Source organism: Erinaceus europaeus, chromosome 11, assembly GCF_950295315.1.
Source record: "Erinaceus europaeus chromosome 11, mEriEur2.1, whole genome shotgun sequence".
Lineage (NCBI taxonomy): Eukaryota > Metazoa > Chordata > Mammalia > Eulipotyphla > Erinaceidae > Erinaceus > Erinaceus europaeus.
Window position 1 is genome coordinate 33,188,242 of NC_080172.1, and position 144,179 is coordinate 33,332,420.

Here is a 144,179-nt window from a genome sequence, read left to right on the forward strand (position 1 = left end):
TTGTGATGATTTTAATGCTCTTGAATTTGCTGATACTGTCTTTGTGGCCTAAAATATGGTCTACCCTTGAGAATGACCCATGTGGACTTGAGTAAAATGTGTATTCCAGTTTCTTGGGATGAATGACTCTGAAAATGTCCAATAGTCCTAGTTTATCTATCTCCTTACTTAGCTCCCTCATGTCTTTATTGATTTTCTGCCTGGATGATCTGTCAGGTTGAGAGAGTGGGGTGTTGACGTCCCCTACTATGACTGTGTTGAAGTTAATATATTGCTGTAGCTCTTTCAGTAGTTTGATGTATTTATATGGCTTCTCATTGGGTGCATAGATGTTAGTAAATGTTAAGTCCCCTTGATTAAGTATTAAGTAGTGTCCATACCTATCTTTTTAAATTTTATTCATTTTAAAGTCTATCGTGTCAGATATGAGAATAGCTGTTCTTGCCCCTTTTTGTGGGCCATTGGCCTGTATGATAGTTTTCCATCCTTTAAGTCTGTGTTTGTCTTGTTGAGTTAGGTGAGTTTCCTGTATACAGCTTATTGTTGGGTTGTGTTTTCTGATCCATCTTCCTACTCTGTGACTTTTAGTAGGTGAATTCAGGCCACTGACATTTATTGATATTAAAGATTGAAAATATTTTAATGCCATTCTTGTAGAATTTTAGAGTGTTCTTATATATGGCATATTTATGATGGTCTGACTGTTTATAGGAGACCTTTCAGAACTTCTTTCAGGTCAGGCTGGTGATAGTTGATTCTTTCAACTGTTGCTTGTCTAAGAAGGTTTTTATGCCTCCATCTAGTCTGAATGACAGTATAGCAGGAAACAGTAGTCTTGGTTGAAAACCTTTCTCATTGAGCACTCTATAGATATCTTGCCATTCTCTTCTGGCCTGGAGTGTTTGTGGGGAGAATTCTGCTACTGAATTTATGGGTTTTCCTCTGTAGATGACTCTTTGTTTTTCTCTTGAAACCTTTAGAATCCTTTCTTTGTCCTTATTCCTTTCCATTCTACATATGATGTGTCTTTGTGTCTTTAGGTCTGGGTTAATTCTGTTTGGGACCTTCTGGGATTCTTGAACCTTTATATCTTTTATGTTGTCTAGACTAAGGAAGTTCTCATCTATTATGTCCTATAGAATGCTTTCTTTCCCTCCCTTTCTTTCTTCCTCTGGTAGGCCTATAATGCATATATTATTTCTTTTGAAGTCAACCCAGCTGTCTCTGCTGTTGTTTTCAGTATCTCTTAGTCTCTTTTTAAGATCTTTTCTTTCTTTTTTAGTTGTCTCTTATTCATCTTTGATCTTGCTAATTCTGTCTTCAGCCTCATTTATTCTATTCTCTCTCCCCTCTACTGTTTTCTGGAGTTCATCTATTTTGTTACCCTGTTCTGATATTCTTTTAGCTTGTTCAACTAGTTGTGTTCTTAACTCAGCTATTTCAGCTTTCAGTTCTCTAATAACCTTGAGATAATTAGTGTTTTCTTCCAGGGTCTCATTTGTTGTTTCTGCATTTCTGATTACAATTCTTTCAAACTCTTTACTCACTTCTGTGATTATTTCCTTAACTAGTGTTTGGATGTTGACCTCATTATTTTGTGGTTCAACCTTTGGGGGGCTTTTAGCTAGACTCTTGTCCTGGTTCATTTCTCTAATATTTCTTCTTGTTGGCTTAAGCATTTTATATATTATATTATGAGGTCCCTCTCTCAGTACTTTTCAAACTACTGATCACTCTTGCCTGGATTGACTTGTGTCTAAGTAAGGTAATTAAAGGGTTCACAGTTGTGGAAGTTGACAGTTGTTTCAATGGTATTTTAGTCCTTGAGTTGGAGCACAGTGGTTTAAAAGTCTCTTCTGTTATTTTTTTTCCCTGTAGGCTATAGGAGCCTGAGGGCTTTTAAACTATAAGTAGGCTTCTTAGCTTAATCACTGACTCCTCACCAAGAGATAAAGCAGGGTGGGGCAGAGATAATACAGTGGTTATGCAAAGAGACTTTCACAGACCCACTGCTAGATCACTGATGCTGGAAAATTGTGCAGATGCAGTCATAGCTGCCATGTTATCCCCTCAGGGCATTGTCAATTCCCCAAGATAGTTGGAGTGCTTTGTTTACTCCTCCCCCTTCCCACTATCCTATCCCCAAGTGCCTTGTTTCCTAGCCAATCACATCCTGACTTTCTCCCATAAAAACCCTTCTTCCGCCCCTCGCTCTCTTGCCTGCTTTTCACCTTGGTGATTAGACACAGAGAAGGGTGCTGCGTGAGGTGGCCATTTTTGCTAGCTCCATGTGGCCCGAACTGCTGCGCTCTCACCCAACTCTGTGGTGTCTGCGCAAATAAAGGATTGTGTTCCCTCTCAGCTCCGGATCTCCTCTCTCTCCTCCACATTGCAGCCGACACACTGAGGTATAGATCTCCTGAGTTTCCTGGTTAGTTCTGTCCCCTGGTATAAGCACAGGGCATGTCGTCCCCCCCCCCCCCCTGCTGCTCCAGATTCTGAGGGCAGTAGTAATGGAGACTCACAGTTGCATTTGGTGAGTCTTAGTGGAGTCCTCTCCTCCCTTCAGCTGTCCCCTTGTTGGTGAAACAGACTGGAGGTGGTGTCTCAATGAGTAAACTGCCAGACTGTTACCAGCCACTTTATCTCTCCCTAAGCTCCTCTCTGTTTAGGAGCCACAGGTTTTTGCATTCACCAGTGATTTGGTGGGTTCCTGAAGGCATCCTAGTCCTGTCTTGTTGCGGTCCCAGGGGGTCTCCTTCGGTATTCCTAGGTAACCCGGGAGAGGAGAGGAGAGAAATACAGCTGCTGCTGCTTCATAGCCCTGCCTCCTCAAACTTTCTCTATAGAGAACTTGCATGCACTTGATTCTCCTAGTCAGTACCAATGAGAGATTATGGTTTGTAGGTCATGTTTGCCAATTTGTTGAGGTCATTAACCTCTGTAAACTAGGTCACAGGCCACTGCACACCACTGCACTAGGAAGCAGGGGAAGTGGGAAAGAAGCACAGTTGTGTACCTAGTGCAGAATGTCCATGGAGCTCTATGTTGTGAGAACAGTAAGTAAAAGAGAGATGTTTCCTGAGCTGATGTCAGTGGAAAGCAGTTTCCCAAATCAATCAGTGATTTCATCTTCTCTTCCTTTCCTTTTCTCTTTTATCTTTATTAGTAACATTCTTTTCTTGGAACATGTCAACCTTGCAAATTAAGACAATTTTACTGTCTTTTCTTATAAAGGTTCAATTAATCAATTTACTTAACTTACCTTGGCCCTTTTTCAGATTGCATTTGACAGAAAGCCCCTTGTTGCCAGGATTATCTACAAGAGTAATCTAGATGGTGGCATGAATGCCAGGAGAGAGGTGATGACCTGTCCTCACTCAGAGCTGTCTGTTGACCTAGACTATGCCAGCTCAAACTATTTTCAGCACCAACATTTTACAATTCACCCATAAACAAGAGACAATGCAGTACTTATCTTGATTTTTTTTAAAACCTAAAATTTCTTTTGCCACCCACCATCTAAACATGACAGACCAAATTTTCTGAAGAGCTTTTAACACCCACAGCCTGGCAATTCAGAGTAGGAAAATAAAAGTCATGCACAATATACACTCAGAAAAGTATTTTTAGTCTCTTACATGAAGTGACATTTTATCTTCTTCTTCTTAAAAACATTTAGCTATCAGCAATAGTTTATGTCTGCTAAATCGTGTGATTAAGAACAACTTGGTTTAGTTCTTCAAGACACTGAACAGCTTCCTCCTATCTATTTGCCCAACTTGGTGTGGTTTTGAAACACAGAATGTTTACCAAAAGAAGTGAGGAAGTCATCTCCCAGAACAGAGAGTTCTGGCCCTAAACTAGCATAGAATATATTTAGGTCTACCTGACATGATACAGATGGAATGCATTTGTGTCATGTGGAAAAGCAATGGCAGATCTAAACTGGGCAATTTGGGGGGAGTTTAAGACATAGGGTAACGTTTGCATAAAGAAATGCCACTGATTTTTGTACATTGATTTTGTAGCCTGATACCTTGCTATATTGCCTAATAACTTCCAGTAATTTTCTACTGGATTCTTTAGGTCTTTCTATGTATACTATCATATCATCTGCAAATAGTGAGAGCTTGACTTCTTCCCTTCCAATCTGTATCCCTTTGATTTCTTTCTCTTGCCTGATTGCTATGGCAAGAACTTCCAATACTATGTTGAAGAGTAGTGGTGACAGTGGACAGCCCTGTCTAGTCCCCGATCTGAGGGGGAATGCTTTCAGCTTCTGTCCATTGAGTATGATGTTGGCTGTAGGTTTGCTATATATAGACTCCACTATCTTGAGGAATTTCCCATCTATTTCCATTTTTTGTAGAGTTTTGAGCATGAATGTACACTCCTAGCAAAATGTAGACATATAAATCAGTAGTTAATTAATATGAGAGGGGGAAATCAATTGTATGTCTCAAAGTTTCTCAAAAGACAAACTGAATCTTTTTAATATATAGGCTATGTATTTGATATGCGGACTCTCTCAAAAGCCTAGACCAAGTAGATTAGAGGCATCCAATAGCACAGCTATATACAAGATACTGGGTACTGTACAGCAAACCATAACAAAGGGACTTTTCAAAGTTAACCAATTAACAAATAATGTGATGATAATATTAACTATCGATTGTCTTTTTGAACCCTAAGACAGCAGGAACCTCAATCTTCACTATAGAACCCCTACTTCCCCCAGTCCTGGAACCCTTGGATAGGGCCCACTTTCCCATATGCATCTCCCAATCCAAACCAAATAATATTGCATCCGCCGATCACAACCTAACCAAAGCAACGATTGCCACCTCAACATGCTTCACCTCAGACTGTATCCAGAGACTTCACGTGTGGAATGACAACCCTTCAACTTCATTACTCGGGTGAGACCTTTCCTTTTATAGTACACTCTAATTTCATCTCAGGTAGTTCACTTTCTAACAAAGTCCCATAATCTAGATATACGCCAGTTTCTGTGAGAGAGAGCTTATGTGCACACGTATCCATAAACTACTGCAAAATATATACCTGAAAGCAGAAGTACACTAGAGTTTGCAGTGAGTACCTCCCTAACACTTCCTCTCCACTATTCCAAGCTTGGGATCCATGATTGCTCAACAAATTGTTTGGCTTCATATGTTAACTCTCTTTTCAATCACCAGGTTCCAGATGCCACCAGGATGCTGGCTAGGCTTCCCTGGATTGAAGACCCCACCAATGTGTCCTGGAGCTCAGCTTCCCCAGAGACACACCTTACTAGGGAAAGAGAGAGGCAGACTGGGAGTATGGACCGACCAGTCAACGCCCATGTTCAGCAGGGAAGCAATTACAGAAGCCAGACCTTCTACCTTCTGCAACCCTCAACGACTCTGGGTCCATGCTCCCAGAGGGCTAGAGAATGGGAAAGCTACCATGGGAGGGGGTGGGTTATGGGGATTGGGTGGTGGGAATTGTGTGGAGTTGTACCCCTCCTACCTTATGTTTTTGTTCACTAATCCTTCCTTAAATAAAAAATTTTAAAAAAAATCAGGGAGGAAGTGAAAATAATAATAACAAAAATACATAAAAAAAAAAAAAGACATAGGGTAACAAGGAGGGTATGGGCAGGATATTAGGAACTAGTAAGGAAATTCCCAGAGCCAGCAACCACACGTGGGAGGTCAACAGAGGTTTTTTTGTTTGTTTTGTTCCCCCATCCCCCACACACATACACTAGGAATATTGTGATGCTTAGTGCCTACATGGTGAATCCACCACTCTCAGAAAAATCCTCCCATTTTTCCCCTTTTATTTTGATAGGACAGAAAGAAATCAAGAGGGAAGGAGAAAATAGGAGAGAAAGATACCAGCAACACTACTTTACCACCTGTAAAGCTTTCCCTCTGCTGCTGAGGACCAAGGGTTTGAACCCAGGTCCTTGCCCATGGTAATGGATGTACTCAACCAGGTGCACCACTGTCTAGCTCCAGTACAGCAGTTGTAGGCATCCCAGAACAGTAGTTGTATAAAGAAAACTTCCTAACCTAGACCCCATTCTCGGTTCACTGTCCTTTCTCCGGCTAGCTCCTCGAATTGCCTGAATCCCGAATCTGTCAGAAGCAATATGGTAAGAAGTCTTGACGTAGGCAAAGGGGTAAAGGTCGGAAGGGAGAAGATTAGACAATGTATTACAGGAGAAAAATGTAACTTATACTGCAAAGGGTATTAAAGTAGGCAAGAATGAACAAATGAGTGCACTTTTTTTTTTAATCTCTATGTTCATTTACCAAAAATATATTTGTTATACGAATATTCTATAAGTGAAAGCACCTTGTAAACACAGGTGAAAATAATAAGTTCCTCTCAAGGGAATGTGAGAAACAAGACACAATCACATGGAGTATCACAAAGCAAAAACTGAACTGAAAGAGAGCTGACTGAAATATTTGAGGAAATATATATATTCTACAATAAGACAAGAGAGGTAGAACTCTACACAACTTCCACCACCTCCTCCCTTGAAAACTTTCCAATTCTTTATCCCTCTGGGAGCACAATCCCATAATCATTATGGGGTATATATTTTATTTAAAAACATTTTTTTTTACTAGAGCACTATTCATATCTTACTTATGTGGTGCTGGAGATTGAACCTGGGATCTTCAGTGCCTCAGGCATGAAAGTCTTTTTGCATAACCTCTATGCTATATTCTCAACCCATCCTTATATGTATTTTTGCAACCTAGGCAACATACATGGGATGCAGTTGTTCTCCCTGTGGCCTACATCCCTAGCTCTTCTATTTGTATTTCAAGATGAGAAAAGTGCAGTTTGGTAATGCTCCAGGACATCTAGGAGGGTGATAGAGCAGCACTATAGCATTTACCTTTTAACTCTAAGTCTTGAGCTTTTGAATCCACTGTTGTGTCTGTATGAGCTGTAACTGTGATCTGAGATCCTTAATTGTAGCACTTTACATGAGGTAAACACAATTCTTCCCACTTCTTAGTATAGAATATATTTTTCCACTTCTTAGTAGAATATATAAATATATATATATATTATAGTGTGTGTGTATATACATAGCATAGAATATCTCTGCCAGCTGGAAGGTAAGCTTTTCTGTCTGAGTCATGGCTATCAGTTCTAGTGGTTGCTATTTTCCAATTAGCAAAGGAAAAGGATGTGAGGGTGGGGCTCTAATAATTTCCTTACAGATACATGATTGGAGGTCGTATGCATTGCTTCACCAGAGTGTCAAGAGAACCGGTAAATGTAATGGCTACTTTGGAGAAAATGTACCCAATTAAAACTTGGTAAATTGTATTTCTTAAAAAAATGTGAAGAGCAGATGGGGGTGGGGATAAACTGACTTTTAGATCTTATCCCTACCACATTAAGTAGATTTTACTGTGATCTCCATTTTACATATGGAAAAACTAGGGTTCACAGGGGTTAAGAAACGAACTGTCAGTGAAAAGGAGAAGTCATAAGCATTCCCCCTGTAGCCCCCATTTCACCAAAAACATCATCATACCCCCCACACACACACACAGAGAAAGAGAGAGAGGACATGACTCAGTGTTCCAAGAATTTAAGGGGATTTACCGCATTTTCATTTTGTAATACCATTCTCTATTCTTGAGAGAATTCAACCAGTGCAGACATGGATGTAAGTACAGGTGGGTGTCCTGGGGACTAGGACCTACTCTGGCCCTCTGATGTTGAGCTCTAAAGCTCTAATCACCATGAATATATTGGGTTACTAGGAAACTTCTCAGTGGGACCAGGGGCAGATGAATCAGGAATTCATTTCAGATGTAACGACTTATTATGCACTGAGGGCGTTGTTAATAATAGGAGACAAAGGTTTCTGACTCTTGAACAACAATAACTCATAGACCATCAATAAATACAATGTTCTGTTTCTATCTACTGGCATGATCCTTGTTTATATATAAACATGATCCTTGTGATTGTTTATATATATATATATATTTAAGTTTTTATCTTTATTTATTTATTGTATAGAGACAGCCATTGCTATCGTATAGAGAGACAGAGAAACACCTGCAACCTGGCTTCACTATTCACGAAGCTTTCCCACTGCAGGTGGGGTGGGGGGCTTTAATCTGGGTCCTTGCACATTGTAATATGTATGCTTAGCCAGGTTTGCCACCACCCAGCCCCTATTTATAATGTGCCTTTTAAAAGTGCACATTGTAACATGTATGCTTAGCCAGGTTTGCCACCACCCAGCCCCTATTTATAATGTGCCTTTTAAAAGTGCATTAGGTTTTATAATAAATTATACAGTCATCCTATAAGTAGACTTATATTTCCACTAGTACTCAGCCTTAAAAATATTGGGGTACAAGACAATGGAGCTGAACAGCTAACTAGGTAGGAGAGTTGCCTAAACATGATTCCCTAAATTGGACTGCCATCATAAAAATCCCAATAAGAAATTTATCCTATGCAGCTATCAAGAACAATGAACCCACCTTCTCTGACCCATCTTGGACAGAGCTAGAAGGAATTATGTTAAGTGAGCTTAAGTCAGAAAGATAAAGATGAGTATGGGATGATCCCACTCATCAACAGGTGTTGAGTAAGAAGATCTGAAAGGGAAACTAAAAGCAGGACCTGATCAAATAGTAAGTAGGGCACCAAAGTAAAAACCCTGTGGTGAGGGGTAGACATGCAGCTTCCTGGGCCAGTGGGGGGTGGGAGTGGGTGGAAGGGATGAGTCACAGTCTTTTGGTGGTGGGAATGGTGTTTATGTACATTCCTAGTAAAATGTAGTCATATAAACCACTAGTTAATTAATATGAGAGGGGGAAAATTAATTGTATGTCTCGAAGTTTTTTAAAACACAGACTGATTCTTTTTAATATATAGGCTGTGTATTTGATATGTGGACTCTCTCAAAAGCCTAGACCAAGTAGATCAGTAGCAACCAATAGCACAGCTATATACAAGATACTGGGTACTGTACAGCAAACCCTAACAAAAGGACTTTTCAAAGTTAACCCAATTACCAAATAATGTGATGATAACATTAACTATTGATTGTCTTTTTGAACCCTAAGACAGCAGGAACCTCACACCTCCACTATAGAGCCTCTACTTCCCCCAGTCCTGGAACCATTGGATAGCGCCCACTTTCCTGCATGCCTCTCCCAATCCTTATCAAATAATATTGCATCTGCCAATCGCAACCTAATCAACGCAACGATTGCCACCTCAACATGCTTCAGTTCAGACTGTGTCCAGAGACTTCACATGTGGAATGACAACCCTGCAGCTTCATTACTCGGGTGAGACCTTTCCTTTCATAGTATACTCTAATTCCATCTCAGGTTCACTTTCTAACAAAGTCCCAAAACCTAGATATATACCAGTTTCTGTGAGAGAGAGCATATGTTCACACGTATCCGTAAACTACTGCAAAATATATACCTGAAAGCAGAAGTACACTAGAGTTTGCAGTGAGTATCCCCCTAACACTTCCTCTCCACTATTCCAAGCTTTGGGTCCATGATTGCTCAACAATTTGTTTGGCTTTGTATGTTAACTCTCTTTTCAGTCACCAGGTTCCAGATGTCATCAGGATGCCGGCCAGGCTTCCCTGGACTGAAGACCCCACCAATATGTCCTGGAGCTCAGCTTCCCCAGAGACCCACCCTACTAGGGAAAGAGAGAGGCAGACTGGGAGTATGGACTGACCAGTCAACGCCCATGTTCAGCGGGGAAGCAATTACAGAAGGCAGACCTTCCACCTTCTACAACCCACAATGACCCAGGGTCCATGCTCCCAGAAGGATAGAGAGTGGGAAAGCTATCAGGGGAGGGGATGGGATATGGAGATTGAGTGGTGGGAATTGTGTGGGGTTGTACCCCTCCTACCCTATGGTTTTGTTAATTAATCCTTTCTTAAATAAAAAAAAAATTATCCAACAGTTCAAATTAACAGTAGTTCTATTCTGATGGATACACCCAAATAGTCTAATTATAAAGGTCAATTTTACTATTCATTTTCAGATTAACCAAAATAGTAAAAATATTTTGGAGGCTGTTTTATGATGCAGTTTCATTAATGATTAAAATGCCTAGGAACAGAAACAAGCATAGTTACAAATTATTTAAACTACCGCAGACTTTATAAAATTCTATCTAAGAAAGGCATTCAATAAATAACCCAGAATTCATATATTTCATGTCCATGCCCTTTGCTTTCAATGACATTCTCATTTTTCAAAACAATATTGAGTTATGCTGCACATGAAATTTCAGAAAAGTTCTCTCCAGTTAATCAGAGTTTACTCAATTTGTAGCACAACAATTCTATTTCCCAGTGCTCATCACTGCTACTCTGTATCTCTGAACCAGAATGAAAAGTCCTAGAGAAAAGCTTACAAAATGATAGTCCTCAGGGAATTTGGTGATTTGGAAACAGAAAGATATAATTAAAGACCAACACATAAAAGAAGTTTCTGATTTTTTAAATATTTTATTTATTTATTCCCTTTTGTTGCCCTTGTTGTTTTATTGTTGTAGTTATTAATGATGTCGTTGTTGCTGGAGAAGTTTCTGATTTTTGAAGTTAGAGTGAAATACAGGACAAGTTCATTATCTAAAGATAAAGGATGAAAGAAAACAGCTATTTAAAATGAATCCACTTGAGGGAGTCTGAAGGTAGCGCAGAGGGTTAAGCACATGTGGCGCAAAGAGCAAGGGCCTACATAAAGGATCCCTGGTTGAGCCCCAGCTCCCCACCTGCAGGGAAGTCACTCACAGGTGGTGAAGCAGGTCTGCAGGTGTCTATCTTTCTCTCCCCCTTTCTGTCTTCCCCTCCTCTCCCCATTTCTCTCTGTCATATCCAATAACAGAGACTTCAGTAACAACGGCAATAATAACTACAACAATAAAACAACAAGGGCAACAAAAGGAAATAAATATTTTTAAAAAATTAAAAAAAAGAAAATGAATCCACTTGAAATAAAGACCAAAATTTCATAGTAACTAATGAAAGTATAAGTTTCCCTAAGACTTAATAACATACAGAAGAGTACATTTGGAGTACTTTTCGATAAAATAGTATGTCATTGTATATATGCCTCAGATATTGCTTTATTTTCACAATGACTAGAAAGTGGATCATTTAATAGTAGAAAAGAAGGGGGGAAAGAAAGAAAGAAAAGGCTTCATTGGTATCCCCAAGGGATTCTTTCAAATCCGTTTCTTTCATAGTGCTCAGTTTGTCAGCCTCCATCCTTGTCTCCTCTCAACTGTCATTGGTTTAGCTTTTTAGTACCTTATACATCAGTTTTATAAGTGATTTTGAGCAGTTCTCTCTCTTCTAAAAATATTTTATTTACTTTAGAGAGAGAGGGAGAGAGAGAGAAAGAGAGAGAGGGGGAGAAAACATTACTTAGCTCTGGCTTACAGTGGTACAGTGGTGCTAAGGATTAAACTTGGAACCTTGGAGCCTCAGGCACGAAAGTTGTTTACATAATCATTATGATATGATATCTCCCCAGCCCAATTTGAACAGTTCTCTAAACATTTCTTCCAATAATTTCATGAAATTCAGCATCTTTAGCAAGATTTGCATTTTTAGTTTGTAATCAAAATACATTGTATTAGTGATATGTTGGTATACTGTTAATATCCTAAACAGCTAGATATCCCATATCTCAAAAACAAAGACATTGATGGGACTGATAGGAATCAATGTTCAGTGGAGCAGAATACTTGAATGATGAATAACTTAGTGACTGGTCCAAAAGATGCTATCTTCCTTCTATGTCTTATATAATAATAAGTATGGGATAAGTAGATTCTCCTTGAACTCTAGGTTTGAGTCCTCACCTCACCTATGAATTCTATGGTCTTGAGCAAGTTACTTCCTTAATGATTATCTGGATTCAAGAAACTTATACTGTTTTTCTGGACCCAGGGTATTCTGTGTATATGTTTTAATGCACTTTTTCTCAGGGGATGTACTATTTTAAATGCTCATGAGTCAAGCCTCCAGCCATGAGCTATCTTAAAGTTGCCTTTAGTGTGCCCATTCTCTGATTAATAATTTTCCCCTGGATTGAAAATGGAGGTTTGGGTTAAGGTAGGGGAAGAAATACAGATAAACTGTAATCAGTGATGAAATGTGAAGAGGTAATTCATTCATGCCTAGGTCCCCACTGGCAGGGAGCAAGCTTCACAAGTGGTGAAGCAGTAGTGCAGGTGTCTCTCTGGTCTTTCTTTTCCCCTACCTCCCCTTCCCATCTGAGGTTCTTTTTGTCCTGTCAAAAAAGAATGGAAAAAATGGCAACTGAGTTTGGTGAATTCTATGCAGGCATGGAGTTCCAGAAGTAGCTCTAGTGGCAACAAATAACAAGTAAATAAAAAAGAAGTGCATATCTTCTAAGGAGAAAATGTGTGAGTTTTCCCCTTGTAATTAAAGACTTCTTTAAAAAAATTTTTTTTAAAAAAGGAAACATTAACAAAACCATAGGATAAGAGGGGTACCACTTCGCACAATTCGCACTACCAGAACTCCATATCCCATCCCCTCCCCTGATAGCTTTCCTATTCTTTAACCCTCTGGGAGTATGGACCCAAGGTCATTGTGGGATGCAGAAGATAGAAGGTCTGGCTTCTGGAATTGCTTCCCTGCTGAACATGGTCATTGACAGGTCGATCCATACTCCCAACCTGCCTCTCTCTTTCCCTAGTGGGGAAGGGTTCTGGGGAATTGGAGCTCCAGGACACACTGGTAGGTTGTCCTTCAGAGGATGGAACATTCTCTACCATTGTTGATCCAAGTTGAGGGCAAGGTTCTATGGGGGCCCACAAAGGGGTCTATTGTATTGTTCCTGATAGAAATGACCAGTAACAATGGAGAGAGGGATTTATTCGAGTTCTAGGTGCATCAAGTCAGTTTGGGAATCTTGGGACTCCCCAATTTGGGCCCCAGCTGATGGAATGGCCTGATAGTGATTAAAGAATCATCATTAAAGTATGTCAGTTTCTTGCCCTTATTCAGCTTTTACAGTCTTTTCTTTGATAAGGTTAGCTTTGGAGTGAGTGAGGGAAGTGTAATAAGGAGGTAGGTGAAGAGGGTATCTAAGTCTAAGTAGACACTATTTCATTATGAATGTTATACTGACTCACTACAGACTATTGTGTATTTTTGCTCTCAGGTATATATTTTTCCCTAATTTGTGGATACATATGAAAATATGCTCTAAATTAAAACTTCTTTATGGTGGTCTGGGATGTGGTGCAGTGGATAAAACATTAAACTCTCAAGCATGAGGTCTTGAGTTTAATCCCCCGTAGCACCAGAGTCATTTCTAGTTCTCTCTCTCTTTTTCCCTCTCCCTCTCTCTCTCTCTCCTATCTTTCTCATTAATAAATAAATAAAATATTTAAAAAAACAACTTCTTTATGTGCATCTAAAAAGATAGGAGGCAAGGTCTCCCCCACTTCCTTAAAAGAGGACAGTTCATCTGCTTACCCAGATTGACCAGCATTGACTAATGTCTTTGAAAGACTTTGAGTTCTTCCCATTCCCTGTCATAAATATAACACCCATTTCTCTTATAATCAGAACACTTGGAATTCTCTTTGAATTCATGAACACCTGCAGCTGATTAGTCAGAGAAGCTAAGAATGATTAATTTAGCCAGCTTGCTTAATTGAACACAGAACCGCAGAGAGTGGGAGCAGGTTATAAGGGTGAAGCACAGGTCTCCTTGGACAAGATTAAATAGGATGAGGGAAGAAAAGGGGAAAGCAACATGCATTTAATCTTCTCTTTTTTATAATTTAGAGGCACTTCACGTTATATAATGTAATCTATTTTTTTTCCATCAGCCCTTGAGGTATTTTAAACCCTACTCTTTTATAGATGATGTATCAGTCACAATTGTGTTTAAGTGTAATAGAAGTATGACTGAGGTGACTTTCAGGAGAAAAGCCTTTTATATTTGCTTACATCAGAAATCCAGAAGCAGGAAGGACAGATATGACACCCTCTAAACAAAATCAAGTTTATATGAGTCAGAAAGATGATGGATGACATCAAAGAGGAAACTAACAGTTTCAATCAGTTGAAGAAAACTAAATAAATGGAGATAGTCACTGGGAAAAAAAATAGGATTTGAACTTTGGATTTTTTTTTTTCTGAGGTCAGTCTTTCCCTTACTATAGTGTAATATTATCTTAGTTTCTGTTCTAACTCTGGGAGGTGCAGGTAAGGGACAAGATAATAACCTGCCTTCAGGTAAGTTATTAACATGCAGGAGTGATTACCAAAATAAATTCATTCTCACCTTCCTCCTCTGGTTTAGCTAATATCAGCCACTAACTAATCTGACCCTCTTAGCCACCACCACCACCACCAATATTACCTCCATCACTTTCAGCACTATCATATTTACCCTAACTAGTTCAGCTGAAAAAATAGAGAGAAAGACTTTTTCCTTCAAGGAAGAGTATTTACAATTTTCCATAACTCACCCATTTAGTTGCCAATTTCAGGGTTTGGTAGGAATCAGATATGGGGCCTAGCAGTCAGTTAGGAGGGACAAATATATTGAAATTTCAGATCTTACCCTAATTGAATGGGATTCAATTTTCTTTTTTAGTGTATTTATTTATTTATTTATTTATTTATTTATTTATTTATTGTTGGATAGGGACAGGAATTAAAAGGTGGGGGAGATAAAGAGGAAAAGAGACAGAGAAACACTTGCAGTCCTGCTTCACCACTTGTGAAACTTTCCCCCTGCAGGTGGGGTCCCGCTTGAACCCTGGTCTTTGTGCACTTAACAAGGTGCGTCACCTGGCCCTGGGATTAATTTTTCTTTGAACTGGTCCTTGCACTTTGTACCAGGTGCACTTAACATGCTGCGCTACCGCCTGATCCAAGGGATTCATTTTCTAATGGCATAAATTTCACTTTATTTAGCCATCATATTGGGAATGCATGTTACAGTCAGTGTGGCTATGATACTCTTCCTCAAGTTAATCTTTCAACTTCATTATTTATTTATTTATTTCCTTTTATTGCCCTTGTTTTATTGTTGTTATTGATGTCGTTGTTGTTGGATGGGGCAGAGAGAAATGGAGAGGGGAGGGAAAGAGAGGGGGAGAAAGATAGATACTTGCAGACCTGCTTCACCGCTTGTGAACTGACTCCCTTGCAGGTGGGGAGCCGGGGCCTCGAACCCGGATCCTTGTGCTTTGTGCCACGTGCACTTGGCCTACCGCCCGACTTCCTTAACTTGATTTTTATGTTAGTCAATAATAAAAATATTCTGATATGTGCCTTCTGTATATAAGATTTTCCTCTTAATTTTCATTATGACTAGCCTAAAGCTACTACATTTAGAGTAGAATTTAATTTTCAAAATGTATTTTCCTTTTTTTTTTTATTTTGCAAAGCCGGAATGTTGTGCATGTATCATTTTATTGCTCTGGGCAAAGATGGAAGGAACAAGACACACACACACACACACACACACACACACACACACAGAGAGAGGAAAAATGAACCAGGGCCTCCCCAGTGCTGGGGCTATAACTTGGCATATATTCATGGCAATGCAGTTCCCCCTACCAGATAAATCTCTCTGACCCTTTCACACTATTTTTAAAATTTTGAAAAAAAAAAATCACAGTTACAGAAAATTACAAGTACATTACCAATAATTCTATTTTCTAATGTATCTTGCCAGCCTGATTCCCATCACTCCTAAGTGCATTAGCATTTTTTTCCTCCCAACAAGGGCATTTCTCACAGAACCACAATGCAACCATCAGAATCAGGAAATTTAACTCTGATATATTGCTACCATCTAACCCTCAGACCTTACTCTGGTTTCGTCAAAAAAGGTCCAGTTCTGAATCATGTCTTGTGTTTAGTCATCCTGTCTCTGAGATCCCCTTTAGTGTGGAGTAGTTTTTCATTATTCCTCTGACTTTCTTGACCTTGAATCCTTTGAAGAATGCAGGCCTGGTGTCATGTTTCTTAATTTGGAATTTTCTGATGTTTCTTCATGGTTAGATGTAACACATGCATTTTTAGAAATTCTTCTAAAGGCCTCCTCTTAAGTGACATAGGATTTCAATTTGTTTCATTATTGACAATGTGAACTTGCTTTCTCAACTGAAATATGGTGATGTTTGCCAAATGTTTGCCAAATGTTTTCCCCCCTTACAGTCTCATCAGTACTGTTGTCTCTATCCTTTCTAAGGTATGAATCTCACTGGTGTGAAGTGGTATCTCACTGTGTATTTGCACTTTACTCTGATAATCAGTGACTTTTAAGCAATTTTTTTAAGTTTGTTGGCCATTTGCATATCCTCTTTGGTGAAGATTCTGTGCATATAACTTTGTAAAGTTATCTTCCCTCCTTCACAATTGGCAAGTGTTTTGCGGCAAAGAACTTCAAATTATGTAAATATTTAGTTTTCACTTACATCATAATGGACTCATAATTTTCAGTGTAACTCAATGGGCTGTCATGTTTCATGACCCTCATTTATTTTGATGTCCACATTGTCTCTGGCTAGGCCAGCAGGAGCCCTTCCTAGCTGGCTTCTGATCTTTTTTCATTGTCTCTATTGTTCTGTGGTTGCTTCTTCAGGGATTTTAGGCTTATCTTGTGGTTTTGTTTTGTTTTTTGTCATAGTCCTAAAAAACTTATATCTCTGGTCATGAGAGAATTCCTTTTGGTGGAAGGTAGGCTTTAGCAACTGCATTCTGGGTGTTTAGTTTCTCTCTCCTCCTACCCATTGCAGAGAACTAGGTCAGCAATATATTTTTTATGCACATATATAAAATTGAATCATTATTTCAGTATACTGAAAATCATGAATTTACATTGATATATCTAATTCCAGTCAGACCCACCTAGTTCATTTAAATTTTTTCCCTCTACATTTGTTAACTTTCTTTGCTTACAGTGAACAATCTGGATTCCATATCATTAATATGTATATACTTGATTTATTGGTTTCTCTAGATGTGGCTGACCTCCCATTTGTTTTGCACCCCTGCCCTTGCTCTTTGGGCCTTTCTCTTCCACACAGGGTTCAAATACTCTCCAGAACACCACCACCACCACCTACCCACACACTCCTTACCACACTTTCAGACATCCTCAGCTTGGGGTCAACTTCCCTATGCTGGGTAATCCTCTATGAGAACACTCAGTCTCAGTGTTCCATCCTATGGAACTTGAATGTGCTACATTGGGTGGCCCTCTGAGGAAGTGTCTTCCTGGCCCTGTTCAGATAACTGACCCCTCTGTAAGCCACAAATACCTCACCCCTGCACACTGTCTTACCTGATTGCTTCAGTACTGAAGTGTTCCAAACAGGAAGAGGAAGAATTAGGTTTTGAGATTTTATAAGCAATTTATATAAATATATATTAGAAAAAAAATTTTCCCCCCTTACAGTCTCATCAGTACTGTTGTCTCTGTCCTTTCTAAGGTATGAATCTCACTGGTGTGAAGTGGTATCTCACTGTGTATTTGTACTTTCCTTTGATAATCAGTGACTTTTAGCAATTTTTTTTAAGTTTGTTGGCCATTTGCATATCCTCTTTGGTGAAGATTCTGTGCATATCTTCTCCCCAATTTTTGACTGGGTTGTTTGTTGCTAATTTTTTAGCACTTTTATACATTTTGTATTACTCCTTTGTCTGGCATGTAAACATCTCTCATTCAGTAGGATATCTTTCTGTTTTGGTTATGGTTCCTTTCACTGTATAAAAGCTTTTCAGTCTGATGCAGTTCTTCTGGGGGAAATGTAAATTGGTTCAATCCTTGTGGAAAACAGTCTGGAGATATCTCAGAACCCTACAACTTGACAATTCCTGTTATAGTGATACATCCAAAAAAAAAAAAAAAAAACACCCACACAGAAAAATCCTATGAGTACCTATGTTCATAGCAGTAGCACAATTTATAATAGCTCAAACATGAAAGCAACTTAGATGTCCAATAATAGATAAATGTTTAAGAAAGCTGTGGTTGGGATTTTTAGGGTAGCAGCTATGGTAACCTGGTCACAGAAAGTTGGTTCTCACCCAGAGACAATTATTACAAGCAAATAACTCAATGAATTTCATTAGAGAACAACTGGAATTTCTAGTGAAAAAAGGAACATCACTATCTGAAGTTTGGTGATTACACATGGACAGCAGGAGGGCAAGGAGAGAAGGACTGATATTCAAGATGAAGACACTTCAGAAATTATGAATAGAAGGATGATTCCTCAACACAACATGACCATTTATGGCAAACTTAAAGCAAACACTTTTTCTGATGGAGAAGAGCTGAAATCTTTTCCCCTAAAATCAGGAACAAAATAAGGATATCCACTACCACCACGATTATTCAACGTAGTCCTTGAGATAATCTTCACTGCAATCAGACAAGAAAATAGATATCAGATATATACAGATTCAAAAGGAAGGATTAAATCATCACTACTTCCTGATGACATGTTTGTATACCTAGTGGACTCTAAAGATTACATAAAAAAATACTGGAAATAATTAGTAATTCAGTAAAGTAGCAGGATACAGTCAGTACACATAAATCTACAGCATTTCTGTATACAAAAGAAGAATCAGAGGAATGGGAAATAAAAGACTCAATTACATTTACAACAGAATCCAAAAAAAAAAAAGAAAAAATAACTTGGGGTGTATCTCATGAAGGAGGTGAAGGAACTTTACAAGGAGATCTACAGGACATTGTTAAAATAGAGACTGGCACACGGGAATGGAAGAACACTCCTTATTCCTGGATTGTATGAATAAGCATTACTAAAATAGCCATTCTACCAAAAGCAGTCTACAATCTCAATCATCTCTATCAAGATCCCAATAACATTTGACAAGGAAATTGAACAACTTGTCCAAAAATTTGTATGGAACCACAAATATCCAAAGCACTGAGAAAAAAAAAAGGGGGGGGGGGACAATGGAGATATCATGCTCCAAAACTTTAGTTTGTACTACAAAGCAATAGTAATTAAAACAACACGGTACTAAAATAGAAATGGGCACTTCTATCAATGGAAAAGAATTGAGAGCCCAGAAATGATCCCATACATATACAGTCACCTAATATAAGGCAAAGGGGACAGAAATGATTCAATGGGGGTAAAGAAAGTCTTCAACAAATGGTGCTGGGAGACCATTGGGATAGCCACATGCAGAGAAATGAAACTAGATCACCACTTAATACTGTATACCCAAATCAAATCAAAATGGATCAAAGACCTGGATATTAGGCCAGAAATTCTAAAATTTACAGAAGAAACTGTTGGTGAAACTTTGCAGAATCTTTACGCCAAAAATGTATTTGGAGATTCAACCCTATGGACATGGGAAATGAAGACAAATGTACATAAATGGGACTCCATCAAACTAAAGAGCATCTACACATAGAAAGCTAAGTACACAAGGACAATCAGACAAGCCAGTACATGGGAGAAGATATCTGAAAATCACACACCTAACTAGACAACACTCTAAAGAAGTGATACAGATGGCACACAGATATATGAAGAAATACCTCACTTTCCTTATCACCAGAAAATGCAAATTCCATTGGACATCTGTGAAAATGCTCTATATCCACAAACCAGGTGTTGACAGGTGTTGATAAGGACGTGGAGAAAAAAACAGAGCTGCTACACTGATGGTGGGAATGCAAACTGGTACAGCCCCTTTAGAAAACTGTATGGAGACTCCTTAAACAAGTAAGAATGGAATTACCTTATGATCCAGCTATACTACTCCTAGGCATTTATTCAAAGGACACAGAGACACTAATTTCATGGTACACCCCTACAAGCATAGCTGCATTATTCACAATAGCTAGCAGGTGTCCAAATGTCCACTGAAAGCTGACTGGATAGAGAAGTTGTGGAATATATACTCCATGAAATACTACTTTGAGATAAAAAAAAAAAGATGATAGCATGTCTTTTGGGACAGAATAGATGGAACTGGGGGTGATATAAAACAACTAAACAGTTAGTTTAAGCAGAGATATAAAACAACTAACAAACTTGCAAAAACCAAACAACCAAACTTAAAAAAAGAAAACAAAAAACAAGGGGCATGAGAGTCTGCTGGGTAAATCACTAAGCTTTATCAATGGCTGGATGCATGTTTTTACAAGGTTGGGTCTATGGATCTGGTCTCTTTAGCTGCCCGTGCAACTTAACCTTTAACTACTTTTTCTTCTGCTTAAAAATCATATCCTTGTTAATTTTTTAAATTTTCTTTCTTTACTTGATAGAGACAGAGAAATTGAGAGGGGAATGGGAGATATAAAGGGGTAGAGAGATAACTACAGCTCTGCTTCACCACTCATGAAGTATTCCCCCTACAGGTGGGGACCAAAGGCTTGAACCTGGGTCCTTGCTTCTCTTGGGCACATATCTATCTATATAAAGAACTAAATTTAAAATAAAACATATAACTAAGGGCTCCATGTGAGATTTTGTGACTCATCAATCAAATTTAGAACAAGTAGCTGTTGAAGATGTTCTTATATGTTGGCTTGTTGGTGAAGTATGTCATATTATTTAACACCACCTCTTCCTGTGCAAGTGCAGAAACTCTCTTTTGTCAAACACACCATTCTTAGCTAATTCCTTTTGCATTAATGAGGCAACAATAACAACAACATCACTATCCCATGATTCCATTGCTTTTTAGAACCTGTTTGTATTAAAACAATTTATGTCTATTCCTGCCTCTACAGGTCCTTTATTTATTTCATGTGGATTATGTCATTACTTCTCAGGTGACATCACCCAGTTTCAAAGGTGAATCCTGGCTTCCAATGTCTCTATCAAAAGCCATTACTGTGTTCACTGATGACAACTGCATGTGCAAATTGTACTCAAAATGTGCACAGTAGTTTATTTTCCAGATATGCTAAATGTACTGTTAGAAATTTTATAGCATAAACAGCTTATCTCCCAACTCAATCCTCTCTTGAAATCCTTAGGCTCTAACTGCTGCCTTGCTATAAATTGATCTCTTCCTTGTGGACTGTATCCCTTGGCAAAAGGTGATTAGGGAGAGCAGTACCTTCTACATAAAAATGTCAGTTCCTCAGCCAGTAAGAATGAGGAGGAACATTTATATATATACACATATATATATGTATATATAAAAATATCTGTTGGCTTTTTGGATCTCTTCTTTGATGAATATTCTATTCACAGCCTCTCGCCACTTTTGGGTGGGTCATTTTTTTTTCTGTTGCTGTGTTTGTTGTTTATATTTTTTGGTTATTAGGCTTTTGTCTGATGGATAACATGTAAAGATCTTTTCCCATCCTGTAAAAAATGTCTTAGTTTGGGAGGTGGATGTCAAGAAGCATTTCAATTTAATGAAGTCCCATTGGTTTATTTTTGTGTTCCTTGTGATTCTTGAGTCATTGGAGATGCCTATACAACTTAAATGGAAACAGATTCAGACAGTATTTTGCTCTAAATATTTGATAGCTTCTGGTTTAATATCCAAGTCCTTGATACATTTGGAGTTTATATTTGTGAATGGTGAAGTGCAGTGGTTCAGTGTCATTCATCTGCATGTTTCAACCTAATTTTCTCAACACCATGAGTTGAGAAGGAAGAAGGATATAGGCTGGGGGTTGGGGGTGAAAGTGTCTTACAGAAAACTGAGAAATTTTACCCATGTATCAGTTTTTACTATAAACTTTTAATCCTCCAATAAAAACAAAACAAAAATGAATGAGGAGGAAGTATTCCCACCTCAAACTTCATGGCTGATAGGATCTTACTTTATATGCATTAACTACCACAATATTTCTACAAGAGAAATGCCTATTTGTCCCTGATTTGTCAGTGAGGTGACAGACACATGAGCTGCCCAAGATTTCATTGCTAGTACATGGAAGGACTAGAATTTCAATTTAGCCAATCTGGCTGATGGGGGAAAGAAAGTTTTGGAAGGATGAAAGAAGAGCAGGGAGGGACTGAAACGAGTATGACAAGGTTAATTCTTGTAATTTCTGGAGTACTTGATTTGGTAAGACTGAACGCTTCCCTCCCCCTTGTAAATCGATGTGTTAATTTGTGTCTCAGTTTTTCTTTCTGGGCTCAATAAAGTCTGTACAGAACAATCCTAAATTTGTATTTCCATTTGAATATTCTCCCTGGCCACAGTGAAGCTCCCCTCACTTTTGATACGGCATCACTGGCATTAGCAGATCACCAGAGAATGCTTTATTATATTTTTACAAGCTGAAATGTTCCCTCCACTGTTTTTTTTTTAAACACAGCAGTTTTCCTGCTTTAGGACCTTGAAGCAATCACTGGCACCTAGGGATTATTAATCAGTGTTGTTATCCTTAAAAAGCTCACAATTTCATCCTGTACTTTCCATTTTAATAAAAGGCCTGCTGCAAAGCAAGCTCTCAGAATTACACTGGCAGGTTAGATTTTGTATCTAGAACAGATGAGAAGCACCTAACCTTCAAGTCCAGAGCTGCAGAAACTTTTTCCATGGAGTTTGATTTCCAGTGGTGAACACCCAACCTCAGACTGTAGGACTATCTGCAGAGAGAATCCAATCAGAGACACTCATTTTTTATTTTCTTTTTGCTTCTAGGGTTATCACTGGGGCTCCATGCCAGCACTAGGGAATCCACAGCTCCTTGAGGCAATTTTTCCCATTTTGTTGCCTTTGTTGTGGTTGTTGTATCTGTTGTTGTTGTTGGATAGGACAGAGAGAAATGGAGAGAGGAAAGGCACTTGCAGACCTGCTTCATCATTTGTGAAGTGACCCCCCTGCAGGTGGGGAGCCGGGGCTTGAACCCAGAACCTTATGCGGTCCTTAGGTTTTGCGCCATGTGCTCTTAACCCGCTGTGCTACCGCCCAGCCTCCCCTCCCCACTATTTTAACTAATCTTTCCATTGTTGAATGCTGTGGAACTCACCTTCTATATTGATTTGGGAGAGGGCATTATAATAGTGTGCAGAGAAGGAAGCTCATCTAGGTGCTCACTGCACAGCTACAGAACACCCCACAGTGGAGACAGAGGTGGTGGGGACTACAGGAAGTGAGGGGGGAGTGGGTGCCAATCTTTCTCTCCTGCACTTGGGAGAGAGATCTACATTTAACCATAGTATTTTCTTTCTGTGCTTGTGTTTAGCTGTATTCGTCAAGTCATTTGACCAGAGTCTACCAATTTGGCAAGCATTTATCTTTTTTGCCTCCAGGGTTATCACTGGGGCTCCTTGCTGGCACTACATATCCACTGCTCCTGGAAGCCATTTTCCCCATTTTTGTTGCCCTTGTTGTTGTTGCTGTTGTTGGATAGGACAGAGAGAAATCAAGAGAGATGGGGAGGTAGAGAGGGTGAGAGAAAGATACCTGTAGACCTGCTTCACCACTTGTGAAGTGACCCTGCAGGTGGGGAACCGAGGCCTTGAACTGGGATATGGTCTTTGAGCTTTGCACCAAGCATACTTAACCTGCTGTGCTACCAGCTAGCCCTCATCACTTTACTACTATTGTTACTAGTGATTTAATAATGATCGACAAGATTGTGTAATAATGGGTACAATTCCATACAATTCCCACCACAAGAGTCCCATATCTTATCTCCATAGGAAGGTTTCCTATTCTTTATCCCTGTGGGAGTATGGACCAAAGATCTGAATGGGATGCAGAAGGTGGGAGGTCTGGCTTCTGTAATTACTTCTCCTCTAGACATAGGCATTGACAGTCGATCCATACTCCCAGCCTGTTTCTATCTTTTTCCTAGTGGAGTAGGAGTCAGGATGGCATCATGGTATCTGTAACTTGGTGGTTGAAAAGCATTAAGATATAAAGCAAAACAAATGGTCTAATAATCAGGAAACTAAAGGTAAGAATGCAGCAGATGAGATATGGGGTCTTCATACTGGAAAAATCTAGGAAGTCTATTTTAGGTATATTCCATGACTTCACTAATTTTTTCCTGAGCCAGAGAGCTAACATAAAGGTGGGCTGAAAGTATTGTCTGGGGAAATGGTGTCAGAGTTGGGAATAGTACTAGAAAGCTGGATCAGGGCAGAGAATAGCTTCCAATGTCTCTTTAGGAGAATCTCTGAATGAGTCAAGAAGTGGAAGTCGAAATCAAAACAACCTTCCACTTCTTGCCATTAAAAATGTTTATTTAATGAGACCAGAGCACCATTTTGGCATACATTTGGCATATGATATGTGGAGCTGTTGACTGAACTGGGGCCTCACACAGGCAAGTCCTGTATTTTGCCCATTGAGCCACCTCACTGACTGAAGATATTTTAACTTCTTCTCTTTCCTCTCCTCCACTTTCTCCTCCTTAAATACACACACACACACACACACACACACACACACACACACACACACACACACACACAACACACACAACACACACACAACTCCCCCCCAACCTGATATGGCAAAATGTTAAGATTTTTTACACTATCAAATTCACTGCAAATAGATGATAGGCAACTTGTTATGTTATTTTGGTGTCTCACATTTTTTGAAATGTTACTAATTTTTAAAACTATTTTCTAAGGCTTTACACACTTAATATTGGTGTTCTGCAATTGTGTCAAATATGTACGGAAAAATTCTTAATTGCTGGATTCTCTAGAGGTACTTGTTTTCATTTTGTCTCATGCTAGCTCTCTTCCACCCTGCTCTGTTTCCAACTCTCTCTCTCACTCTCCTTACCTCTTAACCCCAAACTTTTCCTAACTTATGATGATCCAAAAGGGGAAAGAGAAATAGGAATTCATACATGTTTAATCTCATTTCTACATGTTGTCTGCTGGCATCTGAATATCTATGCACAAGGCAGGCATATAGGTAAATACAACATATTTCTGCCCTGGATTACATAGGTAAAAGAATCACAACAGTTGGCATAGTGAAAAAACTATTGTAGTCAGAAAACCTGAATTTGAATTTGTCCTAGCTCTGAATTTTCTGGCTATGTGATCTTGGGAGGGCCAAAGCCTCCTTCCTTTTTAAGTCATGTATGGGTGGTTTCTATTCATTTTTAGTTTATTCTAAATACAAGGAGTCTATGAGTAGACAAGCACCTTCTTCCAGTTGCTTTGACAATGTCCTCCAGTCTCCTTTGGTATCAGTTGGTGGACATGAGTTAGCATAACAGTAGGAAGATGACACCCCTTTCCCATCACATCTTATTTTCTACCTAGCTTAAGTCTGCAGAAAGAAAACATATTCCTTTGACTGTATCCTTACTCTTATTAAGAGATGTAGACAGCAATCACTGGCACCAAAGGCACCATAGTGACTGATGCAAGAAAAATGGTGGAGGGAGAATTTACTTCTGCGTGGCCTTGGAAGTGACAAACCTCTACATCTTCAGAGATTTTATGTGTAGTTAGGTGCATAAGTCAATAATCTTACAGACTCTGCTCTTTAGCTTCTGTTAGGCTTATTCTGTGTTTACTAATGAAGATAACTGCCAAGCTTCTGAAGAGTTTTTGGCTCAGCTGTTTTGTGTTTTCATCTCCAGTGAGACAATCTTATAGGACTATTAAAACTTGCAGGACCGTTCACAAGAACAGGTCTGTTTTCTAAGATGACAAATGATGTCTTCCCTTAGGGCAAACATTGGTCAAATTTGCCAACCCTTTGCTAGACTGGAGTTCATAAACTCATATTTCCTAATTTTGGACACAAACCTACTATGTGTATCCATGAAGCCATGCCCTGCATCTTTTTCTAGGTCGACAGGGGGCAAAGGGAACCTGCGCTCTGAAAACTGAAAACCTCTGCCTCTAGTTCAAGGGTCAGTACCTATGAACTGTGTTAGCTTGTTAGTAGTGCAAAATCTAAGATCCTCTACAACTCTGGGAAATAGAAGGGGCATGCCAAGCAAAATGGTAGTTGCTCATGCTTTGTGCAGTGATGCTATCTAACACAGCCTCTACTACTCTTCCCTTCTACTCTTTGGCTCTAGTACTTTAGGATCTCTGCAGTCCTCAATTTGGAAAACATGCTCTTTTGAACCCACAGAATTGCAAAAACTCATTAAGCAAGAAAAGGCTGAGACTATGCCTTCAGAGTTCTTCAAGGAGGAAGTCCATCAACCATTCTACATCTGGGCTTCTGAAAGGCCTCCTAAGATCAGTCCAGGGATTTTAAAATCATGCGCCTATTTGTCTATTCTAGATTTCTTTAATAATTGTGCTCTTTGCCAATAACTCTAAATTCTCCTGGGGCTACATAATAGAAGTGATATGGTTACAAAATTAAGTATTAGAAAGACCACTGAGTATATCCTTTTTATTGTTTATGATTTACACGGAAAATGATGGACTGAGATTGTAGAACAATAAACCAATCATTACATCTAGACCTGGGCTTTTGAAAACCTTGCATTCCATTTTAACAGTTAATATATATTTTAACAGCTTATATATAAATCCAGATCACAAATAACTTTAAGAGTTAGCTTAAAGATAATTTAGAATCACAAAAGAAAACCACATGGATCTATCTTTAAATATCAGCATTCATATTAGAGGAAATAAGAAAATGCTTAAAAAAATAAAATTAGGTCAAGTCACTTAACATATAGTGAAGGAGAAACAGTATTTTTATTAAGTCATACTTATTTCTAATTTACCTTCATATAGTCTCAACTTCCTCAATGAAATCCAAGATGTGATCAAACAATATTCTGGGGTTTGAACCTGTCAATCTTGGTTTATAGCCTGTTACAATGAAAATCCTAAAACCTCAATTTTCCTTTATATATAACAAAAAAATCCAACTCTTATGCAACTTTTCTCCTTCATAGCAGCTGCTTACAGATAGTGGAGAGCCAGGAATGAAGGACAGTGACAGATGGGGAGCAAAAAGTACAACAGTTATATTAAACAGTTATATTAAGTTCAGCCTGAAACACTGCTAGTTGAGTTTGGAACCAAAACCTCATAACAGCTGGCAGATAATAGCTAAATCTTAATAGGCAAAGAAGAAATATTTTCTTTGGGACAGCTGCTATTAAGGAGAAAAAAAAAAAAAACCACGGTCCCTTAACGCTGCCTAAATATAATGTGTGGCTTATTACAGAGAAATCTGTACTAGAGTCAGTTTAACCAGTCAAGTGTTACAACTGACCGATATTACTTAAAGAAAACAAAACAAAGTCACACTAGCCACAAATTCCTGGAAACAAACAAAAAAAAAAAATCACACTAACCACACATTTCCACAATATACATATGAGAATTAATTTTAATCTGATTTGACTCCTTGACACTAACGATCATGAATGAAATATGGCATGGAAAAATCACAGAGTAGAAAACAAGCAAAGATTAGTTTATACAACAGATGACTATATACATCAGAAGGAAAACATGCTAGCTAATACAACATTAAGGCTTGAATGTAAGCATTTCCAAAGTCACAGAAGCCCCCAGAGAACCCCTAAATTACAGTCACATTACATGCATGCAATGTTCAGTTTTGTTTTACCCATAAAGGATACACAGTATTTTGCAGTAAATACCAGACACATTTACAATATATGCAAAAATTAGAATGCGAGTGTTATATTAAGTCTCAAATGTGCAAACAGTGGAAAATTCATTTATTTTTAAGAAGGAAGAAACAAAATAAATAATCAGAAAAAATACCCATATAATATGTGTTTTTGTATTTGAGAAGCCATATAAATATGTGTATGTCCAAACTAAATTACCAATGCATTAGTTGGATGGGTGGGTGTACACTCACTTAAGTGCTTTGCTATTTTACTTGTTCAAATATAGCATTCTAACACCCAGTGCTGTCTGGTATTGATATTAAACCACATCTGTAAATTAAATATTATTTTCATATTTGTACACAATTGCTACTCAGTGTGTGATCAGTTAAAGCTCTGTAATCTTAGTTTGGGGTTATATAATTACAAAGATAACTCTGTGGGACAAATTACCATAAAGAATAAGGAAAGTTGATCTCCCCATTTTTTGTAGAAGAGTGTGAACAGAACTCCTTTAAATGGTAAATCTGAGGTTAAGAACTTCTTTTCTCCTTTAGAGAAAAGGAAATAAGAAAGGAACTATAATACATATTCAGTTTTGTTCACACTAGGCAATCATATAATCTATTATCTTCTTACCAATGGCTTCATTTGACTGAATTTAAACTACCCATTTTTTTCTACATGAATAATTTTACCCAATATATTAGAATAAAGAAATACTAATAATGCAATATCAATATTCTTTGTTCAGAAATACTTAAAAAAAAAAACAATAAGTTAACGGTAAAGTCTACATATGCTGTAAAAGGTATGGCCCATCAATCCCTATCGACATCATGCTTTATACAAATTAGAACAATTAACTTTCTAGTCTTTTAAGGAACCAAAAATTCCTTTTGAATACAAAGGAATTAATGCTTAGATATTTATGCATGTTTTCACACCTTCCAAAATATTTCTTATCCAAAATTACTTTGAACTAACTATATTCAATATTTATTAAAGAAATGTGTCATGAGTCGTCTGGACCTTCGTGTATCACTTTAAACAAGTAGAAATAATAAGGCCATCTAATTTATCTCATTTACCGAACACTGAGCACAGTGCCTTGTTCACAGGATTTGTTAACCTTCCTTCAAGTACCAGCAATACTCAAAAATCCAGATGCTTTTACTAGTCTTATATTAAGCACATTCACCATTTTAAAAATAATTTATTTGACTACCTAACCATAGCAGAGGGGGACTGTATTTAAGATTTAAAAATTTTGTGATGCTCTAATTAGAATTTTAGTCTTCTTTGCTTGGTATTCTAAAAGTTCCCAATTATAAACAAAGATGAAAGAGCAGACATGTCTCTAAAAATACACTCAGTACAATGAACCAAGATGGTTTAATGTGGCAAAAGCAAAGGGACCATTGAAAAACTTGCTTTATAATTCTTTTATTTCCAATGAAACCCAATTTTATCACTGTTGTGACATCTTATGTCAACAGAAAACCTTAATTTTAATCACTTAGTGGCGATACTTCAGACAAAGCCAATAATGTGAGCCACATAGATCATTATTTCTTCTGGAGAGAATTGATAAACTTGACCCAATACAACATACTCAACTAAAGACTTAAATGGATGCACTGTTTCAACAGTCAGCTTGAAAATGTTTAGTACTTTCTGCAAACCTAAATTTAGTTTAGAAAGGTTAATAGTCTCTTTCTAAACGATGGCATAGACTATATATAGCATTTTGATATATTTATATATAATTATTTGCACATCAGACTTAGGAGGAATTTGCAGATTTACTTTGCTAGACTCATCTTCAAGGTAAAGGTTTAGGAGGCTTCTGTAGTATTGTCACTTGAAGGTGGAGCATCATGCTCAGGCTCTGAGGGAGCAGCAGCTGCAGAGGATTCAATAACGGCAGGTGGGAAATGACGGCGGCACACAGGGCAAGTTCCTGACTGGAGGAAGAAAAAAAAAAAGTTCAGAGCCAATGGAAAGACGAGTTTACCAAAAACGACTTTAGTAAAGGACAAACATTATTGGTGCCTGCATGACTCCACTGTGTATGGCAGTCATTTTTCTTTTCTTTTCTTTTCTTTTCTTTTCTTCTTTTAATAATATAGGGTGAAAGACAGAGAGGAAAGACACTCATAAGCACTGCTCTGCCTCTTATGAACCTTCCTTCCTGCATGTGGGAATCAGGTTTGAACCTGGGTCACTGTGCATGGTCATGTGCGCCTCACCAGTCCCCACTATTTCCTTTCTGTTGTTTTCGTGATGGTGAGAACTCATACGTGTGCAGTTCCAATGTTACTGAGCAGATTTTTTTTTTGGATAGAGAAAGACAGAGAGAGAGAGAGAGAGAGAGAAGAAGAGAAAAAAGACACCACAGCACTACCTGTGGAGCTTCCTCTGGTGCCATGGAGCTTTCATCTACTCCAGGCCTTATAGCCTTGGCTCACACATGGTAAGGCATGAGCCTTACTGAGTGAACTATCTCCTGGCTACAGTACAATTTCCTTTTCAGTTCAAATAGACTGAATAATTTAGGATAAGCAACTTCTCTTGATCATATCTATTTATTTTTAGGTCACTCACTTGTTATTTAGTGAGTATTAAAAGTCTTATTAGGTGGAAATAGCATAATAGAGTCTCATGCCTGACACTCTCACCATAAGCAAAGCTGAGCAGTACTCTAGTTAAAAAAAAAAAAAAATCAAAAATCAATCTATTGTATTCCCTGCCCTGCAATGGGGTGAGAGTGGAAAGTGAGCAGGAGTTATGGAATAGATTCTCTTAACTGAATTATCAGTAAATCTACTATGTACCTACTAGAAAAAACACGGACTGGGTGGGGATAGACAACATAATGGTTATGCAAACAGACTCTCATGCCTGAGGCTCCATTAAGTCCCAGGTTCAATCCCCCACACAACCAAAAGCCAGAGTTGAGCAGTGCTCTGGCTAAAAACAACAACAACAAAAACTCTTCTGGAAAAAAAAAGAAAGAAAAAAGAAAAACCACAGACTAAACCCATACATGTAACCAAATCATTTCTCTAGGACTTTCCTCACTTTAGAACAACACACATACATTTTAAGTGTAGGATCTTACTTAGTCTTTCTTTATAAGTCATGTTCCTTTTCAAAAAGATACAGTGTCTTCTAAATGATAAACCATAGGTATGGGAGAAGAGTAAGAAAGGAAAAGTAGTTATACTTGAGAATACAGTATATTAGAAATAGTAAAAGATTCTAGAGTTATGTCATCTGGCGTTAGTCTTCCCTTGCAAATCTGGTTCTTTGGCAAAAAAAAAAAAAAAAAAGCTCCCTCTTTGTCCCTCGGACAAAGAAATTACACTTAGATGGCCACAATAATATATATTAATATTTTAGGAATCTTTTTTTTTTAAATCTAGAAGAAAGGCTTCATATTCATACTAAACTGTTTTACCATAGAATAGAGACTAAAAATATTATTCCTTTAGGTTATTATTAAGTCAATGGCAATTCAAGGCTGTGTAACATACAGAATGCTTACAATTTAAAATTTTAATTGTTGACCAAATATTTATATTGCAATTACACTACAAATTGGTCCCTAATGATAACATCTTAGCGTCAGATAAATGAGTGCAGTCTTGTGCAGAAATACGTAAGTTGTGTAACCTTTGACAAACAACAATAAAAAATGGGAATACATGACTGAGATTTATGAGGATTAAATGGGAAAACAGATTATTTAGCAGTGCCTAACACACACAGCAGTTACATAAAATACTAGAATCTTGCTATGTCTGATACTACATTCAGTTAAAAACAAAAATAGCATCGACAGAAAAGGTGGAATGTAGCCTGGAGTTAGCTACAAGGGAAGACCTAGCAAACATGAAAAGATGTTTACTCCTAACTAGAAACTAGTTAGTGAAAGCTCTTGAGAGGTTAAGATAAAAATTCTTGATGTTATAAAGGAATACTGAATATTTCAGTTGATACACTAGATCTAAAGATTTTTAAAATATATTTATTTATAAAATAGAAATACTGACAAGACTATAGGATAAGAGGGGTACATTTCCACACAATGCCCACCTCTAAGGCTCCATTTTTTATCTTTATTTTTCAGTCTTCTTTAGAGCTTTATTGCTCCACGGTGAAATTTTCAGCTAGAGAAAGACAGTGACAGAAAAACAGTGGAAGAGAGGAACATTCACATTTCCTCCAGTGGAAAGCTGGGCTCAAATCTGGGTGACAGGCATGCACAAAATAGGTACACTCTCCAAGGGAGATATCTAGTCAGTCTTGACTTTAGAAATGCTTAAAGAGACTTTTGATAAAGATGGTACTGAAGTAGAAAAAGAGTTAAAAGCAATAAAGATAAAGGAGGCAGAACTGAATGAGGAAGAATGAATGGAAGGGAAAAGAAAGGGAATGGTGGGCACCAAGTGGTGGTGCACCTGGTAAAGCACAAACATTACCATACGAAAGGACTTGAGTTCAAGCCCCTATTCTATACCTGTATGGGGGAAGTTTCACAAGCACTGAAACAGTGCTGTAGGTATGTCTCTCCCCCACACTTCCTCTATCAATTTCTCTGTGATATCAAATAAAAAAGCAAATAAAAGGGAAAGAAAGTTGACCAGAAAGCAGTGGATTTGTAGTGTAGTCCCAGGGAAAACCCTGGCGATAATATAAATATATATTTATAATGGTTCTACGGAAAAGCTGTATTTCTAAGTAAATACACTGGGAAGTTATTTGGGCATTTCTACCAAAATTGATATATTTATAAATATTTTTTACACAAAAAGCTCACAGATTTTTTTTTTTTTACTAAATCACACCACAACTCACAGAAATTTAAGCAAAGCTTTTTTTTTATTGTATAGGATTACTTTTATTCACTCCATATAACATGAGTTCTTTTTAAGAACGGGGAAAACACCAGTGCACCATTCTGGTACAAGGATCAAAAGAAGAGCCTCACACAATGCAAGTTTTATATTCTCCCAGCGGAGTACTTCCCTTGCCTGTCTTTCTTTTCCATCTGTCCTGCAAAATTTTCACACAATTATTGTCAAAATGTTTAAGGACAGTATATAAAAATATGACCAGAAGTTTATTAAATATTTCACACAGTCATTTTCAGACACTGACTTCACACGTCTGCAAAACACTTAATTCCAGACCAGGTCTATCATCTTGTACCAGGATCTGAAAGCCTCCCCTCTCTTCACCCAAACTCCTTTCTGCTCTCCTAGTTTGCTTCCAAGTTTGTGTGATTACAAATTGTGCTTGAAGGAATCATGTTAAATGAGTTAAGCCAGAAAGAGAATGATGAATATGGGATGTTCTCACTCGTGAGCAGACCTTAGGAAACAACAGAAAGGGGAATCACAAAGTAAAACTTGGATTGGTGGTATATTACATCAAACCAAAGAGATGTACACAAACTTGGAAGCAAACTAGGTGTTCAACAACAGGTGAAAGTTGTGCTAAGAAGGTCGTGGTATTCATACATACTACTCAGCTATTTAAAATGATGGAAGTCGCTTGAGATACTTTTGACAACACTATTTCATATTTCAGTGATATGATTAAAGATCTCATTGGCTTTATCCAGAAATAATTTTTATATTAAATTATTTCCTAAAATGGTTAAATATGTCTAAGCAATCAGTGTTTTATTACTCCTCAGATAATTTTAGTATGATAAAATAGTTTGACATCATTTGCTTATAAAAGATAGCCAATCTTAACAGTAAATTAAAAGGTAGTAAAATTCTGTAGCTACATAAAATATGTTGAAAAGATACCATCAGGGAGTCGGGCTGTAGCACAGCAGGTTAAGCGCAGGTGGCGCAAAGCACAAAGACCGGCATAAGGATCCCGGTTCGAACCCTGGCTCCCTGCCTGCAGGGGAGTCGCTTCACAGGCGGTGAAGCAGGTCTGCAGGTGTCTATCTTTCTCTCTTCCTCTCTGTCTTCCCCTCCTCTCTCCATTTCTCTCTGTCCTATCCAACAACGGCAACAACAATAATAACTACAACAATAAAACAACAAGGGCAACAAAAGGGAATAAATAAATAAAATAAGTATTAAAAAAAAAGAAAAGATACCATCATTAATTTATAGGAGAAACTTAAAATACCAATTAAAAAGGAAGTAAATCTAAGACTCACCTTCTGTAGCCAAATTGAGACACAAGGTTTATGAAAGAAATGGTGGCAGGGTAACTCTGTTGCTATGTCATCCTTGATATACTCACTGCAACAGATTGGGCAGCACTGCTCTTGACCAATAGCTGAAAACAACAAATATTTTCTTTCTAAGACATATCAAGTTCAGTTTTGATAAAAATAAAAATCCGCACTTTAATTCACAGTATATTTATAAAAGATTAAGAATCAGATGTGAGTCTATTAATTGGTAAACATGTTTCTGTCTACTATGTAACAATGTGACATATATTTTGTTAAAAAAAAAAAAAAGCTGACATAAGAACAAGCTCAATAAACTAAAGATTTTCTTTTAACAGACAAAAGGCTGCCAAAATCGGGTTTCAAGGAAAATAAGCCAGCTATTATAACTATCTAATGAAACTTGCTCAATGTATTTTTCTTCTTCAAGATGTACTGATAATAGACTGAATCATGCATTGTGTTGAGATTAATTTTGCCCTTACCAGTGTGATCTTCAAGAACAAGGGTCTCTGGGAGACCATCGATACTCTCCTTGCTGGCTGGTGGATTGGCCACCTCAACGTCAACAGCAAGAGACTCTAAATGTGCCAGGGCAGTCTGAGAAAGAAAAGTAACAGCTCTTTATTAGAAAATCTTCTGAAGAAGTAACACAAAAAGAAAACCATTATTTAAAAAGTATTATTTACTAATGAGAAAGAGGAGGAACCACAGAATCACTCTCGCATAAATATTTTCTGTGATCAAATATAGGGCATCATACTTGAGTGGTCAGTACTTTGTTCCCTGTGCTGCCCTCCTGGGCTGTAAAATCTATTTTTAAGCTATCATCCAATCTTACATTTTCATTAATTCTCTTCATGTTATCTTCTTTTACTTCAATCTCTTATCATTTTTGTCTTCCTTTCAAAGAAACCATCAAACAAAAACATAGAAAAACAAACCACACACACCAAAAATATATCTTGCTTCAAAACCACCTGGCTGCCCACTTTGTCTGTATTTTCAGAAGAATGGTTACCTCTACCAAATTATAAAATACTGTGTGGGATCAACAATATAAAAGAAATCAAATATTTTAGAAAGGTTCACTTCATGAAGTTATATGTAGATTATAAGTAGTTATATGGTAAGGGTTATATGTTCAAGGTATGGATATAACACATTCTTGAAGTGGTTCTTATCAGTTCCTAGCACAGAGTCAGCACATTCCTTGTTAGCACAGTAGAACTAGGTAACCTCGTTTGTGAACTTTATTTTAGGGCTCAAATGTTTGTGTAAAATTACTACTGTAAGGTTAGATCATATGACTATCCTTTTCTGGCCTGATTAATTAGATAGCTATAATCAGAACTATATGTAGGACTTATATCAGTAAACCTGATTATACTGTACTTCACAGATATTGGACAGATCCTTCACCAACAAAAAATTATGAACAGGGAAGACTCAGATGATGGTGAGGCTCAGAGTGGTTTAGTAATAATGTACTTTTTAATTAAGGTGTATATTTTAGACAAGTATTATTGTGCATTTCATAGTCAATACAATAATATAAACACAACTTTCATGTGTACTAGTAAACAGATTGAAAAACAAATGACTAGCATTACCTTTATGAGATGCTACTATTTGTAAGACAAAAAGTATAAACAATCAAAGGATATATCACTGGATATATACTTTAACCAGTTGGCTAGTATAAAGTTTAAAGAATAAGACTATTTTCATAAGATCAATTGTTGCTATGTTTTATGTAATCCTCACAAAGCAAAACTCTACATCAGATTCACCAAAAGGTAATGAGAAGGTGGGGTTGGGGAAGGGTGCACCCAGTAGAACACACACATTACCAAAGACAAGGACCTGGGTTCAAAAGCCCCCAGGCCTCACATGCAGCAGGTAAGCTTCATGAATGATAAAGCAGAGCTATTTCTCCTGGGCTGCTGGAAAAGGCACAATGGATTTTTCTGTTTCTCTATGAAAAATTGTGCCATAACTTTTTGACACATTTTTCTGTTTTAGTAATAAAAAGACAGGGCAATGTAGGCACCAAATACACCACATTTGTGAAAGTATATGTATTGATATGAGAGGAAGCAAGTTTCCTAACTGCATTTAGCTACAAGATTGCATTTAAAAGTCATGAGGAAGAAGGGGGTGGGGTGAGGGGGAGAGGGAATAACTTATAGTATATTTTTAGAGACCTTCAATTTTGTTTCATGATACACCTGCATGTGTGCACATATATAAAATATTCAGTGTCACATACCCACATAATTCAATAGAAGAAACATAGTTTCCTAAATGTAAGCAAAATAATCTGCAGTAAGACTAGAAAATATTCAACTTTAGGCAAATTAGTAGAATATTAAATATAATTTACATGTGAACATTGGTGGCAATTACTACACAGCAATTATTAAACAGATAAGAAAACTTCATCTTTTAGGGGAAATTTTTAAAAAAAAACTTTAACCCTTTCTTTTGTATATGAGTATTAGAAATACCTCCATCGGGGATAGGTGGTGGCGCACCTGGTTGAATGCACATATTACAATGCACAAGGACCCAAGTTCGAGCCCCTGGTCCCCACCTGCAGGGGGAAAGGTTCACAAGTGGTGAAGCAGTGCTGCAGGTCTGTCTGTCACCCTCTCTATCTTATACCTTTCACTCTCAATTTCTGACTGTCTCTATCCAATAAATAAATAAAGATAATTAAAAAAAAAAAAAGAAAGAAATACCTCCATCGCCTGGGCTAAGCGTTCTTCCAGTGCCATGTAGGTGAGAAACTGGGGATCCACGTAAGAAATAGCTTCAGCAACTCCCAGGCCATCTGCAAAGCCATCGAACAGGCTGGGAAGAAACAACCATGATTTGCGAAATTTTAATGGTGAGGATATAATTATACTGTCACACCGATAATCCAATAAAGTACCAGGTGCAGAAATCCTTACAGTATTTTCATGTAATTCTTGTTGGATGAGAGGCAGGGAAGAAAACCCAACAGAAGTTGAGAAATATAGGAGTTACAAATCACTCTCTCCAGTGCCAGGCTACCACAGTGGCTGCACAAAGTTTGTAGGATAGTTACCTTTTTGTTTCTAGTTCTAACTTTGACAACCTCTGAGGAAAGGTAAAAGGTGGCAGTACCATTTTCCGTCTCCTAATTCTTTTTTACATATGCCACCTTCTTTTCATTTTATTTTCTAATCTGAATTTAGATGAGAATGTGGTAAAAATAATTACCTCATGTATTTTAATTCTATCACTAGTCAAATACTTTTTCTTTCAATTTATTTTGTTTACTTTAAAATAAAAATTATTTTCAAGACTTTCTCATTAACTTGTATTTCACTGAGAATCAGACATGCTCTATTATATTTAACTTATTATTATTAATAATAATAAGATGGATGGAGATAGAGAACCTGGAAATAGAAAGGGAAAGAAAGAGATAATCTGCAGCACTGCTTCACCACTTGTGAAGCATCACTTTGTAGGAGGGGATCAGAGGCTTGAACCTGGGTATTTGAGCTAGTGCTTAGCCCCCAAATTATTTACCTTCTAAGTGCTCATTTGTACTTATTTTTTGGCTACATGACTGTAAACTACATGAAAAGAAATGTTATGTCTTATTTATTTTTGCCAGTAGGGTTGAGCTCAGTGCTGCACTACATATTCATGCTCCCAGTGACTGGCTGGCTGCCCCTTTTTCCCTTTCCTTCCTCTTCTCTCTTCCCCCTTGCCTTCCTTTCTCTTTCTCCCCCTCCCCCTCCAACAGAGAAAATTGAGAGGGGAGACAGGGAGAGAAAAAGAGATATTTATAGTACTACTTCATTTTCATGAAGCTTCCCTTCTTGAAGGTGTCTCTCCCCTGCCCCCTCCCCCCAAACCTCGGTCCTTAAGCATGGTAAAGTGTGTGCTCAACCTGGCGTGCTAACACCCAGTTCTAAAAATGCTATGGCTTATAATCTGTTCCTGCTCTCCCGATCTATCTTAAATATATATAGATGTTTCATTTTATTCCAGTCTTAAACTTACAAACATATATGATAACAACTATATTGTATATAATGATTTCCCCCAATAACATGATTTGGGGGAAAATCACTAAATATTTCAAAAAATGAAAAAAAACATAGGTATGTCTTCATTCTTCTTTTCTCTAATTTTGATTCTCTGAAAATTATACTCAAGTTCATTTCTTCAACTATCTTCTCCATAGAGGATAATTTATAAATTACCTAGCTTATTTTTATTGATTTAATAATAATCGACCACAGAATAAGAGGGGTACAATTCCATACAATTCCTACTACAAGAGTTCTGAATCCCATCCCCTCTAATAGAAGCTTTCCTGTTCTACTTCTTATTGAGTCAGTGATTTTTATTTCTAGTTGTCTGTGGGACCTTTAACAATCAAATTTCACCATCTCAAATGTAAGATCGCCAAAATTGGGTTTATTTTGCCTACCTATAGGCAAATTTCTTTTGATCTTGCATTTCTGTCAGCAGTAAAGTATCACAGTAAAAAACACCCAGATTATGTGAGCTAGTTATAAAATAGTACTGATGTCTCTTTGTGGAACATTAAAACTATAAATCCACTGCTAACAAATACAAAGCATTCTTTAAAAAATAATTATTATTGTTCTTATTTTTTTACTAAAACCAGGTAGAGCTTGGTGTTGGCACTACAAATCTACTGCTCTTGGCAACCCCCCCACATTTTTTCTTTCTAATTTTTACTAGATAGGACAGAAAAATTGAGAGAGGAAGGGGGGATAAAGAGAGAGAGAGAAAGCTGGACACCTGCAGACCTGCTTCACCATTTGAGAAGTATCCCACCTGCAACTGGAGATTGGGGGCTTGAACCTAGGTCCCTTTGTGCGTGGTAATATGTGTGCTCAACTGGGTGAGTCACCACCTGGGCCCCTATTTTCCTTTCTTTTTTTTTTTTTATCCTTATGTAGTCTACAGAAATCTAAACTCCCTAAACATAATATCTGGATGTAATTTGATCACTACAGAATAGTTCAGCTAATATTCAAACCTTTAGTACCTTCATTTGATAGTCACTATAGTTTCGAATAAAAATCATTCATGATACCAAAACTGTGGATAGGAGCAAACAGTGTAAAAAAGAGGTTATATATGCACATTCCTAGAACAATACTAACTATATAGTGAAGAAATCTAAAAGATAGTATCTTAAGGTAGTGAACAGTATTAACCTTACTACTATAAAACAATTCACTATCATGTTCCTATTATTTATATGGTGTTCCCATTAATAATTTGTATAACCTAGGCTGGAGAGACAGCATAACGGTATGCAAAAGACATTCATGCCTGAAGCTCTAAGGTCCCAGGTTCAATCTCCAGCACCACCATAAGCCACAGATGAGCAATGCTCTGGTCTTGATATCTCTCTCTCTCTCCATCCCCCCTCCCCTCTGCAATTCTCTCATTAAAATACATAAAATATTAGAAAAAGAAAGTCAACAAATTTATACATACAAATTATAACTTTAATCTAATGGTTAGACAAATTTAGTCCAAGGATAGTATATAAAATGCCCTGTACTTAGAAAGACTGAAGAAATGTTCCAGATTAAGAAACTGAAGAAATAGTAGCTACATGCAATGAATAATCTTAGATTAGAAAAGGGCAATAGTCTCTAAGGTTACTAGATACACAGTTATAGACATTTAAACAAGGTTTGCAGATTAGATAGCAGTATTGTATCAGTGTTAACTTAAAAAAAAAAAAAGGCTAAAGAGAAACCATAGTAATTCTTTTAATGTGGTGGAGGCAGAACAAACCAGTACACAATCCAAGTGAACTATCCAACAGTTATAACTTCCCGATTTTGAGATTTTATTGTTATGTAAGAAAATGGGGGCCAGATAGTGGTGCACCTGGTTGAGTGCACATGTTACAACGTGCAAGGACCTGGGTTCAATCCCCTGCAGGAGGAAAGCTTTCCGAATGGTGAAATAGTGTTGTAGGTGTCTGTCTCTCTCCCTATAATCCCCTCCCCTTTCTATTTCTGGCTGTTTCTATCCAGTAAATAGTGTGGTTGTGATGAAACTTCTATTTCCACAAGTGGTTGATGAAAGTCTACTTTGCAACAAGAATGTTTTCCCATGGGTAATGAGAATATGAAGCTGTCAAAAGGATTAAGAAGATATTGTATTTCATGTCTGGAACATATTAAGGAAATACAAAGTAGCTAGTTATACCCAGAAAGAGAAACTAAAGAAAACAGAGGCCTAAATATAGAAAGTTATAGACATTTGCAAGGTTATCATGGGATATGAATTTTTTAAATAAAATTTTTGTAATATAATTTAAACAGGAAATATAAGATAATTTCTTTTTAAAAATCTGTGCAGAGATGGAAACAAAGTAGCATTGTCACTTTTTTTTTTGAAAAAAAGTAACAAAAGGAACAGTTGGAACAAAATACCTTTTCTACATCTCTATAATCTGTTCCTTGCTTACAAAGGTTTATCAAAGTTGACTTGAAAGCTCAGCTTTATGAAGAAAAACAGTTTAATTACAGACCCTATATAAGATGTAACAATTTTATTATTCATTTTCTTTATATGCTGCTTTTATTTGTATTTCACAGTTCTGGTCCGGCAATGAAGTAAACTAATATACTCAGCTAGCTCTGTGAAGGTACAATCATATCATCTGCATTATACATACAGAGATGGGAAAGAAGAACAATAAGGAAACTATTCTTAGGATTCTGACTCAAAGTGTTTAAAGTCTTCAACTAGTATTCAGAGTAAGGAACTTTTTTTTATAAATGTAATTTATTAATTGGTTTAGAACATATTAAGCTAAATTTAAAAGCAGAAACTTGAAACACTGAACATTAGAGAAATGGGATGCAACGTGACTTTAGACAGTTATCGGTCCAAAAAAGAAGAGGTCACTGACTAGAGTTAAGTGGGAAGAAACCTGATAAAAAAATGACACCTGAACATAGCCTCTGGTGCTAAATATAAATATGCGTTACATATGGGTCCTGGAGCAGGTGGATGGATGTAAATCGTTCATTTTAGCCACAGATTTTTTTTTTTTATAAGAATGGGAGCTACTCCCTCCCTAATCCAACTTTCTAGCCCTTTTCTCCACTTTGACACCATTCTCTCAGATAATATTGTCATCCAATCTCAGGCTAGCTACCAAACTCAAACAAAATTACTATAGTTGTATGCACCCAGGAACATGCCTAAAATGGTTCTCCTAGCTTTCTTCTACCTTAAAGTCCCTAATCTCATCTGCTCTGATCCTACTTTCTGGTTCCTGTTCATTAACCATCTTGTTTCAACTTAGGTCATGCCAGCTTCCAGATACCAGGCTGCAGATGCTACCATGACTCCACCATGACTTCTCTGGGCAGATGACCTCACCAATGTGTCAAACCTCACATCTCCAGAGCTCTGGTTCACTAGGGAAAGATAGAAACAGGCTGGGGGGTCTAGATCGACCTGTCAACAACCATACCCATGCTTAGTGTAGAAGTAGCTACAGAAGCCTTGTGCTCCTCATAAACAACCTTGATCCATACTCCCAGCAGGGGAGAAGTGATAGGATGAAAATAAAAGGACGCTGTACTCCAGCTCCATCAGTACCTGGAGAGAGAGAAGGAAAAGGAGAGGGACATGTGGAGGGAGTTACGATGTCATGAATGGCTTAGAGTGAAAGAGGATTCAATCAGAAAAATAAAGGGCAACTATGTATAAATGTGGACAGATAGTTGTAGAGAAGATGGCTGGGCCATGTCTAAAACTTTAGGGGAACCATGGTGGATTGCAGTGGGGACAATGAAGATTCAGAACTCTGGTGGTGGAAATGGTGTGGATTCAAACCCTTGTTGATGCCTAAAATTCTGTAATATAAAAATAATCAATCAATCAATAAATGACACCTGAAATGATTTTGAAGCAAAAGATGAGTACATGGAAAATCAGAATGCTTCTCTGCTATAAAAGTTTCAATTTTTATAATTTAGGATTGTGAACAAATCATACTCAAATAACAATTAATCATGGCAGTAATACCAGGCAATATACCTCCAGTCCACGTCTAGGTCTTCACTCACACTGGAGTCATCCTCAAGATTGTTGTTACCATCCAGCATGAAAGCCTCTGGCTGTGCAAATTCATTGGCAGGCTCATTGCCCTCATCACTACTACTTTCATTGACTTCATTGTATTGCAACCAAGGAATTTCACCCTCTTCCAAGGATGTCTGTTCCCTAGTCCAAACATTTTATGGGAAGAAAAAAATATATATATATTTTAAAATGCTTCATTAAATATTTAAAGAACTCTAGTTAAGGCAAAAAGACACTTAATACTTCAGAATTCTCAATAACTATACGATACTGAAACATTTTCCACTAAGCAAGCTTTTTATAGGCTTATTAGTACATATATTTTTTAAAATTTATAGCAACCTAGTTCTTTGACTTATGAATTATTTATGCATCTTTATTTTCACCTTTTACAAAAGAAAATAAGTCATATTTATTTATTAACACAAAAAAGATCCAGAATACCACTCTGGCATACGTGATAGCTGGGACTGAACTTAGAGCCTCATGCTTTCAAGTTCAATGGTCTAGCTAATGTACTACTTCCCAGACATTTCAGGAAAAAAAAATTTATCATAGGCCAAAAAAAAAATTATTTAATTTTTTTTATTAATAAAAAGACTTTCATGTATGAGGTTCCAAGGTTCCAGGACAATACCCCAACCATTACTAGCCAGATCTGAGCATTGGTCTGAAAAAATGAATAAATTAGTTAATTAAAAATAACTTTACCATGTGTATGACCCAAATTTGAGCCTGGCCCCCTCTGAACTGAAGTAACCTTTGGTGCTGTGGTCTTTTTCACACTTTCCTGCCTATATCCTTCCAAAACAAGTCTTTCTCCTTTTTCTTTGTGGTCACCAACATTTTACCACTTTGGGCTAACATTTTCAGACAGAAAAACGGGACACCAAATATGAGTGTCATTGTTAGCACTGGGAGAAGAAATTATGGTGTTGTGGTGCCTTTCTTTAATGAAAATTTTAAAAATCAGCCCAAACAGTGAAATCATATATCCCTGAGAATGCAAGTTCACAAAAATAATTAAAAATTAACTTACCAAATAATATTTTCAATAATTTGTTTAAGAGTCTGACATGCACTTGTTAACTTATTTTTATTAGTAATCTAATAATGGTTTTTAAGACTATAAGATTACAGTAGGGGTATAATTCCTCACTGCACCCATCACCACAGTTCTGTGCCACCTGGTAACCCCACTCCATGCTCTCCCTGGTCCCCCCAATGTTAACCATTTTAGTGTTCACAAAATGAAAGTGATAATATGATTATTTTTCTTATTCACAAATCCATGTGTTTCTATACTGCACATGAGCAAAACCACCCTATAGCCATCTTTCAGAGGAATGCAAGTGATATATACTGTAAAGCTCTCAAAATACTATGTATTGTAAGAAAAAAAAGCAGCAATCTCCAATTTGAGAATAAACTAGAACATTCCTGCAAAGTGGATAAAACATAATACAATACTGCAAAATGAATCTAATCCATGTTAGAACATGGCCAATAAAGTATGAACTATTAAAACATTAGAAAAAGCATCACTGAAAAAGAAGTAGAGGAGGGGCGGAGCCAAGATAACAACTTGGAGGCAGCTGCTGGCATGAGCTGCAACAAGCAGTGGCTTGCGACCTAGGATTCTCTGGATACGGTAGGATGCTGGGTCATCAGCAGGAGGGTGAATAAGGGGTCCTAAGTGTGACACCAAGGAGGGGTCCTATAGCTCACTTTTGGGGTAGAAAATGGAGGCCAGGAGGAAAAAGAAAGGAAATCTTTTGATTATTTTTGAAGCTCACCCCTCCCCCACAACCCAGAACCAGCAGGGACTAGACAGCTTCTCCTAGCAGGCTTCCCGCTGAGCTATTTTCTTTACCAAGATTCTTGGCTCAGCAGGAGCATCATTTTTTCTAAGTGGCTGGAGTTCTATTTGAATGACAAAATATCTGACCAATCAGAGCCTCACCCCTGCTCCCAAAAGACTACCTGGAGGTTTCTTTCTTTCTTTCTTTCTTTCTTTCTTTCTTTCTTTCTTTCTTTCTTTCTTTCTTTCTTCAGATACTTCTTACAATCGGCTGTCTTTGCTCAGGCTGACTGCTAGGGTTTTTACTCTATTCTATTTTATTATTACTATTATATATACACGTGTCCCTTTTCCCTCCCTCCTTCTTCAGGTTGACCAAAATTAACTGTTGTTGTTCTTCCCATTGTTAGGTGACTCGCTGTCCTATCCAACAAGAGGAACTTGTTTCACTCTACCTCTTCCCTCCACTATCCTTTTACGGTCCTCCTAGCTAATTAAAAAAAAAAAAACAATTCTTTCCTTTCACTGCTTTTTTTCTCTTTTCTTCCTCCTTCTTTTGCTTTCTGAATTCACTGATACAAGTTTGTGAAGAAATCTGACTGAGAGTGTACTATCTGTGCCTATCTCTCTAATATACTTCCCTTTCTCCTCTTGCTATACCTAGAATTTACAGTGAACAGTAGATTTGCATAATTATCTATTCTTGATTTCCCTTTTCTCCTTTCTTTTTCTTTTTCATTTGGATTTGGGTGCTATTTTTTCTTGGACTGGAGGTGTTGTTTGGCTAACTGGTATTGGTTAAACTGCATCAATCCTTGCTTCAGATACTATTGTAATTTCTGAGGTTGGTGACTGCATTTGTCATAAAGGTATTTAGTACAGCTTGGCTTGTACTCAAAACACAACAACTGAAGAACAACAGAACAGGAAAATAAAAAACACATCAATAAAGATAATGATTAAACCAAGAGCAAAAAAAACCTGCTACCACAATGAATCAAGACATGAGCCCAGAAGAAACTCCAAATGAGTCAGAAGTAACCATAGATAAGAAAAGTATGCAAGCAATAGTAAACATAATAATCACAGAAATGAAGACAATTATGGAGGAAAGGGCTATGAGAATTAGGCAAACAACAGATGAGACCCTCAAGGAAAATACTAGCAACCTTGAGGTAACTAGAGAACTGAAAGCTGAAATAGCTGAACTAAAAGGTCAGTTAGCAGAACAAGCTAATACTATAACTGAACTGAAGAAAGAAGCTGAGGGAAGGGAAATCAAACTAACAGAAGCAGAAAACAGAATTAGCCAGACAGAGGATGAGCTAGAGAAAACTAAGAAAGAGGTAAAAGAGCTCAAAAAGAGATTGAGAGACACATGGGATGATCTCAAAAGAAGTAACATTCGTATAAGAAAGAAGAGGAAGGGGAAGTAAACATTCTAGAAAAATAGTAAAAGAAAACTTCCCAGACCTGAACAACAGAAAGGACATTAAGATTGAAGAGGCCCAGAGAGTTCCAAACAGAATCAACCCAGACCTGAAGACACAAAAGACCCATCATAGTTATAATGAAAAGAAGTAAGGATAAGGAAAGGATCCTAAAGGGTACGAGAGAAAAACAAAAAGTCACATGCAGGGGAAAAACCGTAAGATTATCAGCAGACTTCTCCACTCAAACTCTAAAAGCCAGAAGAGAATGGCAAGATATCTATCGAGCCCTGAATGAAAAAGGGTTTCAACCAAAGATAATCTATTCTGCTAGACTTTCATTCAAACTAGATGGAGAGATCAAAACCTTCTCAGACAGACAACAGTTAAAGGAGGCAACCATCACCAAGCCTGCCTAGAAAGAGGTTCTAAAAGACCTCTTATAAATAAGAACATCACCATACTACTTGCCATATATCAGAGAAAATTTAAAAAGTGTTGAATAATGGCACTAAAATACATTAAATCCATAATATCAATAAATGCCAATAGCCTAAACTCACCCATTAAAAGGCACAGGTGGGAGGATGGATCAGAAAACACAACCCAACCATATGCTGCTTGCAAGAATCTCATCTGACCCACCAAGACAAACACAGATTTAAAGTGAAAGAATGGAAAACTATCATACAGGCTAATCGACCACAAAAAAGGGCAGGGACAGCCATTCTCATCTCTCACACAATAGACTTTAAATTAAATAAAGTAATAAAAGACAGGCAAGACCATTACATAATGATTAGAGGATCAATCAACCAAGAAGTTTTAACAATTATTAACATCTATGCACCCAATGAGGGACCATATAAATACATCAAACACCTACTGAAAGAACTACAAAAATACATCAATACTAATACAATAATAGTGGGAGATTTTAACACCCCACTCTCACATTTAGATCAACAAAGAGAATCAACAAAGAAACAAGAGAATTAAATGAAGGGATGGATAGACTAAACCTGCTGGACATTTTCAGAGTTCTTCACCCTAAAAAACTGGAATAAACATTCTTTTCAAATCCACACAGCACATACTCAAGGATAAACCACGTTAGGATTTATCCCAGGAATGCAAGGCTGGTTTAAAATACGTGAGTCTATCAATATCATTCACCACATCAATAAAAGCAAAGCCAAAAACCACATGACTATCTCAATAGATGCAGAGAAAGCCTTTGACAAAATCCAACACCCATTCATGCTCAAAACACTACAAAAAATGAGAATAGCTGGGAAATTCCTCAAGATAGTGGAGTCCATATATAGCAAACCTACAGCCAACATCATACTCAATGGACAGAAGCTTGAAAGCATTCCCCCTCAGAACGGGGGCTAGATAGGGCTGTCCACTATCACCAATACTTTTCAACACAGTATTGGAAATTCTTGCCATAGCAATCAGTCAAGAGAAAGAAATCAAAGGAATACAGATTGGAAGGGAAGAAGTCAAGCTCTCACGATTTGCAGATGATATGATAGTATACATAGAAAAACCTAAAGAATCCAGCAGAAAACTACTGGAAGTTATTAGGCAATATAGCAAGGTGTCAGGCTACAAAATCAGTGTACAGAAATCAGTGGCATTTCATTATGCAAACACTAAATCTGAAGAAGACATCCAGAAATCACTCCCAGCTGCAATCACTGTTGCAGCAAAATCAATAAAATGCCTAGGAATAAAGCTGACCAAAGAAGTGAAAGACTTGTATACATACTGAAAACTATGAGTCACTATTCAAGGAAACAGAACTTATACCAAGAAATGGAAAGACACCCCATGCTCATGGATTGGAAGAATAAATATCAAAATGAATATTCTCCTGAGAGCCATATACAAATTTAATGTGATACCCATCAAAGTTCCAACAAGCTTCTTTAAGAGAATAGAACAAAAACTACAATCATTTATCTGGAACCAGAAAACACTTAGAATTGTTAAAACAATCTTGAGGAAAAGAAACAGAAATGGAGGCATCACACTCCCAGATCTCAAACTATAGTATAAGGCCATCATCATCAAAACAACCTGGTACTGGAACAAAAATAGGCTATCAGACCAGTGGAACAGAACTGAAAGCCCAGAACTAAACCCCCACACTTATGGACATTTAATCTTTGATAAGGGAGCCCAATGTATTAAGTGGAGGAAGGATGCTCTCTTCAATAAATGGTGCTGGGAAAACTGAGTTGAAACATGCAGAAGAATGAAACTGAACCACCTTATTTCATCAGAAACAAAAATCAACTCCAAATGGATCAAGACTAGAAACTATGTCAGACTAGAAACTATCAAATACTTAGAGGAAAACATTGGTGGAACACTTTCCCACCTAAACCTCAAGGTTATATTTGATGAAACAAACCCAACTGCAAGGAAGATTAAGCAGAAACTAGCCAGTGGGACTACATCATACTGAGAAGCTTCTTCACAGCCAAAGAAACTATCACACAAACAAGAGACCCCTCACAGAATGGGAGAAGATCTTTACATGCCATACATCAGACAAGACTAATCACCAAAATATACAAAGAGTTCAGCAAATTTAGCACGAGAAAAGCAAATGACCCCATCCAAAAATAGGCAGAGGATATGAACAAAATATTCACTTCAGAAGAGATCCAAAAGGCTAACAAACATATGAAAAATTGCTCCAGGTCACTGATTGTCAGTGAAATACAACACTGAAATAAAAACATTGACATACCACCTCACTCCTGTGAGAATGGCATACATCAAAAAGGACAGCAACAACAAATGTTGGAGAGGCTGTGGGGACAGAAGGACCCTTCTTCACTGCTGGTGGGAATGTAAACTGGTCCAGCCTCTGTGGAGAGCAGTCTGGAGAACTCTCACAAGGCTAGACATGGACCTTCCATATGACCCAGTAATTCCTGAGTGGTTGATAAAGTTGTGGTATATATACACAATGGAATATTATCCAGCTATTAAGAACAATGAACCCACCTTCTCTGACTCAACTTGGATGGGACTAAAAGGAATTATGATAAGTGAGTTAAGTCAGAAAGATAAAGACCAGTATGAGATGATCCCACTCATAAACAAAGTTTAGAAAGAAGAACAGAAAGGAAAACCCAAAGCAGGATATGACTAAATTTGGAGTAGGGCACCAAAGTAAAAACCCTGGGTTGAGGGTGAGGGTGGATCTTCAGCTTCATGGGGTGGGGAGTGGGGGGAGGAAAGGGAGGGGTTGGGATGGGACACAGTCTTTTGGTAGTGGGAATGGTGTTTATGTACACTCCTACTAATTTGTAGTCATATAAATTACTAAGTAATATGAGAGGGGAAAAACTGATTGAATGTCTCAAACTTTTTCAAGCACAGACTGAGTCTTTTTTTTTTAATATTTATTTATTTATTCCCTTTTGTTGCCCTTGTTGTTTTATTGTTGTAGTTATTATTGTTGTTGTCGTTGTTGGATAGGACAGAGAGAAATGGAGAGAGGAGGGGAAGACAGAGAGGAGGAGAGAAAGATGGACACCTGCCGACCTGCTTCACCGCCTGTGAAGCGACTCCCCTGCAGGTGGGGAGCCGGGGTTCGAACCGGGATCCTTATGCCGGTCTTTGTGCTTTGCGCCACCTGCGCTTAACCCGCTGCGCTACAGCCCGACTCCCAGACTGAGTCTTTTTAATACATAGGCTGAGTCTTTGATATGTTGACTCTCTTAAAAGCTTAGTCCAGGGAGAAGAGAAGCAACCGGTGGCATGACTATATACAAATGATGACAAAGGACATAAAATATCATGATGTTGTATATGATATAGCAAATCCTAACAAAGGGATTTTTCAAAGTTAACCCAATTGCCAAATAATGTATAAATAATATCAATAACAATCTATTATCTTCTTAAACCCTAAGACATTAGGAACCTCCCGCTTCCTCTTTAAAGCCTCTATTTCCCCCAGTCCTGTAACCTCTGGGGTAGAGCTCACTCTCCTGCATGCTTCTCTCAAGTCATACCAAGTGATACTGCATTCGCCAATCCCAACCTAATCTCTACTGCCTACAGCTCAACCATGAGTCCCTGGTCGTCTGTTACCCGCCCGTGAAGCTAGCCCGTTGAAAACAACACCTCTCCTTCTGAAAACTCTATGATTCATATTTGCTTTTCTAATGTAGACTTCAACCTCTTGAAGAGTTGCCTCATTTTTTTTCCTAGATGTTTTCTTTTACTTTGAAATCAAAGAGTGTAGTCAGTTTGTCTTTTATTCCTGATGTCCTCTCCTCTAAATGGGTAAGACTATTTTCTTAACTTGCTATTTGAGACTGGAATTCATTCAGTGTCTGTCACATCTAGCAGCTCTGTTCTTATGTTTTCTATTAAGTAAATCATTGAAGATTTCTTTTGTAATCCATTTCTCCATATTAAATCAAGAGATCTGTATTTCTTCAAATTTCCTACAAAGTATTTCTTAAATTGTTTCATTAATCTCTCTAAGGATCTGCATCTCCTAGCTTTACCCAACTATTTTAGTTTCTGTTAGATAGCAAGTGGTGCAGGGTTCTCCTTTGTAAATGCAGGTGAGGTGGGGGAGTTCTGAAGAAGAGAGGTAGTATTTGGTGCCTGATGTCTCTTAAACAGAGCTCTAGTCTGGACAGAATAAGGAAGTGGGAGGACCTCAGACCTCCTCCTCTTCTCAGGCTAATTCCTGAAAGTGGGAGCTTTGCTATGAGGTCAAAGTCACTATTCATCAATTTCTTTTTTTTTTTTTTCCTCCAGGGTTATTGCTGGCTCGGTGTCTGCACCATGAATCCACCGCTCCTGGAGGCCATTTTTTCCCCTTTTTGTTGCCCTAGTTGTTGCAGCCTCATTGCGGTTATTATTGCCATTGTTGACGTTGCTTTGTTGTTGGGATAGGACAGAGAGAAATGGAGAGAGGAGGGGAAGACAGAGAGAGAGGGGAGAGAAAGACAGACACCTGCAGACCTGCTTCACCGCCTGTGAAGCGACTCCCCTGCAGGTGGGGAGCCGGGGGCTCGAACTGGGATCCTTACGCCGGTCCCTGCGCTTTGTGCCACGTGCGCTTAACCCACTGCGCCACCGCCCGACTCCCTCTATTCATTAATTTCTATGGCAGCGAGGACACCTTAGTTTGGCTGGCTTCCTTGCTTCCACAAAGGTTCCATTTTCCCCTTAATGTCCCTCTGGTGCTCACTCAGAAGCCTGTGTCTTCTACAGCTCTAGACAGCAGACCCAATCTCTTAGTTTAAAATCACTTGGTCTTTAAATCTACAAGACGGACTTAAAACAACTACAAATATGACACCTATGGGGCACTGCAGTGCTGCATTTCTGCTTGAGTCTTTCTCTCCTTCCCTTTCTGCATCTGCTGTCCCTGCACAATCACCAACCTTCAGATAGTGATCTTTTACAGAAATCCCAGATGTGCTCTCATGATTGAAATACTCTGTTTTAGTATTTTTTTTTTCTGAGAGATAAGATAACTTTCTGAGACTGGCTTCCTTGATATGAATTTTAATAAATAAAATGGACTTACCATTTTTTTCATATAGTTTTTTTTTTCAGACAAGTCCACTAGGGAAATAGCAGAATGGTTATGTTATGACTTTTATGTTCTGGTCTCTCTTGCTCTGGTGTCTTTCTTTCTGTATCTCTTCCATTAAACAAATAAATAAATAAATAAACAAATGAAGTCTTTTTTATTAAAAAATAAAATAAAAGAGACAACTAGAGACCAGAGAGCTTGTGGAAAAAAATATAGCATGAAAACTTCCTTAATATGCTAGAGGCCAAGCCTGAACCTTGGGGTTGTCCACATAGCAAATTACAACATTATCCATTCAAAGAAGCTATTTCACTGGTTTTTTCATATAGTCTTTATACTAAGCTATATTGGCCTTTATGATCTGGAGAAATAGTTCTTTTTTTGCTTCCAGGGTTATCACTAGGGCTTGGCTTCTGTACTATGAATCCACTGCTCCTGGTAGCCACTATTCCATTTTATTGGATAAGACAGATAAATTTAGAGAGGAAGGGGTGGGAGGAGAGAGAGAAAGAGAGAGAGAGACAGAGACAGACAGAGAGACACAGACTCCTGAAGACCTGCTTCAAAGCTTGTGAAGTGACCCCCCTGTAGGTGGGGAGCTGGGGGCTCAAACAAGGAACCTTACATGGGTCCTTGTCCTTCTTACTATGTGCCCTTAACCCAGTTCTTTTTGTTGTTGTTGTTATTCTACGAGTATAGTAAGATACAATCAAAGATTTAGTTTAAGAGAACTTAAGTATAAAACTAACAAAACTGTTTTTCTGCAAGGAAAGATTTTTAAATCACTGATTTCCTATCAGTAATAATTATATAATTTTAGTATTTCAGTAATCAGTAATAATTATACAATGTATGTTTTGTGTAACTTTTGGTGAATTCTATTTTTATAGGAATTTGTCAATTTAAGTTTTCAAAATCATGACTACATTTTTTTTCTGGTACAAAATGTAATGGTACTCTCTTAATCTATATAGTATTTGCAACTATAACAGTATTTATGTCAGTATGATCATTATAATATTTAATTACTTTTTAATAAAATACAGAAAGAGGGTCAGCACCTGTTCCTGTGGCATATGTGGTGGTCAAATATATTTTTTTTAACTTTTTAAAAATATTTGTTTATTTTCCCTTTTGTTGCCCCCCCCTTTTTTTACTGTTGTAGTTATTATTGTTGTTGTTATTGATGTCATCATTGTTGGATAGGACAGAGATAAATGGAGAGAGGAGGGGGAGACATAGAGAGGGAGAGAAAGATAGACACCTGCAGACTTGCTTCACCGCTTGTGAAGTGACTCCACTGCAGGTGGGGAGCAGGGGGCTCGAACAGGGATCCTTATGTTGGTCCTTGTGCTTTGTGCCACCTGTGATTAACCCGCTGCACTACTGCTGGACTCCCGGTGGTCAAACATTAATCTTGGGACCTCCTGCATGCAATTTCTGCACCACTTCCCTGACTCTTCATACTCAAGTAGCTTGCCCATTTTTCTTAGTCATTCAAGGTATCAAATCCTAATTTTGTCCTCTCTATTGTAACTATTTACTGATTCTTTAATTTTGGCTTTCATATTTCCTAACTCTAATTTCTATTTATTGTTACTATTGTATTCTCTTTATATTCCAAATTAAATGCAGTTTCTCCACATTCAGTCTTTTTCTACATAAGCATTTATGATGTTAAGTTTCTCTCTAAACGCCACTGTATCTCACAAGTTTTGATTTGGGGTATTTTTTCTATTGTTGAACTGCAAACTAAGAACTTCTATTATGATTTCTTTTCTGGTCTACTTAAGATGGCAAAATAAAACATATGGATATTTTTCTCAATACATATTTTATTATCAATTCCACTGTGGCCAAAGGATATTCTACAGAATACTGATTCTCTGAAAAGTTTTAATCTGTGCTTTGCATTTAGCATATATTCACTTTTTATTTGTGCATTCCACAGGAAGAGGTGTTCAATAAATCATGCTTTCATGAGTTGTTAAAATCTGCTGTTTTACTCTGGTCCTTTTCAAATTTAATCACAAAAAAGCTATAATGATCACTTAAAAAAAATTCTGTCCATCTCATCTTTTTTATTTATTTTATTTATTTATTTTTTTTTTATGTGGAGAGGAAGTATTAGGGAGGTACTCACTGCAAACTCTAGTATACTTCTGCTTTCTTACTTTGGTGCCATACTCTGTCCATCTCATCTTAAGGCACTCTTCAATCATTTGTTTCAGACCCTCCATCTTCATACATGCCAGTCTCTTTACTCTTCAATTATTCTTTTACCCTTTCTTTTTGTTGTTGTTGTTTCAAAAGTTATTTCTCAAATCTAATCCATATATATATATATATACATACACACAAGAGACTAGATGGAACTGACGGTGATTATGCTTACTGAAGTTAAGGAGGTCTCGAAAGGCAACTACTGGACAGTTTTGTTCATTTGCAGGGTATAGACGATTAAGACACTTGAACTTGTAAGTGGGCGGAGGGGGTAGTAAAACTGTCTCTAAGATTGTGAGGACTATGAAAGTGGGGTTGGGGGTGGAGGGGGGGGGCACACAGAACCTAGGTGGTAGGTACGGTTTGGAACTATACCCCTGTAATCTTATCAATCATTATTAAATCACTAATATTTTAATTCTAAGAGAAATCACTGCAATTAATATAAGCCCCCATCAGTTAATTTCTATCAACAGTATTATTCCCTTCATGGTAATAATCAGTTTGTAATTCATCTTGTTTGTATTTTGTTTATTAGGAAGCTCTTCTACCACAATGTAAGCTTCACAAGGGAATCTTAATTTATCTTAATCACTGGTATTATCCCAGGATCAAGTACAGCACATAGTAAACACTTCATAAATCATTTCTGATTGAATAATTACTGCCACAAATTACATCTGAAATATTTAGTAATACTCAAAGTAAACTAAGTAATAGTGATTAAGAGTGACAGAAAGTAACATCAGAAAAAAAAACCTGTTAAATTGACATACCAATACTGTCAAACACAATCATATTTGCAAATTCCTTTCTTTACAAATTTTTTTCAAGATTTTTAAAATTTATTTATTAATGAGAAAGAGGAGAGAGAGAAACAACCAGCTATAACTTTGGTACATGTGTTGCCAGGGACTGAACTCAGGACCTCATGCTTAGGAATCCAATACTTTATCCACTGTTCCACCTCCCAGACCACTTAACAAATATTCTACTGATCTTACTCTCAGCTTTTCTTAGAGAACTAATCTCAAACTGGAAACTTTTATTTCTTGCTTTTTCCCAAACCGTATCTCATGAAAAACTAAAATTTATAATTAACATGAAAAATTATTATACAGATATACTCCCTCACAATAAAAACACATCCTAGAAGATTTCACATACAAATACTAAAATATCTACCTGAGAGAGTAGGGGTGAAGACAAGGGTGTGTGCTGTCTCAAAAAGGGTGATAGATTTTTATATTTTTTAAAAATTTAAATTTTTAAGTAAAATGAGTACTTCAAGATAAATAAATACTAACACATCTTAAAGGAATACTTAACAAGCTATGTAAGTTTTTAAAGATACATAAGGTATTGAAAAGAACAAAATTACAAAAAAGAATTTTAAAAAGTGTATTTATTCTTTTCACAAAGCAAGTCTTAAACTATTATAGTGACATAACACTAGAGATAGCTTGTACTTAAAAGTCCTCAATATAAAAGTCCCATGTAATATGTTAAGAAACTGAGAGGGGGTAGACAGCATAATGTTTATGCAAAGAGACTCTTGTACTTGAGGCTCCAAAATCCCAGGTGCACTCCCTCCACACCACAAGCCAGAGCAAAAAACAAAAACACATGTGTGTGTGTTAAGAAACAGAAAACAGAGGCTTAAATATAGCAAACTATGATTGTGCTGGGTTCATGTAAAGCAATGCCAGCTGTAAAGCAATGCCAGCTGAATATTAGGAAATCTACTAACAGTAATTTTTTATACTATTTAGCTCAAAAATGTAAAAAATCACTGTCATTATATCTACTAGTGTTGGAAAGACTTAAATAAAATTCCAATGACTTTCTTACTAAAGCTTATAAAGTAATAACAACTTCCTAAGTGATATTTTCCTAAATGTGTGTATGTATGCACACTAAATCAACCCAGAACTCAGAAACCAATTTTACTGGAGAATATACTAGATTAAGAGTTGATAAAACCTAGGATGTAGATAGCATGATGGTTACACAAAGACACTCTCATGCCTGAGGCTTCAAAATCCAGGTTCAGTCCCCCACACCACCATAAGCCAGAGCTGAGCAGTGCTCTGCTTTAAAAAAAAAAAAAAAAAATCAAGAAAAACAAAAAGAGTTGATAAATTATGACCCAAAGTTATTTCTAGATCACTACCTATCTTAGGTAAAAAGAAAATGCTGTTGAAAAATAGCTACACATTCATTTACATATTATCTATGATTACTTTTGTATTGTGATGATTGAGTTGAATAGGTAACAACAGAGACTGGAACATAAAGCCAAAGCATTTATGTGTGGTCTTTCACAATAAAGTTTGACTTTTCCTCTGCCATTATATCCACTATACAGAAAGGCAGCTCTAATTTAGCCATACCTAACCATTCAAAATGACCTCTTAAAAGTCCACATTTCCTTTAATAAAGCAAAGCAGAAATATTTACTATATCTTCAGATAACCTGAAATTACCACTACTTATTTTCAATTTAATTGATCTTTATGAAATACCAAAGCATAGAAAAAGAAATCCATAGATCCTATTGGTTTTACATGGTATTTATAAGTGCAGTTAATAGCATTCCTAACATCTGAATGTTAAACATAACATTCTTTTTAAAAATAAATCTTAATGTTAAACTTACCCTTCCTGAAGAGTTAATTCTTGGTTTTCTCCACGCCCACTGTTATCACTCGGTAGTTCTGGTTCATTTTCATCTTTTCCTGGCAGAGTCTCCCAACTTTCATCACTTGAGGACTGATCTCTTTCTGTACCAGAGAATCGACGAGGCAAAGAAGCAGACCATTCCCCATCACTGCATTCTGAACTACAAATTCAGAACATAAACAAAATAAGCTGCTATTAAATATTCAACTATTTACATTACTTGGAGTGCTGAGCATGTTTTTTTAAGTGTTAATTCAAATTTTAATATTTCAAAAATAAACAGAATTATATTCAGTAGAATATGTCTGTCAAATAAAAGCACACAGTAAACTATAGAATGTGCCTATTTATTATTTTTTCACTAAAATTAATAATTCCACCATAACTATAGGCTATTCATATACTAGGCATAGCAAAGTAAAAATCTAAGGATGGCAATAATAAATTAAATACTACCTGAAATAAGTAATAATAGATTTTTAAAAAAAAAAGATTTTATTTATGAGAAAGATAGGAGAAGAGAGAGAAGCTGACATCACTCTGGCACATGTGCTGCCAGGGATCAAACTCAGGACCTCATGCTTGAGAGTCCAAAGCACTATCGCTGCGCCACCTCCCAGACCACTAGAAATAGATTTTTCATTTGATTAGACTTAAGATGACATTCTAAGTTCATACTGACAATAGCAAATCCTCTAAGAAATAAAAATTCATTAACATATTTAAAAAGCTCAGGTTTTCCCCTCTTCTTTTCACAAAAGACTTAAATGTAACACTGACAAAATTTTATTAAAGTCCTAAGCTAGGACTGTGACAAAACAAATTTCAAATCAGGAGGAGAATATTTAAATTAGAAACTAGGAGGTACATGTAATAGCAAAAAAAAAAAAAAAAAAAAAAAACTGGTAATATTTTTCTCCCAGAAAACCACTTTGGTTAAATTTAACTCTTGTTAATTTCATTACAATTAATTACTCTTAGAGAACCACTGTCCAACAGAAATGAAAAAAAATGCTCAAGTCACTGACTAGAGAAATGCAAATAAAGATAAGGAGATACCACTTTAAATCTATGAGGATGTCATATATTAAAAAGGATAGAATAGGGAGTTGGGCAGTAGCACAGTGGGTTAAGTGTATGTGGCGCAAAGCGCAAGGACCAGTTAAGGATCCCGGTTCAAGCCCCCGGCTTCCCACCTGCAGGGGAGTCACTTCAAAGGCAGTGAAGCAGGTCTGCAGGTGTCTGTCTTTCTCTCCCCCTCTGTCTTCCCCTCCTCTCCATTTCTCTATGTCCTATCCAACAACGATGACAGCAATAACAGCAACAATAATAAACAAGGGCAACAAAAGGGAAAATAAATAAATAATTTTAAAAAAAGGATAGAATAAGTGCTGGCAAGTATGTGGGGGGGAAGGAACTCTTCTATACTGTTGGTGGGATTGTAAACTGGTTCAATCCTTGTGGAAAGGAAAACTGGAGATTCCTTAGAACATTAGAAATGGACTACCACTTGATACAGTTAACTCCTTTACTAAGGATTTATTTAAAGAACAGAGACACACACATATCCAACAAGATCTCTATACATCTATGTTCATGGCAGAGCTATTTCTAATAGCCCCAATTTGGAAATAACTCACATGTCCAATGACAGACAAGTGGTTAAGAAAGTCATAGCATATATACACAATGGGATACTACTCAGCTCTAAGAAATGATGAAATCTTTTATGCTGCATCCTGGACAGAACTTGAAGGAATCATGTTAAGTGAATTAAGCTGAGAGAGGCATAGATAACTCTCACGGGAAATGAGAAACATCTCCTGTGGCAGCTGTCTTGAAAGTCATTGCTTACTCAAATAAAGAGATCTGAATGGGTTTGGAGTGGGCGGGGGGGTGGTGGTGGTACATATCTTATACCATAGGTTAAAATATTATTTTACAGAGTTTAAAGTAAGTCTTAAAATTATTTTTCAAAAGTAACTTTTCAATAATAAAATTTGCCACATATTCCCCTTTCTGGATTTCTAATATGCTAAAGATATTATTACTCTGCTCTAAGGCTGGAAAACACCTATATTTGACTGTACACATTTAAGTCCTTTCCAACTTTCTGTTCTTTTTGCACAATGACTCATATAGCCTCTATCTCTATCTCCCCTACAGAACTGTGATTTCAAGTGCTTTTTTTTCCAAAACCTAGATCTATCAGATTGCACACTCTTAAAATTTAAAACCACCACTTCAACAAGCAAACAAACCAAACTTTCTAAATATTACTATTACTTCAATTTCTTCTCTTTTTTGCTACCATGACTTCACCAGGATTTTGTGAAACTTTCACAACAATGAACTCTTACTATTGTCCTCATTTATTTTTTGGTTCCTTTAGAGCAAGGGTGAAAGAGAAGAGTCAAAGAAGGAGAGACACCACAGCACTACTCCACCAGTTATGAAGCTTGTATATTATTATCATGTGGTCCCTAGGGGTTCAAATCTGAGCTCTTTGCACATGGTAAAATGTGCACTTTACCAACCTTCTCATTTCAATTTTTATCAATGGTACATTAAAAAATAAACACTCCAAAAAAAAAAGTCAACAATTCTTTGTTCCTAAAGCCATATTACACAAAACTGAACCAACTGCCTACTACCCTCACAATTTTTGCTACAAATGAACACTAATAATAGTCCATGGTGCAAAAGTCAAGAATATATTATCTGGAGTAGTGTTTTCTGGAGTTTGAATTCAGGAAATAACTGAACTTATTAGCTGTGTAAAATAATCTTAACTTCTTTGATTCAATCACCTAACATATCAGGTGAATATAATAATAGTATCTAATTAGCAAATTTTAATATTTTTCAATTAAGTACATTTAATTAGTTCATAATATCCACAAGCCCCAGATTATATGTGCTATCTATATTTTTCTAATTTCCATTAAAATACATAATGATAAATCTTAAAGACAACTGTTTGTGTATCACTTACTGTATTTCAGTCAATCTGGAAAATAATGGCATATAGGATAAAAAATTAAATGGTATATGATTTTTAAAAAACATTTATTTATTCCCTTTTGTTGCCCTTGTTTTATTGTTGTAGTTATTATTGTTGTTATTGATGTCATTGTTGTTGGATAGGACAGAGAGAAATGGAGAGAGGAGGGGAAGACAGAGAAGGGGAGAGAAAAATAAGACACCTGCAGACTTCCTTCACTGCTTGTGAAGCGACTCCCCTGCAGGTGGGGAGCCGGAGGCTCAAACCCGGATCCTTACGCTGGTCCTTGCGCTTTGCGTCTGCGCTTATCCCACTGTGCTACCACCCGACTCAGTGATATCAGTCTATTTAAAAAGAAATGCTAATTAATGTTCTAAACCATATTCCAGAATTTAATACACATTTGAGATTAAAAATGATAGAAAGCAGGGTGGAGACAGATAACATAATGGTTATGCAAAGAAACTCTCATGCTTGAGGGTCCAGAGTCCCAGGTTCAATCTTCTGCACCACATAAGCCAGAACTGAGTAGTACTCTGGGGATATATATATCAAGGGCTGGGCAATGGTGCATTGGGGTAAGCACTTATAGTATGAAGCACAAGGACCTGCTCAAGGATCCCAGTTCATGCCCCCAGCTCCCCATCTTCAGTGGGGCACTGGGATGCATTGGATCGACCTTCTCGTGGTACATCCCGTGAGTACCCATTCATTGGGGAAACTGACGATCCTTCCTAGCCGACTGAATCCACATGGATCCCAGTCACTTTCAAAGCCAGCAACAAGCAGCTCCTGACAGCTTTCAACCTGACGCTGTTGACTGGCTACGGAAGAAGGGCAAACGCTAGAAGAAGAAGTGGGGCACTTCACAAGTGGTGAAGCAAGTCTGCAGGTGTCTTTCTCTCTCCTCAACTTCTCTCTGTCCTATAAAAAAAAAAAAATGAAAAAATGGCCACAAGAGCAGTAGATTCACAGTGCAAGCACTGATCCCCAGTGATAACCCTGGTGGCAAAAAAAAAGGGAAAAAATGATGTAACATATATGAACACTTTCCTGCTAGCAGTTCATTCTAGACTTAAGGCAAAATTAAAACTTAATGTGCATTACTGATTTGTAGCTCAAAAATACTAAAATGGTTCAGAGTTAATCATATAAGAATATAAAACAGTATTTTTTTTCTATAAAATAAAAAGCCAGAAGCAATTTTTTCACCTAAGAATAAAGTACTGTCTTCAACTTTGGCTGAATATTCTATATTTGACTGCCTCACTTGAATGCCCCGTGGCTGAATATATTGGCAAGAGCAAGCTTTGAAGTCACATACATTTGGGTTAAACTGTTGGGGCTAAGGATTTACTAATAAAAAAGCTTAGGTATAATTAACTCCTTGAAGCTCACTCTTCCTTTCGTAGAAAATGAGGATATTGGTATTTACTTGTCAGATCTACAGTGGTTTTAAGTAAATATTACACATAAAGTGTCAAGCACCATTTTTTGAGAATACTAGACAATAAAGGAAGTTTTATTTTATGACTTAAGCTGTTAATTTCAATTGAATTTCCTACCAGCACACTATTTCCTTTGTTCTCCAAAGGAATTCTACTCTACATTTTCTTATGCGTCTTACTGAGTGGTAATATTAATCTACTCTTTTACCCAATCAACTTTCACCTTAGCTTTTCTTTGTATCAGAGGTCAGCAAAATTTGCCCTGGCTCATGAGTCAAGTATGTCCACCTGTCTGTTTTGGAATGGCATGAAAGCTAAGAATGTTTTCTTTGCACTTTAACTGGTTATATAAGAAGTGGCATAACAGCCTTGATTTTTTTTTTTTAATTCACAAACCCTAAAATATTTACTGTCTGAACAACCATTTAGAAAACTGGTATTGTTAACTAGTTCTGAAAGTTAGGAGATCTCTAGTAATGTTAGAGAATACAGAAATAGTACTAGGAGTTATATTTCAAGGTAGTTGAGAATATTTTAAAAACAAAACAAAACCAGTATGTATTCTGGAAAATTCAGGTATGTAAGTAAAAGTAGTCAAAAATAATCTTACTGTAATCACCCAAGTAACTGGTTTACCTGTCTTTATTGGTATTTATCACAGCCATAAAAACATCAATTACATTATAATACTAGGAAAAAGTGTATTTTCACATAATTTTGTTAAATGATCAGCACTGAGTACATCCAAAACAGTTTTTTTTTTAATTGAATTTCACTGAAAAATTATGTTAAGAGGGGTAAGGCTGTGGCATACCTGGCAAAGTGCACACGTTACAGTGTACAAGGACCCAGGTTCAAGACCCTGGTTTCCACTTGCTGGGGGAAGATTCATGAATGGTAAAATAGTGCTGCAGGTCTCAAGAGTCTCTCCTCCCCCCCTTCTCAATTTCTCTGTCTGTATCCAAAACAAATAATTAAAAATAATTATGTTAAAATATTTAATTCTCTGTACTTTCAAGGATAGTAACATACTACAACTACTTATGCAGTACATAGTACAGGCAGTTTGGGATATATAAATTTTATTAAATACATAAAGCTGCATGATTAAGAAAATAAAGCCCAGATCATTATCTTTTGAGCTGCTTCTGCTCAAAAGATTTATTTTAAAATCAAATTAATCTAATTCCTAACCATACTTGAGAAGCAAATCTGTAACTCACTCATCCTAAAGTTCTATGAACTTGGAAAAAAATAGCATGTACTTGAAAGATTTTGTTTTGGCTGATGATATCTGTTTTATTGAAATATTAGGAGATCAGAGAAGTGCTTCCCTCATGATTCTCAGCTAACCTATATGGGAGAGGAGTTTAATTCAGACTCATAATTATCTGTTAGACTTTGACTTTCTCATAAGGCTGGTGACATCAAGGGAACAAAGATCATTATCACTGAAAGCACACTAAACAAAGTCTAATATTTAAGAGGATTTCAATACATCCTTTTTTGAATATATCAAACTGAAGTCAAACAGAAGACTAAACATGTTCCTTTCAACCTCTGTACTTTATCAGTCATAAAAGTTGTACTATATTTTCACTTTTGGTGAGGCCTGTTTTTTTTGTTGTGGTGGTTTCTTCCTAATTTTAAGCAAAATTAAGGCCTAAGGATAGAAAAAAACTGAAAGAAGACCTCAAGTGTTACCAGAAGTGGTCAGGAGATGGCAGGCCTATCCAGAACATTTAGGCCTAAGGTTAAAATGTGCTGGCATGGATACAGACTTCTTTTAAGCTCCTAATCTTGTCTTCAAACAGTTATTAAAGTTCTCAGGGTATATTTCAAAAGAGCAGGGAGTTAACCTTAACTCTTTGGTCTAATTCCAAGTTTGGTAATTATATGCTGCCTATTAACATTCCCATTGCAGGTCTAATTTAATAAGGTGGTGCTCAGTTCCTGTCAAACATTTCAGAGTAATGCTACCAGCTGCAATGCTTATCCCACAGAATATAATGTTTCAGATGAGATTAAGTGATCATTTAGGATCTTTCAGTGAAGAAATGGGTCATGAATTCATTTAAAATGTTTTTTCCACTTATGAAAATATAAACTATATATTTTTAAACTTTATTTGACAAGGTAAGAGAGAAACTGAGAGGGTAGGGGGATAGAAAGGGGGGGAGAAAGAGAGACACCCGCAGCACTGTTTTACCACTTGTCCTCTTGATTGACTGATCCTCTGAGCATTAAGTAGTGTCCATTCCTATCTTTTTTAATCTTATCTATTTTAAAGTCTATCATGTCAGATATGAGAATAGCTGTTCCTGCCCTTTTTTGTGGGCCATTGGCTTGAATGATAGTTTTCCATCCTTTCACTTTAAGTCTGTGTTTGTCTTGTTGCGTTAGGTGAGTTTCCTGTAGACAACATATTGTTGGGTTGTGTTTTCTGATCCATCTTCCTACTCTGTGTCTTTTAATAGGTGAATTCAGGCCATTCACATTTATTGATATCAAAGATTGAAGATATTTTAACGCCATTCTTGTAGAGTTTTAGAGTGTTTTGATATATGTTCTATTTGTGGTGGTCTGGTTGTTTATAGGAAACCTTTCAGAACTTCTTTCAAGGCAGGCTTGGTGATGGTTGCTTCCTTCAACTGTTGCTTGTCTGAGGTTTTGATGCTTCCATCTAGTCTGAATGACAATCTAGCAGGATATAGTATTCTTGGCTGAAAGCCTTTCTCATTGAGCACTCGATAGATATCTTGCCATTCTCTTCTGGCCTGTAGTGTTTGTATGGAGAAGTCCGCTGCTAATCTTATGGGTTTTCCTTTGTAGGTGACTCTTTGTTTTTCTCTTGCAGCCTTGAGGATCCTTTCTTTATCCTTATTCCTTTCCAATCTAAGTATGACATGTCTTGGTGTCTTTAGTTCTGGGTTAATTCTGTTTGGGACCCTCTGGGCTTCTTGAATCTTTATGTCTTTGGTGTTGTCTAGACTAGAGAAATTTTCAGCTATTATGGCCTGGAGAACGCTTTCTTCCTCCCCTTCTCTTTCTTCCTCTGGTAAGCCAATAATGCGTATATTGTTTCTTTTGAAGTCATCCCATAGGACTCTGTTGTTGTTTTCAGCATCTCTTAATCTCTTTTTGAGATCTCTTACTTCTTTTTTAGTTGTCTCTAATTCATCCTCAATCTTGCTAATTCTGTCTTCAGCCTCATTGATTCTATTCTCTCTGCCCTCTACTGCTTTCTGGAGTTCATCTATTTTGTTGCCCTGCTCTGATACTGTTTTAGCTTGTTCAGCTAGTTGCCTTCTTAGCTCAGCAATTTCAGCTTTCAGCTCTCTAATAACCCTGCGATTATTAGAATTTTCTTCCATATTCTCATTTGTTGTTCCTGCAGTTCTGATTACAATTTTTTCAAATTCTTTACTCACTCCTGTTATTATTTCCTTAGCTAATGTTTGGATGTTGAACTCGTTGTTTTGTGCTTCGCCCTCTGGAGGACTTTTAGCTGGACTCTTGTCCTGGTTCGAGTCTCCATTATTTTTTCTTGTTGTTTTAACCATTTTATATAAGTTAACAGTTTTTTCAATCCCTGAGTTGGAGTTCAGTGGTGTAAAAGCCTTTTTTTTTTCCCCTGTAGGCTATGGTAGTCTGAGGGCTTTTAAACTATCAATAGGCTTCTTGGCTTAATAAATGACTCTTGACCAAGAGATAAAGCAGGGTGTGGCAGAGATAATCCAGTGGTTATGCAAAGAGACTTTCACAGCCCTTCAGCTATGCCACCGAGGTATAGGTCTTCTCCTGAGTTTCCTGGTTAGATCTCTGTGCCCTGGTGTCCCTCCCTGTTGCTGCTCCAGATTCTGAGGGTAGTAGCAATGGAGACTCAGAGTTGTACTTGGTGAGTCTCTGGGGAGTCCTTTCCTCCCTTCAGCTGTCCCCTTGTTGGTGGAGCAGACTGGAGGTGGTGTCTCCACTGACAAACTGTCGAACTGTTAGCAGTCACTTAATCTCTCCTTAGGCCCCTCTCCTCTCTGTCACCAGCCACGCGTGTTTGTACTCACGGGTGATTTACTGGGTTTCTGTGGTCATTCTAGTCCTGTCTTGTTTCGGTCCGGGTGGTCTCCTTTGGTATTCCTAGTTGATCCAGGAGAGGAGAGGAGAGGAGAGAAAGCGATCTGCTGCTCGTAGCTCCGCCTCCGGAAGTCGAATCCTGTTTTACCACTTGTGAAGTGTTCCCCCTGCAGGTGGGGACCGGGGGCTTGAACCTGGGCCTATATGCATGGTAATGTGTATACTTTACCAAGTGCATTACTACCTGTCCCCTAAACTATATTATTATTTTTTAAGAGGTCAAAGTTTCTATATTTAAAAGTGTCACAGTAAATTAATCATATTCTTGACAAGATTTCTATTTGTAGCTATTTGTAAACATGACACAAAATATTTTTCAAGAATATCATCTTTGATTTCTTTACAGAAAACAAAGAATTTTCTTTCTTTTTGTTTGTTTTACCAGAGCACTGCTCAGCTCTGGCTTATGGTGGTACAGGGGATTGAACCTGGGACTTTGTGGAGCCTCAGGCATGAGATGAATTTTAATTCTTAAAGCAAGTTTTATATTTCCTTTTCAATGACTTAATGACAGAGTGACTATGTATACCCATTCTTTCAATATGTTTATATCAAAGTGACAAGTACAGAAAAATATCACATAGATGAAAAAAATGGTAAAATGAAACTAAATATGAGTGAACAGCTATTAATTTTCAATCTCTATCTGGCACTGTATTAAAAGAAATGCTGGCAACTTTTTCCCTTTGCAGGGACAAGGACAGAAGAATTAGTAGCACAGAAATAGTTTAGTTCAATACTGTACAAACTATTAAAATGAGGTCCTAAAACATATCTTAAAGTCTACAGATGCAAATATAAGTGGAATACTAATTAAGATCATTATCCTTGAGAACGTATACTATGAAGATAGTTAGAAAAAAAAATTACCTACTTTCATAAAAGTCTAGCCGCTCTAAACAAAGAAAACACTTTTAGGGCCTGGAAGGTTGGCTTATCCAGTAAGTTACACATCTTTCCATGCACGTAGCCCAGGTTCCAGTGAAGTATTTACATAAGAATACCAAGGTCTAAAGGAAAGCTGTGGTCTTGGGAGTATCTGTCTCTGTCTGTCTCCCCATTCAAATAAATAAGTCAGTCTGGGAGCAGTAAAACAACTTCGCATGCTTGAGGCTCAGATAGAAAATGGGTGTGAAGGAGAAAGGAAAAGAGAGAAAGAGGGAGAGGGAGGGGAGAAAGGAAAGAAAAAGAGAAAAAAAGAGACACACTGACAAGAGACAGAAAGATGGAAGGATAGTAGAGGAAGGGATTGAAAGAACTACCAATGGAAAAAAGTAAACTATTTTAAAACTAAGAGATAAAATAACCTACTCTCTTGTCTTGAAAGTTGGCTAACCTTATAAGGATTTTGAACACTTCATTAAATGAAACAAATCTGGACAGTAGTTGTCCCAAGAAAAAGCAAATAATAGGTTTTGCATATGTATGTGTACAACAGAAGTCATGATGAAATTACATGATTTTCTTTATAAAAGCAATAATGGGTAAAGCAGTGGCTCATCTGGTAGAGCACACACATTACAGTGCCCAAGGACATAGGTTTAAGCCCCTCTTTCCCATCTAGAGTGGGGAAGCTTCACAAGTGGTGAAGAAGAGTACCAGCTATCTGCCTATCTTTTTCCTTCTCTATTTCCCACTTCCATCTCAATTTCTGACTTTATCCAAAATAAATGTGTTTAAAAAGCAAAATTACAGCTGAGAAAAAAAATTAAATCTATTTGTGTTTTCAAAAGTTGAATTGCTCAAGAAAACAGTTTTTTAAGATAGAAACCTAGAAGCATAGGTGGTTAATAATCCTGAATATTTTTTGGAATTCAGATGTCTTACCCTCCCAGTAATACTATTTAATGACTCCTAGTGGGGTCCCTACCAGAACACCAGTAATCAAAGATAGGTATAACTTTAAGTCAGGTTTTACGACCAATTTCCATACTTAGAACTGTATACTTTAGCTAAAGATTGAGGACATAAACAAAGAAAAAAAAAAAACAGATATAAGCAGGGCAAAATCTAACTAGATGCACACTTAGTTTAAGAAAGACTAATCTACTCTCCATAAAGTGAATGAAGTTTCCAAGTTTCAAGACAGAAGTAAACATTTCAGCCATTTCCATAAAACATTACATATATATTACAGAAATTTAATTATATCCAGAGTCAGGTAAATATACTCCATAAATCATGGTATGACATAAAAAACAAACTGCATTTGTGTTCAAAATGATACATTTTTCCTCTATAGAGCTATTAAAATAATTATTTCTACAAGTTAATAAAACCTTAAAAATTATAATGTAACTGAGCATTTTTGTGAATACAACTAGCTTAAAACAGTATTGATGATCTGAACTCTAAGGTAGTAAAGATTCAGCAATCAGACAAAAATTTTCCATTCCTCTTCTCTTATCTCTTATAGTTAAAAAAAAAAATCAAATCTACGTATTTGCAGAGGAGTAAGAATTTGTACAACAGAGCTTCTACAGGACCTTACTCTCAATGTAGAACAGTGATAGAAACTGCCCCACTCTCTGAAGGGAGGCTGGATCAACATTCTCTGCTACTCGAGAAAGATTGGTCCTGAAATAAGTGCAGCCTAAAAAGTTCCTAGCTATAACCATGGAATGTGAGTTCAGACCAGTGGGGATGCAGAAGTTGCACAGGCTCATTTGCAAAGTATGGACAGACATGGGTCTAGGTTAGATTGATGGGATTTATAGTTAGTGGTATTTATATACTTTCCCCATATTTGGGAGCTACTGTCTGCCCTGATCCAGCTTTTGAGTCCTATTCCCAACTCTGACACCATCTTCTTAGACAATACTTTCAGCCCACTTGCATGTCAGCTACCAAGCTCAAGCCAAAACAAAACTAGTTAAGGGCATGGGCCCCTTAAAATATACCTAAAATAAGGAGTCAGGTGGTAGCGCAGTGGGTTAAGCATACGTGGCGCAAAGCACAAAGACCGGCGGAAGGATCCTGGTTCCAGCCCCCGGCTCCCCACCTGCAGGGGAGTCCCTTCACAGGTGGTAAAGCAAGTCTGAAGGCGTCTCTCTTTCTTTCTCCCTCTCTGTCTTCCCCTCCTCTCTCCATTTCTCTCTGTCCTATCTAACAATGATGACATCAATAACAACAACAATAAAAAGACAACAAGGGCAACAAAAGGGTAAATAAAATTTTAAAAATTCTAATATATATATATATATATATTACACCTCCTAGCTCCTCCCAACATAAAGACCCCAAAGTCTCATCTACTATATTCTTACCTTTAGGTTCTTGATTATTAAACAATTTGTTCTACCTTATATCTTAATGCTTTTCAGCCACCAAGTTGCAAATGCTACCATGATGCCAGCCTGACTTCCCTGGGCAGACAACCTCACCAATGAGTCCTGGAACCCCACATTCCCAGAGTTCTACCCCACTAGGGAAGAAACAAGCTTGGGGTATGAGTCAACAGGTCAACACCCATGTCCAGAAGAGAAGCAATTACAGAAGCCAGACCTTCCACTTTCTGCACCTCATAAAGATCTCTGGTCCATACTCTCAGCGGGATAAAGAATAGGGAAGCTTCCAATGGAGGGGATGAGATGGGAAACTTTAGTGGTGGGAACTGTAGAGTTGTATCCCTCTTATGCCTCAATCTTGTAGATCATAATTAAATCACTAATAAAAATAAAATCATCATGTTCTTCAAAAAAAAAAAGAATTTGTACAATTAAAAAAAAGTTATGTGTTCATTAGAAAACAGAAAATTACAGTGATGAAGAACAGAATCTGGTGGCCAAGGAGATAGTCTAGTGGTTAGACAAAGACTGTTTTGCTTTTCATGCTGGAGACCCTAGGTTTGATCTCCAGCAACACATAGTATCAGTGCAGCATCACTCTATCATGAAATAAATTATTAAATGTTTAAGAACTAAGTCTGAAGTAAGAAAAAAGTAGATACTCAAAAGTTTAAGTGCATCATTCACTAGTTTTGTAAGTTCAGGAAGTTATTCAATTCTATTCTTATAGCTTCCTTATCCACAAATGGGAATATCATGAGAGCAACAGAAAGAAATAGAAACAGGTAGTATTAATAAACACTGGGAAAGTATTTACTATATATATCTAACCAGTATTGCCAATACAAATTCTCTATGACTGGAGTCACTTTTTTTGGGGGGGGCATTGCCAGCACTTCCTCACTCCATATTGACTTTTTTAGACTGAGAGAGACAGAGACATGCATGCACACACATACAGAAAGACACCAAAAGTGTGTGGTAGACAGCATAATGGTTCAGCAAAGAGACTTTCATGTGTGAGTCTTGAAGTCCCAGGTTCAAGTCCCCACACCATTAAAAACCAGAGTTGATTAGTGCTCTGGTAAAACACACAAACACACACACGCGCGCGCGCACGCACACACACACACACACACACACACGAAACCCAGAACACTGAAGCTTTCTCCAGTGTAATGGGGCCAGGCTCAAACCAAGGTTAAGTGCATGGCAAAGTAGGTGCTCAGTTCAGAAGAGCTATTTATTTTGTTGGTGCTGTACTTTAAAAAAAAAAAAACCTACAATAACTTACCATAGAACACAATATATGCTAACTTGCACTTAATCTACTGAAATAACAATGACTTAAAAAAATCAGTATCTTATTCTTTCATAGTAAGTAACAATTGTACTTGTAATTTCTATAAACTCTTAGAAACCCCCAAAGGAAGTTTCTGTGAAAAACTGGTCAGAAGTATACATATTTTGGTTAGGACTTAATAAGAATATTTGATAAATCAAAACATCTAATTCACTAATTAAATCTGACAATGTATCCACGAAATATCTAGAAATAAACCACCCTATTCAGAGTACTAAGTACTACAGTGAGACTTTACCTATCTTCATCTTTGTCATATAGCTGGTAATAATCTCCACAGCCATTCCAAAAGGTGTGATCCACAACTCCTTGTCTTCCGGCCGTGGCTCCACCTTCTGCTGCCATGTGGTTATGGTTATGTTCTAGCTCCCTTGGCATAATTCTTGCAAGAGGTTGTTCCAAGAACATACAGTCATGCTCTCCATGGTATTCATCTTCACACTTTATTAGGAGGTCATCTGAGCCATTTTCCTCCACTTCCAAAGCCTCCCTCCACCTCTGAACACTTCTTTGCTTGGCCTCATGCCTATTAAATCCTGTTTCTTGGTCCACCTGACTCGCACTTACCACTTTTCTAACTTTGGGCCTCACTACCTGTTCAGGAGAACTTCCCTTATTTTTTTCTCTATCTCTGGTATTTTGTTCAATGTTTGTGTGCCCTGGAGCACAGGCTGAATCTTCAGTTGAATTTTCTGTGGGTCTTTCCTGGCTAGTAGAATTCTGTTGTTTCTTTCTAACAACCTCATCTTCAGAAGAGGATCTCTGAACCTCTTTATTGTTCTGATGGGCAAATTCAGTATCCTCAATAGTAGGACTTTTCATTAAAGGTGCTGAGTCTAGCTCTTCAATCTTATCTTTTATTTCACAGTTAAAAGAAGGAACTGGAGGGGAAACACTAGTATATACCCCTGCCTTTCCTTTTTCCAACCCAAATACTGTAGTTCCCAATGCTTCCTGATATCTATCACTTTCCACAACTTCTTCAGAAAGCTGAAGATGATTATTATCCTCTCCATGTCTGCTATTTGGATCATCAGAGTCAGTCTGAACTAATGAAATTCCATTTTGCACACTTGAAGCATAAGCTCCTGGGGTATTTCCCCCCTCAGAGTGACTATGAGGACTCGTACTGCTGTCTACATTCTCCCTGCCTTCCTCGCTATGATGTACTGCAGCAAGGGGCAAACTGTTCTCAGTGGTCTGATTCAATGCTGTATCACAAACAGGAATTTCTGTTTCATTTTTTTCAATTAAAGCGTTGTTGGATAAAGAAGAATGATCTTGATCTACTGGACTGGAACCTTTGTAGAGAAGAAAAACATATTTGGAATGGTTAATTTAGACAACCTTTTATTTATAAGGTCATGCATATCATTGCAAAGCCTTTCAACATCTTTCCCCTCATGTCTTTTGGAGATTTTTTTTCATGTAAATTCTACAATTTTAAAGGCACTGAAAGGAGAGGCTAATGTGAGGCTATAAAATAACATATAATAAAGTAATAGGGTTGGCAATCTGAACTCCTTAGTTGCTAGAATACACAAATAAAACTCAATTTTTATTACAGGTAAGTAAAAATAACTTTAAAAGTACTTGTGATAAGGATTAAAAATTTAACAGAAACAAAATTACTATGTCATGATCTTAATTTAAAAGATTATATATTAATCTCTAGATAGAATTTACCTTTCCAAGATGGTTTGTAACACAGTTATACTAGTGGATTAATTTTAGATACATTACTGTGACAACCGAGAAACAATAAAAAAGTTCCCTTTACCAGTCTGTCAGGGTTCTGAGGCAAGATTAAAGCAATTATCTATTTTATAAACTATGTGTAACCCTTTTTTTAAAAGAAGATTCATGTCTTTTTTGAAAAAATTATTATTTATTTATTTATTGGATAGAGACAGAAATCAAGAAGAAAGGGGGAGCTAGAAAAGAGAGGCAGAGAGATACCTGCAACCATGCTTCACCACTTGCAAAGCTTTCCCCCTGCAGGTGGGGGGTGGGGACTTGAACCCAGGTCCTTGTGCACTGTAATATGTGCACTCAGCCAGGTGTACCACCACCCTAAATGTAACCATTTTTTATCATCAGTTTAATAAAAGACATTTCAAATTTGTTGAAACAGAAATTAATGTATTACAAATAAGTCTTGGTATAGCACAAAATGAGGGGCCACCTGGTAGCATGCCAAGTAGACCATACATTTTACTGTGCCCAAGGACCAAAGTTCTAACCCCTAGTCCCCACAAGTGGGGGGTAGGTTCCACAAAGTTCTATCTCTCCCTTCTCTTTTAATTTCTCTCTATCTCTATCAACAAAATGAAAAAACTAAACAACGACAACAAAATGCCAAAGCTGAGCAGCACCACAGCTCTGGTAAAAACAAACATATATACATAAACTATAAGAGCACAAACTGCTTCTTTAATAAAGTGATCTTAGCTAATAGCTTAGAATATTGTGTATAGTTACAGTAAAACAGTAAAAGTAGTTTACAATTACCAACTTTGCTCAAGAAGAGAACGAAGACTTCATTTCAAAGAAGTATAATTACCATACAAGGGTAGTTGAAAATACTTTTAAGATAAAAAAATACTTTCTGAACAACTAAATTATTAATGTTTTATTTGAATACTGGTCTGTTCTTGACATTTACCTTTAAAAATGACTTTAAAAATAAAATTAATCAAGCTACATCAAGTAGAAATGCAATTAAAACAAATCAAGATATTTGAATTTAATACACCGGTGGAAATATATCCATTTACCTTTAAAAAAAAGTTGCCTGCATCTATGTATTAACAACTGTACTATAAACCACTAACTCTTGAATAAAGTGATATGATAAAAGGGCTTTTGGTGGTCTGGGAGGTGGCACAGTGGCTAAGGAACTAAACACTCAAGCATGAGGTCCTGAGTTCAATCGCCAGCAGCACATGTACCAGAGTGATGTCTGGCTCTTTCCCTCTATCCTCTTATCTTTCTCATTAATAAAAACCTTTAAAATCCTTTTAAAAAGGGGGGGGGGGGGAAGGCTTTGTTAAATCAAAAGTTGAGTTCCTCTGGCTGAGGGATATACCAGTACAGTCACTTCCATACAATGACTGACTATATTCTATGTTTTTCTGTCTTCTCGTACATACTGTCAAATATGCTATACTAGTATGTATATATACTGTCACTTTAAAATTGTTATAAAATGTAAGTACTCATAATATTAATAGTAGTATTCAACCAAAAATTACAAAATGGAATTTCTTGATAGGAAAAGTAGATTTAGGGAGTCGGGCTGTAGCGCAGCGGGCTAAGTGCAGGTGACGCTAAGCACAAGGACCCGCATAAGGATCCTGGTTCAAGCCCTGGCTCCCCACCTGCAGGGGTGTCGCTTCACAAGCGGTGAAACAGGTCTGCAGGTGTCTCTCTTTCTCTCCCTCTCTCTGTCTTCCCCCTCCCCTCTCCATTTCTCTCTGTCCTATCCAACAACAATGACAACAATAATAACTACAACAATAAAACAACAAGGGCAACAAAAGGGAATAAATAAATTAAAATTTAAAAAAAAAATTAAAAAAAAAAAAAGGAAAAGTAGATTTATAGTCACAAACCCCATTCACAGTGTTAAATCAATTTCCACATTTATTAGTAGTTCTTATGTGATTCCATGTTTCATACCTGAGGAAACTTCCTTTGGAACATCATCTTGTTCCAATACTTCATAGTCATCACCAGCCCGACCTAAGCTTCTTTCATGTCTGGTCATACATGGTTTAAAACTGACGTATGCATGTCTTCTTCCATATCTCCTGCCTGTAATTGTCTGATATCCTCCTGCAGGTTTGGGCCAGGCAGCCTTGGATTCTGGATCCATTGCTGGAAAAAAAAAAAAAAAGAATTGAAAACAAGAGGTACAGCAAGTTCATTATGACAACCAATGGTGATAATGTTTCAACATACATGCCATGCTAGTATCTGCAAAATTATATCATATTGAACAAAGTATATTTTATTAGTTCTAATATATATATATATATATATATATATTTTTTTTTTTTTTTTTTTTAAACCAGAGCATTGCTCAGCTCTGGGTTTATGGTGGTGCAGGGGATTGAACTTAGGACTTTAGAGCCTCAGGCATGACTTGGTATAACCCTCATGCTATCTACCCCTGTCAAAAGATATTTAAATCTTTTAAAATTTATGTATTTCCTTTTTGTTGCCCTTGTTGTTTTTATTGTTGTTGTTATTGATGTCGTCATTGTTGGATAGGACAGAGAAATGGAGAGAGAAGGGAAAGATAGAGAGAGGGAGAGAAAGACACCTGTAGACCTGCTTCACAGCTTGTGAAGCGACTCCCCTGCAGGTGGGGAGCCGGGGGCTGGAACCGGGATCCTTCCGCTGGTCCTTGCGCTTTGCGCCACATGTGCTTAACCCACTGCGCTACCACCGGACTCCCAGATATTTAAATTTTAATTTATGAAATATGTTATGGGAGTCTTATGGCTTCTTTATTCACAATATCTCTTACAGTTTGATTTCTCTAAGGTATTTAAGATAAAGTTCATTTAGGATTGGGAAACAGCCACCAAAATTAAATATGTGCTAAATACATATTTGTTGAGTGAATTCAGCACCTGATAAAATGGTTTCAATTACTATTAGAGGGATACACTTTTATTAATGGTTAAAAGGTCAATTTTTTACACAACATAATACATGTACTGTCATAAGCAACCAGTAAACCACAGTAAAATAAACCCCAAAGATGACAGGCAAGTGAAATCCTCCAAAAGAAAACAATATTGAGCCTCATCAAATACATACTATATACTGCCTTTCAAAAATGCCAATAGTAATGGCTATACAATAGCAAAGAGTACCTTCTTGTCTAAGTAGGACATTATATAAAGTCTGTTTAGTCAATTATATTTTACATTTATGATGCAAAGACTAAAAAAAAACATTTTCTCATTATGGCAATAGCCAATAAATTGGAACAGTTTTATGTTTTTAAGACACTAAAAGAAGATAACTACTTCCAAGCTCTAGAGGAAAAACAAACATGTAGACATAATATCATCATAGTATTAAACTTAAACCATTCAACAACTTCAAGAAGAATATTATAAAAAAAATTAAAGGTAAATTATTTAAGTAACTTGGTCAAGCATCCAAAGAAAGGACTTCAGAAGTACTGCCCTTAACAACTCCTTAGTGGAGTAATCCTGTATGAATAAAAACTGGCCTTCAGTAAGAATATGATTACTTGGGCAGAATATGCAAAGAAACCGAAGACAAATAAGTGAGGTCCTCAATATAGGAGACTTAACAGAAATATCCCTCTTACCTGCTGGTTCTTTTTCAGTATACTGTGACATATATGCAAGTTTTGGGTTGCCCAGTTCAATGAGATTATGGATGTGATTTACTTTTTTGCTGACACAATGGATAAACAGCAGAGGATTCCTATAAAGAAGCCATAAATTAAAATATTAATAGGATAGATACAAATAAAAAAATAGTAAAACACTTCCCCTCCTCCTAACTAATGCCTTGCCTAGAACTTGGAAAAATATTAATTTGATCTGGCAAGTCAATCAAAACAACCTCAAAACTTTCAACATAGTTATTTTAAGATATTTATATCTCTTCTTGAAAATCTTTTTATATAACCATCATCCTTAAGATCATTAGTAACAACAGTGCGTAAAAATGTCTAAAAAAACAAGCAAATATACTGGGAGAACAGCTGACTGGGTATATGACATACACACTGCTATTTTCTCTTTTGTCTTCAAGTATTTTGTTCCTTTTAGTCTTGTCATTTTTTTTTCTTACTTTGTTTTTTTATTTCACTTACTTATATTGCAAGGCCAAGTCCTCGTTCATGCAAATTTCCATAACTCCAGCTGCTTTTTCATTCAGATAGAGAAAGACATAACACCTCCCTATTCCTTGCTCTTTTTCCATCTGTGAGTATATGAGATTCCACAGGACTATTCTGCCATTCATGATGTTCTGTATTTCCCTGTTCCAATGTAGTACCAGGATCAAACTGAGAAGCCTCACACATGCAAGGCCTGCATGCATGTGCCTTACAGCTGAGTCACTTCCCTAGCCTAGTCATGGTATTGTTAATAACAAATATATTAATATATATATACACACATATATACATACTAGATTTTTTTCAAATTCATACTGGTATATGACAATAATTTATGTCTATAGATAAGGACATATTCTTTATAAGTCAACTGATCATCCAAATATATAATTTATGTGGTACTGGGGCCTTGCCTATGTAAACTATAACTATAGCAGTCTTTCCCAGGTTAATGTTTATCATTCTACTTTAAGCAAAGAAAGAGAGAAGGATGTATACAAAGTAAGAAGAAAAACACAAGAGCATCCCTTCACTGACCATGAACCAACTCCTGCTGCCATTAAGGGTGCTCCTGTATGATGACAAGGTTAAAATTTAGGGCCTGACATCTGGTAAGGCACTGGCAGTACCAAGCAAACTACTTTCAGATTCTTATTCAAAAATTTAAATTCCCTACAGGAATATATTCAAATTAAAAAGAATTACTACAATTTACCATGTAAAAACGTCTTTGCATATAAAAATATATGTCTTGTAATTAATCCATTTATTTACTATTTTAGAATCTGAAGAAGCTAATACAGTATCAGAACAGGGTAACAAAATAGTTGAGCTACAGAAAGCAACAGGTGGAGAGAAAATAGAATAAATGAGGCAGAAAACAGAATTAGCAAGATTGAGGATGAATTAGAGAAAACTGAGAAAGTAAGAGATCTCAAAAAGAGATTAAGAGATACTGAAAACAACAAAAGAGACTTCTGTTGTCATTCATGGGATGACTTCAACAGAAATAATATACACATTATTGGCTTACCAGAGGAGGAAAGGAAGGGAGGGGAAAGAAAGCATTCTACAGGACATAATAGATGAGAACTTCCCTAGTCTAGACAACATAAAAGACATAAAGGTTCAAGAAGCCCAGAGGGTTCCAAACAGAATTAACCAAGACTTAAAGACACCAAGACACATCATATTTAGAATAAGGATAAGGAAAGGATCCTGAAGGCTGCAAGAAAAAAACAGAGTCACCTACAGAGGACAACCCATAAGATTAGCAGCAGACTTCTCCAAAGGCCAGAAGAGCGTTCAATGAAAAAGACTTTCAACCACGACTACTGTATCCTGCTAGACTGTCATTCAGACTAGATGGAAGCAGAAAAACCTTCTCAGAGAAACAACAGTTGAAGGAATCAACTATCACCAAGCCTACCTTGACAGAAGTTCTGAAAGGTCTATGAACAATCAGATCACCATAAATCAGATAACTCAAAATCTACAATGGCATTAAAATATCTTCAATCTATAATATCAACAGATGTCAATGGCCTGAATTAACCTATTAAAAGGCACAGAGTAGGAAGATGGATCAGAGAAGCACAACCCAACCATATGTTGTCTGCAAGAATCCCACCTAACTCAACAAGAGAAACACAGACTTAAAGTGAAAGGATGGAAAACTGTCATACAAGCCAATGGACCACAAAAAAAAAAAAAAAAAAACCGGCAGGAACAGATTTGCTCACATCTGACATGATAGGCCTTAAAATAAGTAAAATTTTAAAAGACAGGGATGGACATTACTTAGTGCTTAAATGATTAATCAATCAAGAGGACTTAATGATTAGCAACATCTATACACCCAGAGAGAGGCCACCTAAATACATCAAACATCTACTAAAAGAGCTGCAGCAATATATTAACAGCAACACAGTAATTGTAGAGGACTTCAATATCCCACTCTCTCAACTTGACAGGTCATCCAGGCAGAAAAGCAATAAAGAAACAAGGGAGCTAAATGAAGGGATAGGTAAACTGAAACTACTGAACATTTTCAGAGTAAAAATGGTGATTTCACCATTTTCAGCCCATCTTGGATAGAGCTTGAAGAAGTCATGTTAAGTGAAATAAGTCAGAAACAGAAGGATGAATATGGGATGATCTCATTCACAGGCAGAAGTTGAAAAATAAGATCAGAAGAGAAAACACTAAGCAGAACTTGGATGGGAGTTGGTGTATTGCACCAAAGTAAAAGACTCTGAAATCCTGGAACAGGATTTCAACTGGCAGCGGACCTAGTGGGGGTTGTAATGTTGTGTGGAAAAATGAGAAATGTTATTCATATACAATCTATTTTATTTACTCTTGACTGTGAAACATTAAGCCTCCAATAAAAAAAGAATTAATAAAAAAAGAATTAATATTAGGGGGTGGGCAGTGGTGCACCTGGTTAAACATATATATTTCCATAAGCAAGGATGCAAGGACCAGGGTTTGAACCTCTGCTCCTCACCTGCAGGGGAATCTTCATGAGTGGTGAAGCTTTCACTCTCTCTTCCTCTCTCTCCCCTATCTCAATTTCTCTGTCCTACTAAGTATAACAGGAAAAAAAAAAAAAAGGAAGAAATAAAGAAAGGCCATTGGGAGAACTGGGTGTGTAGTGCTAGCACTGAGCTCGAGATAACCCTGGTGGTTATTTAAAAAAAAAAAAAAAAACTTAAGTCTTTAACAAAATAATATCTTAGGAGTGAGAAAAATTATCTGAACTAATTTGACTTTTCATAGATTCACAGTCATCTTAAAAACTGACCAAGGATTTAAACTTATAAGCATTTTACCAAAGCCTATTCTTTGGATAAAGTCTTATTTTCCCATGATCCAGGTACTATTTTCATTGCTATGGCTACAACAATGAAAATAAAAGGACAACTACCCTTGCCCACTTTAAATTACATCAGGGGATATAGATATTAAATAAGCAATACATATACATCAGATAACACATACTCTAAAGTAAAATAAAGCATAGAATAAAGACTTGAAAGAGGTTTAAAAGATAGGCCAACTAGGTAAGACCTAAGAGGGACCATGTGATCAAACACCTGTGAAAGATGACACCATGTGTAAATCTAGGAAAAGAACATTCCAAGTAGAGTAAGCAGAAGATATTGAGATGAGGACTTTCAGAAACGAAAACAGTATGTCTGGGGTGGAATAAGAAGAGAGAAAGCAACTGAGGAAATTAGAAAATTAATTAGATAGCATGATGGGAGTGAAGATGGAGCAAATCACACAAAACTGGGTAAAATCATGCTTGAAATGAAGGTTTTAATCTGAGTGAAATGGAAAACAATTAAGAGTTTTTAATAGAAAGGGACATTATTTGACTTCTGTTTTAAAAGACACACTTAGCTATGGTGCTAAAACAGACTAAAAGAAAACAAGGTGAGAGACAGGAAGCCTCATTACAAAGGTATCAAATCAAGTACTGGTAAGAGGTTATAATACTTTAACCCAGGGTAAAAGTGGTAAGAAATGGTCAGGTTCTGGATAGACTTTGAAATAGAGGCAACAATAAACAAATGACCCCATCCAAAAATGGAGAGAGGATGTGAACAGAATATTCACCAAAGAAGATACCCAAAAGGCCAACAAGCATGTGAAGAAAATGTTCCAAGTCACTGATTATGAGAGAAATGCAAATAAAGACAACAATGAGATACCACTTCACTCCTGTGAGAATGTCATACATCTGAAAAGGTAACAGCAGCAAATGCTGGAGAGGTTGTGAGGGCAAAGGAACCCTCCTGCACTGCTAGTGGGAATGTAAATTGGTCAACCCCTGTGGAGAGCAGTCTAGAGAATTCTCAGAAGGCTAGAAATGGCCCTACCCTATGACCCTGCAATTCCTCTCCTGGGGAGTTATCCTAAGGAATCCAACACACCCATTCAAAAGATGTAAATATACCTATATTCATAACAGCACAATTGGTAATAGACAAAACCTGGAAGCAAGCCAGGTGCCCAACAACAGATGAGTGCCTAAGAAAGATGTGGTCTATATGCACAATGGAATATTACCCAGCTATTAAAAATGGTGAATAAACCTTCTTTACCCATCTTAGATGAAGCTTGAAGATATTGTGTTAAGTGAGATAAGTCAGAAACAGAAGAATGAATATGGCATGATCTCACTCACAGAAAGAAGTTGAAAAACAAGATCAGAAGAGAAAACACTAAGCAGAATTTGAACTGGAGTTGGTGTATTGCACCAAAATAAAAGACTCTGGGGTGGGGGGAGGGTTTAGGTCCTGGAACATGATACAGAGGAGCACCTATGGGGGTTGCATTGTTATGTGGAAATGTTATACATGTACCAACTATTTCATTTTACTGTCAACTGTATGTCATTAATCCTTCACAAGAGCACTTTTGGTAAAATAGTGACTGCAAAAGCCTAATGGACATGCTCATAAGAACTGTGAGGAAAGGAATAGGAAAGAGAACAGAAATCATGAATAATCACCCTATTTCTTGATCACACCACTTTCTTCTTTGATATTTTTAATACCTTTAATAAATCAACAATACAGGGAGGATGTTTCACAAGCAGTGAAGCAGGTCTATAGGTGTTTATATTTTCATCTCCCTGTCTTCTCTCAATTTCACTCTGCCCTATTGACTAATAAAAAAAAAAAAATCAGAGCAAAAAAAAAAAAAGGAAAAAATCACCCCTGGGAGTGGTGGATTACAACTGCTAACACTAGCCCCGGCAATAAACCTGGCAGCAATTTAAAAAAGGGTGGGGGGTAACTTGGCAGCGGGGGAAGTAACTCAGTGGTTCAACTGTTGGACTTAAAAATAAATAAACAAACAAACTAGCAATACATATAAAAGATCACACAACATGTGGGAGTAGTTTCAGGGATTCAAAGATGGTTCAACATACATAAGTCAATTAATATAATATCATCAATGAAAGAAGAAACACAATTCATATGATAATATCGTAGATGTTGAGAAATCTTTTGATAAAATAAGTACCTATTTATAATAAAATGCAATAAAATGGGAACAGAAAATAGTTATCTCAACATAATAAATGGACCAATCCACAGCAAACTTTATACTCAGTGGTGAAAAATTGAAAGTTCTTTCTTTAAAATCAAGACCAATACAAAACTGTCCACTTCAACCACTTGTATTTGGTATAAGTTATTAAAGGTATTGTTTAAGAAGACTGTGTTAATTTAGTATTAAGTAAACTAACATTTGATATAAATTTATACTTGCTTTCAGCATCTGTGGGTTAAGAGCACATGGCACAAAGCTCAAGGACCAAAGATCCTGGTTGGATCCCTGGCTCCCCACCTGCTGGGGAGTCACGTCACAGGCGGTGAAGCAGGTCTGCAGGTGTCTATCTTTCTCTCCCCTTCTTTGTCTTCCCCTCCACTCTCCATTTCTCTCTGTCCTATCCAACAACGACAATGACACCAATAACAACAATAATAACTACAACAACAATAAAAAACAAGGGCAACAAAAGTGAAAATAAATATATATAAAAAAAGAAAAATACATAGGAATAAATAAACCTAACAAAGGAGGTAAAAGACCATATCAATCAAAACTATGAGACATTGTTAAAAGAAATAAAAGGATGACACACAAAAAAATGGAAGACACAAAGAATATATGAGAAATATGAATGAAATACTTCAGTCCATCAACATTAGAAATAATTTTTGAAAACTTGATTAACTGTAATAAATATGAAAGCAAGAATAATCAGTATTATTTAAGTTGAAAAGTTGGTATGAAAATATGTAAATATACAAATAAAAGATAGTCTACTTAAAGTGGGAGAAAACATTGACCTATTATAAGTTAGATTATGGGTCACTATTCAAAAGCTGGAGTATTCTATTAACAAAAAGGTGGCAAAGAGGGAAAAGCCAATGGAATTTGGATTTTTTTTTCCTAAATTAGATTACCGGTCACTATTCAAAATATTGGAAGAAGGTATCTATAAAAATAATAATGATCAAAATAACTGAATAAACATTTCTCTGAAGAGCTCATTCAGATGGCCAACAAGCATATGAAAAGATCACAGACCCCTGTAAGCGTAAACCTGGCTTTGACCTAGCACGTTATGATTGGGCCCTCCTCAATCGCTATCCAACAGGGCATGGCCAGTGTGCTGCTATGTTCCATCACTTGGGAGCCAGAGACGACCCGAACTGTCCCTGCGGCTCCAGACAGACTATGACCCACATAGTCAACGACTGCCACCTCTCCAGATTCAAAGGAGGTCTCGAAACTTTACATCAGGCTCAACCTGACGCTGTTGACTGGTTACGGAAGAAGGGCAAACGCTAGAAGAAGAAGAACTGAGTATTAGGGAAATGAGAACTAAAACCACAGTGTGATTATCATCTCATAACTATGAAAGTAACTTACTTCAAGATGAACAGTGGCAAGTGTATGGAAGGGTGTGGAGGAAAGGAACTCTAAGAGTACTGTTAGTGGAAATCTAACTGGTACAGTCATTTTGGAAACATAGCATGGAACTTCCTCAGGAAGCTGAAAATAGAGCTGTCATATGAGCCAACGCTCCCATTTCTGAAAGCTAATCTGAGGAATATGAAAATGTTGACATGAAAAGCTATATCCACCCCAGTGTTGACTGTAGCATTATTTACAACAGTTTAAGATGTGGAGACAACTGCTGTCCCATCTATAGATGACTAGATAAAGATGACATGTTTTAAATATACAATAGAATTGTCAGTCAGTTATAAAAAGATGAAAATTTTCCATTTACAACCAAGTGGAATTCCAAGATGTTTCACAAAGTGTAATAACTGTGAAGGAAAAGGCATATATTGGACAGATTTACATATAAGTACAATATAAGATATATGTCATAGAGAAATGAGAAGCTATACCCATGTCAACAACTGTACTATAAATCGTTAAACCCTCCCCAATAAAATGATCAAAAGTGATGAATACACAAAAGTAAAAAATATGTATCCAGTAATCTTGCCATAGTTCACTTACTTTAATAGTTTACTGGTAGATGTATCCGTGTTTTGATTTTTTCTTTTGGGTTTGAGGCATTAAGTTTAATCTAAGGAGACTGGTTAGGATTCCAATATAACATTGACTAGTAGAAAGATACTGAACTTTAAATAATGCTTTTCATTGAATCTGGCATTAGCTTTTAAGCTTTTTGTTGACATTTTTTAACATTTAGGATGTTTCCTTTCATTCTTAATTTGATAATTATTTTTAACAAAAGTGAACACTGAATTTTATCAAGAGTTCTCTGTATCTGCAGAGATGATCATGTGGATTATATACAACGTAGATCACACTGATTAATCTAAAATATTCAAATAAATTTTGTATTCCTGAAATAAATGTGTTGGCCATGATATATTAACCTAACAATGCCTGTCACTGAAGTCTTTACCTATGCTCATGAGAAATACTGATATATAATACTAAATATACTAGTCTATAATAAATACTGGTCTGTAATACTAAATACTAAAATACTGGTCTATATACCAGTCCCTTTTTGTGTTATTTTAGTTTTTTCTACTAATATTATGTTACAATAATTAAATGTTCTGGGAAATGTTTCCTTTTTATCCTTAAAAGAGTTGGGGTAGGCTAAGTGCACATGGTGCAAAGCACAAGGACTGGCATAAGGATCCCGGTTTGAGGCCCTGGCTCCCCCCCTGCAGAGGTATTGCTACAAAAGCAGTGAAACCGGTCTGCAGGTATCTATCTTTCTCTCCCCCTGTCTTCCCCATCTCTCTCCATTTCTTTCTGTCCTATCTAACAACGACGACATCAATAACAACAACAACTACAACAATGATGAAAAACAAGTGCAACAAAAGGGAAAATAAATATAAATAAACAAATAAAAGAGTTTGGGTAATGTATATTCTACCAAAGTATTAGTGAGGCCACCACCTGGCCTCACTAATACTTTTGTTATTTCATTAATGTCTACTCTTTGATTTACTATTTCCTTCTTTCTGCTTTCTTTGGACTTAAGCTATTGCTCTTAATTATGAGCTTAGGACTATCGATTCTTCCCCCCTTCACTGGGACTTTACTGCTCCAGGGCAAGTTTTTCAGATAAATACCACAACACTTGGTGTGATAGGGGTTCAGGCTCAAACCCAGACAGTGCCAATGATAAGGCAAGTACACTGCACTATCCAAGTGAGCTTTCCTACTGGTCCTAGTATTGATGATCAAAGTTTTTTTTAAAGCACTACTTCAGTTATATCACACAAGTTCAGATACAATAGTTTTTGTTGTTTCTAAGATCAAAAGTGTTTCCTCACTTTTCATTGTGACTTTGTTTTTGATTCATAAATATCTTGCTTAATTTCCAAGTATTCAGTCTTACCAGTCATTTTTTTCTGTTACGTGGGTGCCAGTTTTTTAAGATTCTGCAATTCTCAGATTCTATACCTAATGCACATAGTGTCTTTGTCTGCAATGTAACTACCTAACAAAAAAAGACTTAAGCAATCTAAATTGAGCCGTAATTACACAATGGCCAGAAAACATGCACTAAATAATTTCTATCCCTTTGAAATTTAGTAATTCCTAGGTGCCAGAAGTTTTTAGTGAAATCCCCAGTTGTACTTAAAAGTAGTGTTTAGAGGCCCTGAGTTTGGACTTAAAAATGCATGAGTTCTAAGTTTGATCCCTGGCACTACATGTCAGAATGATACACTGGTTCTCTCTTTCATTAATCAATAAAAATTAAGTAGTCTTAATTTGCCAAATCCACTACAAATGCCAACTGCATCAAGTTTATTAATCATGTCATACAAAATTTTGATTTCTTTATACTTTTAAAAGTTTTTGTTTCCCCCAAGGTTATTGCTGCGGCTCCATGCCAGCATTAATTCACTGCTCCCTATGGCCATGTATCCTTTTATTTATTTTTTCTCTCTTTTCCATTTTATTTGATAAGAGAGAGAACTGAGAGAAGGAGATAGAGAGACAACGACAGACACCTGTAGACCTGCTTCATAGCTCATGAAGTAACCGCCCCCCCCCCCCCCCCCCCGCCCGCCCGGGGCAGGTCCCCAAGCAGGCACTAACCCAGGTCCTTGTGTATGGTAAAAGCTTTCCTATCAGTTGCTTTAAATATATACTTAAAATCTCCTTCCAGCACTGCTATCACAGGCGTTAAATAGTGACATATGTGCATACATTATGGTATTTGCCAACTTGTGTAACAGCTAGGTCTCTACATCGAGAAGAATCAGAAGAAAACATAACTAGAGAGTTAAACATTAAGGTCTTTTTTCCTGTAAAGTAAGTGCAATAAAAGGTAAAAGATTAAGTAGTTAAAAAAAAAAAAAAACTCCAGGGAGTCGGGCGGTAGCGCAGCAGGTTAAGCGCACGTGGCGCAAAGCGCAGGGACCGGTCAAGGATCCCGGTTTGAGGCCCCGGCTCCCCACCTGCAGGGGAGTCACTTCACAAGTGGTGAAGCAGGTGTCTGTCTTTCTCTCCCCCCTCTCTCCATTTCTATTTCTCTGTGTCCTATCCAACAACGACGACATCAACAATAATAATAGCTACAACAACAATGGAAACATGGGCAACAAAAAGGAAATAAATGAATAAATAAATAAAATAAAAACTCCACCTACAAATACTATCTTAATTGTGTATAATATGAACCTCTATTTTTAAGAAATTGTTATCAAATAAATACATATTTAGAATTGTATCTTTCTGATAAGCTTACCCTCCTACCACAGATATTAATAGTTGTAATACAGCCACATCATCTTTCCTTCTGTATCTGTAGACAACATATATTTCATCATTTCACTTTGACTTTATCTATGCTTTCAGAATATTTTTTTAATCTCCAGTATTTATCCTTTAAAAAAAATATTATCCTTTTTTATTTATTGAATAGAGACAGCCAAAAATCAAGGACAGGCTATTAGGGAAAGAGACAGAGATACCTGTAGCACTGCTTCACCACTCACAAAGCTTTCCCTCTGCAGATGGGGACGGGGGGCTCTAACCTGAGTCCTTGTGCATCGTAACATGTGCACTAAACCAGATGTGTCACCACCCAGTCCCTCAATCATCTATGTTCCTTTATCCTTCCTTTCTTGAATTAGTTGAAATTGCTATTCCATTTTATTTTGTTTACCAGCTTAATATACCCTTAAAGTGCATATTTTTTTTATGATTTTCTTAGAAACTACAAAATAGGGGCAGGGTGGTGGCACACCTGGTTGAGTGCACATGTTACAGTACACAAGGACCCAGCAGGTTTGAACCTCTAGTCCCCACCTGCAGGGGGAAAGCTTTGCAAGTGGTGAAACAGGGCTGCAGGTGTCTGTCTCTTTCCCTCTTTTTCTCCCCCTTCTCTCAATTTCTGGCTGTCTCTATCCAATAATTAAATAAAGATAATGAATTTAAAAATATATGTATTACCAAATACATCTTCCCAGTATGCTGGACACTACTTTCATACCTCCCACTGACTGAATAATGTTAAGGGTTTTCTGTTTTTATTTGTTTGGTTGGTTTTTGGTCAGGCAATTACAGTCCAGGTAAAGATAAAAAGTATATCTCTTAAGACTTGCAGCAACATAAAAAAACTGGCACCCCCTCTCAGACTCTTCACTATAGAGCTCTCCTAGATGACTGACTAAAAGACTGGGAAAAAGGTCAAGGATACAGAGCACAAACTTGCAATTCTGAGGTTTCAGTGGCCAAAGTTTCAATCTCTTACACCACGATACATTAGAGATGAGCAGTACCCTGGTCCTCTCTCTCTTCAATCATTCTGTCTCAAAATAAATACATCTTTCTTTAAATAGAAATTTTTTTCAACAGTTTAATAAACTAACAAGGTCATCTTCAGTGGTAGAAGGAAAGGAATGACAGTCAAAAGATAAAAAGGAATAAAACTTTATTACCTGAACCTCTTTACCTCCACTTAAAAAAAAAAAAAAAGGTGGGGCCAGGCAGTGGCACACCTGGTTAAGCACACACATTACAATTGCACAAGGACCTGGGTTCAAGTCTCAGGTAGGTCCCAACCTGCAGGGGGAAAGCTTCATGAGTGGTGAAGCAGGGCTGCAGGTGTTAGGTGTTTCTTTTTCTTCCCCCCACCTCTCTCTCTCCCGTCCTCAATTTCTCTTTCTATCCAATAAGAAAAATAAATATATATGTGTGTGTGTATATATGTATATGTGTGTATATATATATGTGTGTGTGTGTGTGAAAAAAATTTAACTAATGGGAGGAGGGCTACTTTTTTTTTTTGGCTAAGAGATGGTGAAAGAAAAAGAGACCTTTTCTCCTGGAGTACAATAAAAATAATTAAAATACAAATTAAATATATAAAAGAGATTTTAAAAGCATTATGTGGGTTACCTAAAGGACTAGTTAAAGAATGTATAAATGAGTTTCAAGATAGCTCATGAGAAATCACCCAATCTGAGACAGGGTTGCATTATATGACTACTATATGTGTAATTGTGCTACCATGACAGAACAGAAAATCAGGAGAGAAAACACCTAAAAATTCCTCAAACGTGATTTACATAAACATTCAGAAGCTCAGCAGACAGCCATAATAAAAACTCTCAGCAATCTAAAAACAGAATGGGAAACATATTTAACTTATTACATATGGTAATGAAACACTGAAAACATTACTCTTAAGTCCATGAACAAGACAAGGACATCTCTCACTACTCCTGCTCAGCATTAAATCTACAGTTCTAACCAGCGCAATAACAAAAAAAGAGGTGTGTGTGAAAGGGTATACATACAAATTTTAGAAGTGAATGTTAAATTTGTTCTACATTCACAAATGAGAAGACTATGCACATGGGGAAATTTAAAAAAAAGCCTATGTAACGAAAATTATAAGAATAAGTAAATATAACAATGTTGCTGGATTCAAGGTCATAATATAATAGTGTTTCTGGATACTATAAATGAACTGGAAACTAAATTTACGTTATAATTTAGAGTATTATAAAAAGTGATAACAATACTTAAAATACAAGTCTAACAAAATACAAGCAGCAATATCTACATATTAAATCCATAAAATCATGATGAAAGAAATCAAAGATCTAAATGGTGATTGCCTGTGTTCACTGATTGGAAGAGTCAATTCTTTCCAAGCTGACTGAAACATGTAATAGTAATAGTCTAAATTAACAACCTCCCTTAGTGACTTCTACAGAAAGTAACAAAGCACAGGAGTTGAATAGCTAGAATGATTTTGTAAAAGAGCAAAGTGGGAGGACTTATGGCTTTAATTGAGGAAATATTTTATAAGGTATTAATTGGTAGTGACTGACTTACGATTTATGATAAAGCCACAATAATCAATGTGGTATTGATAAAATGAGTAATATAAAGATTAAGACACAGTCTAGAAACTGACTTACATGCCTCGTCAACTGATTCTCAGCTAGGTTGATTTAATTTAATTGGGAAAGGAAAGTGTTCCCAGCAACAAGTAGTGCTAGAACTGAGAAAATTAGCCCACCTCTACCTCACACTATACAAAAAAAAAAATTAAAAAAAAAAAACTAATTCAAAATGAATGATGCACATTGTCATAATAGTCAAAACTTAGGGGCCAGGCAGTGGGTGGCGCACCCGGTTAAGCACACACATTACATTGCACAAGGACCCAGGCTCAAGCCCCTGGTCCCACCTGCAGGGGAAAGCTTCACAAGTGGTGAAGGAGGGTTACAGGTGTCTCTCTGTCTCTTTCCCTCTCTATCTCCTCCTCTCTCAATTTCTCTGTCTCTATCCAATAATAAATAAAAGTAAACTTTTAAAAAAATTCATGACTATAAAGTTGTAGAAGAAAATTAAGAGGAAGTTTTATAATTTTGCACTGAGCAAGCTGAGAACATAGAAGTACAAGTTAGATATAAGGGGGGGAAATGAAAGAATGAACTGAATCAAAATTAAAAGCTCCTTTTTAAAAGGCTGGAAAAATGGAAAAGTAAATTTCAGACTATGATATGCATTTGGATGCGTGTACATGGGCCAAAAAACTTATATGAAACTGCATAAAGAATACTTACAACTCATTAAAACAGTAGCTCAATATTTTTAAGAGAGCATATCATCACTAAGGAAAACATACAAATGATCTAGGAACTTGACATCACTTATCTTCAGGTAAGTTCAAGTTAAAATTAGAGTAACAATGCAATCTAAAAAACACTAAAAAAGCTATAAATTTTTGATATTTGTTAGGTGGTTATATAAAGGTATCACACTGTTAAAGCACCTTTTCAAAAGAATCAACTTTATTGAGGATAATATATAGACAATAAAATTGTACAGTTTTCTAGTTATGATTTTTTTTCTAAAGCACTGCTTAGCTCTAGCTTATGGTGGCACTGGGAATTGAAGCTGGCACCTCAGAGCCTTAAGCATGAAAGTTGACTGCATAACCATTATGCTATCTCCGCAGCCACAGCTCATTGCATTTTGACAAATGTGTATACCCATCTCACCACAGCCATAGTCAATAGTGGTGTGTTTTTATTACCATAATGAGGAAGTGGAATATCCCCATCATCCCTAAAAACTTCTTTTTTTGGTGTTCTATAGTTAAATCACATACTTTCAGTATTAACGCTTAACTTTTTTCCTCAGTATACACTGGTTCAGTTTTTTCCTAGAGTTTCATATAGTTATTTAATATGTAGTTTCACATCTTTTTTCTCTCCACACGATTTTTTTGAGGCTCATCAGTTTATTTTTTCCTTTGTGTATTCAACTAGTTCATGAATCCTTTTACTATGCAGTAGGCCATGCTATTGACTTATCAAAATTTATTAGCCATTTCACCAATTGCAATGCCGAAATATTTGGAACTGTTACTAGTAAATCTACTATAAGCCATTGTACATGAGGTTTCATGCAAATATACTTGTTTTTTTTTTCATTTTTCTTGGTTAAATAAATGTATTGGGAGCAGTTTCCACAACACTCATGCTAGAGTTTCAGAGGTCCCACATTCAGTTCCTGACAAGACTCACTCACTACAAGCAACAATTGAGCAATGCTCTGGTAACAACAAGAAAAAAAAAAAGCAAAAAGTTAACGAATGTAAAAAGAAATGAAGAAGAACAGTACAATGTTCTCTACTTATCAGAAAGGGTCAATGAACATTACAGTTGATGCTAAAGTATATGAACTATTCACCTTAAAGTGAGAAATATCACCAAGATTTTAGTTACAACTACTATTTGTCACCATTATACAGGATGTTTAATGACTAAGGCAACAGGAAAATACCAAAGTTATAAAAATGGAAAAGAAAGACACAAGACTATTTTCATATAATTATCAACTCAGTAAGTACAGGAGAAAAAAAAAAATCAAAAGCTTTCCTACAAACAAAAAAGAATGTTACTACAAATTTCCATCCAACAATGCAATCAAATGTAAAACAGTAATGAATACTAAAAAAAAGAGTATAGATATATACATATGAGAGGGGAAATAATACTTTTTTTCAAGGCTAGATAAAGCAAGATGTGAATATAGTCATCTGCAGATACACATGTCTAAGAGGAGAAACTCGGCAAGTAACTAGTTTTGATTTTTTGTTCTCTACAAATTAACATGAACTTTCAATATAACCTAATTCAAAATTACCTAGAAACTTTTTTCATTTACATGTCTAAAGTTTATCTGGGGAAGAAATGCATAAGCAGCACTCAATAGTTTTGTAAAGAGTAAGGAGGGAGAAATAGTTATCAATATTTTAAATATTTCTACCCTTTAAACCAGGATTCTATTTCCAGGAATCCACACTCCAGAAAAAATGACAAACTGGCAGAGGAAGTTTACTGAGCAGTGTTGAAAGTAGGACCAGAAAGGGGAAGTAGAGGTTGTCATTTTTTACTTTATAGTATTTCATACTTTTTTTTTTTAACCAGAGCACTGCTCAGCTGTGGTTTATGGTGGTGCGGAGGTCTGAATCTGGGACTTAGGAACACCAGGCATGAGAGTCTTGGCATAACCATTATGCTATTTACTCCCACCTTCTTTGGAATTTTTTAAGTATAAAATGACTGAAAACTTGTGATTAGAAACTAATGCATTAACTTCAAATACAATTCATAATTTGAGACAGGAAAAAGGAACTTTAAATGTCTTTCAGGGAAAGACTGAACAAATTATAGCCCACTCAAATTAATGGACTATCACATAGCCTTTAAAACATGTTAGGGAGAGCTGTATGTATACAACAAGTAAAGATATCCACCATAAATAATTAAGTGAAAAAGCAGGTGGTAAATCAACATGCTTGGTATATAAGCTCCTTCAAAAAACTTTGCCAAGTATGTGTATGAAAGTACATTTTGAAAGGAGCACATTAAATATTAACTCTAGACAGTGCAGTAGGGCTGGAAGATTAAAAAAAAAATAGTTTTACTTTGGTTGTTGTTTTTTAATTTTTCTTTTTATTTGTGATTAACAATGGGTTACAAGAGTGTAAGATTACAGGGTATAGTTTCACACAGCACTTGCCACCAATGTTCTGTGCCCACCTTTCCACCTCCAAACGATAACAAGGTCTCAGAAACATCTCGCTTCTGTGAAGATATTTTTACATTTTACCTAACGGTACTTTCTTTTTTGACACCGTTGCCTTTCACTTCAAGGTTGTATGTCGGTAGTCAATTAAAAATAAATAAATAAACGGTTAATTTGTAGATAAAAATGAAACTGATTCCAGAAGATAATCACGAGATTAAGAAATGCTCTAGTTTAAACGTCTGATTCTGTGATCTTCATGTTTATTTACAGTCATCAAATGGACTGTAGTCTTGAGCGGATATGACTGCCATTTTATAGACATTGAACTGACCAAATAGATTAAGCCTTTAAAAAAAACACAACTGTATACTTCACAAAACCAGCCAGCTTAAAGCGGCCTCTCTACACGGATGTGAAGAAGAATAATCAGTGCTTGAAGAGGTGGAGGGGGTGGAGAGAGCAGCCTTTTAAACAGGTCTTCCTAGGGAAGAAAAAAAAAAGACCCCCCCCTCCTCCTCCCTTTTTATGCAACTCGGCCTGCTGAGCGTCTTTAAAGTCAACGTTTTGTAAGTGCGCAAAAAATGAGTAATAGCCGTCATCTGGAGAAGGCCGGGATGGAGGGTGCATCATCCGCCGGTGGGGAGCTGCGATCTGACGTCGCCGCGAATGGCGCAGGTGCCTGGAGAGCAGCGGCGGCCAGGTCGGGTCCAGGGGGGCCCAGTGCGCCCGAGGCTCCTCCGTGGCCATCGTAGTAACTTGCAAATCGGCCACAGCGGAGCCGCGGCAACGGAAGGCGGATCTGGGGGTGGGGGTGGGGGCGGGGGTGCAGGCCTGTGGCGTACATGGATCAGCTCCAAGCGGGGCGACCAGGAATAGCGAGGCGGCGGGTGGGGAGGTGGGTGAGGCGGCGGGTGGGGAGGCGGGGGAGGCGGCGGGTGGGGAGGCGGGTGGGGTGGGTGGGACGTGCGGCTGGGGGCGGCGTGAGAGTGCGGGCTCCGAGGGTCTCGCGTACCGGGCTGCGAGGTCCTTGGCCGGAGCACCAAGGACAGCAGAAGAGGCTGCAGCCATCGCGGCCTGCGGGGAGGGCCGGCCCGGACGACCACCCACAGATGCCATCCGCAGGGGGCCGCGGGCACAGCACGAAGGAGGCCGCAGGTCCAGGCTGGACGCGGCCCGGGAGGCGAGGAGGCCTCTCACCACCGCCAACCCCACCCACCATGGCCGGCGCGACGGGCCAGGGACAGGCCCGCTCGGCGAAAGACACTAAGACCCGGAGGAGGTGCAAGCAGCAATCTCCTCGCTCCGACCCTCACAGGACTGACCTCAGAACAAGCCAGATTAAAAATAAGAATAAAAATAACAATCCCCTCACCGAAATGCTTAGCGGCTCCGGAGCGAGAGCAGCGCTCGATCCTCCACCCGCCACCACCGCCTTCTTCTCCGCCTCCGACTCCTCCCCCGCCGAACGCACAGCCGCGGCGGCGGCGGCGGTGGCGGCGGCGGAAGCAGTGGCGGCGGCGGCGCGTCCCACCCCTAGCGCCGCGGTAGCGGCGAGGGTGGAGAGTACGTAAGCTCCTCCCCAAGGCAGTATTGACCAATCGGCTTGCAGGACCTCTGCGGGAAAACTCCATCTAGCCAATCGGAGCCTAAGGAGTGGGTACTCACCGCTGGTTGGGACGTGGCAGAAGAGGGAAAATACTAGGACTGTCTGGACACGCTGGTCCTCCATCTCCCTCAGGGGGTTTTCACGGATTGGTGGAGGAGAGGAAGGACGAAGCCGGTCCCACCTCCCACCTCGGTCCGGACCCGCCTCTATTCCCTGCAGCACTGCGACGTTTGGGGAGGGGGCGGGGCACCGTGCCGGGTCTGGCAAAGCGCTGCCTTTTGTGGTTTGGGCTGGGAGGAAAGGCGGGGTCTCTGGGAGAGAAAAGGGGGTGTGGAGAACTTAAGGAAAGGCTGGCGCAGCTCACTTTCTCAGAAATTCCAATGGCAATAACAAAAATGGAGGCATAAAGATCCTTCCTTATGCAACTGAAAACCTGACTGAAGAGACAAAGGTCTCCAGACATGAAGTCCACCCTATTGCAGTTCAGGTTAAAGAGTGACAATAAAAATATAATAAAATAGATGAAAGAAAGGGACGTTTGTCCTTCCTGACTGCACATTGTATGGTGCCTTCCTTTTCCTCACCTTACAGTCAGGACCCCTGGCCCCTCAACCTATTTGGGGAGGGTGCATGTAGGGAAGGCTCCGGTTTCCTCTTCATAGCCTTTCTTGGCCTGACCAGAACCTTCCAGTTTACATCTTATGGCTGATCGGTTTTCAAGCAGGGAAGTAACAGCTCCCGTCACATGCAACCAAAATAAATACAACAGCTGTTGTCTCTGGACACCTTGCTTAATTTAAACCCGGGTAACAGTTTAGTTAGTCGAGTCGGTGAAGCTAAATTGCTTTTTCGTCCCACACATGTCCTCTTTTTTTTTTTTCTCTGATTACAGTCCAGCTTTCCTTCCATCAGATCTCCCCACTCCCCTCTATCCTCTCCGTATGCAGGCCCCACTGCCCAGGATATATTTATTATGCCTCATCCCAGCAAGAAGAGTCAGTCTTTTGCTATCCCTGGAAACTGCAAAGCCTCCAAATGAACCCTGACTAATTTTTGTTGATGATGATGAAAACAAACTTTGCAAAATTTACTATAAAAATTTAAGTTTCAAGAATTTGCTAGACATTTTGTGAAAGCAACTGTTTCAGCACACTCTTGGAGTACATTTCTTGTCATGAAATCACTCCCACTAGATATTTTTCTACTTTGCACATATATTACTTTAGAAGTTGTGACTCTTTTTCCACTTATGATTCTCCCCTTTTGAAAGAGAATTCATATTTTACTTATATTTTTCTAATTTCCCTTTAGGATATTGCACATTGATCCAATTGTATACATTCACCTTCTTTTTGAGAATAGGGATAACGAAATTTCCACCTTTTTTTCACACCATAGGTTATGGTATACTATGCATACTATCTGTAGCATTATTTATTGTTGTTATTATTGTTGTTGTTGTTATTTTGCCTCCAGAGTTATCACTAGGGCTCATTGCTAGCACTACGAATCCACTGCTCCTGGTGGCCACTTTATTGGATGGGACAGCGAAAAATTGAGAGAGGAGGAGGAGGGAGAGAGGGAGAGAGAAAGACACCTGCAGATCTTCTTTACCGCTTGTGAAGCGTCTCCTCCTGCAGGTGGGGAGACGGGGCATCAAAACCGGATCCTTGTGCTTCATACTATGTGTTTAACCGGTTGCACCACCGCCTGGGCCCATTATTTAGTTTCTAAATAAATATATTTTCCCCCACTTTTTTAAAGAGAGAAACTTGATAAAAGAAAACATGTTACCTATCCTAAATTCAGAGCAACTGTAAGAAAAGTCATTATTAGCACAGCTATATACAAGATACTGGGTACTGTACAGCAAACCATAACAAAGGGACTTTTCAAAGTTAACCCAATTAACAAATAATGTGATGATAATATTAACTATTGATTGTCTTTTTGAACCCTAAGACAGCAGGAACCTCACATCTTCACTATAGAGCCCCTACTTCCCCCAGTCCTGGCACCCATGGATAGGGCTCACTTTCCCGTATGCTTCTCCCAATCCATACCAAATAATATTGCATCCGCCGATCACAACCTAACCAAAGCAACGATTGCCATCTCAACATGCTTCACCTCAGAGTGTATCCAGAGACTTCACGTGTGGAATGACAACCCTTCAGCTTCATTACTCGGGTGAGACCTTTCCTTTTATAGTACACTCTAATTTCATCTCAGGTAGTTCACTTTCTAACAAAGTCCCATAACCTAGACATACACCAGTTTCTGTGAGAGAGAGCGTATGCGCACACGTATCCATAAACTACTGCAAAATATATACCTGAAAGCAGGATTACACTAGAGTTTGCAGTGAGTACCTCCCCAACACTTCCTCTCCACTATTCCAATCTTGGGATCCATGTTTGCTCAACAAATTGTTTGGCTTTGTATGTTAACTCTCTTTTCAATCACCAGGTTCCAGATGCCACCAGGATGCTGGCTAGGCTTCCCTGGATTGAAGACCCCACCAATGTGTCCTGGAGCTCAGCTTCCCCAGAGACACACCTTACTAGGGAAAGAGAGAGGCAGACTGGGAGTATGGACCGACCAGTCAACGCCCATGTTCAGCGGGGAAGCAATTACAGAAGCCAGACCCTCTACCTTCTGCAACCCTCAACGACCCTGGGTCCATGCTCCCAGAGGGCTAGAGAATGGGAAGGCTATCATGGGAGAGGGTGGGTTATGGGGATTGGGTGGTGGGAATTGTGTGGAGTTGTACCCCTCCTACCTTATGCTTTTGTTCACTAATCCTTTCTTAAATTAAAAATTTAAATAAAAAAAAAAAAAAAAAAAAAAGAAAAGTCATTATAACGCTTGGAGATAGCTCACTCTGGAAAAGGTTTGTTTTATGATGCCAGAAAGCTCCAGTGGTTTGAACCCAGGCAGTGTAGGAGTTTTGTGGCACCAGGCATCTTTTAAGTACAGTGGAATGGTGGTGTGGTGTCTCTTCCTCTCTGTATGTCTCTCCGGTCTCTCTCTGTATATTCACACACACACACACACACACACACACACACACATATAATTTAGCCTAAGATCAGTAAAATTATACATGTATAAGATACCAGCATCATATTTTAAAGAGTGAATATAATGTTCTTAAATTAAGGTTAGAAATTATTGTCTACTAAAATCTCTGAGCTTAAAGTCTACTGCCCATAAAAGGAAAGATTACTAAATTGTAAACATATGCTAAACACAAAGCACACAATTGGCATTTTCATCACGATATAATCAAAAGAGAGAAAAATAGGAATCACTTTCTTATTATGCAAGTCATTGTTTTTAGTACTCCACAAATAAAGACATTCAAGGCGTTAGAAGAGATATATACATTACTTTCTGTGAAACATTACCGTGGAAGTGGCCAGATGCTGGTGCACCTGATTGCGAAAGGACTCAGTTTGGAGGTCCCAGACCCCACCTGCGGGGGGAAAGGTTTATGAGTGGTGAAGCAGTGTTGCATGTGTCTCTCTGTCTCTCTCTTAAAAATTTTTTTTAATTATCTTTATTTATTGGATAGAGACAGCCAGAAATCAAGAGGAAAGGGGAAGATAGAAATAAAAAGAGACACTTGTAGCACTGCTTTACCACTTGCAAAGCTTTCCCCCTGCAGCTGGGGACTGGGTTCTCGAACTTGGGTCCTTGAGCATTGTAACATGTGTGCTCAACCAGGTGTGTCACTACCCAGCCCCTGTCTCTCTTTCTATCATCCTCTTCCATCTTGATTTCTGACTATCTCTATGCAATTAATAAATAAAGATTAAAAAAGAAAGAAACATTACTGTGGAGCCTTAACACATGAACTCTAGACTTGAGTCATTCTTACACTAGCTCCTTCATTTAGAGCTGTGCTTCTGGATAATCTAGTTAACTCTCTGGTTGTAACTTGTTTAATTACCATAATAAATGTAAAGTATGTCATACTTAGCATGTAGTAAGTACTAAATATATTACCATATGTAATGCATTATCAAGTGTACAAAAAGTCTATAATATTAAGTATTGTTTACTTTTGTGTATTATTATTATTGTTTATTCTGGAGGTGGGAAGCAGTTCTAAACGTTAAAGGTACTGCATGGTACAAAACAAGATAAAAGGGGTTGGGGGTATAGTATAATGGTTATGCAAAGAGACTTTCATGCCTGAGGCTCTCAAGTCCCAGGTTCAATCCCCCACATTGGTATAATCCAGAGCTGAGCAGTGCTTTGGTAGAAAAAAAAAAAAAAAGATAAAAGCTTCATCTCCAGTATAAGGGAATCATCAATACTTGGTAACTTTCTTTTCATCACAAATTCTCAGTCATATTCTACCCTTAACATTGGAAGATCTAGGTAAGGATCTCATCAGTCTGTGTTTCAGCAAGCTTTACAGGGGATTCTTATGCATGAAGTTGGGTAACCAGCTATAACAAAAGGAGAACAGGTCAAGAAGTGAGAAAACCTAACTTCTTACAGTCTTTGATTAACATCAGCAAGAAAATATGATAGTGTAAGGTCCTCAAAGCATTTTTTTTTTTATTTTATAAAAAGGAACTAGGAAACTGGTAAAATCATCAATGTCGGCCTTTCAGAATGCAGGGAAGTAATCAAAGGCTTACAGCAGTGCAGAAAATATTCAATAAAAATGAATCTTGATAAGACCAGAGAGCTTTGTGACATTTTCATTTGCTTTAATTTTGTGCCCTCGTCTCAAATTCTACCGTACCAATCATTGAAAAACAATAGTCCATAATTGTGAGAAACTAACAGCTCGGCAAAATGAAGTTGTAACTTCTTCAAAGTCCAAACTGAAGAGAATAATCACTGTTTGACCTGCCTCGTGGTACCTTAAGCGGATCTTACTTACAATACTATTCACCAGAAACATTTCTCAGAACAATTAGAAGGCATGGATGATCTTTGTTGCCTCCTTAAACAGTGGCAACGATTGGTTAAACAAAAAACTAAAAAGAAAAAACTGGTTTATGGAGGCCAGGAGTGGCGTACCCGATTAAGCACACACTCAGGTGTGGAAGAACCTGGGGTTGAACCCACTAGACTCCACCTACAGGAGGAAAGCTTCACAAGTGGTGAAGTGGAGCTGCAGGTATCTCTCTGTATCTCTCCCTTTCTTATTTATTTATTTATTTATTTATTTATTTATTCATACCCTTTTGTTGCCCTTATTGTTGTATTGTTGTCGATATTATTGTTGTTGTTGGATAGGACAGAGAGAAATGGAGAGAGGAGGAGAAGACAGATAGACACCTGCAGACCTGCTTCACCACCTGTGAAGCGACTCTCCTAAAGGTGGGGAGCTGGGAGCTTGAACGGAGATCTTTACGCCAGTCCTTGCACCTTGCGCCACCCGCGTTTAACTCACTGCACTACCGCCCGATTCCCATCTCTCCCTTTCTAACAATACTTTCCCTTTCAAATCCTCCCTATATCTATCCAATAATAACTAAATAAAAATTTGTAAAGACTAGCTTATTTCTGTGGGTATTTTGAAATGCACTAGTGTATTTCAGTGAATCCTGAAACCCACATACATGCTCTAGATTCTCTTAAAAATCATAATGACCAACGTAGACCCAAAGTATTCACCTTAGATTGGTTTTGAGATTGATCCAGAATAAACAAGAAGTGGAGATTAAAGGACAGTTGTCAACTAACTACTGGGTTGGTGTTGAAGTCGTGCTCCAGCGCGCGCGCGCACACACACACACACACACACACACACATTGATTTCAAACATTTGAGAAATCTGTCTAATCCTTGGGTAAACACTATGTGAACCATTAAACAATTCCATTGTCACTTTCCATCCAATTATTTATTGATGGGCACTTCAATTGTTTCCATATTTTAGATTTTGTAAGCACCTGTGGAGGTCAGGGAGATAATACAGTGGTAATACACCTGACTTCTGTGCCTGAAATTAACAGACATTGTAGTTTCAATCCCTAGCAGCACCATAGGCCAATAAGTGAGAGCTCTACTCTCTCATTGTCTTTCACTAAAATAAATAAATATACTTTCTTTTAAAAAGCATTACAGAAAATATTGGTGTTAAATTTAAAAATATATCACTAGATAAAAGCCAAAGAACAAGAAAAACCTTAGGGAGAAGTAATAATCTGATTTCCAAAGTCTATACTATACATGTGGGTGTGGGTAACATATATATATATATACATATATATATGTATATATATGTTATATATAACTAATATATATATTTATGTGTGTATATATATATATATATATATATATATATATATATATGTTTAAATACCTGTTTTTTTTTTAGAAAACCAGAAGTTGGTTCTTCAAAAATCTCAACAAAATTGACAGCTTTGTATGTAGACCGAAGAAAAAAAGATTCAAATCACTAAAATCAGAAGTGAAAGAAGGGTGAGTTGGGCGGTGGCGCAGCCGGTTAAGCACACGTGGCGCAAAGCACAAGGACCTACAGAAGTATCCTGGTTCCAGTCCCGGGCTCCCTACCTACAGGGGAGTTGCTTCACAAGCAGTGAAGCAGGTCTGCAGATGTCTGTCTTTCTCTCCTCCTCTCTACATTTCTTTCTGTCCTATCCAACAACGATGACATCAAGAACAACAACAATAAAACAACAAGGGCAACAAAAGGGAAAATAAATAATTTTTTTTAAAAAAGTAGTGAAAGAAGGGACATTTCTACCGAGTTTACATAAATAAAAAGTTATTTAAAAGGAAAACTAAGATTTATAGGCTAAAAAATTAGAAAATCTCTGCAAAATGGACATATTTCTAGGAGTGAACCACGAAATCTAACTGAAGGGATAGTAAATAATCTTAATCTTGTCATTTATGATCTGAATGACTTTGGAGTAATAATTTACTATTCTTTAATACCTTAGTTTGTTTAAATAATAAACAGAAAATGAAATAATGTCTATTCTAACTTTTACCTAAGTTGATTAATGTAGAGAGGGTTCATTACTTAGGGTAACTCTGACAACTACAACAAATAAAACTCTCAAGTTTCAGTATCACAAAACAAGATTTTTATTATTAAAAGCCCACTCAATAGGATGGGTGAAAAAGTCTACTTCACAATAATGAAACTGAATTCTGTCATCTTCAATTCAAAGCATTAATTTTAAGTCTGAGCACAAACATCTAGCCAATAAAATGGCAGAATGATGGAAAAAATATAAAGGATTTTCTGACCTCTGTTCTTGTTTTTTTTTTTAAGTATATCTATCTATCTACATATCTATCTGTCTATCTATCTATCTATCTATCTGTATATGTATGTATATATATCTTCCTTCAGAGTTATTGCTGGGACTCGGTGCCTGTAGCACGAATCCACTGCTCCTGGAGGCCTTATTTTTTTTTCCTTTTGTTGCCCTTGTCGTTTATCGTTGTTGTGGTTATTATTGTTGTTATTGATGTCGTTGTTGTCAGATAGGACAGAGAGAAATGGAGAGAGGAGAGGAAGACAGAGAGGGAGAGAGAAAGATAGACAGTTTTAGACCTGCTTCACCGCTCGTGAAGTGACCCTCTTCAGGTGGGGAGCCAGGGCCTAGAACCAGGATCCTTATGCGGGTCCTTGCACTTTGCACCATGTGTGCTTAACTCATTGTGCTACCGCCTGGCCCCCTCTGTTCCTTGTTTTTTTTTTTTTGTCACTGTGTCTTAACTACTCTGGACCAACTTTTTCATAGAGAACAAGAAAGAGGGAGATAGATAGATAGATAGATAGATAGATTGAAAGACAGACAGATAACAAGAATACTGTAGTCTATAATACTGAAAGGTCCCCCAGTGCCATGCATACCTGACTCAAGTTTGGGTCATGTGCATGAGTACTTCTAGGTGAATGATCATCTAGACAACTCAGACTTTCTGTCTGGAAGTAAATTAGTTAGTTGATTGTCATGATCTGCCAGCAGATCTCCTTAAACCCTATGGAGGCTTGTTTTGAGGCTATATTAGGAGTAGTTTATTTTAGTTTTGTCCTCACTATTAGGAAGTAACCCTTACTCCTGGACTGTAGTTCTGGCTCTCAAGTATGTCAATCTTTTGTGGTTTAAACTGAAAGTCTAGGATATTATTAAGATTCCTGTCTCCAAGCAGAAATTAAATTCCTCCTTTGATTCCTAAACCATATGATTACTAAAATCACTGCTTACTCCTTATAATGTCAGTTTCTGTCTTCTGGTTTCTTGGATGCTAGCTCTTTGCATGCATCATTTATTTGGTCTCCAACAACTTAAAAGGCATTTATATGAAGGCTTTCTATGCTGTGTCTTCTCGGAGATTTTTTTTTCACTTGAATCACAGCCATTTTGGAATTGTACTCTGATCTCTTGTCTCTTTTGTGTGCTAAGAATGCCACTTTCTGCTTGAAGTCTAGTCTTTGGCACCACACTTTGCCTAGTGCTCTCAGAGAAAAAAATTCAGGATTAATGTGCAGCTAACCATGTGTTTCCCTCTTAAGAACCATAGACTCTCAAATCTTACCTGCATTGTTAATCCTTCAATACTCTCAAATGTCTATTTCATACACTTTCCTAGTTTTTCTAGTTGATTTCACTGGGAAGATTAAAGTTAATCAATTGTGATAGCAGCCAAAATTCCACCAGATGAGTTTCTGAAAATGTGAACAAGCACATGCATTTTTTGTCTAGACACATAGTTCCATTGATAGAATTACTGCCAGTTCTTAGGCTTCTGATTGTGTGTGTGTGTGTGTGTGTGTGTGTGTGTGGTGGGGAAGAGGTTCATAAATCATTACTTATACTGACAATTCCTTCTGATATTTGATTTTCAAGTTTAATTATTTGCTTTCTATCTAACTACCTTGCCTTTCCTCTTCAATTTAATAGTGGCTCTATGGAGGCAATATGCCTAGAAAAGTCATATATTTTATTTATTATTATTACTTACTAACACTTCTTTTAAATTTTTTTTAAAAGATTTTTTTTTAATTTACTCATGAAGAAGATAGGCAGAGAGAGGGAGAGGGAGAGAGGGAGGAAATGAACAGACATCCCTCTGCTGATAAATATGCAGCCAGGGATTAAACTTGGGGCCTCATGCTTGAGAGTCCAATGCTTGATCCACGGTGCCACTTTTAATATTTCCTATCTGAAATTACACAACAACCTATTGCTTTATTTTGTAACAGGAATAAGTCTAGTGCCTTTAATAAAAAATATTCTAATAAGGGGGAGTCGGGCTGTAGCACAGCGGGTTAAGCGCAGGTGGTGCAAAGCACAAGGACCGGCATAAGGATCCTGGTTCAAACCCCGGCTCCCCACCTGCAGGGGAGTCCCTTCACAGGCGGTGAAGCAGGTCTGCAGGTGTCTATCTTTCTCTCCTCCTCTCTGTCTTCCCCTCCTCTCTCCATTTCTCTCTGTCCTATCCAACAACGACAACAACAATAATAACTACAACAATAAAACAACAAGGGCAATAAAAGGGAATAAATAAATAAAATAAATATTTAAAAATATATATATTCTAATAAAGGATATAAAATTTTATAACACTTAGATTGTCACTTGTAAAGACAAAATCAGATGAGACGTCTTTGCACTTGTTACTTACTAATCAATTACAAACATCAATCTTTAAAACTCAGTTCCAGAATATGCACAGTTACTCCAAATAAAGACAAAAAACTCATTAAAGGTATATAGGTACATATATATATATATATATATATATATATATATATATATATATATATCATAGCTGGTTTATTTTTGGGGTCTTAAATGGCTTTTGGTGGGTCTAAACTTCTCTAAATCTTATCTTTTATCCCATATTTTAGAGGTCACTCATAGCCACAAGCTTTTAGAATTTCTCAACTTAATTTCTATTTGCACTTGTCATTTCATGACAGAGCTCATCTTTCAGTATACTTTGTTAAGCAGTCAATAGCAGCAATACACATATCTAACATTTTATTTATTTATTTGATTATTTATTGTTATTAAATTTTTATTTTATTTTATTTTATTTTATTTTTTATTTAAGAAAGGATTAATTAACAAAACCATAGGGTGGGAGGGGTACAACTCCACACAATTCCCACCACCCAATCTCCATATCCAACCCCCTCCCCTGATAGCTTTCCAATTCTCTATCCCTCTGGGAGCATGGACCCAGGGTCATCGTGGGTTGTAGAAGGTGGAAGGTCTGCCTTCTGTAATTGCTTCCCCGCTGAACATGGGCGTTGACTGGTCAGTCCACACTCCCAGTCTGCCTCTCTCTTTCCCTAGTAGGGTGGGTCTCTGGGGAAGCAGAGCTCCAGGACACATTGGTGGGGTCTTCAGTCCAGGGAAGCCTGGCCGGCATCCTGATGACATCTGGAACCTGGTGACTGAAAAGAGAGTTAACATACAAAGCCAAACAAATTGTTGAGCAATCATGGACCCAAAGCTTGGAATAGTGGAAAGGAAGTATTAGGGGGATACTCACTGCAAACTCTAGTGTACTTCTGCTTTCAGGTATATATTTTGCAGTAGTTTACAGATGCGTGTGAAGATATGCTCTCTCTCACAGAAACTGGTATATATCTAGGTTTTGGGACTTTCTTAGAAAGTGAACCACCTGAGATGGAATTAGAGTATACTATGAAAGGAAAGGTCTCACCCGAGTAATGAAGCTGCAGGGTTGTCATTCTACACGTGAAGTCTCTGGACACAGTCTGAAGTGAAGCACGTTGAGGTGGCAATCGTTGTGTTGGTTAGGTTGTGATCGGCAGATGCAATATTATTTGATATGGATTGGGAGAGGCATACGGGAAAGTGGGCCCTATCCAAGGGTTCCAGGACTGGGGGGAAGTAGAGGCTCTATAGTGGAGATGTGAGGTTCCTGCTGTCTTAGGGTTCAAAAAGACAATGGATAGTTAATGTTATCATCACATTATTTGGTAATTGGGTTAACTTTGAAAAGTCTTTTTGTTATGGTTTGCTGTACAGTACCCAGTATCTTGTATATAGCTGTGCTATTGGTTGCTTCTGACCTACTTGGTCTATGCTTTTGAGAGAGTCTGCATATCAATTACACAGCCTATATATTAAAAAGATTCAGTCTGTGTTTTGAAAAACTTCGAGACATACAATTAATTTCCCCCTCTCGTATTAATTAACTAGTGATTTATATGACTACATTTTACTAGGAGTGTACATAAACACCATTCCCACCACCAAAAGACTGTGACTCATCCCTCCCACCCACTCCCACCCCCCACTGGCCCAGGAGCTGCATGTCTACCCCTCACCACAGGGTTTTTACTTTGATGCCCTACTTACAATCTGGTCAGGTCCTGCTTTTAGTTTCCCTTTCAGATCTTCTTACTCAACTTCTGTTGATGAGTGGGATCATCCCATACTCATCTTTATCTTTCTGACTTAAGCTCACTTAACATAATTCCTTCTAGCTCTGTCCAAGATGGGTCAGAGAAGGTGGGTTCATTGTTCTTGATAGCTGCATAGTATTCCATCATGTATATATAACACAGCTTTCTCAGCCACTCATCTGTTGTTGGGCACCTGGGTTGCTTCCAGGTTTTAGCTATTATGAATTGTGCTTCTATGAACATAGGAGTACACACCTCTTTTTGGTTGGGAGTTATGGAGTCCTTGGGGTATAACCCCAGGAGAGGAATTACTGGATCATATGGAAGGTCCATGTCTAGCCTTTTGAGAGTTAACGTACAAAGCCAAACAAAGTGTTGAACAATCATGGACCTAAAGACTGGAATAGTGCAGATGAAGTGTTGGGGGGTATTCCCTGCATGCTCTTGTGTACTTCTGCTATCAGGTATATATTTTTCCCTACTTTATGGGCACATGTGAACCTATGCTCTATCTCAGGGGACCTGGACTATATCTAGGTTTGGGGACTTTATTGGGGAGTGGACCACCTGGAATGGAATTAGAGAATACTGTGAAAGGAAAAGTCTCACCTGAGTGATGAAGCTGAAGGGTTGTCATTCCACACCTGAAGTCTCTGGTCACAGTCTGAAGTGAAGCATGTTGGGGTGGCACTCGTTGTGTTGATTAGGTTGTAATCTGTGGATGCAATATTATTTGATTTGAATTGAGATCAGCATGCAGAAAAGTGGGCCCCACCCTAAGGTTCCAGGACTGGGGAAAATATAGGCTCTATGGTGGAAATGGGAGGTTCTTGTCTTAGGGTTGAATAAGACAATGGATAGTTATTGTTATCGTCACATTATTTGGTGATAGGGTTAAATTTGGAAAGTCCCTTTGTTTTGGTTTGGGGTATAATACCCAGCATCTTGTATATAGCTGTGATACCAGTTGCTTCTGTTCTCCCTGGTCTAGGCTTTTGAGAGAGTCAACATATCAAAGACAGCCTATGTATTAAAAAGACTCAGTATGTGTTTTAAGAAGTTCTACACATGTGATCAATTTTTACCCTCTCATACTGATTAAATACTGGTTTATATGTTTACACTTTAATAGGATTGTACATAAACACCACTCCCACCACCAAAAGACTGTGTCCCATCCGCACCACCCACCCCCGCCCCCCACCTCCCTGCCGCACCAGGAAGCCCAATGGGCACCCTCCCCTTCACCACAGTGTTTTTACATTGGTGCCCTGCTCTAGATTTAATCAGATCCTGCTTTTAGTTTCCCTTTCTGTTCTTCTTTCTCAACTTCTGTTGATGAGTGGGGGCATCCCATACTCATCTTTATCTTTCTGACTTAGCTGACTTAACATAATTCCTTCTAGCTTCCAAGATGGGTCAGATAAGGTGGGCTCATTGTTCTTAACAGCTGCATAGTATTCCATTGTATATATGTACCACACATTCTCAGACACTCATCTGCTGTTGGGCACCTGGGTTCCTTCCAGGTTTTAGCTATTATGAATTGTGCTGCTATGAACATAGACTTACACATATATTTTGGTTGGGCATTATGGAATCCTTGGGGTATATCCCCAGGAGAGGAATTACTGGGTCATATGGAAGGTCTATGTCTAGCCTTGTGAGAGTTCTCTAGACTGCTATCCAGAGAGGCTGGACCAATTTACATTCCCACCAGCAGTGTAGGAGGGTTCCTCTGTCCCCACAGCCTCTCCAACATTTGTTGCTGCTGTCCTTTTTGATGTATTCCATTCTCACAGGAGTGAGGTGGTATCTTAATGTTGTCTTTATTTGCATTTCTCTGACAATCAGTGCCCTGGAATAGTTTTTCATGTTTGTTATGAAACAAAACAAAACAAGAAAAAAAAAAAAAAAAAACAGTTGTTCATGCCTTTTGGATCTCTTGTGTAGTGAATGTCTTGTTTATATCCTCTGCCCATATTTGGATGAGGTCATTTGCTTTTTTGGTGCTAAGTTTGCTGAGTTCTTTGTATATTTTGGTGATTAGTCTCTTGTCTGATGTTTGGCATGTGAAGATTTTCTCCCATTATGTGAGGGGTTTATTTGTTTGTGTGATAGTTTCTTTGGCTGTGCAGAAGATTTTCAATTTGATGAGGTCCAATTGGTTTGTCTCTGCTTTACTCTTGCTTGCAATTGGGTTTGTTTCATCAAAGATGTCCTTGAGGTTTAGGTGGGAAAGTGTTTCACCAATGTTTTGCTCTAAGTATTTGATAGTTTCCTGTCTGACATCCAGGTCTTTGATCCATTTGGAGTTGATTTTTGTTTCTGGTGAGATAAGGTGATTCAATTTCATTCTTTTGCATGTTTCAACCTAGTTTTCCCAGCACCATTTATTGAAGAGAGCCTCCTTCTTTCATTTAATACTTTGGGTCCCCTTATCAAAGATTAGATGTTCATAGGTGTGGGTGCTTAGATCTGGGCTTTCAATTCTGTTCCACTGGTCTGTGTACCTATTTTTGTTCCAGTACCAGGCTGTTTTGATAATGCTGGCATTATAATATAGTTTGAGATCTGGGCGTGTGATGCCTCCATTTCTGTTTCTTTTCCTCAAGATGGTTTTGGCAATTGTAGGTGTTTTCTAGTTCCAGATAAATGAATGTAGTTTTTGTTCTGTTTTTTTAAAGAAGCTTGGTGGAACTTTGATGGCTATCGCATTAAATTTGTATATGACTCTGGGGAGAATATTCATTTTGATGATATTTATTCTTCCAATCCATGAACATGGGATGTCTTTCCATTTCTTGGTATCAATTTCTATTTCCTTGAATAGTGACTCATAGTTTTCAGTATACAAGTCTGTCACTTCTTTGGTCAGCTTTACTCCTAGGTATTTTATTGATTTTGTTTCAACAGTGAATGGGAATGATTTCTGGATGTCTTCTTCTTCAGTTTTACTGTTTGCATAGAGAAATGCCACTGATTTTTGTACATTGATTTTGTATCCTGATACCATGCTATGTTGCCTAATAACTTCCAGTAGTTTTGTACTGGATTATTTAGGTTTTTCTATGTATACTATCATGTCATCTGTAAATAGTCGGAGTTTGACTTCTTCCCTTCCAATCTATATTCCTTTGATTGCATTCCCTTGACTGATTGCTACGGCAAGACTTTCCAATGCTATGTTGAAGAGTAATGGTGATAGTGGGTAGCCCTGTCTAGTCCCTGATCTGAGGGGAAATGCTTTCAACTTCTGTCCATTGAGTATGATGTTGGCTGTATGTTTGCTATATATGGATTCTACTATCTTGACTATCTTGAGGAATTTCCCATCTAGTCCCATTTTTTGTAGAGTTTTGAGCATGAATGGGTGTTGAATTTTGTCAAAGGCTTTCTCTGCATCTATTGAGATAATCATGTGGTTTTTGGCTTTGCTTTTATTGATGTGGTGAATGACTTTGATAGACTTACGTATGTTAAACCAGCCTTGCATTCCTGGGATGATTCCCACTTGGTCATGATGAACAATCTTTTTGATATGCTGCTGTATCTGGTTGGCTAAGATCTTGTTTAATATTTGGGCATCTATGTTCATCAGAGATATTGGTCTGTAGTTTTCCTTTTTTGTTGTGTCTCTATTTGCTTTTGGTATCAGAGTGATGTTGGCTTCATAGAAGGTGGAAGTGAGTGTCCCTGTTTCTTCGATCTATGGAAAAAGCTTTAGGAGTATGGGTATTATCTTTTTCCTGAAGGTTTTGTAGAATTCATTTGTGAAGCCATCTGGTCCAGGATTTTTGTTGTTGGGGAGATTCTTAATAACAGTTTCGATTTCTTTGTCTGTGATTGGTGCATTTAGGTTTTTTTTTAAATATTTATTTTATTTATTTATTCCCTTTTGTTGCCCTTGTTGTTTTATTGTTGTAGTTATTATTGTTGTTGTCGTTGTTGGATAGGACAGAGAGAAATGGAGAGAGGAGGGAATGAAAGAGAGCAGGAGAGAAAGATAGACACCTGCAGACCTGCTTCACCGCCTGTGAAGCGACTCCCCTGCAGGTGGGGAGCCGGGGGCTGAAACAGGGATCCTTATGCCGGTCCTTGTGCTTTGCGCCTCCTGCGCTTAACCCGCTGCGCTACCGCCCGACTCCCGCATTTAGGTTTTGTAGTTCTTGGTTCAGTTTTGGAAGGGCATATGCTTCTAGGAATTCTTCCATTTCTTCCAGATTTTCTAGCTTGGTGGCATATAGTTCTTCATAGAAGTTTAGCATGATTTTCTTGATTTCTATGGTGTCGGTTGTGATATCTTCTCTACCGTTTACAATTCTGTGAATTTGAGTCTTCTCCCTTTTTTGTTTAGTGAGTCTGGCCTGGGGTTTGTCAGTCTTGTTTAATTTTTCAAAGAACCAACATTTGGCTTCATTGATCTTCTGTATGGTTCTCTTATTTTCGATGTTGTTTATTTCTGCTCTAATTTTAGTGATTTCTGTCCTTTTGGTTGCTTTAGGGTTCCTTTGTTCCTCTTCCTCTAAGTCCTTAAGGTGTGCAGTAAGGTTGATTATTTGGTTTTTTTCTTGTAGTTTAATATGTGATTGTGTGGCTATGAGTTTCCCTCTCAGTACTGCTAAGTACAGTACTGCTTTAGCTGTGTCCCAAATATTTTGATAGGTTGTGTCTTCATTTTCATTTGTTTCCAGGAACATTTGAATTTCCTGCTTAAGTGTCTCTCTGATCCAGTGGTTCTTAAGCAGTATGTTGTTTAGTTTCCAAATTCTGTGACTTTTAATAATTTTGTTTGTTGTTAAATGTTATTTTTACTCCACTGTGGTCTGAGAAGATACTTGGGATGATTACAATGCTCTTGAATTTATTAATGCTGTCTTTGTGGCCTAAGATGTGGTCTATCCTTGAGTATGTGTTCTGTGGATTTGAAAAGAATGTGTATTCCAATTTTGGGGGGTGAAGAACTCTGAAAATGTCCAAGAGGTCTAGTTTGTCCATCTATTCATTTAATTCTTTTGTTTCTTTGTTGATTCTGTGTTTTGTTTATCTGTCTACATGTGAGAGTGGGGTGTTAAAGTTTCCCACTATTATTGTATTACTATTGATGTATTTTTGAAGTTCTTTGAGTAGGTGCTTGATTTATTTAGGTGGTCCCTCTTTGGGTGCATAGATGTTAATAATTGTTATATCTTCTTGGCTGATTGATCCTTTAATCATTATGTAATGACCTTGCCTATCTTTTATTAATTTATTTAATTTAAAATCTATTGTGTCTGAGATGAGAATGGATGTTCCTGCCTTTTTTGTGGTCCATTAATCTGTAGGATACTTTTCCATCCTTTCATTTTAAGTCTGTGTTTATCTTGTTAGGTCAAGTGGGATTCTTGCAAGCAGCGTATGGTTGGGTTATGTTTTCTGATTCATCCTCCCACTCTGTGCCTTTTGATGGGTGAGTTTAAGCCATTGACATTTATTGATATTATGGATTTAATGTGTTGTAGTGCCATTGTTTGACAAGTTTTTATTTGATATGTTGCAAGTATTATAGTGATGTTCTTGTTTATAAGAGGTCTTTTAGAACCTTTTTCAGGGCCAGTTTGGTGATGGTTGCTTCCTTTAACTGTTTTTTGTCTGAGAAGGTTTTGATGACTCCATCTAGTTTGAATGAAAGTCTAGCGGGATATACTATCTTTGGTTGAAACCCTTTTTCATTCAGGGCTCGATAAATATCTTGCCATTCTCTTCTGGCATTTAGTTTGGGATGAGAAGTCTGCTGATAGTCTTATGGGTTTTCCCCTGTATGTGATTTTTTGTTTTTCTCTCGCAGCCTTTAGGATCTTTTTTTTATCCTTACTTCTTCTCATTGTGACTATGATATGTCTTGGTGTCTTCAGGTCTGGGCTGATTCTGTTTGGGACTCTCTGAGCCTCTTGGATCTTAATGTCCTTTCTGTTGTTCAGGTCTGGGAAGTTTTCTTCTATAATTTCCTCTAGAATGCTTGCTTCCACTTCCTCTCTTTCTTCCTCTGGCAGGCCAATTATACGAATGTTACTTCTTTTGAGATCATCCCATATGTCTCTGCTGTTGTTTTCAGTGTCTCTCAACCTCTTTTTTGAGCTCTTTCACCTCTTTCTTAGTTTTTTCTAGCTCATCCTCTCTCTGGCTAATTCTGTTTTCTGCATCTGCTAGTTTGCTTTCCCTTCCCTTATCTTCTTTCTTCATTACAGCAATTTCAGCTTTCAGTTCTCTAATTGCCTCAAGGACATTAGTATTTTTCTTGAGGGTCTCATCTGTTGTTTCCCTAATAGTGTTATTCCTTTCCTCCAAAGTTGTTTTCATTTCTGTGATTAATAAATTCATTATTGCTTGCATGCTTTTTGTATCTATGGTTACTTCTGGCTGATTTGTAGTTTCTTATAGGCTCTTGTCTTCATTCAGTGTATTAGCAGTTTTATTTGCTCTTTATCTACCCATTTTTTAAATGTGTTTTTATTTTTATGTTCTGTTGTTCCTCAGTTGTTGTGTTTTATGTACAAGCCACATTATACTAAATGCAATCACTACCCTCAGAAATTACAATAGTAACTAAAGCAATGACTGAAGCAGTTTAACCAATACCAGTTAGTCCCACAATGTCTCCAGTTCTAGAAAAAAATAGTAACCAAATCTAAATGAAAAAGAAAGAGAAAGGAAAAAAGGGATAGCAGGAATAGACAATTATGCAAATCTACTGTCCACTGTAGATTCTAGGGGTAGCAAGAGGGGAAGGTTAAGTAGAGTAGAGAAACACACAAAGAGTCTGCTCTGAGTCAGACTTCTTCCCTGAAATACTTCACAAATAAGTATCAGTGAATTAGGAAGGCAGAGGGAGGAGGAAGGGAGAAAGGAAGACTGGGGAAAACAAAAGAGAAAAGAAAAAAGAAAAGAAGGAAATAGAAAAAAAGCAGTGAAAGGAGAGTTGTACTTTTTTTAAATTGGCTTGGAGGTGGGAGAAGGGCAATAGTGGATAGAGGAGGTATGAAAAGTGAGACTTCTCTCACAGTGGGTGATAATTCTTGTTGTCTAGCAATGGAAAGTATAATAAGAGTTAATTTTGGTCAATCTGAGGGGGGGGAAAGGGATATGTGTGTATATATAATAGTATTAGTAAAATAGAACAGAGTAAAAAGCCCAAGCAGTGGGTCTGCAGCTTCGACAGCTCCCAGTTAGCCTATGCACATTGAGTCTAGACAACTGATTGAGAAAGAAAACACAATACAAAACAAAGGAGAAAAAAGAAGAAAAAAACTTTCAAGCAGTCTTTCCCAGGCTGGGTGAGGCTTGCTTGATTAGCTAATTGTCACTCCAAATGGGTCTAAGTCCCTTACTCAGAGGAAAAACAAAAATAGCCTAGAAATTTGGAAGCAGGTTTTAATGGCACCCCGGTGGGCCAGGAATCTTGGTAAAGAAAGGAGCTCAATGGGGAGCCTGCTAGCAGCAGCTCCCTACCCCTGGGGTCTGGATATGGGGAGAGGGGGCCTGAGAGAAATAATCAAGAAATTTCCTTTCTTTTTGCTCTAATTTTTAACCCAAATTGAATTATAGTCACCACCTTGGTCCACGTTTAGGATGCCTCCTTGCTTGTCCTGCTGAAGGCCAGGATTTCTAAGGCTTTCTAACAGTTGTTGTCAGAGCCCATGGGTGCTGCTACTTTCCAATCGCCATCTTGGCTCCACCCCTCCTGAAGTTACTTTTTAAAAAATTTTTTATATTTATTTTTTCCTTTTTGTTGCCCTTGTTTTATTGTTGTTGTCGTTGTTGGATAGGACAGAGAGAAATTGAGAGGGGAGGGGAAGACAGAGAAGGGGAGAGAAAGAGAGGACACCTGCAGACCTGCTTCACCACCTGTGAAGTGACTCCCCTACAGATGGGGATCCAGGGTCTCAAACTGGAATCCTTATGCTGGTCCTTGTGCTTTGTGCCACATGCACTTAACCTGCTGCACTACTGCCAACTCCTTGAGCTTACTTTTAAAAGAATGGTGTCAGTTAGAATTTTGGAAGGAACTTAAAAAAGTAAGGTAATGTGGACCAACATACTCTACCACTTGAGGAAGATAGGTCCTGAAATGAGTGCAGCCTAGAATGTTTCTAGCTGTGACCACTGAATGTGAGCTCAGACTTACAAGGCTGCAGAGGTTACACAGGCTCCTGTGATGAATATGGGTCCCAGATCAAATCGATGATGTTTACAGTTATCAATATTTATGTACTATTCCCATATTTGGGAGCTACTATTTTCCCTGGTCCAGCGTTCTAGTCCTATTCCCAAACACTGATACCATCTTCCCAGATAATACCTTTGGTCCACCTGCATGTTAACTGTTAGGCTCTGGCAAAAACTAGTAAAATCATGAGTCCCTTGGAATATAAACCTAAAATAGACCTACTAGCTTTTTCCAAAATAGAGGACCCCAAATCTTAAATGCTATATTCTTGCCTTTAGGTTCATGATTATTTCACAATTAGTTCTGCTTTATATCTTAATGCTTTTTGAACCACCAAGTAGCAGATGCTACCATGATGCCAACCTGACTTCCCTGGGCAGATGACCTCACCAATGTGTCCTGGAACTTCACCTCTCCAGACCCCTGCCCCACTAGAGAGACAGGCTGGGAGTATGGATCGACCTGCCAATACCAATGTACAACAGAGAAGCAATTACAGAAGCCAGACCTTCCACCTTCTGCACCCCATAATGATCCTGGGTCTATGCTCCCAGGGGGATAAAGAATAGGAAAACTTTCAAGGGAGGGAATGGGATACAGAGCTCTGCTGGTGGGAATTATGTGGAACTGTACTTCTTTTATCCCATGGTATTATCAATATTTCCATTTTATAAATAAAATTTAAAAAATTTCAAAAATTAAAGTGATGTATATTTTACTAAATTAATTTGATCCAGATTTTCAACAATTTCAAGCCTCTGAAAAGTCATTATTGTGGGGTTCCTATTGCCAAAATTTTGGAAATATTAACTTAGAGGTGGGAATAAGTGGCTAGAAATTGTTTTTGTAGAATACCCCATAATTTTTTTTTTTTTTTGGAAAGAGATTAAGTGTAGATGAGGACACTGAGAAAGAGATATATTTTGGACTGCAGAGCCATCATTATGCAGATAATATTCAGCTTTATTCAGCCATATATCTCCCTTTCCTCTAGCCCAGATGGTGAAATGACTCATCTATTCCACTGGCCAGCAGAACAGGGAGACAGAATAGGACCTGTCATAATCCACATAAAAGTGGATGATGTTTCAGAAGCTAGAGGAAAATATTTTTAAGCAATGATGGTAGTACACTGATAGTACTTGTTAATACTATACATTCTTTTTTCAAATTCAGAACAAGAGTCTCACATTACTTACAGGATTTCTAAGAAGTTGTTCTAACCAGGAATCCTTTTTATCTTGGTCATGTATATAAGGTGCAAATACTTTCAATCTTCAAGTAACTTACTTCAGTAACTTCTCTTTGTGAAGCCTAAATGTAAATTAAATTAATTAAAATGCATGAATTTTATTACTTTTCTTGAAAATCATGTAGCAATTTCATACCAAGCATATTCTAGTTAAGATAGTGGCTTAGACGTGCATCTAACTTCTCTGCTGAATAACTAGAAGAAAAATAACTGTTGGATAAGAACAGTAAAATAGATAATTATGGGCCTTGGCATACAAAAATGAAGAGTAGGATAAATAATGTTTTGTACATGCTTTTGTTATAGATTTATGCTGAGTTTGTGTTTCAAGCTTTTAGATATTTTATAATAGAAAATCTTGAATCTTCCCTCCTTTTCTAAAGATATGAAGAAACCACTGACTTCTAGGAAATCAGATTAATCTTTCACTAACTAGAAATTAAGTCTATCATGCAAGAAGAAAGAAAATTAAATAGGTAGGATCTGCTGTTAGTTATTAACAAAATAGCTATGGTTCTGAGTATAAATTTCTATTTCATTTGCTACCAAGGCAATTACTTTGAATTTCTTAACAGTTCCAATTACATTATCCTTTTATACAAAACCAATTGAGTGGCCAAGCAGTGGCTCATCAGGTTAAGTGCACACATTACAGTGTGCAAGGACCCAGGTTCAAGCCTCTGATCCCCACATGTAGGGGAATGCTTCACTAGAGGTGAAACAGGGTCTGTCTCCCTCTTTATATCCCCATACCTATTTTATTTTATTTTATTTTTTGCTACAGGTTCCTATCTCTCTCCCTCTCCTCTCCTTCTCTATTACCCCTCCCTTTTAATTTCTCTCTTTCTGTGTCCAATAATGAATATCAGATAAATATTTTTAAAATAAAACCTAACAAAACCAATTGACATCTGTCTATTCTGTGACATTGGGTAAAGTCTTTCATCTGGGCTTTCAGGGACTTTTCTATACAGCAAAGCCCATTTTATTTTATTATCATTATTATTATTATTAGTCTTATGAGGGCTATTTAAGTATAACATGCTAACCAAACTAAACTTATTCCAAAATACATAATTTATTATGATTCATCTCTAACTCTAATTCATCTTTTGACCCTGCTACCATTGCCCCACTACAGTGGAAATATTTTATCTACCTAACATATATTTACCCTTTTTTTCCATTGGGACAAAACTTCTTTTGCTTACAATCTTTGAGGGATCCCTCAGTCATGATGCTCATCCCAATACTTACTAGGAAGTGGATACATTATTTCAAGGTAAGACATACAGGAAATGTTTTCTTTTCCAGAACACTTCCATCAGACTAGTGTTTTCACACTATTCATGTTTCATTTTGTTTTTCCAGATTATCTTTCCTTTTCAGGAGATTGTGTCCATTTCATTTTTTAAATTTTTAAAAAAATTTCATTTTTTAAATTTTCATTTTTTAAATTGTGTCCATTTTTTAGATTGTGTCCATTTCATTTTGTGTCCATTTATTTATTCCCTTTTGTTGCCCTTATTTTATTGTTGTAGTTATTATTGTTGTTGTTATTGTTGTCTTCGATGTTGCATAGGATAGAGAGAAATGGAGAGAGGAGGGGAGACAGAGAGAGGAAGAGAAAGACAGACACCTGAAAACCTGCTTCACCGCTTGTGAAGCGACTCCTTTATAGGTGGAGAGCTGGGACCTCCAACCAGGATCAATATTCCAGTCCTTGCGCTTTGCCACATGCACTTAACCCACTGCTACCACCCAACTCCCTAGATGGTGTCTTTTTACCCTATTCCATTCTTGTGGATCTAGCAAAAACAAAACAAAACAAAACAAAATACAATTATAAGATATATAAGGAAGAATATATCTGAGGTTACTTAACCCACATTACCTCTCTCCTGGGTTTTGAGGAGATAACAATTTACAGATCTCAGGTAGCTGAGTGGCACTGTGGTAGATGCTGAAATTATTATGACATACTCCATCCCCATCCTTATTTCCTCAGTAAACTGTGTTCTTAGTAAATTGTTTTCTAACTTTTATAGAATTTTTAAGTGAGATCATAAAGAAATCACTAATGAATGGTAATTTTGTACCCGGGAGATGGAGCAGTGGGCAGAGATAGGACTTAGAAGTGTAAGATCTTAAGTTAGATCTCTTCTCATTGCATATACCAGATTCTCAGGTTCTCTCATTCTCTTCCTTATTTTATTTTATTTTATTTTATTTGCCTTCAGTAGGGCTTCTTTTTTTTTCTTTTGCCTTCAGGGGATTTTTTTTTTTCATTTTCTTTATTGGATAGGACAGAGAGAAATTGAGAGGGGAGGTTGAGGTAGACAAGGGGAGAGAAAGACACCTGTAGAGTTGCTTCACTGCTTGTGAAGTGACTCCTTTTCAGGTGGGGAGCCGGAGGCTTGCGCCAGTCCTTGCTCTTTGTACAATAATGCTTAACCCTGTGGGCTACCCCCTAGACCCTAACTTTCTTATGAATAAGTAAACAAGTCTTTAATCAATAAATGGTGACTTTATGGAAGTCCCATGGAACATATTAAACTAAAACTGCCCAGGAAACTACAGAAGATAAAAGAATATGAACTTACTAAGGAATAGGGTGATAGCATTAGGGTTATGCAAAAACACTTTCATGTTTGAGGCACCAAAGATCCCAAGGGCCCCAAGTTCAATTCTCAAGCACCACCATAAGCCAGAGCTGAACAGTGTTCTGGTAAAACAAGCAAAAAAACAGCAACCACTAATCTGCATTTGTTAATGCCAAGTGAAAAAATAATTGTCATAGGAAGAAGACTCACAGTCAGAACAAAAATGTTTATTTTTGCAATCAAGGAATATATGATAAAAGATTACTTGGTAAACACAGAAAATTTAACAATAGTGATAAATCAAGGGATATGTCTATATCTCTATGGATAGAGTTTTATTGGACCTAGGAATTCATATGTCATGCCTGATGTTCCCACTCATCTTGAGCCTGTTGAGATTGATACTGCCAGTGTTATCATTTCCCACAGAACTTTGAATGTGCTGGGAAGAACAGCAAACTACCCTCCATAACTCCCTTTTTCTTAGGTTTCTTGATTAGCCTCTGGACTGTGTACCTATGCCCTATCTCATGGGACCTGGTCTGTATCTAGGTTTTGGGGCTTTGTTAGAAGTGAACCACCTGAAATGGAATTAGGGAATACTATGAGAAAGGAAAGGTCTCACTGGAGTAATGAGGCTGAAGGGTTGACATTCCACACCTGAATGTCGAAGCATGTGAGGTGAAGCATGCCAGGTGGTACTGGTTGCATTCTTCTTCTTCTAACTTCATGTTCACTTGTATGTTAAATTTGTAGCCTGACACCTTATTACATTGCTTTCAATTTCCAGGAGCTTCCTGCTGTATTCTTTAGGTTTTTCTATATATATAGCATCTTATCATTTGTAAATAATGACAGTTTAGCTGCCAGGTGATGATTCTCTTGGTTGAACACACACATTATAGTGTACAGGGACCCAGGTTCAAGCCCCTGCTCTCCACCTGCAAGGGGGAAGCTTTACAAGTGGTGAAGCAGGACTGCAGGTGTCTCTCTCTTTCCCTCTATACCTCTTTGTCCCTTCTCAATTTCTCTCTGTCTCTATTCAATATAAAATAAAATATACAAATAGTGACAATTTGATTCCTTTTCCAGTCTATATCCCTTTAATTCCTTGCTCTTGCCTGATTGCTATGACAATATTTTCCAATATGATGTTGAATACTAATGGTGAAAGTAAGGAGCCCTGCTAGTACCTGATCTAAGTAGGAATGCTTCAAGTTTCTCGCCATTGAGAAATGCAAGAGTAACTCTTTCTTGAAGAAACAACATTTTCTTCCCTTCAGATTTCATTTCTCAAAGTAACTATCACAAAATAATTCTCTCTCTTTCTGTCCTACCTCTGTACCTTTTGTTTCTAAAATCAGGAGGACAGTATGGACATACCTTTTCATAATGTTCCTACTACTGCTTCAGGAGGGTGTGAGTTGGGTACAATATCACCAGGAATTTTCAGTCTGAATTGCTCACTCTTTGCATTTGAAAGAACCCTGGGGAGATATAAGTATTAGTCACTGATTTAGGGATTCAATGGGACCATACAAAGGCCTACCATGGGTGGAGCTCTGTGGTGTATGCTGAGTGATTTTGTTGCTCAGTGACCATTCCATGATTTTCTGTCCCATTTTCAGTTCACAAAACTTCCAAGAGACTGACCACAACTTTAAGCTCCAGAAGTTGGCATATGACAAATCAGTGGTTTCTAGTGCAGGCAAGTGAGTGTTGGCTCGCTATATATGACCTAGCCAAGACCATAAAATTCAGAACTGAAAGTTTTGACAGAACACCTAAAAAGTCTATTTCCTGGAGTTGCTCTTCTAGGCATTGATTATGTTGTTTGGCCTAGCACATTGGAACAAAATTATTTTTTTCCACAAAATTTCCACTTTAAGAAGTCTGTTGTGTGAGACCCACTCTTTGGCAATTATTTACACAATTTTTTTGATTTCATTATTTTTCATTGCAGTTGAAGACATTCTGATTGATATAAATTGTTTAATATAGATGTGTATCTGCATTTATGTCTAGGGTATGAAATAATATATGAGAGTTTCAAAACTATGAGTAAACTGAAAGACACTGTGCTATTTATTCAATAAACAGTTTATCTCTTCTTTCATCAAGTCTCACAAAGATAGGCATTCAGCCATATTCGTTGGATCTGTTCTGGTTCAGTGGTGGACAAAATTAACCTATATGCAGATAGCATCTTTTATATTCACATGAAGAAAAGAAAATTGTGGTCAGGCCTTTATTAACAGCACTAAAGATTTCGTCTTTCTGATTAAGAACTGCTTTTTCTAAAGTCATCTAAATAGACTAAGGGACTCAAATTCTATTGTGTACTCTCCTATATTACACATCAGAATTTGTGCATGTAAAGACAACTATATTAATAAAAACCATACATACTATATTGGAATTATAAGTCATCATAGAGATTATACAGACTTATTTTGCTGGTGGAGAAACAGACACTATAAAGGTCATAACTTGTCAGGATTTCACATCCTGATAAGCAGACCAGAATTTAGTTCTCTTTATTTTGGAGCATTTTTTTCCCCAATCACTTCCATGTATGCGAGAGCTTCAAGCTGAGCAGCCTGAACCCTGTGGCATTTCTGTGTAATGACTGTTCTCATGGAAACTTAATGTTAATAGTTCATGATCATTCCTCAGCTAAGTGTCCAGAGTTCTCAGTTCCCTTTCTAAAAGATTGAATAAGTGTAGTAAGAGTATGTGAATGATACTTGTGTATCCCTTCTAATGAAGCTATAACAGACTTTCTCATTTAGGCCACAGTCTTAACTTGTGAAAAATAATATAAAGGATCACAATAAGCCCCTTGTTATATAGTGCCTCCCATATGGTTTTGGATTTTAAACTACAGAAAAACTTTTTTTTTTTTTTTGCCTCCAGGGTTATCACTGGGGCTCAGTGCCTGCACTATGAATCCACTGCTCCTAGAGGCCATTTTTTCCCTTTTATTGCCCTTGCTGTTTATCATTGTTGTTGTTATCATTACTATTGTTACTGCTGTCATTGTAGTAGGATAGAACAGAGAGAAATTTAAAGAGAAGATAGAGCAGGAGAGAGATAGACACCTGCAGACCTGCTTTATCACTTGTGAAGCAGGGAGATGGGGACTCGAACAGGGGATCCTTATGTTGGTCTGTGCTCTTTGCACCATGTGCACTTAACCCGCTGTGCTACCGCCTGGTCCTAGAAAAACTTCTATATCCTCTACATTTCATTGCTAACTCGGTAACCACATCTAGGCTTAAAACAGGTTTGACTGATGAACATTCCTGCTTTTACACAGAAAAATGAAGGCAACCTAGCTATCCATTGGGGATTCATAGGAGATACATTTAGCAAGAAATCATCTACCAGTTGGTATCCTGCTAATTTTTTTTCATTGCAGTAAAAAGAAATTTAACTAAAACAGAGGTCATTAGAAATGTAGGAAATTCCTCAATAGTTATATTTCAGTGTTCCATAATTTTAAAAACAATTTTCTATGATTTTCTTACCAGTGCTGTGATTGTAGCACAGGTGAGGGCAATGATGTCCCATCCCCTTTATTGGTAGTTTCCCTATTCTTTATCCCTCTGGGAGTATGGGATGCTGAAGGTGGAAGGTCTGGCTTCTTTAGTTGCTTCTCTGCTGGCCACGGACATTGGCAGTTCAGTTAATACCCCTAGCCTGTTTCTATCTTTCCCTAGTGAGGTAGAGCTCTGGAGAGGTCAGGTTCTGGGACATATATTTCTTGTCCTTTTAACTGTCTAACTTTCTATATATACTTTTCTCTCAGTTTGGGATCTCCTTACCCTTTTCCTTTTCCAGCTAAATCTTTCTTATCCTGTAACTCATCTCTTATGAAAATATTTCTTATTCCACAAATTATCTTGATGCCATTACCCATATTTATGCCCAATGAAAACAGATGAAAATGACTTGGAAAAAACTGGTCAATATGAAAGCAAATAAAACGGGCTATAAAAGGCACAGAGGAGTCAATGCCTGCAGAGATAATGGAGAAAGGTTGGTTAGGGAGGTAGGTCAATCAATAGGAGCTAAGTTAAGGCTCTTTTGTTTCCAGGATCAAAGTATAATGAATTCAATTTCCTGCTGAAAAAAAAAAAGACAAGTTAGCTTAGAAATTAGTTTTATATTCACTAGTTTATATTTGATTTTGCTTGAATATACATGGAAACATTGGAATAATTAGTAAGAGTAGAAAAACAGTGGTATCATACTCTACATTATGTTAACTATATGCGAAAATAAACTAGTTTCCATAGTATTGTGTTTCTTCTTAAGATAAAGTCTCAGTGAAATAAGTTTTTCATTACTTATATTGAAGCTTTGCTTTTGTTTTTTTTGAGTGTGGACACATTAGGCTATCTTACATTAATAATCTAACTCAGAAATCCCTGTGATTTAACAGAAAATATATCTATTTCCAATCTGTAAAAATTTTAATGTAAGAATGAGATTGTCTAGTATCAATGTCTCAAGGATCCAAGAGGCTTTCATTTTGTGGTTTTATCATGTCCTAGGTAGTAGAGAGAACTTTCATTCCACTTACATTGGTCAGAACTAGTTGCATGGTCATTATTTAACTGATATGAAAATTGTGAAATGCTATCTTTTTTCTTCTGCTGGGGGAGGCAAGTGAGACAGGAATAGCTGAATATAAGGATTGTCTTTACCATAGTTTTAAATATAAACCTATCTGAAGTATTCCTTCTATAGTCAAATATCCTTGGGAAAACGAGCACTTTTATATTGAAACCAATTAGACTTACTTACTCTTTCTAGTTTTTTTCTGTTAAGAAAAGAAAATGTTTTCACAAACCAAGCACTCACATACAATCAAGATCCCAATCATTATTATTGCCTTTAGCACTTAATGTCATAATCTTTTATATTTTGACTGAATATTATAAAAGAGGAGAGACAGGATATATAAGAAAGTACCACTTCATTTCTGTATTCACTATTTCCTTGCAGAGTGATCATCTTCCACCATGACTTTAACTTAGGTTTTAAAAATATTACCATAAAAATGGTTTGCATGCCTCTGATAATAAATATGATTTTAAAACTTTTACTGCATCAAACATTTGATAGAGCTGAGAACCTACATTAACAAAACTGAAATTATATCTAATAAAAACACTCTATAAATGTCACAGAGGTAAATGAGCTTTTTTTTTTATAACAAAATTCTCTTTCTCCTAGGAACATTTATAACCTAAAATATAAACCAAAATTTTCTCTAAATTTTACAGGTTCAGTCTATTTTGAACTTCACCAAGAATGAATATTCTTTTAAAGAAGTTTCCCTTCCTAACTTTAAAGTGTTGTCACAGAAGGTTGAAATATTTGCTGTTAGTTTGCTTTATTAGTGTGAAGACATCCTAGCTACAAAGAGAGAATCAATGGCAATATATCTTAACATACCAAAAATTTTCCTTGGCACATAGAGCTCTTGGAACAGGCCATATACCTGTCGTTTGTGGTCTGTGGTTTCACCTAGTGGGTACAGTGTAAGGGTTATATATGGTAGCTGGCTTGACAGGTCTGAACATTGCTACAATATTTATGAGTTCCAGATTTTCTCCTGGACTCTTTATAGTCTCAAATAAGTAACAGGAAGTGATGCAAAACCTTACTTTAGGCAAAACAGTAAATAAACAGAAGAACAGGAAAGGATAAATAAAGCTTTAAAAATCACACAAAATATATTTTTATCTGTTAATAATGTTGATGGCAAAAGCTAACTAAAAATGCATGAGAAACGTGGAGCAAAGAATGATTTTGAGCTCTTGGTTTTATTGTCTTTAAAGCAGTGAATCAAGAAGATATGATTTTTGTTTGTTAACTTCTGCCAGAAGCTTTTAGTTGCAAAGTCATAAGGTGGAGTGAGGGACTAAGGGAAATTTTTGTGTGAAAGAACTTGGAAAGCATAGCTGTCCTCTACAGGATAATCTTTCTAGTTTCAAATCACAAGATGAAAGACATATAGGTTTGTACTGTCCTGAAACTTAAGCCACAGGAATTAATAAATCCACTCATCAAGGAGCCAAGAAATGTCAGCCATGGAACACTATAGCCAAAACTAGTCAGGAGGCCAAACTGGGTTATGGATTCCAGTGACTAACATAGCCACTGGAGTTAAGGTAGACAGTGTGATAAGAAATACTCTGCAAAGGTTTAGAAATGTTTTTAAATTTAAAACTTAAAAAGCTAGTGATGAATAGTCCAATGTTGTGGTCTATTTAAAGATCAGACATACATAAAAGAAAATTTAGTTTTTGAAATGTATATATGTAATTGTATGTTAAACACACATATTTTAAGCCCTGATAAAGTGAAGTTAATAGTAAATAAGACTTTATCTATTATAGATACATTAGTTATTTTAAAAACATAGTACAGAACATTTGGGCCTTATATACATAACCAGATATGCAACTCGGCAGTTCAGTAAACATTTGTGTGTATGTGTATAATGTAACTACAAGTTGATTTTATTTTTATTTTTTTCCTTATTGGGGAGATTAGTGGTTAACTGTCAACAGTAAAATACAGTAGTTTGTATATGTGTAACATTTCTCAGTTTTCCACCTAACAGTTAGACCCCCACTAGGCCCTCCTCTGCCATCATGTTCTAAGACCTGAACTTCCCCTTACCACCCCAGAGTCTTTTACTTTGGTGCTGTACACTAAACCCAGTTCAAGTTCTGCTTTGTGTTTTCCCTTCTGTTCTTATTTTTTCAGTAAACATTGTTAACTTGTAATCCAAAATTATGGATTAAATGACTCTGAGATGCTATAAAGTTGTAATATGTACTTGACTCAGATATAGTCACTTGATAATCTAGGATTTATAGTTAGGGACTTACCCCAAATCAACATCCTTAAGGAGAGGGCCCAATCTTCTGAACAGAACTTAGATCTAGTTTTGTCATCTGAAGAGTGTTGTGCTTGCAAAGAATAACTTTGGCTGACCAATAATGTGACAAGTAGGATAGCTGCCACCAGTGAATTTTTTTGGGGAAGGAATATATTAATTTCTTTTTCTATCCTTTTAACTATTCTAAAAATATTCATTGAGACTATTTGTTTGGATAATGAAAGCAGATGGGATAATTAATTAAATTGACTTCATGGAGATAAATGATTAATAGGGTGGAATTTAAAATCTACTCCATAGAGCTTTGCGCAATGCTCAGTAAGGATATAGTTTCTGCAGAATAAATACAATCTACATAAGATACAGATAAGTGCTTGCATTACCTGATAGTTAGATGTTGCTCTTTTTTAAATTTATTTTTTATTGGGGGGGTTAATGTTTTATAGTCAACAGTAAATACAATAGTTTGTACATGCATACCAGTTCCCAGTTTTCCACATAACAATACAACCCTTACTAGGTCCTCTGCCATCATATTCCAGGACCTGAACCCTCCCCCCAACCCATCCCAGAGTCTTTTATTTTGGTGTAATACACCAACTCTAGAGGTTGCTCTTTAAAGTGGATATTAAGAATGTGAAAAGACAGTAGGTAGAAAATATACTATTAACTCAGATATTCTCATTCATAACAAAATATTAAATCAGAACACATTGAGATGATATTTTTACAAATCAGTTGTCAAAGAACAGGAAATTTAACATTGTTCTAAAGAACATTCTTGTGTAAAGTTTATACAGATTTGAACCAGCAAAATAGTTCACTTGTGTAGTGCTCTTCCTTTACCATGGTGATGGCCCAAGTTTGGGCCTGTCTCCCACTACAGTGGAGGAAGCTTCTCTCTCTCTCTCTAACCGGAAAAGTTTGCTGAGAGTGGTGATGCCCTGGTGACAAGCAAAAACTAACAAACAAACTTGTAAAAATTGAGTAGTAGTTTCTGAGAGATTATTAGACAATATCTGTCAAAATTAAAAGTGTATATATTCTTTAACTTGGAAGTTCCATTTATAAAGTTATTAGGATCAATGTGGGGAATGGTAAATGGTTTTTCAGAGAAGAGTTACTTCCAAAAGCAAAATATTGGGGGGAAAAATGTGTAATGAATAGCTGTCTGCTTCTTGTTAAATAAGTAATGATTCCAGATACAATGAAATACTATGCATTTTTAAGTAAGTAGAAAGGCTTTCTTTGTGTGTTGGTGGAAAAATATGCTAAAGGGAATACAATAAAGGTAATCAACCATGTTAAAATTATGATTTCATTTGAATAAAAGAAGGGAGAACAGAATGTGTCTATATATTTACATATGCAGAAGAGATTCTTAAAAGAAGATGGGGGGCAACAATAGCACTATTTTATCCTTGAGAAGGGTAAACTGGATGACTAGGAAGCAGGAATGGAGAGTCTTCAATGTCTGCTCTTTCATATTTTTAATGTAGGACCTTATGATTACATGGTATAAATAAGTACATAAAATAAACATGACCGACCGTGTGTACTGTAGCTTCTAGTAGGGAACCATCATTGCCGTGGTCACCTACTACAACTATGACACTGAAGTGACATCTGTTAAGTGTTTCCCATCACTTATTTTAGGTCAATGTTTTCTCAAATTATTAGTTTTAAGTGAGGTGTGAAATTGTTTTGGTGGATTAAGTTAGCATTCAAAACATTAGAAAAGAAGAAAGAAAAGGAAACCAATGGTGCAGAGTAGAAATTTTTTAGTGTACATAATCCCTAGAAAAGGAAACTTCTGTGAAATTTTTATGATATTTTTATAGGAATACATGTTCTTATAAACTATGAATTTCTCACTGTGTTAAAAAAATGATATAAAATAGTCATTCTCAGAGATGACCACTCTTAACCAATGTAGACTTCAACATTTTCCCTCTGGGAAGTCAGTTAGTATATTAGTAAGGAAGTCTTGAAAGTCTCATCCTAGATGGGTCAAATTATCAGACCATGAATGTGGAGTTCCCGTCTTTGCAGTTTCTTTTATGTCTCCACCACTACTGTATGCTCACAATCTCTTTTGACACCATTTCCTAGCTCTGTATCTTCTCACATGAAAGCACATCCATCTGACTTATGAGAGTATAATTTCACTCTTACTTAAATTCTGTTATGTAGTTAGTTTAATAAAGTGATTGAGGGAAAAGTAGGGCATTGGGGGGGGGGGTGTAAAGACCTAAGTAGTAAAATTTTAATTAGACATTTTATGGTGTATTCTTTAGATCTTTCTGCTTGCTTGCTGAGCTTATTAGGTCTAAGTCAAATCACAGCAGACTATTGAGCACTTTTATATATAGTTTTCCCATATTTATGGATACATGTGTACATGTACCCTGCCCCCTAGGCCCTGGTATATATCTATATATAACTTTGTTAAGGAGTGTGCCACTTGAAGCAGAACTAGATAGTCCCATGTGTTAGGAAAGGTCTCATCAGATTATTACAGTTGGAAGGTTGTCATCTCAGGTCTGGTATCTCTGGATACAGACCAAAGTGAAATGTGGCATGGTGGCACTGGTTGCATTGATTTAATTCATGCAGTATCATAGGGGAGGAGAAGTATTAAGAAATGTAAGCAAAGCCCTAGAGGTCCCAGGAAAGGGAAAAATACAGATGTGAAAGAGAATGGGGAAGGTTCCTTGCTGTCTTAGAGTTTAAGAAGTCAGTAGATAATTATTAGTATAATCAAGTTATTAGGGAACTGGGTTTACTTTGAAAATCCTATGGTTTGGATTTACTGTACCATACAAGACTTTACCATGACTTAGGTCATTTAATGCCTTTTATAAATAACTGTATCTTAGATAATGACAGGACCAGTTGCTTCTGCTCTACCTGGTCTAAGATTATAGATAATTTTGTATTTAAAAAATTTTATTTCTAGAAATGCTTTAATAATTTAAGCCCAGTGTCAAAATTCAATTAGTTTACCAATTTGGAAACGTTAAATGCTTAGACTAAAGGATTTCAGAACTGAAATCTATGCATTTATAGAATTCAAGACATTCAACCTACTTTCCCCTAATATTCTGAATAAATAGTGATTTATAAGATTATAAGTTAATAGGAGTATAGTTTGACTGTTGCTTTGCATCACGGGAGAGAGAGAAGAGACCAGGAATTTGTAGTGGTTTGAGAACGCAAATCTTTATTCACGTGGATGCACCAGAGTTGGGTGAGAGCACAGCGGTTCAGGCCATGTGTAGCTAGCAAAATAGCCGCCTCCCACTATTCCCACCATCCCTTCTCCAGGTTGAGTCGTGGAAGAGAGAAGAGCAAAGAGAGTGAAAGTGGAAATACGAGTGGCTTTTATGGGAGGATCCTGGAAGTGGCAAGTTGGGACGGGATTGGCTAGGAAAAAGGGTGGAGAGAGGCAAAGGGCATGTTGGGAAGGTGGAAGCATCCTTAGCAACTGTTGCAATGGTTTTAACTGAATTAGCAATACTCTGAGGGGATAACATGGTGGATATCTGTAAATAATGCTTGCATGGAAATATAGTGGTTTGTGGCCCCTGCCAATGTTCCAATACATCTGCACAATTCCCCAACAGTTTAACATCATTCCTACCACCAAAGATCTGTGTCCCTACCTCTCCTACAGTGGAGCTGAAAATCTACCCTTCTTCTTGAGTGCAATACTTGAGTGCAATACTACATAGCCACTCCAAATTCTGCTTTGTGTTTTTGTTTCTGTTCTTCTGTTTATGAGTGGGTCATTCATACTCATCCTTCTTTTTCTGGCTTATCTCACTTAACATGATTCCTCCAAGCTCCATCTAAGGTGGGGTGAAGAAGGTTAATTCACCATTTTTGATAGCTGAGTAGTATTCCATTGTGTATGTAAACCACATTCTCAGATACTCATCTGTTGTTGGGTACCTGGATTTCTTCCAAGTTTTGACTATCAGAAATTGTGTTTCTATGAACATAGGCATACACAAATCTTTTTGGATGGGTGTGTTTGACTTTTTAGGATATATCCTCAGGAGGAAAATTGCTGGGTCATAAAGTATGTCTATTGCTAGCCTTGCAAAGGTTCTCAAACTGCTCTCCACAAGGGTTGGGCCAACTTACATGCCTACCAGCAGTGCAGGAGGGTTCTTTTGTTTCCACAACCTCTCCAGAATTTGTTGTTGTTATCATTTATGATGTTTGACATTCTCACAGGAGTAAAGTGGTATCTCATTGTCTTTATTTGCATTTCTCTGATAATCAATGACTTGAACAATTTTTTCATATATTTTTTTGCCTTTGGATCTCTTCTTCAGTGAATACTCTGTTCATATCCTTTCTCCAAATTTGAATTGGGCCATTTGTTTCTTTGTTGATGAGTTTGGTGAGACCTTTATATATTTTGGCCATTAGCCTTTTGTCTGATATATGGCATGTAAATATTTTCTCCCATTCTGTGATGAGTCTCTTTGGGTGGTGGTTTCTTTTACTGTGCAGAAGCTTTTAACTTTGATGTAGTTCCATTGGCTTATTTTTGTTGCATCTTTGCTGCAATTTGATTTGTATCACCGAAGATGCCAACAAAATTTAGATGGAAAAGAGTTCCACCAATATTTTCCTTTAGGTATTTGATGGTTTCTTGCCTACCACCAGGTTAAGTTCATGCATTACAGTGCATAAGATTCTGAGTTCAAACTCCTGGCCCCGCAGTGAAGCAGTGCTGTCGGTATCTCTCTCTCTCTTTATCTCTTCTTTCCCACTTAAGTTATCTCTGTCCCTATCCAATAAAGAAAGAAGAAAGAAAGGGAGAAAGAAGGAAAGAAAGAAAGGAGGGAAGGAAGAAAGGAAGAAAGATAAAGGACTGAGTTGAATAAGTTGCCTTATTCTATTGTGTGATGTTTTTTGAGCTTCTTCATGAAGTGTTTTCTCTCAGGATACTACTTAAATTCCACACTATTCAATTCTAAAGAGAAACTGAATAATTTATCAGCTTATAAAATCTATACTAGTTACAAAAATATAAAATTCATTGTTTTCCCTATTGACTTTGGTATTTTTTTTAACACAATAGGCATTTAAAATGTATGAAAGACTAAAGTATACTTTAGTAGATCTCTCATTTCTGCTCTTATTCTTTCCCTTTTTCCTTTTTTATTGATTTAATAACGATCAACAAGAGTGTAGGATTAGAGGGGTACAATTCCACACAATTCCCACTGCTACAGTTCTGTATCCCATCCCCTCCATCGAAAGCTTTCCTATTCTTTATCTTTCTGAGAGCATGGGCCCAGGATCATTATGGGGTGCAGAAGGTGGAAGGTCTGGCTTCTGTAATCACTTCTCTGATGAACATAGGCAGTGGAACAAAGGCCATACTCCCTGCCTATCTCTGTCTTTCCCTGGTGGTGCAGGGCTCTGGAGAGATGGGGTTCTAGGATATATAGGTGATATTGTCTGCCCAGGGAAGTCTGGTTGACATCATGGTAGCACCTGCAACTTGGTGGTTCAAAAAGCATTAAGATACAAAGCAGAACAAATCGTTAAATAATCAATATCCTAAAGGTAATAATATAGCAGATGAGATTTTGGGGTCTTCATTTTGGAAAAAGCTCAAGGGGCTCATGACTTTACTAATTTTTGCCTTAGTCTAACAACTAACATGCAGGTGGGCTAAAAGTATTGTTTGAGAGTTGGTGTCAGAGTTGGAAATTGGACCAGGAAGCTGAATCAGGGAAGAGAGTAACTTCCAAATATGGGAAAAATATATAAATAATGTTAACTGTAAACCCCACAGATCTGATCTATAGTCCATATTCAGCACAGAAGCCTATGTAACCTCTGCATCCCTATAGGTCTGAACTCGAATTCCATGGTCATAGCAAGGATATTCTAAACTATACTCATTTCAGGACCCATCTTCCTCAAGTGGTAGAGTATGTTGACCCAGCTTCCCTTCAAAGAGTGGGACAGTCCCTACATTGTGTCCAAAATTGAGGGCAAGGTCCTGTAGAGGCCCACAAAAGGGTTTATGATGTTGTTCCTGATGGATATGACCAGTGATGGTGGAGAGAGGGACCTGTTAGAGGTCTAGGCCCATCATGTCTATTTGGGAATCCCAGGATACCCTGACTAGGCCCTGGTGGCCTGGTAGTGAACAAAAGAGCCATCATTAGAGTGTGCTGGTCTCTTGCTTTTATCTAACTTTTGTAGTCCTTACTTTATCTGACAGGGTTAGGCTTATAGTGACTGAGGGAAGTGAAATAAGAAGTAGGTGAGGAGGGTATCTAGGTCTATTTTTTTTAATTTTTTAAAAATATTTATTTATTCCCTTTTGTTGCCCTTATTGTTTTATTGTTGTAGTCATTGTTGGATAGGAAAGAGAGAAATGGAGAGAGAGGAGATGACAGAGAGGGGGAGAGAAAGATTGACACCTGCAGACCTGCTTCACCGCCTGTGAAGTGACTCCCCTGCAGGTGGGGATCCCGGTGTTCAAATTGGGATCCTTATGAAGGTCCTTGTGCTTTGTGCTTAACCTGTCGAGCTTAACCCGCTGCGCTACTGCCCAACTCCCAGTAGAAAACTATTTGATTAAGTACTTTATGGTGTCCTTTTTAGGTCTTTCTACTTGCTTGCTGCACTTATTGAGTCACCATTGTGCACTTTTTAAGGTATATATTTTCCCCTGCCTTACGGATGCATGTGCACATGTGCTCTGTCTCGTGGGCCCTGGTCTGTATCTAGGTTCTGTGGTTTTGCTAGGAAGTAAAACACCCAACATGGAATTAAGGAATCCTATAAGCTAGGAAAGTTCTCATCAGAGAAATAGAGCTGAAGGTTGATATTCCACTCCTGCTTTCATTCTTTTTTTTTCCCACCTGCTCTTATTCTTTCATATGGAACAGAACATGTTTTAAAAGAGGAACATCCTAACACATCTGGTGTGATTTTATAGTTATCCAATTTAAGCCAAACAAACAACAAAAAAAGGATGTTATTTCTCTTTCTTTTATACATTTTGAAGCATTAGTCTCTGAAAACTATTTCCTAACTTACGCCAATTTAACATCTGCCAGCTTCTAACTGATAGCCAGAAACAGCCGTGCTGGCAGTCCCTGAAGTAATGCCAGGGTATTTCCCATTAGAACTGTCTTCACTTTGGAGTTGTCAGAAATATTTTTACTCTAGGGTAGTCTATTTACCTAACATGAAGGAGACATGTGAATTGAAAACACAGAGAAAGAAGAAGAAGAATGATGTGTTTACAGTTACGTGGAAGTTTAACAGAGAAATGTTTCAAAAAGAAATATTAGATTAAAAAAAGTCATAGGTCAAAGCTTATGCTGCTTCAGCTGGCAAAGCATGCTTCACAATACCACATCTTAATTTCTTCTTGTTATTCTATATCAAGAATGTTTGCAAACAGAATTAAGCCATAACCAAGGGTACCCAACCATGTCCAAAGCTAACACATTTTTCTCCTTTTTAATCCTTTGATGGAATTTCAAGTGCATCAATGAGTTTCAATTTCTATCTGGGAATTCATAACGAATTATATTTTCACATTTATGTTGAAAAAGAGGGCTGGACTGGCCCTGAGAGAGATCAATATTTTTACTTGCTCTAGGAAAATATATTGTTGAATTTAGCAGATCAACAATTTTCAGAGTTAGAGAATTTGGTTCTTCCAAATGACTGGTAAAGTTTGATCCCTTTAATACTCTCTCTCCATCCCAATAACACTAATGCATTCTATTTTATTGTTCTATAAAGGGAAAGCATCACTGTCGGCTTATTTGCCCACAAACATTATTATTTGTGGGCAAATAACACTATATCTTCAATATCCAATCTAATGCTTGATAAAGTGAATTATAACATAAATAAGTCAATTCTAAGATTCTACATTTGCCCTTAAGAGTCATCACTGGTGTATTTCACCAAATTAAAAGACTATGGAGTGTGTGTGGGGGTTCAGGTCCTGGAACATGATGACAGAGGAGGAACTAGAGGGTTGTTTATTGTTTTGTGAAAAACTGAGCAATGTTATATATATACAAACTACCGTACTTACTGTTATTTTACTGTAAATCATTATTCCCCCTAATAAAGAAAAATAGTCATCACATAGTACTCATCTTGAGTAGTCTTTCATAAACTTTAAGACCATTAAGTTGGCTTTGATAGAGATAAAATTATTCTAGAACCTTAATTTACATATGAGAATTTTATAAAAATTTGTTGGTAGTTCTCTCTAAATAATATTGGCACACATATACTCTGTATCTAATATTATTTATCATATTGACTTCTCAATACATTTCCAAGGAAAGTAGTGATTCTGACTTTTAAGTGTTAAGGTTATTGAAAAAAATAAAGGAATTTTGGAGGCAGGAGCTGAAATCCTGTTTTTACTCATAACAAATTTATTTAACCTTTTTTTCCTTATCTTCAAAAATAGGAATGCCAACACTACCATGCTGTATTATTATAATAAATTCAATACAGGATGGGAGAGATAGCATGATGATTATGCAAAAATACTTTTATGCCTCAAGTTCCAAAGTTCTAAGTTCAAGCCCTTGCACCACCATAAGCCAGAACTGAGCAGTGCTCTGGTAAATAAATAAGTAAATAAAATTTAGTACAACAACTTTTTTTTTGAAAAGATTATAGTTTTCATATGGCTACATTGTATACCAGGTATTTAAATGAAATTTGGTAGATAATTCTAGCCAATGTATTTTGATGTCACAGATAATATATAATAACTTCTCTTAAGTATAATGCTTATTTTGATATTCATTTTGAGATCACACATTCACATAATAATGATCTCTGTGGCTGGGGAAATAATTCAGCTGATAAAGTATAGAGTTTGCAGGCCTGAAGGTATGCATATTTGATACCAAGTATGACATGTACCACAATGGTCCTCTAGAATTTCACGCTTTGATTTTGAGCTCTGTTTCATATGAAGTAAGTAAAATAAAACAAATTTAAAATGGCATCTGCTTGCATGTCCCCTCAAAAATATTGCTAAGACAAAAAGAAAGTTAGCTTTAAATTTAGCAGTTCCATGTATTTTAAGCTAGTTTGTATGCTAGGAAGAATTAATAACCAATAATGACCTGATTCATTATTTGTACACTTCATAGTCTAGAATAGATAATTATAACATATTCTTTAACAATTATTTATTATTAGTTTTTTAATTTTCTTGCCATGTATATTTTTAGAAGTCCACTATAGATTTAATTGGACTTCAGGTTTTCTATTTTATTTCTATTTATTTTAACCAAAATTAAAATTTTCGTAAGTCCCTGTTAATACCATTCATATAAGCATTTTCGGCAATATTTCAATAAAATGCTCTATCTTTACTCCTTTCCTTTATATTAACTTCCAGAATAATTACTGTTGTTTACTCAGACTTAAAATATTGACTTTGTTTTTCTTTTCTGTCTTTCTTCTCTTTACATTTCATAGTGCTAAAAACATATACATTTAACGCAGAATCAAACTTTTATTAATGCTTTATTAATTGCTCTCATATTTTCAATATGGGTAGAATCTTGCAGGGGCAATTCTTCTTTGCTCCATTTGAACTGGGTTTACTCCAGATGTTTCATTCACATCTGACAAGATAGTACTGACTTGCTTTTGGGAGTCTAGCTGTATTTTTTTAACTTCTTCACAGCATATAAAGTGAATATTAAGTAGGAATGTTCAAAGCAGCCCAGGACTTTTTATGACCTATCCTGATGAATCCAGGTGCCATCTTTGCCACAATAATCAAACCACTGAGATTCAGATTCAGAGAATGGAACAGAAATCTTTCACTGAATGGAGTAGCAAAGAAATTTAAGTTATTTCTATTTTTCTAAGTCTTATCTTTATCCAATTTTTGTTGAATCTACTATGATAATCTCTTTCAAATTCATTCATGCTTCATTTGCTCCAGTCTTGAGGAGAGTAGATAAAAAGAAAAAAACCACATACTAGCAACGCCAATGGGTCATCCAAGGGGATAGTACAAAATTCTTGTAGGAGGATGGGGTCGTGGTGCACTGGGTTAAGCACACATAGTACTGAAGTGCAAGGACTGGCTCAAAGATGCTGGTTGAAGCCTGCAGCTCCCTCCTGCCGAGGGTGGTGATGGGGGAACTTCACAAGTGGTTAAGTGTGGGAAGTGGGCCCATTGTCCAGGAAGTCCAGGCCATTGTTTCCATGAGAGTCTGAGCGGGTAGACCTCAAGTTCTCCCCCTTTCTGAGTAGAGACAATAGCAGGTCCCCCTGACCTCTTGAACTAATGGTGGATGGCTTCTCCGGACGGGGGCTACCTTTCTGTACATGCCACTCTGTTCCCTTAAAACAAAGGTCATGAATTGCTGTGTATTGTGTATGACCAACTTGACAACTACAAAAGTAGTTTGAATAAGTTGAGATACCAGAAAAGAAAAATGGCTAAATTCACCCTGATATCAAAAGTAAACAGAAGCACAACAAAAAAAAACTACAGACCAATATCTCTGATGAACATAGATGCTAAAATATTGAACAAAATCATAGGCAACTGGATATAGCAGTGTACTAAAAAACATATATACATCACAACCAAGTGGGATTTATCCCAGGGATGTAAAGCTGGCTCAGTATACATAAATCAATAAATGTTATCCACCTCATTAATAAAAGAAAAAGAAACAGCCACATGATTGTCTCAGAAGATGCAGAAAAAGCCTTTGACAAAATCTAACATTGCTTTTATGATCAATATGCTACAAAAGGGGAATGATGGAAAATTCCTAGTGGAGTTCATATACAGCAATTCTTCAGCCAACATCATATTTAATGGTGAAAACCCAAAAGCTTTCCTACTGAGATCATGTACTAGACATGGATGCTCATTGTCTTTATACTACTCAACATCATATTTGAAATTCTTGCCATAGCAATCAGGGAAGAAAAAGGCATTAAGGGGACACAGATTGGAAGAAAAGGAGTCAAACCATCACTATTTATAGATGATTATGTAGTATATATAGAAAAAACTAAAGAATCCTGCAGAAAGCTCCTGGAGATTATCAGGCAATACAGTAAGATGTCAGGCTACAAAGTTAACATACAAGTCAGTGGTATTTCCTTATGTGAACACTAATTGAGGAGAAGAAATCCAGAAATCAGTTCCTTTTACTGTAGAAACAAAAACAACAAACTATCTAAGAATAAACCTAACAAGAGAAGTAAAGGACTGATATACTGAAAACTCTGAGTCGCTATTCAAGAAAATAGAAAAAGATACGAAGTGGAAAGATACTACATGTTCATGCATTGGAAGAATTAACATCATCAAAATGATTAGTCTACCCATAGCCATATACAAATTTAATGCAATAGGCATCAAAATCCACTATTTTTTTAAAAAATGTAATTATCTTTATTTATTTATTGGAAAGAGACAGGTAGAAATTGAGAGGGAATGGGATGATAGAGAGGGAGAGAGACAGAGGCACCTGCAACCCTACTTCACCACTTGTGAAGCTTTCCCCCTGCAGGTGGGGACCAGGGGATTGAACCTGGGTCCTTGGGCATTATAACATGTGTGCTCAACCAGGTACGCCACCACCCAGCCCCAAAATCCACTAATTTTTTAAAAAAGAGAATAGAAAAAAAGCTACAAATGTTTATCTGGAACCAGAAAAGACCTAGAATTGTCAAACAATCAAAAAAAAAAAAAAAAAGAAAAAGAACAGAACTGGAGGCATCACCAGATTTCAAATTATATTATAGGATCATTGTTATCAAAACTGTCTGGTACTGGAACAAAAAAATAGACACATTGAGTAGTGGAATAGAATTGAGCAAAGGAATAAGTCCTCACACTTATGGATGTCTGATTTTTGACAAAGAGCCCCAAACTACTAAATAGGTAAAAGAATATCTTCAATAAACAGTGTTGGGAAAATTGGGTTGAAATGTGTAGAAGAATGAAAGTGAATCAAAACAGATACAAAAACCAGATCCAAAGATAAATTCCAAATGGATCAATGACTTGGGTGTTAGACCAGAAACTATCAAATGCTTAAAGGATAATATTGTTGGCACTCTTTTCCATCTAAATTTTATAGACATCCTCAGTGAAACACTTTCAATTGCAAGGAAGACAAACCCAAAATAAACCAGTGGAATTATATCAAAGCAAAAATGTTTTGCACAACAAAAGAAACCACCACTCAAACAAAGAGACTCTTTACAGAATGGGAGATCTTTACATGCCATACATCAGACAAAAGGCTAATAACCAAAATATATAGAGTTCAACAAACCTAGCAGCAGCAACAACAACAACAAAATGTCCCAATTCAAAATGGGGAGAGGATATGAACAGAATATCCATCAAAGAAGAGATCCAAAGGCCAACAAACATATGACAAAAAAAAAAAAACCTCCGAGTCATTGATTGTCAGATAAATTCAAATAAAAACAATGAGATACCACTTCACCCCTTTGAGAATGTCATAAAAAAATGGAGAGGTTGTAGGGGCAAAGGAACTTTCCTGCACTGCTGATAGGAATGAAAATTGGTCCACCCCCTGTAGAGAGCAGTCTGGAAAACTCTCAGATGGCTAGAAATGGATCTATCTATGACCTGGCAATTCTTCTCAGGAATAAAACACACCCATCCAGGAAGATGGATTTGTAGTAGCCCAAACCTAGAAATAACCCAGGTGTCCAAGAACAGATGAGTAGCTGAGAAAGTTGTAGTATGTATATACACAATGGAGTACTCTTTAGCAGTTAAAAATGATGAATTTACCTTCTTCACTTCATCTTAGATGGAGCTTGAAGGACTAAAGTTAAGTGAGATCAGCCAGAAAGAGAATGATGAATATGGAGTGATCTCATTCATAGACAGAAGTTGAGATATAAGAACAGTAAGGGGAAAACAAAGCAGAACTTGCACTGGGTTTGATGCATTATACCAAAGTTAAGGACACTGAGGGAAGGGAGGGCTTTCAGGTCCTGGTATTGGAGGAGGACCTAAGCTGGGGGCTGGTGGGGTGGGGGGTGAGAGCGCTGAGAGTGTTTTACAGAAAACAGTGAAATTTTACATATGTACCAGTAACTGTATTTACTGTAAACCATTAATGTCCTCAATAAAACAAAAACAAAACAACCAAAAAAAAAAAGTATCAGTGGGTTTCTCCACCATTGTTATAGACATATATTTATATATTTTTGTCTAATAATCTTTCTTAAAATTATTTATGAAGTTTTTACTTCTTTTCTGTGTAGTTATTTTATGGAAATAAATAGGAGACACATTTGTGGATTTCTTGACTTTCTAAAAACAGTTGTCCTCCCCTTAGAATTTTTAAAAATGAATAGAAAGTTAACATTGAATTTATTATATTATCTATAGTTCATGATTATAGCTGATTTGATTTTTTAAATGCTATGGATACATTGGTCCATTGTAATCAATGTAAATGGAGGCATCATGTCCATTTTATAAAATGTGGAGTATAAATTTTACTGCTTAAATGGTTATGGATGTAATTTAGTCTTAAATTTTTGTTTTTAGAGCAAGTCAATTGGAAATAACTAATGTACATTTATTTTTGTGTTTCTCATGCAGGCCTATGACCCTCAGTAATGTCCCTAGTCCTGAGGGGAAAATGATCTTTGTTCCCACAGATCCTTATATGGTGTGGCTTTAGGAATGCACTGTGGATAGAACAAGGACTGTCCGTACTATTCCAGGAAGTGGAATGATATAAGCCAGTGTTTGAGTGAGCACTAAAATGTACCATTTAACCAAACACTAAATCAGGGTAGAAAATTATAATGTAACTTGAGGGAAGAACATTAACTTAATATATTGTTCCCTGAGATATCTCTTTTTATGACTCTATAGAGAACTAATTGTTTTTTTCTCAATCCTGAGAACTGGAAGAAACATAAAAAACAAAAATAAGACTAATTAACTTTCAGTGAATCCTCAACATATGACTATTAAACTGCATAGATAATCTAGTTTTATTTATTTACTAGTGATTTAATAATGATTGACAAAACTGTGGGATAAGAGGGGTACAATTCCATACAGTTCCTACCATCAGAGTTCCATATCCCATCCCCTCCACAGGAGGTTTCCCTATACTTTATCCTCTGGAAGTATGGACCAAAGATCTTTATGGTGTGCAGAAGGCAGAAGATCTGGCTTCTGTAATTGCTTCACCACTAGACATGAGCTTTGACAGGTCAATCCATACTCCCAGTCTGTTTCTACCTTTCCCTAGTGGAGTAGGGCTCTGAGGAGGTGGGGTTTCAGGACACATTGGTGTTATTGTCTGCCCAGGAAGTCAGATTGGCATCACTGTACCATTTGCAACTTGTGGCTGAATAGCATTAAGATATAAAGCAGAACAAATCATTTAATAATCAGGAACTTAAAGATAAGAGTACAGCAGATGAGATTGGCAGGGGGGACTCTTCATTTTGGAAGAAGTTAGAAAGTCTATTTTAGCTATATTCTGATGGGCCCTTGACTTTACTAATTTTTGCCTGGGATGGACAGCTAACATGCAGGTGGGCTAAAATATTGTCTGGGAGGATTGTGTCAGAATTGGGAATAGGACTAGAAATCTGGATCAGGAAAGAGAGTAGCTCCCAAGTATAGGAGAAGTATATAAATATTGTTAACTGTAAACCCCATTGGTCTGACCAGGAGGCCATGTCTATTCATATTTAGCACAGGAGCCTGTGTAACCTCTGTGTAATCCCTGTCAGTCTGAGCTTGTGTTCCATGGTCATAGCTAGGAACATTCTGGTTTGCACTCATTTCAGGACCCATCTTCCTTGAGTTGCCGGGTATATTGACCCAGCCTTCCTTCAGAGAGTGGGGCAATTTCTGCCATTGTTATTCTACAATGAGGGCAAGGTCCTGTAGAGGCCCACAAAAAGGGTTTATGATGTTGTTCCTGATGGAGATGACCAGTGATGGTGGAGAGAGTGGTCTTTTAGAGGTCTAGGCGCATCATATCTATGTGAGATTCCAAAGATTCCTTGACTAGGTCCCCAGGTGATGGGGTGGCCTGGTAGTGAACAAAAGAGTGTGCTGGTCTCTTGCCTTTATCCAACTTTTGTAGTCCTTACTTTATCTGACAGGGTTAGGCTTAGAGTGATTGAGGGAAGTGAAATAAGAAGTAGATGAGTATATCTAGGTCTAAGAAGAAACTATTTGATTAAGTACTTTATGGTATCCTTTTTATGTCTTTCTACTTGCTTGCTATTCTTATTGAGTCACTGTAGACTATTGTGCACTTTTACTTTAAGGTATATATTTTCCCCTAAGTTAAGGATACATGTGCTCATGTACCCTATCATATGGGCCCTGGTCTATATCTATGTTTTATAACTTTGCTAGGAGGTGTGCCACCTGAACTGGAGCATTTTAATTCTTTTAAACTTGCTAGAATGTTATTTAGATAAGTCATTCTTGAGAAGTGTCAAGTTTCAATTGAGTAGGTCACTTATTTTTAACAAACTTTTTATTATTTTTTTTTCTTGCCTCCAGGGTTATCTCTGGGGCTGGTGACTGCACTATGAATCCATTGCTCCTGGAGGCCATTTCCCCATTTTGTTGTCCTTGTTGTAGTTGTTAATATTTATTTTTTGTTTATTCCTTTTGTTGTCCTTGTTGTTTTATTAGTTACTGATGTCATCGTTGTTGGATAGGACAGAGAGAAATGGAGAGAGGGGGGTAAGACAGAAGGGAGAAAGACACCTGTAGACCTGCTTCACTACCTGTGAAGCGACTCCCCTGCAGGTGGGGATCCGGGGGGCTCGAACCAGGATCCTTAAGTCAGCCCTTGTGCTTTGCACCACATGTGCTTAACCCGCCGCCCTACCACCCAACTCCCCCCAGATCTTTTCTTAGTCTGATCAAACAGTTGCAGTAAAACACAACTGAAGCATAATTATTAATTGTATAAAATAATATGCATATTTAGGTCAATTTTTCAAATCGGAAAGCATTAAAACATATGAACATTAATTTTAGCATATTTTTTCTTTATTAGGAGATTAATGTCTTACATTTGACAGTAAATAGTTTGTACATACATAGCATTTCCCAGTTTTCCACATAACAATACAACCCCCACTATATCCTCTTTTGTTATCATGTTCCCAGACCTGAACCTTCTGCCCCCACACACAGTCTTTAACTTTGATGCAATACACCAACACCAGTCCAAGTTCTGCTTAGTGTTTCCTCTTCTGATCTTGTTTTTCAACTTCTGCCTAGGAGAAATCATTCCATATTCATCCTACTGTTTCTGACTTATCTCACTTACCATTATTTCTTAAAGCCCCGTCCAAGATGGGCTGAAAATGGTGAAGGCACTATTTTTTTTTATTCTTTTTTTTAATTTAAGAAAGGAGACATTAACAAAACCATAGAATACCTGATAGCCTTCCCATTCTCTATCTCTCTGGGAGTATGGACCCAGGGTCACTGTGAGTTGCAGAAGGTGGAAGGTCTGCCTTCTGTAATTGCTTCCCAGTTGAACATGGGTATTGACTGGTCGATCCATACTCCCAGTCTGCCTCTCTCTTTCCCTAGTAGGGTGGGGCTCTGAGGAAGCAGAGCTCCAGTACACATTGATGGGGTTGTCTGTCCAGGGAAGTCAGCATCTTGCTGGCATCTGGAACCTGGTGGCTGAAAAGAGAGTTAACATACAAAGCTAAACAAACTTGAACAATCATGGACCTAAAGACTGGAGTAGTGCAGATGAGGTGAAGTCACTATTTTTAATAGCTGAGCAATATTCCATTATATATACCATCACTTGCTCAGCCACTCATCTGTTATTGGACATTTGGGTTGCTTCCAGGTTTTAGCTATTACAAATTGTGCTGCTGTGAACATAGGTATCTTTTTGGATGGGTATGTTTGGTTCCTTGGGATATATCCCCAGGAGAGGAATTGCAGGGTCATAAGTTACATCCACTTCTAGCCTTCTGAGAGTTCTCCAGACTGCTCTCCACAAGGGTTGGACCAATTTACATTCCCACTAGCAGTGCAGAAGGGTTTCTTTGCCCCCACACCCTCTCCGGCATTTTTTGCTGTTACCTTTTCTGATGTATGATATTCTCACAGGAGTGTAGTGGTATCTCATTGTCTTATAAACATTAATTTAATAAGCTGGACTTGTAATGTTAAGTGCAAGTATTATACTAATCTTATTTTCCAAATGTTCTACAAAAATCAGAAAAGACTGCAAATAATTATCTGAAGTCTTAATTTAACTGCCACATCTGACCCATAGTAAATCCTTGACTAGCATAGCATGTAAAGCAGAAGTTGTGAAAAGGTCCATCTCATGTCCCTCTAAATATCAGTCATACTTAAATAACTGACATCAGTATATTTCTCTTAATAGGTGAATACTCCCATAAAAACAAGCTTTTAAAAGGAAGAAAATGTCATTTATTTGTCATAAGTACCTGTTTCATAATTGATTTTCATTTTATCTTTTACTGTTTGCAAATTTCTAAGATGGAGAAGAAAAATGACATTTATAAGGAATGTGAATGCCATGATTTTGAGAAACAGTGACACAGAAGGTAACTGATTTCTGGAGAAGTTATGTAGGCAGGGATAAGAATGTGCTATGGGCCCTCCCTAGGCAGGGATAAGAATGTTAGTTTTGCTTCTCAAGAAATAAAAATGAATCACTAAAAATTTCCTCTCATGAGTTTATGTAACTTGGGTATAATTTATGAGAAACTAAAATAAAGTATCTTGCAATTTTATTTTGCTTAGTGAAGTCTGATAATAGCATTGACTCTTGTCATTTAGTTAATGTTTTTTGGAGAGTTATTGCTAAGATTTCCCACCCACTTCTCCAATGTGTAATTTGATAGTTAGTTGTAGGTTGGAGCCTAACTTCATCACATAGAAATGGTTGTTAGTGGGAAGAGAATAACTAGTAGCCTGATGTGAAGATGTATGTCTGGTCTACATAACTGTATCTTTGCTGCACAAAGATAAAGTTGCAAACTTTAGTCTTCTAGTTTTAAAGCAATGTTTATAAATACCAGTTTTTAGTTGTTCATTTTTGCCTCATGTGAAATCAAGATCCAGTTTTGATTAGATTCAATGCTTTCCCACATAAACAACAAGTTCTATGGTTTGGATAAACCACCATGGATTTAAAAAAAAAAAACTGCTTCATTGGTCAAATAAGACAAGTTACCTCCACATTCTTCATTTTGAACATATTGTTTTAAACCATATATTATTATACTAGAGTTTATTATAGGCCTGCTAACTTATACAAACCATTGTATTGGTAGGTGGTTATAATTTTATAAAATATAGAAATGTATTTCGAAGAGGTTTTATTTTTATATATCTTGTCATCCATGAATACTGTATATATTTTAATATTTTTCAGGATTTTAATGCTATTAATGATTCTTGACAACTTGAACATTTATTGTTAGTTATTCCTATGAAGTTTCATTTTTTGTACATCTTGTGAATGGAATCATCTCACATATTGTGTTTTCCAATGGCAATGGTGACATGTATAGTAAGCTATTGTCTTTTAGTGTTTATTTTGAGGAGAAAGCTTTTGAGGTTAATGGTAATATTTACTATCACATATACTCATTAAAACCATCCATTTGACATCCATTCCAATTTAGCTAATATCAAGGTTGTCTAGAAATCTATTAATTTCCTGCGTAAGTGATGACTGTTTGGTATAGACGTAATGACCCCATCTAGTGGCCATTTGAAGTTCTTGAGGTAATTGGCAAATAGAGTTCTACCATTTTTTTTTTAAATTTAAAATTTTATCATTTTGAAAAAAAAATTACATTAAAAGGCAATGGATATTCTTGTAGAAATTTTCAGGAAACAGACAGTAAGTACTTTATATATCTAAATAAATCATGTTTGTAATCTTAAGTGACATTGATATCAAGATTATAATAAAGTATGTTCACAGGAAAAAAAAAAAACTCTTCCCACATTGGAGATAAATAGTTTATGTAGAATTTTAATCTTCAGGATTGTTTTTCAGGAACTTGTCATAGGTCATGTTCACATGTTTTAAAAATAACATTACCAACAGCTGGCCAGAGCCAGTCCATCTGACCTTTATGGTAACATCATCCTCGGAGTCTACAATATGAAGACTACTTTAGGGATATGGGTTTTTTAAAGTTAGATCTAGTTTTATATTTAATACTTACAATTTTTACTTTGTGTAACAAACAGCACAATTTTATGCATAATCATACTCTATTTCAAAAACATAGGAACCGTTTACTATTAAAAATTATTATTTTACTTTAGAAACTCAAGATGTACTTAAAGTATACATATGCACAGCAAGTTTTAAAAGTGTACGATTAAAGGACATGTGAAAGTTTATTTAATTTTGAAGTGGAAAAGACCTTTCTTACGACAGACAGAACCTTTATGAATGAAAGGTTGATTTAAAATTCTTATAGAATAATACAAAATTAAGCTGAAGTAACAGTGTTGTATACTTGGTAACATTTAAAAATAAGTGGTGCCCTGTGCTGGCATAGGTTAAGTAGTAAGACAACAAGAACAGTTTCTCTTATATTACTTGTAAAAATATATTTGGGATAAACTTTCTTACGAGAAATTTGGCAGTGCTGTCAAAGACCTTGAAATATGCATAGCCTTTGCCCCAGAAATAATCAGAATAATCATAGCCTTGCAACAAAGAAATTGCTATAAGGACATGCTTTATAGTACTACATAAAATATTTAAAATTTAAAAGTACATGTCTATAAGTGAATTGGGAAACTAATTAGAACATATATTTTCAGCACAACTAATATTATTAATAAGCCTAATGTTATAGAATATTTGAAAATATTTAAAATACTTTTCAATTTGGTTATGTAAGAATATAGCTAAATGGAAGGATTATCTCAGAATAGTATTAAATGAAAACTGAGAGATAAATATGTTTATCTTTTAATAAGTTATTTTGTTTTTAAGCATAAAACAATTTAAATATTTAATAGGTATTATGCTTTTTTTTTTTTTTTTTTTACCAGAACTGCTCTGTTCTGACTTAGAGTGATCTTGAGAATTTAACCTGGGATTTGGGAGCCATAGGCATGAACATATTTTTTCATAACCAGTATGCTATCTTCCAGACCCAGTAGGTATTATATTCTGAATAGTGGGTGATATTATGAATTGAATTTTTGTGTCCTACCTAAATTTATGTGTAGAAGCCCTAACCTGCAGTCTGATGATATTTGGACATGTGGCCTTTGAGAAACATCTATAGTTATATTAAATCATGAGATAATCCCCATGATGGAATCAATGCCTTTATGAAAAGAGACATAAGAAAGATAGCTCTTTACCTCTATCTTTCTGTCCTGTGAGAACACAGTGAGAAGGCAGTTTTCTACAAGCCAGAAAGAAAACTCTCAGTGGAAGTAGAGTTAGACAGTACCTCAACTTCCAGACTGCTCAACTGTGAGAAACCAAATTTATGTTTTTTTAAAAAATATTTTTATATTTATTTATTTATTTTCCCTTTTTTTGCCCTTGTTGTTTTTTATTGTTGTAGTTATTATGGTTGTTGTTATTGATGTCATTATTGTTGGATAGGACAGAGAAAAATGGAGAGAAGAGGGGAAGACAAAGAGGGGGAGAGAAAGACACCTGCAGACCTGCTTCACTGCCTGTGAAGTAACTCCCCTGTAGGTGGGGAGCTGGGTGGGGGGCTCCAATCCGGATCTTGATGCCGGTCCTTGAAGCTGCTGTGCTACCGCCCGACTCCCTCATTTATGTTTTTTTGAAAGCCACTCAATTTTGGAATTTTATTATGATAATTTAAGAAGATTAGTATACATTAGGTGATACAATTTTTTTCATATATTTCTGAGTTGTCTCTAATACATGTGCTGTATTTCTACATTAAAATACATTGTAAAAATATGTCAAATAGCATTAGTGACTATTTCGAGTATATGCAGATGATTCAGCCAGAAACTCATCACTAGTAAAATTGATTAGTTATTCAAACTTGGTTTGTGATTACCTTGACATAGCTTTATTAATGCTTCCCATATACAATATTTGACCTGCACTTAGATCTAACAGAGTATTGAATTCTTTTAAAAAATGTTTTAATTTATATTTATAAAAAAGAAACACTGATAAAAATCATAGGATAAGAGGGGTACAACTCCACACAATTCCCACCACCAGAACTCCATATCCCATCCCTTCCCTGATAGCTTTCCTATTTTTAAAATATTTATTTATTTTCCCTTTTGTTGCCTTTGTTTTTTTTTTTTTTTGTTATTGATCTTGTAATTGTTAGATAGGACAGAGAGAAATGGAGAGAGGAGTGCCAGGCTTGCATGGCGGGAGAGAGACCAGGAACTTGTGGTGGCATGGTAATACAATTCTTTATTCATGTGGGAGCCCCAGAGTCGAGTGTGAGCACAGAGGGTTAAGCCACATGGTGCCAAAGCACAATGGCCAGTGTCCACCTCCCTGTCTGCACACCTGCCCTCCTCCAGATCAGGACACGGAAAGAGAGAGAAACCAGAAACAGAAGTGATTTTTATAGGATAAAACTGGAAGTGGCAAGTTGGAAATAGAAATGGCTAGGAAAAGGGGGTGGAAAAAGGAAAAAGGCACACTGGGAACTTCCTTAGCAACTGTTGCGAT

General features: G+C 37.1%; 1 protein-coding gene across 1 annotated transcript; it reads right to left on the reverse strand.

The window, feature by feature from the left end:
- Positions 1-26,378: 26,378 nt before the first annotated feature.
- On the reverse strand, positions 26,379-91,940 carry PJA2 (praja ring finger ubiquitin ligase 2). Its single transcript, XM_060201254.1, has 10 exons — positions 91,783-91,940; positions 74,265-74,383; positions 72,593-72,790; positions 69,150-70,212; positions 55,656-55,838; positions 41,908-42,093; positions 36,555-36,666; positions 34,296-34,410; positions 33,793-33,914; positions 26,379-29,569 (listed from the first exon to the last, which is right to left on the reverse strand). The coding sequence occupies exons 2-10, from the start codon at positions 74,293-74,295 to the stop codon at positions 29,441-29,443; spliced, it is 2,139 nt and encodes a 712-aa protein (XP_060057237.1). The 5' UTR covers positions 74,296-74,383; positions 91,783-91,940; the 3' UTR covers positions 26,379-29,440.
- Between the last annotated feature and the right edge of the window lie 52,239 nt (positions 91,941-144,179).

What these genes read in the sequence shown, in the direction of transcription:
- PJA2 (XM_060201254.1), bottom strand. Translation starts at nt 74,295, where the DNA reads ATGTCACAGTATACTGAAAAAGAACCAGCAG. An exon ending in TCCAAAGGAAGTTTCCTCAG is followed by an intron (nt 70,213 to 72,592) that starts GTATGAAACATG and finishes TTCTCTACAAAG; the next exon opens with GTTCCAGTCCAGTAGATCAA. An exon ending in TGTTCTTGAAGATCACACTG is followed by an intron (nt 33,915 to 34,295) that starts GTAAGGGCAAAA and finishes TGTTGTTTTCAG; the next exon opens with CTATTGGTCAAGAGCAGTGC.